At 45.6% G+C, this 112,830-nt stretch overlaps 2 protein-coding genes and 2 non-coding genes across 4 annotated transcripts; 1 reads left to right on the top strand and 3 right to left on the bottom strand.

The window, feature by feature from the left end:
* Window positions 1-10,690: 10,690 nt before the first annotated feature.
* Window positions 10,691-10,763, bottom strand: TRNAT-CGU (transfer RNA threonine (anticodon CGU)). Its single transcript has one exon. It is a non-coding gene; the product is annotated as a tRNA-Thr (tRNA).
* Window positions 10,764-24,448: 13,685 nt separating this feature from the next.
* Window positions 24,449-39,630, bottom strand: LOC146188708 (4-vinylphenol methyltransferase 2-like). The gene is made up of 4 exons (XM_084605113.1): window positions 39,386-39,630; window positions 31,976-32,342; window positions 25,478-25,637; window positions 24,449-24,618 (listed from the first exon to the last, which is right to left on the bottom strand). Exons 1-4 carry the CDS (start codon window positions 39,628-39,630, stop codon window positions 24,449-24,451), a joined length of 942 nt encoding a protein of 313 aa, XP_084461239.1.
* Window positions 39,631-60,442: 20,812 nt separating this feature from the next.
* Window positions 60,443-80,799, bottom strand: LOC146188707 (uncharacterized). The gene is made up of 5 exons (XM_084603177.1): window positions 80,739-80,799; window positions 78,430-78,677; window positions 73,830-74,196; window positions 68,644-68,803; window positions 60,443-61,379 (listed from the first exon to the last, which is right to left on the bottom strand). Exons 2-5 carry the CDS (start codon window positions 78,675-78,677, stop codon window positions 61,210-61,212), a joined length of 945 nt encoding a protein of 314 aa, XP_084459303.1. The 5' UTR covers window positions 80,739-80,799; the 3' UTR covers window positions 60,443-61,209.
* Window positions 80,800-109,578: 28,779 nt separating this feature from the next.
* Window positions 109,579-109,651, top strand: TRNAL-CAA (transfer RNA leucine (anticodon CAA)). The gene has a single exon. It is a non-coding gene; the product is annotated as a tRNA-Leu (tRNA).
* The last annotated feature ends 3,179 nt before the right edge of the window (window positions 109,652-112,830 follow it).

Here is a 112,830-nt window from a genome sequence, read left to right as displayed (position 1 = left end):
AGAATGTGCTCGGAGTCGGAATATGGATGAACGTGCTCGGATGTAAATAAGGCCGCAAGCCTGGGAGAGTTACACTGGCGGGAGAGATTCACAGCTGCGCGATGAAAATCGAACGCCAGATTGTGAGCGAAGTACGGAGAGCCTGAGACTGAAAATCTAACCTACCCATGGGTTAACATAGGGTATCGTCCGAAGGAACACGATAAGTACTCCGTATACGCTCAGAGTCTAACTCAAATTGGGTAGCCAGCCTGGGAGCTGGGCTGGTGGGGCGGGGTTTCTGGGCCTCACTATGAAACTCGAATGCCAGACACCTGTCAGAAAGTAATACGGGACTGAAAATCGAAAGTACAATGTATTGTGTTCTCACCTGCAGTTTGCGGTGCCAGACTAGCGCGGATCGGGGGCAGATATTTAAAACACCGTCCTTGCATGCTCCCCTTGAGCTCTGGCGCCGGTCAATCCCCAGAGCAGATGAAACATTGCAAATCAGCGATCATTTATTTGTGTAGTTATGTGCTCAGAATTTATTGCATGTGTTTTTCTGAGTTGCATATCCGATTTGCAGGATGAACAGATGCATGCAGCGATCGTTATAGCTGCTGGTTAGGTCTGGATTACAGGATGCACGACTGTAGGCTTACAAGCCGGAATAAACCGGTACGGTCCTAACGTTGTGAGTGTACGGACAAATATTTTTCAGCAATGCCAAATTTGTTTGTTACACAGAATGTCTACTCAGACTGCAGTACGATATTAAATGGTAATTGCATAATTTGATGTCGTGAAGCTACACGTGCTTTACGGAGACGCCGAAATGGAAAGCTCCAGATTTTCTTAGATTTTATTTAGATTATTTATCAATAAATAATTTACACACTATTTTCTGCAACCTCCTGGTGAGGTCGTGCCAAAACAGAAAGCATACAATTTCCCAGCCGGGCGCCGATTTTCGTCATCTTGTAGCAATTCCCCTTCATCCGGACACGGACTTCCCTTCATCCGGGTTCCGAAGTGTGAACATCCGGGTAAGCAGCAAGATTTAACCACACGAGCTCTTAGGTTTCTAAGAATTCTGTGCCCTACCCAAGGATCCCGTCTTGCACAACATGGATGCAGGCATACAACACCGGCCGGCGCCGGCAGCTGGTTCGAAACGCGTCCGGACGTTGGGAATCAAGTCTGTCACTGCGTTGAATGGCAAGGGCGTGCTGGTTCCCCCTTAGTAGACTGTCACTGTGCCATGTGTCAGCCGAGGTAAACCTGGCAGGCTGCTGAACTTTGAACGAGCCAAAGGCCACAGTTTGGCTGTATTGCTTTACCATGGTATCGCGTAATGTCTATACCACCATTTGACATTTGACGGCACATACAGCAATATAGTGGAGAAATATGGGAGAGGCCTTCGCCCTGCAGTGGGTATAGTCAGGATGATGATGATGATGACAGCGTAACTTGTTCCTTCTTGTAGTTAAAAAGTTCCTCGACTGCATAGTCTCTGCAATGTAATCATTGTAAAACCGTGCCTATACATGTCGAAACCTAAGCCTGGATTATCGGCGATAAGCGTGCAAAAACGAGAAAATACCTTGCGAGAATCTGGTAACAATATGTTGGCTGAAAGTTGCTTTGGCGTATGCGCTATATTTGCAACGCTCTATACACAGTGCCTTAAGCATTAGAGCCGAGCGCAATCGTGTAAGATCACTAGTATTATCATGAGAGAAAAAAAAGGTGATGTGAATGACGAACACTCACAACCCGATAAACTTACTGTCGATTGTCTGCAAAGTAATATCGACAGTAGTCATTATGTTCTCAAGACGGCTTCAGACTTCAGGCAAGCAAAATACAAAGCAGGTTTTTCAGCAGACTTCTGGAAAATGGATTAAATTCCCACCACCAATCAGGGATGAAAAAAGACGCAGAATACGACCAACCCATACGAATGACCTAATTTAGGAATAAACACTTGACTTGCACGAAACTGGGAAGCAAAGAGCGTGAACGTAGCTGAGGAGGCTCATCGGAACATCAGAACGGGAGCAAATTGCTCCATCCCGGCATGCATATATAGGTACTACTTCTAAAAGGTTATTGTTGTATTTGAAAACAGTATAATATTTCGCACTAGTAATGACGTTGCAGGTGTATATAAATGTTCTCGCGAGATGATGAACTGTTTCGTCAGTGCCCTTTTTTTCAGACCGTTAGCTATATTGCTTGCATTTCCCGGTTTCACGTTTTTGCTGGGATTAGTACGTCATATTTTCCACTGACTGTGCTACTCACTCGTGCGCTTCACGCCATTTTATTTCGCACTGTAAAGAAACATAGTCCTTTTGCCCAAGCACTAAAGCACTACGCTATCGCCGCACCCGATTACGCCTCTTGTAAAACTGCAACAAACTCTCGCGCTGTGCAGTCAACATTGTCGTCGCCGTGAATTTCAGTCTGCCAGCTGTTTGTTTATTCCAATTAAATGCGCTCTACGCTTTTTCTCAGAAACTTCGGAAAGGAACATTCGTGATTTTCCTGGGATCGAACCCGGGACCGCTGCTTTTCCGATGTAGCCGCTCTACATAGTGAGCTAACTAGTGTTGTCAGAAGATCAGATGGTAAGCTGAGAGAGAATTTATTAATAACTCCAAGCTAGAAAGGTGTGGGTGGGTTACTTTAACGGAATCGGGGAGCGAAATGCCCGATGACCGCGCTTGGGTGGATATCAAGGAGGAACATTGTGTAGGATGGCTGTTGTTCCGATTTCTGTGCAGTTCATTTTTGTGTGTGTATTCAGAGACAATTTTTGATCGACTATTGATTTTCATCGTGCTCTATATTTCTCATTTTTCGTTTTGTATTTTCCACTCCTGTTACAGCCCCTTACGGTGGCTGACAGTATTAATAAATGAAATGAAATGATGAAATGAAATTAGTTCCTTGTTATTAATTTAGTACACATTGAAGTATTCCCCTAAAATATTCGACGAGTATAGTTCCCACTTCGAGTTATTGACAAATTGCTCATGCCCTACCATCTGAAATGCAGACCATCTTGTTTAGCATAGTGGATAGTGTGAGCGCCTCGGAAAGGCGGTGGTCCTGGGTTGATCCTGTTACTAGGGCGAGTTTTCCTTTAACTACAAAGTTTCTGAGAAAGCTATATAACTTTGCTTTTTAGCCGTATGGCCACGCTTGGGTGAAGGTCTGTGAGTAATGACGCTCATATTACAAATCTACTCCATCTTGAAGGTTCCCCTAATATATTCAGCCGTATACATATACAAACATCATCCCACTAAAGACAGAGATTGTAGTCGTGACTGGCAGGCTACCGAGACCATCGAGCAATGTAGAGAAAGACTAGCGCGCTACCGAGAAGCTTACTGAACGCGGAACCGAGCTGATAATGATTGATTGATTGATTCATAAACTTTATTTGGGGGAAAGTGGCGTTAAGGGTAGTGGATTAAAAAAGAGGAGTAGTCCGTTGGCCTCAGCAGCGGCTCTGGCCCGCTGCATCAGCCTGAGCTGATGCTGTACGTCCGAGGCGGCTAGCAGTTCCTCCCACTGCTCAGGACTGGGCTATTTATTTTAGGCGTTATGGGGCTTGCCCTACATCTCCGTGTTGTATGGTATAGTACAGCAGCGTCTCCGCACCAGACACATTCGCTTTTGTATTGTGTGGGCCGTATTTTGTGGTATAGACTCTGTTTGAATATGTGTTTGTTTGTAGGCACTTAAGTGCAGTGGCTTGTTTTCGGCTTAGTGTGTCATGTGGAAGTGCGTACTTTCTACGCCTCTCCCTACATGATAGTTTTGTTTCCCCGTATGCTTCTGGTTTTGTGAAAGGCTCTACCGATGGCTCCGCTGCCCAGCTAGTGAAACCTCGGACGACGGAATCTACTCTGATGTTACCCTCCACCCCAGCGTCCGGTTCCCAAACAATCGTGTGTTGCCTACTTGAGTCTGTTCCTTCTGACCGGTCGGCTAGGAACTTGTTTGCTATGCGATAAATCCTGTTGTTTTGGAAAGCTCGACAGGCGGCTTGCGAGTCCGAGACTATCCAGTAACTGTGTTGTCTTCAGTTTACTTCCGAGATTGCTAGGGCTATTGCCACCTCTCCCGCTGTGTGGGTGCATTTGGTTCGTATACTTGTTCCGCATATGAGGTTGCCTCGTGAGTCAGTGACCGCGGCTGCGGTCGCCTCTCTGCCTTTGCACCTCGCTGCGCCGACGTACATCACAAAATGTTTTGTGTTCAAGTGTTTGTCAAGGATGTTGGCTCTGGCATTCCTTCTGCCGTTATCATTGACAGGGTCTGTATTTCTGGGCAGTGGTCTGACTGTCAAAGTGTCCCGGATGTCTGGTGGGATATTTGTGGTTTCTGCGCTATTGTCGTCTTTAAGGGTGTATCGAAGTTTCGTAAGGAGAGCGCAGCCCGTCTTGGTCTGTTTAAGTCTTCTGATCTGGGAGTGGAGCATAGCTTCGCTATGTTCTCCACAGGTACAGAGCATGTCCAGATCGTCAAACTTGCTGTTAGAGGCGTATGGTGGCAATCTCAGAGCCAGTTTGTATGCCTTCCTGATTAGCACGTTTATCTTGTTCCTTTCCGTCTTGGTTGGTTTAGGATATGGGAGACTGGGCGAGGCGTAGAATGACGATCGGGCTGTCACTATCCGTACTGCGTCTTGTTTCTTGATCCCACTTTTGTTTGTTATCCTGCTTATAATTCTAGAGATGTGGTCGGTCGCAGTGGTAAGAAATTTGATCGTTTGATCACGCTTGCCTCCTCCTTGTAACCACAACCCTAGTACTCTCATTTTGATCGTTTGATGAATCGGGTGTCCGTTCATGATTACGTCGATGTCCAGTGGTTTGTGCCTGCAAGAGTGTAATCTTATGTATTGTGATTTCTCCGGTGAGCACTACATTCCGCTAGAACGAGCGAAATCCTCAAGTTCTTTCGCAGCGAGTTGTAACCATTCTTCGTTTTCCCCGGTGGACCCATTCTGAGTCCATACTGTTAGATCGTCTGCGTAAATTGCATGTTCTATATGTTGTATATTCCTGAGTCTTCTCGATATCCCTATCATGACAATGTCAAATAGTATTGGAAATATAACAGAGCTCTGTAGTGTGCGCTTGTTGGTTTTTTTTCTCGTTTCTGACTGTATGTTATTAATTCTAACGGTGACTGTTCTGTCTGTTAGGAAGGCCTTGACATACTCTAAGGTCTTTCTTCTACAATTTGTTGCCGAGAGTTCCCTGAATATCACTTCGTGGCTAATGTTGTCAAATGCGTCCTTCAAATCTATGGCCAGTATGACCGTCTCATTTCTTGCCGCTATTCAGTTTATCACAGTCTCCATTAGCTGCCGTAGAAAGTCCTGTGTAGAGAGCCTAGGCCTGAAGCCGAACATCGTGCCCGGAAACAGGTCATTTTTTCCAGATAGTTACTCAGCCTTGTTTTAATAACGTTTTCATAAAGTTTCCTGACGCAACAGGTCAGTTAAATGGGTCGGAGAATATCCAGCCTAGGTGGTTTGCCTGGTTTGGGCATCATTCCGATCTCCACGTGTCTCCATTACTCGGGAACGTTACCTTGGTCCCAGTGTTGATTGAGTCCGTTAGCATCTGGATTTGCTTGTCATTTAGGTTTCTAACTATTGCGTTGGTAATCTGATCTTTGCCTGGGGCTGTATTCTTGACAAATGATCTGGCCGCAGCATGTACCTCGTGTGTTTTTATTTGGGCGTCTAGCTATTGGCTGTCCTCTCCCGTGTATTGTATCGGGCATAGTGGTGTGTATGCTTGTGTTTCGATGGTGGTCGATGGCTTGCTCATCGGTTCCTCGGAACTAATGCGTAATCCTTTCTAGTGTCTTGATGTGATCTCTCCGATTTTTTTTTGTCAATACGGTGTCTTAGCAGTGCCCACGTTTTGCACTGCTAAGATTTTCATTGAAACTTTCGCAGATCTGGTTCCAATTATTGCGCTTAAGTTTAAGGGCGCATTCGCTGTTTTCTTTATTGATTTGTGCAATTCTCTGTTTGAGGTTCCTGTTACATTTGTGCTTTCTCCATCATCTGGTCATTCCCCTGGGTACGTTCCATAGACGCAGTAAGTGTGCGTCTACAATTTTGAAGTCTTCCGTGGACGTGACTTCCGTTGCATTCTTGTTATGGGCTTTTCTATTCTCCTCTGCTCATTTTTGTAAGCTGATCTTTTGGTCCTCAGCTCTCTGTTCTCTGAATTTGGGCCAGTTGGTGACTGTAGCGTTACGTGGGGGTCTGCTGTACTCCATTAAGTTTACTTGTGTTTGCTTAACGTAATGGTCGCTACCAAAAGTTTGGTTGGTGTTGGTCCATATAGACTCTTCTATATTCCGGACTAGTGTGATGTTGGGGCATGTACCCCTGGAAACACTGTTTACTCATCTTGTGAGGAATTGGGGGTCAGTAACAAGCTCCAGGTTGTGCCTATCCATGTTCGTTACGATGGATCTCCCCTTGGCCTAATCTATCCTATACCCCCAGTTTCTGTGCGGGGCGTTAAAGTCGCCACTTTCACTAGGTGGGTGTCCTCGGCTTTTCTTACTACTTCTTCCATTAGTGCGTCGAAGTGGAATCAGCGACTGTGACCTTTGGCTTACGCTGCTGAATCTTGGTTCAGGACTGTTCAACCTGTACAATTTTCAGAATATTCTTTTCTCTTGTCTGTGTGCCCGCATCTTTCACACACTTCCTGAAACTTTATCACTTGAAACCTAGTTCTCCTACAAGCGTGATATTTCCAGAAAGCTGCAGGAGTCATTCAGACAGGAAAGCAGTATGACAAAAGGCACCAGCAGGTCGTACCGTTTCGCCCCAAAACCATGCGTTGTATATACCCCTTTCACATTTGACAGCACTGAAGTGTACCTATATTCCTTCTTCGTGCAAAGAAATATGGAATGCGTTTTGAAAACAACTAGCGGAGAAAATGATATTGTATTGGATTTTTATGTCCATTGAAAAGGCAGCAAGGTGCTTGTAGAAAGGAAAAAATAACTTAGCATTGAACGCAAAGTCTATGCGTTTTGTGGAAATGTCTAGCTAAAATTATTCACCCCGTTGACGGACATGATTTTGTGCGCACTCATTCGTCCAGCGGGGCCTCTGTTTAATGAATTTATGATAACATCATCCCGACTTATTCCTGCGAATTCACGTCGGTGTTTATCAGAGGTACGAAGATCATGACTAGAAGGACGCTGGAATCTATTTCGCATCACAAACGTTTCCACGCTCTCCACAAACTAAATACACAGGCATAACAAAAACATATAAGAGCAAAACATTCAGCTTTATGGAGTGGGAGGTTAAGCACAAGGCTCTAGAATGCCGGACAAATGTCGACCGCTAACTTATTTCTGGACACCGAGTAAAGTTCCCTCTCTCTGCCACACGAGCAACATCGCCCAGTTCCTGGAAATACCCGCTACAGCGTCCCACATAGCATGGGTGTTGAGTTCGTAAAACTGTGGTTGATATTAGCTGCTCCAGGAGTTCATGCAATCCTGTTGAAAGCGTGGAGTGAGACGTAAAGAATTCTACACTAGTGATATTGTTACGGGAATGCAAGCCAATGAAACGCCGAGAACAGGAGAACAGGAACAGGGCTACCGAGAGATCGTCCCGACAGAGGACGAGGAAGTTTATCGTTGTCGATGAGAGAGAGAGAGAGAGAAAACTTTTAATTAATAATCAGTAAGGAGATTCATGGTATGACGAGGGGCGTGGCTGGACTAAAGAAGAGGATGAAGGAAAAAGACAACAGCTTGCCGCCACGATGTTTCACCGATGAAGCCTGTCTCAGAAAGGTGTCAGGCCATAGGCCGCAAGCTCAAATGGCCAAGGCCCAGGCAAGCAACGCATGGCATGGGCGGGGGAATGTCCTCATATGTGGTGTAGTCTTTTGTCGGTGAGGTCTTCTGGTCAGCGTCTAGGCAGATGGGTCATCTGGTCAGTAGGGTCCCTCGTAGTCTCTAGTGGTCGTTTCAGGTCGGTAGGATCATTTGGTTACTCCGTCATGTCTTGTAGTCGGGGCGGAGAAGCGGCGAGGTCACGTTGGCTACTGCAGGCTGGAGAGCAGCCAGGTGATCCACTCCTTGGAGCCCGCTGTCGATAGCGCAACAGGCACAGGGCGCCAAAGCTCCAGACCAAGATGACGAGCGATATTGACGTACCCAGTATTTCTAACTAAATGTTAAGCGACGGCAAGCCGATGAACACAGTGAACAAAAACCAGACAAATGATGTCCGTTTACCATAACATGATTTTAATAAATGGCGGCGGGCCTAGCGTTGTTTTTCTGGTAGTGCCATCATATAATGACACACACTTACGAGGGAGGTATGTGCCTAGAGCCTAGCGTGAATGCAGCTGCCCGCGCCACTGCCCGCTTCTTCGTTGTCCGTAAAGTAGTATTTGCTCTAGTCGAATGATTTTTTTCGATATCAATCTCTGTCTAGATTCCGTTGACATCAAAGGAATAATATTTGAGCATAATATTTATTTACGCTATTGGATATGAGAATGAATTCATTGTTGATACAAGGAGCCGTTTACGCTTAATTCTGTATAATTTACACAAACGGACTTGATACCTCAAGAGACCGAGATGTCCCTGGACGGAGGAGCCACACTTAGATCTACACATAGCGGTTTCTGACCACATTACCGACAGCACCGCTCCTTCGCGGGAGCAGCTGGTGATGACGTGAGCGAATGACTCACCCACTAACAACTAGTGAGCCGTTATAATAAGTGGGAAAATAACGACCACCTGGTGAACGTCGCTTTCTCGCTGACAGATATGGGCCGCAGATGGTGATAAAATCATTAGGATACCTTGACATCCTGGCTTCGCTTTGTGGGAGCACTAAAACGCGCTTTATTGGTTTCTCGACAGGAAAGAAGAGGGCTGAGCAGACATTGGCTCAAGATGCATAAATTCCCGATAAGACTGAAGCTTTGCAAGGTCTCCTCGTCTCGTATGTCCGACGAGGGCAAAGTTGGCCCATTTGCTCAAGGGCTTCGCTGAGGACATCTCGTTCGTTATTTGTGAATTCCTTGATGGGCCGAATAAAACAAAATTTCGGTCCGTTGTAGAGTGACAACAGTTACTGCCCTTGACGCAACTTGCGAAGCCAACGACCTCGCCTCCACAATTCGCCGGATAGTTCGAGAAGAATTATCCCGCTCCCCATGCACTCCCTTGCGATCGCACGCTCAATTTTATGTAGCGATCGTGACAACCTTTTGCTATAAACGCAGCAGGCTTTGGTACACACCGCACGCCTCCCTGTTATTGACTACACAACTCTGCGAAGTCGCACCAAGCTATAATAAACCGCCACCACCAGTTCACGAACAGAACGAGCCGCGCGATGACTTTGTTATGCCTCCTGGTGCCAATTAATGCTACCAGACACGAACCCATCATCGCTTTGACGAGGAATGCCAGGCGCATTGGCCGTTAATCGCCCGCCTCTGGTTTGCTTTCACTGCGGGAATAAAGGCAATATTTCAAGATTTTGTAATCAGTGTGGACCTTATCGATACGGGTCACCAATGTTCCCAGTGCGACCGCATCACCAGGATTCATCTGTCGTGACTCTGCACTCATCTCCTCCAACAGACCTTCAGCACACCACCCTTCGTAATTCATCCCCCGACGTCGCATTGGAGTGCCACTCCACTTCGCGTGCTTAGTCCGCGGCAGTCTCCAGCACTGTTTCGTCGGTCCTCGTAGCCTCGTCAGGAAACCCAACAAGCGTGACCGATGGAGTTGAGGCCGCTATAACCTCACTCTATTATGATATTCCAGCTCCTGTCTCAATGGTTATGAATAAAGTTTGCGTGGTCGTTAGTTTTAGATCTCATTGATACCGGGGAAACTGTTTCGGGGATTAGTGTGAGATTTAAATGATTGCTGGGACGCAAAGTGATGTTCTAGCGTGATGAAACCTCAATGTTTTGTGGCGTGAGTGGCGAGCAGTTGCGTCCTCTTGGAGGGTAAACTCTTGAAGTTGACTTGAGTGGAGCCGTTTACGAAACGGAATTCGTCGTTATCCTTAGCTCTACCCGTGATATCACTTTAGGAATAAGCTTTTGGAAGCTGTGCGCAAGCAGCGAGGTTTATTTTGAGCGTAAGAATGTGCCCAGCCTCATGGAAAGTGTGTATGATGCTAGAACGGTGTTTTGCATGTCTGAGTATACTATCTTGCCATCGTGGGCTGCAGTGCGTATTCCGGTGTTCGCTGTCCTTGGCAAAGAAAAAATTTTCTACGTGCTATTGGAACCAGTCCATGCAACTTGCTTAAACTGCAACGTTAAGTGCCGCACTGTTTTGTATCTGTGGTTAACCGCAGCGCCTTATTTCACACACATATATATATATATATATATATATATATATATATATATATATATATATATATATATATATATATATAGATCAATCAAGGGGAAATGAGGGTACTCGTCATAATACATGAAAGACAGAAGCCAACAGTCGGCGAGGCCAAGGAAAGCGTTGGGGATGGTATTTTTTTTTAAATGTTTACTTAGATAATCACAGAAATTAGTAATGTGATCTGTTTAGGGGAAAGATAATTAGACACAAAGTAGAAGAAAAAACAACGTGCCGATGGTGGGATTCGAACCCACGACCTCCGAATAACGCGTCCGGTGCTCTTCCAACTGAGCTACATCGGCCGCTGTCCCCCCTGCTACTTTCTTGGGTATTTATGTTGTCTGTATACGAACCTTGAGAGTGTTCACCAGCGCCACCCTCAGCCATAGCGGCGGACGTGGGACGTCCTTTGTTACCGCCAGCGTCACGTAGAACGGGATCAAGAGCGAGGGCGAAAGCTGTGCTAGGACCCTCTTACGCTACCTATGGCTTCAAGACTGCCAGCTGGCAGTCTTGAAGCCGTGACGCTGGCGGTAACAAAGGACGTCCCACGTCCGCCGCTATGGCTGAGGGTGGCGCTGGTGAACACTCTCAAGGTTCGTATACAGACAACATAAATACCCAAGAAAGTAGCAGGGGGGACAGCGGCCAATGTAGCTCAGTTGGAAGAGCACCGGACGCGTTATTCGGAGGTCGTGGGTTCGGATCCCACCAATCGGCACGTTGTTTTTTCTTCTACTTTGTGTCGAATTATCTTTCCCCTAAACAGATCACATTACTAATTTCTGTGATTATCCAAGTAAACATTTAAAAAAAAAAGACAAAGTACCATCCCCAACGCTTTCCTTGGCCTCGCCGACTGTTGCCTTCTTTCCTTCATATATATATATATATATATATATATATATTGTTATGGCTAAATAGCAAAGGGGTGTCTGTTTACAGTGATATGGTAATGGGATCAGGGACAAGGTGAAGGCTACTAGCTCCCAGGCACCAACGCGTTTTTTCCTCTTCTTCTCCCAGATCAGCACAATTCTTCCTCGTCGTCAGTGGCGTGACATTTCCCCCCTCTTCAGCCTAAGCCCTCTGGGCGTGTTCGTGATTTGTGCGAGGTTGGCACGGCTTCAAGCGGGCAACATGACATAGTTCGGTTTTGGCAGACCGACGACCCGATGCTGTCAGGCGGGCTATTGCATAGGTTAAATCACTGTTGAGTTTGACAACCACATAAGGGCCGTCATAGTGGGCCAAGAGTTTTTGATGTAGGCCACGGCGCCGAAGTGGACGCCACAGCCAGACTAAATCACCTACAGAGTACGTGACCCGCCGGTGACTGGCATCGTATCGCACTCTAGAACGTTCTTGTGAAGCACCAGACCGTAATCGGGCGATTCTCCGAGCTTCTTCGGCGAGACAGAGGGTCTCAGCCAGGCAGGGGTCTTCACGGCTTGTGAAGGGCAGGATAGTATCCAGGGAGTAGCGTGGCGGTCTGACATAGAGCAGGAAAAATGGACTGTACCCAGTCGTCTCATGCGTGGCGGTATTAAATGCATACGTGATGAAGGGTAGTATGGTGTCCCAGTTCTTATGCCCTGCGTCCACATACATGGCTAGCATGTTGATAAGCGTTCTGTTGACGCGCTCAGTCAAGCCATTTGTCTGGGGATGGTATGCCGTCGAGTGTCGGAAAGTTACGGCGCATAAACGCATGAGCTCTTCAACAACATCAGCAGTGAATTGTCGGCCCCGTCAGTGATGACAATTCGTAGCGGCCCGTGTCGTAAGATGACTGAGTGCAGCAAGAAAAGCGATACCTGATGCGCCGTAGCAGATGGAAGAGCGGCGGTTTCACAGTAACGTGTGAGATAGTCCACGCAGATTACAATCCAGCGATTTCCATCCACGGACTTCGGAAACGGACCTACGAGGTCAATGCCTACTTGATCAAACGGTGCGGTCGGGGTCTTCACAGGATGCAGCAAGCCAGACGGAGTTGCAGTTGGACGTTTGTGGCGTTGACATTGCTTGCAACTGGCAACGTATTGTTCAACCGTCGAGCGCATTCTGGGCCAGTAAAATTTTTCTTGCGCACGGTGTAGTGTTCGAACCGATCCCAAATGCCCAGAAGTTGGATCATCATGCATAACATGCAATACGTCCGTGCACAACGTCTTGGGAACTACGAGTAGGTATCGCTGGCCGACAGGCGAATAACTCTTTTTCCATAGGAGGCCATCATGCACACAAAAACGGCTTGTAGGTACGTTGGCTTGCGCAAAGAGAGGCTGCAGACTGGTATCATTTTGCTGTACCATTTTGAAAACATTCGTGTCGGGGAACGCTGGCACGAGGGTCGATATACAATTGTCGAAATCGTCGCTTTCAGGTCCAGCCGTGGCCATTGGCATCCTAGAAAGACAATCTGCGTCTGCATGACGCCTCCCGCTTTTGTACACCACGGCAAAGTCATATTCCTGTAACCGGAGGGCCCAGCGTGCGAGGCGACCACATGGGTCTCGAAGGTTCCGCAACCAACAGAGTGAATGATGGTCAGTTACGATAGTAAACGAACGTCCGTACAAATATGAACAGGAACGCTGCACAGCGAAAACTACAGCTAGGCATTCCTGTTCGGTGACTGTGTAGTTTCGCTCCGGCTTGCTCAGGGTACGACTTGCGTACGCGATAACATGCTCTCGTTCATCGTGCCGTTGGACAAGGACTGCGCCAAGACCGATTCCACTAGCGTCCGTGTGTACTTCTGTCATTGCAGTAGGATCGAAGTGACGTAGGATGGGTTTCGATATTAAAAGAAACTTCAGTTGACGAAATGACGCGTCGCAGTCTGGTGTCTAGTCAAAAGTAGAGTTTTTGTGGACAAGGCATGTCAATGGGTAAGCAACGTCAGCAAAGCGATGTATAAAGCGTCTGAAATACGAACACAACCCTAGAAAACTGCTCAACTCCTTCACTGTCTGCGGGGGTTTAAAAGACTCAACAGCGGCAGTTTTCTGGGGATCCGGCATTACACCATCACCATTGACAAGGTGTCCTAGCACCAGCGCTTGGCGCTCTCCAAAGCGGCACTTTTTGGAGTTCAGAACTAGGGCGGTGTTGTGCAGACAATTCAAGACACGTACTAGCCGGTCATTGTGTTCTTGGAAGGATTTCCCAAATATGACGACATCGTCCAGGTAGCAAAGACAAATGTCCCATTTTAAGCCGCGCAAAACTGTGTCCATAAAGCGTTCAAATGTTGCTGGCGCATTACACAGCCTGAATGGCATAACATTAAACTCATAAAGGCCATCTGGCGTTACGAAGGCTGTTTTTTTCTTATCCGCAGGGTCCATTGGAATTTGCCAGTAGCCAGATCTGAGGTCAAGACAAGAAAAATAGGACGCACCAGAGAGGCAGTCGAGGGCATCGTCTATGCGAGGAAGAGGATAGACGCCCTTTTTCGTAACAGAATTTAGACGCCGATAATCGACGTAGAATCGCCACGAACCGTCTTTCTTGAGTACAAGAATAACAGGGGCAGCCCAGGGGCTAGATGACTCCTGTATCACCTCCTTCCGTAGCATGTCCTCCACTTGCTCATGAATGACTTTGCGCTCAGATGGGGACACGCGATATGGCTTTTGACGAATGGGACGAGCCGAACTAGTGTTGATGCTTTGATGGGTCCGATGTGCAGGGCGAGAGGTTGGTCCATCTGTTTGAGAAAAGTCAAACATAGGCGAAAAAGGTAGAAGAATATCCACAAGTGTACGGCGTTGAGGTGAGCTGAGATCGGCGCTGATCATGCGGAAGATCGAAGTTTCATCAGCAGGCAGAGGTACGGTGGCACTCGTAGCATCTGTGACCAAAGCAACGACGTGGGGCGCATCGGGTCCACAGGAGGCAAGCTTCAATCCCGTTGGTAAAACTGCGGGCTCGGACGATAGAATGATGGTCCATAACGAGGCACTACCGTGATGCACGGATATCATACAGTGAGGGATAATTACATTTTTCTTCAGGCTTGCTGAGTGAACTGGGTGCACCATGGCCTGGAATGAAACCTTCTCAAGAAGTGGAACGGAGACGGGGACGAACATGGCAGACAAGGGCGGAACTACTGTGTCTTCGGTAATACTAAAAACTGTTTCTTCATCACGGCCACTTTCAAAAAGTGTCGGCAGATGCGAGCCATCAAAATGAACCTCTTGACTTCGGCAGTCCACAGTAGCGTCACAAAACTTCAAGAAGTCCATTCCTAAAATGATGTCATGCGCAGAGTGGTTTAAGACTACGAATTCGGCTTGAAAAACTGCACCAACCACAGACACTTGCGCACTACACACACCCAGTGGTCGCAATGCCTCTCCACTCACACCACAAAACGTTGAAGCACGGTCATATTCAAACATCACTTTGCGTCCCAACAAGCGCCTAAACTGATTACTCATCACAGACACAGTCGCACCCGTATCTACCAAAGCTAATGTACACACACCATCATTGAACACACGAATTTTGTTTCTGAGCATTGCAGTTGGAGGGATGTTGGCACACAGCACATTTCCAGCGGCCTCACCCCCATCGGTCGCGCTGGTTACTTTTCTTGCTGGGGCGTCATGGAGCGCCGCCGCGGTTATGGAGAACGACGTGCACGGAAGGCGGGTGGAGGAGTAACACTTCGCTCAGATGCTGGGGAATGGTCGCGGAGATTCCCGGTTTGGATGTTGTTGAAGTACCCACGGGGAGTATTGGATTGCTGGAAAACGGGGCTGTATTGCCGATTGTTGGGTACTGCTGGAGGCACCGGACGGTTATAGCGTGGCGGGAACCTACTGCGGCAGTACCTGGCGATGTGACCTTCGACGCCGCAGCGGTAGAATATCGGCGGGGAAGGTAAAAAATGCTGTTGTGGATAAGAGCAAGGAACAGCTGGGCGCGTCGTAGGTCTGGCTGAATGCTCATACTGCTCAGAAATCCTGGTAGATCGAATGGAAGACCTATGTGCACTTGGGGCGACGTCATACCTTGGGGCGTCAGGCATCGGCGCATTCCGGTTGGCGAACTGCACAGGAGGGTAGTCAATAGAAGCTGCAACTTCAGGAGCTTGAGCGAAAGGCTGCACTGTAATCACTTGTGGTGGTGAAGCCGGCCGTCTGGATACCCTCTGGACAGAGACCTCAGCAGATTCGTGCAGCGGAAGTGGATTGAGCCGCAGGAGTTCTTCCCGTAAGATTTGTCGGATCGTCGACGGAAGATCTAGTTGCGCATGGTCATCAAGGCTGGCCACGGTAGGCACGTTGGCCAGCCGCCCAAATTTTGGTGCAACACGACGCGTTTTGAGAGCTTGAAAAGCGCGTATGTGTTTAATAACATCGGAGACGGTTTCAAGGGTGTCTTTAGCATTACAAAGTTGTACACGTCAGCCGCGATGCCCTTCAAAATGTGGCCGACTCTGTCTTCTTTGGCCATGTTGGAATTCACACATTTGCATAATCTGAGGATCTCTTCTGTATAAGTGGTACACGTTTCATCCGGCAATTGAGCTCTTTGAGCAAGGGTCTGCTCAGCCCGCTTTTTGCTCGGTACAGAGTCACCAAAACGCTGTTTTATCTCGGTGGCAAACCGTTCCCAAGTTGTCAAATTGTCTTCGTTATTCTCGAACCATGTCATAGCCGTGTGAGTTAGAAAGAAAACGACATTTGTGAGCATGGTGATAGGGTCCCACCGGTTGTACCGACTAACTCGTTCATAATGAAGTAGCCGCTTCTCAACATCCTCACCGTCTTCTCCAGCAAACGGTCGTGGTTCCCTGTAAGGCTGGCAGGGAATAGTAGAGCTGGAGGGGGCAGGCCTGTCACCAGCCTGGATTGCGGCGTCGCGGCTGGCACGGTTAGACTCGGTGTTGTCCATGATGGTTGGAAGCGGTGGCAGTCCAGCAAGGCGGCGACTACGTCGAAACTCCAGTTGGTCTTGCTGCGCCGTACTTAGGGATCGAAAGGAGCACCTTCCACCAAGTTGTTACGGTGAAATAGCAAAGGGGTGTTTATTTATAGTGATATGGTAATGGGATTAGGGACAAGGTGAAGCCTACTAGCTCCCAGGCACCAACGCGTTTTTTCCTCTTCTTCTCCCAGATCAGCACAATTCTTCCTCGTCGTCAGTGGCCTGACAATATATATATATATATATATATATATATATATATATATATATATATATATATATATATATATATATATATATATATATATATATATATATATATATATATATATATATATAAATGTATCAGTTACTGCATAATCTCAGCCCGTTGTTTGACGAAACGGCTTAAAACTTACTTTATGTGAGCTAGATGCGCCTCCGGCTTTGGCGTCGGTCGCGGCTGCCCCGGCGGAATCCTTTCCAGTGTTCAATGCCGAAATCACTCTTGGCATGATCAGCAAGACGCCGAGCACCACTCAACACCACTGTTTTGTAGACATTCTGCTGCAGTACTCTGCTACATTAGAATTCTTTCAGCTCTGTGTACTAGTCTAGTTCCCGCCACACTCGATACAGGTTCGTCTCGCCCGATTCGTCAAAAGTCTTATGGTGTGTCGCTGCCGGAGTGCAAAGTGATCCGCGAACAAGTCACAAAGATGCTTGAGAAGATGGTCGTTCAGGAGTCGTCTAGTTCTTGGGCTGCTCCCATTATTTGTGTCTGTGGACTGCCCCCGGGGAAATGTCATCACCAAAAAGGATTTATACCATTTGCCTCTCATCGACGACGCCATAGACTGCATCTTTAGTCTTCTTATTTTTCCTGCGTAGATCTGCGATCAGCGTACTCGGAATTCCGGGTGTACTCAGCATACAGAGAAAAAAAATGTCGTTTGAAACGAAGGATTCTCTTTTTAGAATTTAAGATATGCCTTTAAAACTTTGCAATGCGCTTGCGAAAGATTTATGCACACGGTAATGCTGGGCATGAAATAGGACATGTATCTATACTTTCTTGATGATGTCGTTATTTTTAGTAAAACGTTAAATGAGCATAACAACCGCTTAACCCATGTATTAGATCCGGTGTTCCTGAAGGATCAATACTTGCACCTATATTTTTTTTAAATTTATATATCAATGATTTCAGCTTTGTTTGCAAGCTGTGCCGTGTTTTGAATACGCTGCGGATAGGTTCTTAGTTTCTATGCACAGGGACTATAAGATAGCATTACCTTTTATTCAACATGACATCGAGTTAGTTATGGAATGGTTCAGCTATAATCTAATAAGTGTTAACAATCCAGATCATACCTGAAAGGTCTTCTAGTTTTCTGCGTTTTCCTCAATCGAAGCTTAATTTTGGCAACAAGAAGCCGATGATCGGTGCCACAATCGGCCCCAGGCCTCGTTTTTACTGCTTGTATAGCGCTTCTCCATACCTGCTGGCAAATAATATAATCGATCTGATTCCTGTACAGACCGTCCGGCGAAGTCCATGTGTACAGGCGCCTCTTGTGCTGTTGAAAATGAGTATTCGCTATGGTCAGGTTGTTTTCTTGACAAAACTCTACTAGCCTCTACCCAGCTTCATTTGGCTCACCAAGACCGAACTTGCCGGTAATTCTGGATATTTCTTCACTCCCGACCTTAGCATTCCAGTCTTCTATGAGAAAAACGACGTTTGATGATGGGGTGCGGTCTAAAAGGCATTTTAGGCCCGCATAAAATCTCTCAACGTCAGCTGCTTCAGCAGTAGTGGTTGGTGCATAGACTTGGATAACTGTTATGTTGAAAACGTTAACAATAAAAAGACACAATTAGTATTTTTTCACAATTATTTAAAGAAGATTCCTAATGGCGTGTTAATTAGTTTGCAAATAAATGATTGTGTTCATTGCAAATGGCCGTCAGTTTGGCTGTGTCAACAATCAAATAGGAGTATGCTTCAATCCCGACATATATTTTGTATGTTCTCAGCTCCGGAAAGTTGCGCGTTTGCTGTACTCTGTCAAGTCACTTTGCCCTATGAATATGCCCAAGCAAATAGTATACACCTTAGCCTATAGTGTGTTACGCTATTGTATTCGCTGCATTTATTTTTGCTATGCCTTTTGGCAAAAGAAAGTGAACAGTGTACTGAAATCCGCACGTATATCACTTTTACATGTCAGGTCACGTGATGAACATAGCAACGTTTTTGAACATGTACATATGCTTGACGTTTAGCATCTATTTTCTGCAACAATAACTTTTAAACACATCTGGTCAAATAATGTTTGCACACTTTATGTTCCTATGAAAGATCTGCGAAGTGCGATCGTTTTCTCGTGCCTAGAATGCGTACACAATATGGCGAGCATCTTCGAAAACATTATGTTCCCTCTGTTCTTAACCGGTTATATAAAGATATATTTTCTGTTAATTCCAAAAAGGAGAGATTGTCTTCTGAAATTAAGATGCTAGTTCCATTACACAGCTTTGTACTTGTGATTTTACATGTTTTCTAACCTGAAGTGTGCATTTTTGCGTTCGTTTGTTTTGAACCCATTTTTACTCTCACTGTTTCTTTTGTAGCTTTTCTCGTTTTTTTTTTTGTTTGCAACATGTCTGCTCGGTGCACGGCTTATATGCTATCTAGTGGCGGGCACTGCCATTCAGGATTTGGCAGGCCTGCATTTTGTACCTTAAAAGACAATAATAATTTTTTTATTATTATTAAACGTTATACATAAGGTCGGACCAGTCTTCAATTGCTTGGCCCATCTCGTTGATGTTCAGGAAATGAGATCGGACCCACAGACAACGGGTGCTGTGGAGTCATTTCAAGCAATACTGACAAAGAGGTCCGCAGTGTTTAGTGATTTGTTCCTATTTGCGGCGTTTAATTCATCCCTTTGCCGACACTGCCTACCCGTTGACGTGCCTTCTTCACAAAGGAGGTTAGTTTGAATGGAAGGCGAGTGCGATGCCAAATTCCATCAGCTGAAATGTCTGCTGACATCACATCTCGTTCTCCGAATTTCCACCCTCCGCACCAAGAACGTTCATAACAAGGCTAAAGTTGTTGACATCGGCGCTCTTATGGTTTAGTGCAGAGAAGAACACGAGCACGTTAGTACATATGCGAACCGCACCCTGATAACGCCAAAGCGAACTACACCGTTGCCGAACAAGAATCCTTGCTCTGATCTTCGCTGTGCAGGAGTTCCGATCGCACTTTTACGGTCGTCCATTTATGATTGTGACCGACCGTCGAACCCTCTGCTGACTTGTCAGTATTCGAGATCTATGCGGTTGCCTCACGCACTGGGCCTTTCTTCTACATGAGTGTAACTTGAATGTTGTATATAAGAGCGGGCGCCGACAGTCGATGCAGACTGTCTCTCGCAAACGCGGCTGCTATCAACAGGGTGTGGCAGTGACAATCTCGACCAATGCAATTCAGCCATCGTCCCAGTGTTTCCTGACGTTGACGCGTTAAAAACCGAGCAACGTGGAGATACAGCTCTAGAGCCTCCGCTTGACACCGCACAAAACCAGCAAGTTAAAGACCTGTTTTGTATCAGCATCCGGACATCTGGGATCTGTCCGCATGCTCCTTCGAGCGAAAGAGCGGTTTTACTGGCCGAGAATGCGATCCACAACAGAATGATACGCGGCCAGCTGCACGCAGTGTCAGCATCATAAATGCCCTACGTGCACTTAACCTGGCCTACATCACCCTGAGGTGCCTCTCAGATGTCTTATCAAACAGGTAAAAATTGATCTGCTTGGACCTTTTCCCAAATCTCCAAATCGCGAAGGGTGGATCGTGATATTGCCGCGAAACCTTCAAAACAGTATTTGTTGTTTTTTAACAGCCGCCGGCATACACGCTTATCACTCTGATTCTGGACCGCGTATCAGTTCCGTAATCTTTGTTTGTAATGCTCGATGTCGCGAGTCACACCTTTATCAGTTTTGTTGTAGCGCAAGATGCACCGAGATCTGTCTCGAAGGTTCCGGCCACTCGGGTGTCTTTCCACAGTGTTCCAGCCCGTGCTGGTAGCTGTTTGCGACGTTATCTAGATTGTTCTGTGCAGCTTTTAAATTGAGCGTTGCCGAGTGTGACGAGCATTCTTTGTTCGACGATCGACGAGTACGTTTGTTTCTATCGCCGCCGCCGAGTTGCTTAGTTCTTTTGCGGGCGCAAGTCAGCCCAAATAAAGAGTTTCTTTAGTGCAATCATCGACCCTTCATTTGTGTCGTCGACCTCGTCACCACTACGTGACATCTGGTGGAGGTGCTGCCTTTGATCCTTCAAGCGAAGACCCAAGCCATGTTCCTGTCGTCCTGGAAGACCAGCCTACAGGTCACCGAGCCAGCCGCCGACTTCAAGGCCTACAACCCGAACACGGTCTGCTGCCTCACTCCATTCGATCTCGGAAGGCATCGACGCTGGCAATGGCCCAGCCTACAGCACCGGTTGTTTTCGTCCAGCCCCGTGAGCCCCCCTGCTTCCATGACGACAGGAGGAAGATGCGGGAGACTGGATGGACCTTTTCGATCGTGTGGCAGAATTCAACTGCTGGAACTACGCCGCGAAACTTAGGCAAGTCTACTTTGTTCTTCAAGGACATGCCCGAGTTTGGTTCGAAAATCATGAGGCAACTATGAAGGATTGGGAGACTTTCAAGGAAGCGTTTCTGACTGCCTTTTCAAGCGTCGTCCGAACGGAAAGAGCCCAGGCCCTCTTACAGTCAAGACTTCAACTCCCTAACCAGCCTGTCTTGGCGTACGTTGAGGAGATGAAGCGCCTCTTTCGCCGCGCCGACCCTAGTATGACCGAAGGTGAGCGAGTCAGACTTTCATTGCGAGGCGTTAAAGAATCGCTCTTTGCGGGTATTGTGCGAAATCCGCCAAGAAATGTGGCGGAATTTGAAACAGAAGCGTCTACCATCGAGAAGACTCTGGACAACCGGATGCGCCATTACGAGCGACCACTTCAACTGAACTACTCAAGCCACTACCCCAGCGCACTTACAAGCGGAGAGAACCTTCGGGACCTCATCCGGGAGATCGTGCGAGAGGAGCTCCACCGACTGATGCCATCATCACAAGAACCGCAGGTGGCGACACTCGCGGACGTCGTCCGTGAAGTCCAGCAGGCGCTGGGCGTTCTTCAAGCGACGGCTGCGACTGTTCCAGCACAAGAGGCAACAGCGATGAACTACGTTGGTGCATTACGTCGCCCTCCGCCCCGACGTGATGACTTTCCGAGCCCTCGCCATTACCGTCCTGTTCCTGAAAACCGCCCCTTGGCCCTCGCCCACCAAGCCTACCAACGACCAACAAGCCCCAGGAAGTGCGACGCATGGAGGACAGCGAACAACCGGTCATTATGCTTCCACTGCGGTGAGGCCGGCCACATTCTGCGGTACTGTCTGTACCGACGAATTGGTCTCCGCGGATCTGCAGTATACGCTCCACGACCACGCCCAGGTGAACGACCGCAAGAAATCGACAGCTGTCTGCGTAGCGGTGAGCTTGCGCCACCAAGCCGTCGGTTCAGATCTCCATCGCCGTACAGGGCCCGCTTTGCGTCGCCAGGCTGTACCTATGATGAGAGTATGCGCGGAAGGTCCCCAAGCCCGCGCAGGGGAAACTAAACAGAGCAACCTTTGGAGGTGAGGTTGCTCAACAGCGAAAAGACGAACATCCTCCGCCGCAGACGACCACTAACGACGACGCAGCCATTTCACCGCCGCTCCACACGACGTCATCGACGACAACGCGACCAGAGTGCAAGCAGACACCACCGCCCAGCGAAGAACCAACGGTATGCCCCGGCCATGACCTGAAGAAACGACGGTGCCGAGATCGGACACTAAGGCCCACGTGCTATGCGAGGACGCGAACAAGTGAACTTGACGTTGATATCGACAGTCGCAGAGTCACTGCCCTAGTAGACACCGGAGCTGACTATTCAGTTATTAGTGGACCGTTAGCCTCTCAGCTCAGGAAAGTTACAACCGCTTGGGATGGCCCGCTGATTCGCACCGCAGGTGGCAGCCTGATTACTCCATCAGGACGATGTACTGCAAGAATAACCGTAATTGGGCGTACTTACCCCACCAGCTTTGTGGTCTTGGAGCCGCGTTCCCGCGACGTGATTTTAGGCATGGACTTCCTAAATGAAAATAGGGCTATCATCGACCTCCGATCCAAGCTCATCAAGCTCTCTGCAGACAAAGCCATACCTGCTACGACGACGTCGACGCAACACGTCGCTCTAAACGTCCTCGACGGAGAATTGACCGTGCCGCCCCGATCAAGCGTCGCCGTCAACGTATGCAGCACAGACATCAAAACACTATTTGTTGAAAACAGTATTTGTTGTTTTTTAACAGCCGCCGGCATACACGCTTTCTGGACCGCGTATCAGTTCCGTAATCTTTGTTTGTTAATGCTCGATGTCGCGAGTCACACCTTTATCAGTTTTGTTGTAGCGCAAGATGCACCGAGATCTGTCTCGAAGGTTCCGGCCACTGGGGTGTCTTTCCACAATGTTCCATCCCGTGCTGGGAGCTGTTTGCGACGTTATCTAGATTGTTCTGTGCAGCTTTTAAATTGAGCGTTGCCGAGTGTGACGAGCATTCTTTGTTCGACGATCGACGAGCACGTTTGTTTCTATCGCCGCCGCCGAGTTGCTTAGTTCTTTTGCGGGCGCAAGTCAGCCCAAATAAAGAGTTTCTTTAGTGCAATCATCGACCCTTCATTTTTGTCGTCGACCTCGTCACCACGACGTGACAATATAAGAAGATTACCTTGCTCGCTGCTGTGAAACAGCTGTTCTACCATCGGCTACCAGGCATCAAGTATCGCTGTTCGTTTTGCCTTGCGTAATGAACTACCACGTGTTACTTTAGTAATCACTGACCTAAGCCACCAATTCACTGCCGAAATTACTAATGAGCTGCTACGTCTATGTGCAGTCACCTATAGACACTCAACACCGTATCACCCACAGACTAAAAGTTTGAGGGAACGCATCCACAGGGCATTAACCAACCTGCTTGCCATGTATCTAGACTCATAAGGACTGCGACACCACACTGCAGGATGTCACACACGCTTTAATACAACTATTAATGAAACTACCGGATAAAGTCCATTCTAGTTCTTGTAGGCTCGCACGCACAATCCTGCCGTTTTCTGCCAGTGAAAATCTGGACGTCGCCGATGTCTTCTCCTTGTCTGAAGAAGCTTGTCGGATTGCCTGCTTGCTATCTATTGAATCAGAAGAGCTCGTCAGAGATCGGTACGATGGCTACCTCCGGTATGTTATCTAGGCTTCGGCTATGATCTGGTTTTGGCGCCGAATTCAGCGATGCGGCGTGCACCAAAATCTACTGGCCCACTAAGTTGGACCTTATGTGGTCGTGGCCAGAATTAGTGACATTACGCGTGAAATTGCATTCGTTACCTCAACTAGTGTCCGTTCTGCGAAAACTGAACTCTCCCACATCGCTTGGCTTAAGCCATACCATTATAGAGAAAACAAATCAACTCGCCCTTCTGGCTTTGGCTGCGCAGGGAGGAAATGTCGCGGAGGAGCGAAGACAGAGTAGCGGAAGGACAGTGTGCTGGAAGTGGAAGTGGCACTGCTGAACACGACCAAGATCTGTTCACAGTCGTCTGGCTCGACCCCGTCCTGGGTGAAGGTTTCACACCATAACAATATTGTTAAGTTTATTTACAGAGATGACTACATTTTAACTGGCGCCTTGACTGAACATTGACGAGCTTCCTCTTCCTCACTCTTCCTTCTGCCGAGCTTCTTTTTCACACTTCCTTCTTTTCTCCTCTGCGCTGCATGCCTGACCATATTATTACAATAAAATATTATAATTATATACCTTTATATTGACATGCTGTTCATGTATTCACGGATGTTGCATAGTTGAGAATGAATTCTAAAGGCTTTTATAAAGTAATTTCCTTCGTTGAGCTCCTCTTAGTCTATCGGCTTGCTTGCGTGGATTACGAGAACGCGGTGTTCTCCTATCGCTCTTCCGTCAGGCTGCTTCCTTAAATTAGACAGGAAGTCCTTGGTGAACGAGCGCAGTTCCATCTTTTCCTCGTGGTTCAGCAACGGGTAGACTGGGTTCAAGATGCTTATAAATTCTGGAAGAAATAAGAGGCATGAGCATGTTAGGTGATTTTCCAGGGTGGCAATAGCGGCGGCATATTAGCTGGGCATTCTAGTGTTCACTGATTTGTTATTTCGCAATGACGTTGCAAATGAATGGCAGAATGAATAAAACCTTTATTGGAGCGGTAGAGTGGAGGTTGGTGGAAATAGAGACTGGCAAATAAAAAGAGGTAGTTTGTTCTTGAGAAATGTTTCGGCCGTTTTGAGCTCTATGATGCCTGTTTTAAAACATTACAAACAGTATTAACGATTCTGTATTGAGTTACGCTGCATTTATTACTTTTTTAAAACTTGTAATGAAGATATAGGGCTTGGACTTGAAGAGCCATATAGTGGCAGTTATTTAGGAGGTGAAGCCATGTTTGCATTTTTTTCCCAAAGACTGGGCTGAAGAGAGTGCACGTATTCATCATTTTGCAGTGATTCCAATGTTCATGAGGGAACAGGTTCTTTTAGCAGAATCTTCTGCCAATTGCGCAAGCGCAGGTTTGCTAGGAAGCAAATCGCGCCTAGAATGATGCTTGAGAGCGATTGTATTGCCGAACGTAACCTTGTAACCTGCTGTTCTCAGTGAGAGCTGGCTGTTAATACCCAAGACCTACATACATGCTTTGTCTCAACGTAGATAACTACAACAGCCTGATACGGCAGTTGTCATCTGCCTAGCACTGGCAGCGTGAGAATGTCTGGTTAAATAATGACACGTACGTGGTAAAATGAGCTTGAAAGTGTAGCCGCCATGTGACTGGCCATATAAGATAAGGTTGCTCTATATCTCCGCCATGCAGGTTTACATATAACAATTCCTTCGGTAGTAAACCGGGTACTTGCCCACTACCACCTCCTTGCTGAGTCCATGCCTTGCATTTATCGGGAAGACTTCGCAAGACAGCGGAAGCAGTTTTGTCGCCCCTACGACGTGTACGAGATGAGCGCGCAGAGAAGCGACATCCTCCATATCTCTCGTCTTAGGAAGAACTCGTAGCAGAATCTGTGGAATAAAGTTAAGGGGCGCGACGCTTTAACAGTGCACTCACAAAGGAACTCTGTTAGCGTTATTTTACATAAGGTCTAAAGGAAGAACTGATGCAGAGCAAACGGTAACATACCTGTTCATGTTCAGTTCATGTTTACTGGTAGGTACTGTCACACCATTATATAAATATTGAAACGACCATAGTAGTTGGTTTTCCTCAAACGGTCATTTACCATGTACTGTCCAAGGTATTGATTTCCGCACTGTAACTATGCTTCACACCACGGTAGGACAACGCACGTGTTTTATGCAAAGGATATACTAGTAAGGTGTTGAACACCTTGCATCTAAATAGAGATGCGGCATCCTTGACATCGGATCGACTAACCGGTCATTGCAAGTCATCAAGCAAGGAAAAATATACGCACCTGTACATTTGAAGCGAGAATACAGAGTCGAATATGATTTTTATAAACAGGGTTTCGCGGTCTAACCTATAAATCAGGCCTTTCCAAGAAGAAAACGGAAATTCCATAAACTTAAAAAGCTAGAAATTGGTCCCAGTTTCTGGCGCGGAAAGTGAGAAGCAGCGATGGCTCTCGAGGTAAGTATATATATATATATATATATATACATATATATATATATATATATTAAGTACAGAATTGAAAGGGAAATGAGGGGCTCGTTATTAAAGCATTTAAAGGAGCAAACAGTCTAGGAGTGCAAAGCAACCGTTGTTTTTTTTTTATGTTTGTACTGTTTGACGTTTACAGGAATTTGTCTTATGGTGATCATTAGATAAAGAGCATTAAATACAAAGCAGAAGGAAAAGCAACGCGCCGACGATGGAAGTCGAACCGACGACCTCCGAATGCCGCGAAAAGTGCTCTTGAAGAGGACTGTAGAGCGCGACGTCCGCGATGCTGTGGTAGCTGCGGTGCTGAAGTAGCAGTGTCGGCGCGAGCAACGACGAAGGGCGGTGCGGGAGAATACATTCTACCCTTCCGTCGAATTGTCCTGATTCCTGGTTTGACTCGAAAATGCAAAAGTGGAATGGTCATGCGACAAGATTGCAGATGAACTCTGATGAAGCAAGCGGTAGAACACTCTGTTTGTGCGGCAGTAAATGCCATGCGCGCTCCGATTTTTTTTCTTTTTGCCTCCGGAGGATTTCATGTTTCGCTAGGCGATGAGCAGAGAGTCAGCCTCTCATAACCAACCGTGAGAGAGTGCGTGCGTCAAATAGCTGAAGTCATCCCTACTGAAAAAATTGTATGAGGCAATAACTTCACATTTTCTCACACAGTCTCACACAATTCACGTAAGAAATCACATACAAGTCGCATTTAATTGCGTAAGATGTCATAGTTTCTTGTACATTAACATAAATTATGGAAGATATTTTATGATAATGATGTGCACCGTATGAGTCTGTGATTTTATGAGATTGTGGGAGGTTATTGCCCTGTAGAACTTTTCGTTTTTCAGTAGGAATCTGCTGCAAAGTTGGCGCGCTGTGGTGTGGGTGCGCCTAACAGTGTACCCAAAGCAAAAGGCGGCGGCGAAGGCAACACACTGTACAAAATGAATGAACAGAGCGAGGTTGGTAAAGTAGGCTCAACCGCATTGCTTTTCCTTGTGCTTGTTCTAGCTGAAGCATTTGTGTGTGGGGCTTCCTTGCAGCAATAAAACTTTACTTTGCCCAAACGGACCATGCTCCGGGGTCGATCATCCTTCTGCGTCTGTTTCCGAAACAGCGTCTGTTTCCGAAACAAACATAAACCGAACCCCGATCACACTGCTTTCAATGAGATTTCTCCAAGAATTTTGGATCACCACATAATACCTTGACTTTAGACGATGCGTATAAAAGAAGCAACTAGCCATGGAATCAGTTTTTTTTTTTCAGAAGGCGCCATTTGTAGGGACTGTATTTCTCGTAGGGGGCTCTCAGGCCAGAAATGTTACCCACGGTTCAATTCGAATGCAAAACTGTAGATGCTTCTTGATGTTTTTGATAATTTTCAACTTGAAGTGCGGCTTCTTGAAAATGGTAAACTATTCAATTTATGCACATTGTATATCTCTAAAAACGTTAGTAAATAGCTCCTTGGCGTGTGAATAAACCTCTTGCCGTGCAAATAAGTCGCCGGGACGACACTCTTGCCATTATTGGTTTATTCCGCGTTTCGTCAGGAGTCAACTTATCCCTGAGGTATCACAGTGTCGTCATTCTAAAGTCACGCTCTAAACCGTTAGAAGAGTTCTATAATTGAGCCCCTGGGCACTAAATGACCACCCCTTTCTTTCGTAACAGGTAGCTGACTCTCGATTGAGCTTTCTACGCAAGTCGAGGGCATCCCCTTTGATTCTGGAAAAGGTGCCTCACACGCTCTAAGGGTGTCTAGGAGTGTTCGCCCCTATAGTACCTCATCGTTAATAAACTATATTAATCAATGTGTTACGATTATTGTGGTGTTCACGACAAAACGTTTGTAGCACAGAAAACAGTGAACGAGTCTTCAAAGTATACGAAGGGGTCATAAAGAGTGTAGCAGCAGAGCGGTGGCGACAGGTGTCAAGGTGAAGCAGTTGTGTAGGATCCACCAAATAGTGCTGTGGTCCGCACTTGCGCAGCTAAGATTCAGAATGAGCTTTGGGAGAACAGAAGTGCCTAAAAGGAGCAGAACTGTAAAAATAGGTGGACCTAGAAGAATACGAGGTTGAAGAAGAAAGAGAGAAAAGTGTTTGGTTTGGTTTGTATACGTTTAACGTCCCAAAGGAACCCAGGCTATGAGAGACGCCGTAGTCGAGGACTCCAGAAATTTCGACCACCTGCGGTTCTTTAACGTACCAAAGGTAGTAAGCAGATGCAGAGAAGCAAAAGAAGAGAGCGAAAGGATGAAATATATGTTAAAGAAAGAAAGAGCATTCTTAGAAGAGTATGATCTTTTGAAGAAGATCGCTGAAGTTAAGCCTCTCAGGGGTATTATACCGAACGTGTGGAGGATACCATTTCCTAAAATAGGAGGTACTGAATAACGTTGATATACACGAATGTTGCTGAAACTAGCTTCAGAAGTCCAAATAAGGTTGTGGAGAAGCCCATTCGTGCAAGAGAAATTTCAGAGGGAGGGAGCTAAGATTTTTCACGGGAGTGAACATGCACCCTCTCCTACTAACGGTCTCGCAGAAATTCTGAAAGTAGTTGTGGAGCCAGAAGCATCTCCATTGAGACCGGAACAACTGCCTTCACACACTAAGGATGTCTGGGAAAGTGCGCACCAACAGTGGCGCATCGTTAATAGCCTATAATTGTTAGCGGATGACACTCTTCGACTTTTGCCTTTTCTTGGTAGCCGGTTAGTTACACTTACCGATCATCATGCTTCAATCGCATGCAAGTACAGGTCATTGTCATTTATTCTTCTTGAGTTTGGTGAGAATGTTATTAACCTGCGTTTGCTCTCTGACCCACTCTGTCCTTTTATTTCCTGTTAATATTAGAGCCATTGAATTTCTTTCTGTGTCTCGTTATGCAGCAGCTCCCAATTTAAGATGAACCCTCTTGCTAATCTCCATGCTTCTGTCCCATAGACGGGTGCCGGTAAAATGCAACTGTTATGTGCTTTTCTCTTGAGGAATAATATAGATTCCGATAAGGACTACTACGTTTGCACGACTTTGTTCGCATTCTATTTATTCTATATCGCAGTCCGAATATGTGTCTACTGGGCTTGCTAAAAAGACATTTTCTTTTCTTGGTGCCGCGCTACCAACAATGAACTGCTTTCCTCGCGGAGTTTGTAGAGCATTATATTAGCATTCTGTATATTATTATTTAAGTTTATCATCCAGCTATGTGTATCTAAATTATTATTCATTCTTGCATCGTAAACATCTCAGGTTCAGAAACACTTTTTCGCATGGCTGCAGTTATCTGTGATAACCGTTTTATCAAGAAGGTCAATTGTATAATTATCGAGGATTTCAATATTACACTCTTATTGCTGTGTCTTTCCGCTCATCAGTGATCTGAAGTTGGTCAGGAATATGAGATAAACAAATAAATAAACGAATAACGACAAAAAAACCGCTCGTATATATATATATATATATATATATATATATATAAAGAACTGCAGTGAGGTAATCTTCATCGTAATAACCACTGATATGCGTCGCGTACTGGCGCTCTCGAGAACGAAGAAGTTGGTCGTTGTCTTAGTGATTCGGTACGCCGGACATTCCGCTGCGAATTCATCCTGCGCAGCTGAATCCATCTGCGTCGACTGAAAAAACACAACCCGACAATATATATAAATATATATATATATATATATATATATATATATATATATATATATATATATATATATATATATATATATATATATATATAAATATATAATATAAATATAGTCAAAGTAGCCGAGGAGTTCTATACAGATCTCTACAGTAGCCAAAGTAGTCAGGACCGTAATGAGATTGGCGTCAGGGAAAAACAGTCAGACGTTCCACCAGTGATGAAGGACGAGGTCAAGAAAGCACTAGAAACTATGAAAAGGGGGAAATCAGCTGGAGAGGATCAGATAACTACAGATTTGCTGAAGGACGGGGGGGGATATCGTGCTAGAAAAACTGGCCACCCTGTATACGCAGTGCCTGGTGTCATCGACGGTACCGGAAGCATGGAAGAATGCAAACATTATCCTCATTCACAATAAAGGGGACTCTAAGGACCTTAAAAATTACAGACCAATCAGCTTACTGTCTGTTACGTATAAGGTATTTACTAAGGTAATCGCTAATAGAATCAGGACAACCTTAGACTGCAATCAAGCAAAGGATCAAGCAGGGTTTCGGAAACGGTACTCTACTATCGATCATATCCATACCATCAATCAGGTGATAGAAAAATGCGCGGAATATAACCAGCCCTTATACATAGCATTCATCGATTACGAAAAAGCATTTGACTCAGTTGAAACCTCGGCGGTGATGCAGGCATTGCGAAATCAGGGGGTAGACGAGCCGTACGTGAAAGTGCTGGAAGATATATATAGTGGCTGCACAGCAACCATAGTTCTGCATAAAGAAAGTAACAAAATTCCCATAAAGAAAGGTGTTAGGCAAGGAGACACAATCTCCCCAGTACTATTCACAGCTTGTTTAGAGGAAGTATTCGGAGACTTGGAATGGGAGCAGTTAGGGATAAGGCTAGATGGAGAATACCTCAGTAATCTGCGATTTGCTGATGACATTGCCTTGCTAAGCAACTCGGGAGATGAACTGCAAATAATGATTGATGACCTAGACAGGAAAAGTAGAAAGGTAGGCTTGAAAATCAATATGCAGAAGACTAAGGTAATGTTCAACAGCCTCGGGAAGGAACAGGAGTTTACATTAGGTAGCGAAATACTGGAAGTAGTAGGCGAATATATCTACTTAGGACAGGTAGTAACCGCAGATCCGGACCATGAAAAGGAAATAACAAGAAGAATAAGATTGGGATGGAGCGCATTTGGCAAGCACTCGCAGATTATGACTAGCAGCTTACCGGTATCGCTCAAGAAGAAAGTATACAACAGTTGCATCTTGCCTGTACTCACCTATGGGGCTGAAACGTGGAGGCTAACCAAGAGAGTTCTGCTTAAGTTGAGGACAACCCAGAGGGCTATGGAACGAAAAATGGTAGGGGTAACATTAAGAGATAGAAAGCGTGCAGAGTGGGTCAGAGAAATAACTCAAGTTAACGACATTGTAGTGGAAATTAAGAAGAAGAAATGGACATGGGCAGGACATGTAGTGCGAAGAGAGGATAACCGATGGTCGCTGAGGGTAACAAACTGGATTCCAAGGGAAGGAAAGCGTAGCAGGGGGCGGCAGAAAGTTAGGTGGGCGGATGAGATTAAGAAGTTCGCAGGGGTCAAGTGGATGCAGCTAGCACAGAACCGGGTTAAGTGGAGAGATATGGGAGAGGCCTTCGCCCTGCAGTGGGTATAATCAGGCTGATGATGATGATGATGATATATATAAATATATAACGCACTTGCATAAAAGTTTTTTATGCTATTAAAACTGATTTTGTTAGAATATATTTGGAACGCAACACATCGGAAGCAAAATCATTCCCGGTAGTACTCGCAGGCTGCTGTCATAACAAAAGAAGTAGCTTGGGGTTACCGCATGTACTTCGCAGAATGACTGAACATTTCTATTAAACAATGTCTACTAAATATAAAAATATGTTTGGTCCTTACCATTACTTGTGTTAGAATGAAGAATCAACTGCTTACTTGGAGCCTCTATCACCTCCCCTCCCCTTTGCACTTTTGGGAGACACTCACGTCAGAATACTTGCTCCATCTAGCAGTTTTCGCCATAGCCGCGAATGCGTCGAACACGGGCATGTTGCTGAAGAAGAGGAGGAAGCACTCTCCACCCGGGGCCAAGAGCGCCTCTATGTTCCTCATGGCGTGGCGTTGATCGGTGATCCAATGCAGCGCCAAGAACGAGTAGACCCTCTGGAAGCTTCCTTCTGCTCGCACGAATCTCGCCACGTCTTCATCCGCGAGCAGGTCGAGTTCTCGGTAGTGAATCCTCGGGTCCGAACGGTTCTCTCGAGCGAAAGTGAGCATTGACGGCGAGTTGTCCGCGCCCACAAGCTTCCCACACCACGAAGGCAGTCGGGGAAGCAGATGTTTAAGTGTAAAACTGCGTGAGAGACACTTTTCACATCAGAACTTGTTTTATCTTTAGAGTATCCTAAACCGCTTTTAGTCTCTACCGAAATCCAGGAGCCCTGATTGCTCACTTCAATCGCTTTTAATTTCTGCACCTAATCGGATCATGATGTTATTCTCTCGGTATCTCTCGATTTTGCTCCTGTGTAACACAGTCAACATTTTCTGTATCTTTAAAATCTAATATGCTGATTTTATTAGGGTAGCCTACGTCGTTGCAATGAAGTTGCAGTTCAGAGTTTTTACAATGATCCTATGTTGTTTTTAATTTGCAAGATGAAACCGCAGTTAAATAAAAGATACGAGCACGCGGGCTGAAGTGCGAATAACGCGGCAGTTCTGGCTATATCATTCTATCAGTTTTTGGGCACGGGGTGTTTGTGTCGAATCTTTCTCATCATATTTCCCACAGTCATGCAAGACCTTTTCATAAAAGTCTTTTGAGGGGCACAATTTTCCTTTCGTTGTAAACGGCTAGTGCGATATCGCATCATTTTGCACTTTTACTTAACGCTTAGAGTTCACACTACAAAGTGAAAAAAACTGCTTCGCACTTCACGTTTGATGCTGCATATTTTTTATCCTAATTAAGTAGGTGGCTTTTCTTGCCGTTCGTGCCTTAGGACATCATAAGAACAAACCGCGTCGTTTTGCAAGGAATAGTATGACTCAAAAATAAAAGCAAAGCGACAATTCTTCTAAGTTGATTGTACTGTACAGGTTGTTTCAGTTAAACGTGCTTACACGCAGGCGCATTCGTTTTGGTTGCAGCATGCTCTTCGGGTACAAAGCGAAAGCGAAATTGATCCATACCTGCATAATTCATATCTGCATATCTGCATTTTTCTTTAATTGTGCATATATGAATTTTTATTGAATGTATCATGCTTCAAATCTTTCAATACTTAGGGTTACATAGAAATGTATAACGTTACCTTGCCTCTTTGCTCTTCATTTCACTGTATAATCATACGACCACTTACTCACTTTACTCGTTACCCCCTCCCCCCTATGTAATGCCCGACCTAGGGCCCCTGAGGAACAATAAATGATGATGATGATGAACAGTAGCTGATAATGTGCCCTCATCACCTTAATTTAAATTGATACTCATTACAGCTTCCAGTATAGCTGAATCTTCCATGCATCTAACACAGTGCTTGATGTGGGATTTATGCCGCAACCACGTTTTTCTAAATTAAGAAAACGAAAAAAAAAAAATCAAGCTTTAATTGCGACGCTTGCGTCAGTCTCAACGGGAATCAAATTTGTGAAGTTCAGCCTGACTGCCTAACGCTTTAGTCAGTGTTTCGGCATTTGTCACAGAATAGCATGGAGTGTTTTTCTCGTTGCAGCAAAGCTGTAACTGCAACAGGGCGCGCACCACACGGGCAACCTCCAAGTGGGGAGGAAAGTGCTCAATGCTTGGCCAGGTGTGTAGCTTCGAACCGCCGGCGGTCATGTAGTTGCTCCAAAAGAGATGTGCACGGCTCGCATTCAGATTAACGGATGCACGTTCGTCGTCAGTTGCGTCGTTTTCAGCGACTGCTCCCGCGACCTTATTCTCAGCATTGACTTTCTGCGAGAGTACGAAGCAGTTATCGACCTGCGAAATAGATTCGTCATATTTTCGATTGGACAATCTGCCGAACATGATAGAAGCAGTCCCGAACTTCGCGTTTCCCATGAGAGTGTCTCGCTGCCGCCACGAAGCAGTGTCCTTGTGGAAGTTACCTGTGACGATTTCCGTGCTGGCAAAGCTGTAGCGGAGGCGAACCATTTACACCTGCTTGCTCAAGGCATCTGCGCTGCTCGGAGTTTATTGTCGCTTCGCTATTGCCGGGCTGCACTCCTTGTCGCAAATTTCTCTACTGAGCACCGGCACTTGTTTCCGGGAACTGCTATCGCTATCGCTGACCCTGCTGCGCCTGATCCGGGCTGTTTTGCATCCACGACAGCCGAACATAACGAACCATCTCTTGGCAACATTGATTTTAACTGCCACTTGTCCAAGAATAAATGGCGGGCCTTAGAGCAACTCTTACTGGACTTGCAAGTACTGCTTTGCTTCTTACTCGAAGGTTCCTCAAACGCCCATCACACAACATCGAAGCATTACTTATGACGACGCTCGCCCTATACAACAGCCTTATCGCGTGCCTGTCAAAGAACGGGAAGTGATCCAGACAAAAGTTCAGGAGATGCTGAATGACCATGCTGTACAGCCTTCACAAAATCCGTGGTCTTCGCTAGTCATCCTGGTCAAGAAGAAGGACGGTACTCTCCGATTTTGCGTCGACTATCGGAAATTGAACAATGTGACAAAGAAATATGTATACCCGTTGCCGCGCATGGATGACTCACTGGAAAGATTGCGACGTGCGAAAAGTGGACGAATGAGGCGGAAAAAAAACCGCAATTTTAACTCCAGATGGCCGATATGAATTCGAAGTACTCACATTCGTATTGTGCTCAGCCCCAGCTACATTCCAAAGGATGATAGACAACCTACTCACTGACCTGATGTGGCCGATCTGTCTTGTGTACTTGGACGACGTAGCTGTTTTTTCCGAAACATTTATCCAGAATGTCACGTACACGATGATTCGAGATACCAAGGACAGCTTTTATGACAGGGAGTTAGCCCAGACACAACGGCAGCAAGCAGAACAGACGCACAGGCGCAGGTGACACTTCATCTTCCTTCACTCCTTAGGAATGCGCCACCTGGCAATGCTAGGATACTATGTGGCATTGTATATATATACACGGAAAATAGGGCTACACGTGCCTCAAAGACAGTGCTAAGCTGTATCAGCAGCCAGAGTTCCGCACAGAGCGCGCGAGCGTCTTTTTTCTTCAAGGCGGCACATAACAATCTCGGGAACACCAGGTGGCGTTACTCCCCCCTCTTAAAAAAAAAGGAAGCTGAGCTTGAGCGCGAGCGATGGGCGATGCAGGCGAAAACCAAAGTATCAGCAGAAAAACCAAGTAGAAAACGGAAGCAGAGTAAAGTGCACTACACGATAACAAAACATGTTCATTACCGCGTGAAAGCGTGATTGCCGACGCGAGGGCTGCACAGTACCCGCTGGAAGAACTTGTATGTGACTTCCGTAACACGGCGCAGAACTTCGTAAGGTCCAAAGTAACACGACATAACTTTTTCAGAGAAGCCGGGCCGGCGCACTAGTGTCCACACCCAAACTTGCTCTCCAGGTTGGTATGTGACGTGTCGATGACGGAGGTTGTGGCGACGCGTATCCTTGCCCTGCTGTTGCTGAATGGGAATGCGGGCAAGGTGACGTGCTTTCTCGGCGCGCAGAGCAAGCTGTTCGGCGTCTGGCGTGAGATGATCATCAGTGTAGCATGGAAGCATGGCATCCAGCATCGTCTGAAGGTCACGTCCATAGAGCAGGCAAAATGGCGTAAAACGCGTCGTCTCTTGGATGGCAGTGCTGTAGACTTATGCGACGTACGGGCGAATCTCGTCCCAGGTCTTGTGCTCGGAGTCTATGCCAATTCAAATCGTGTCAGCGATCGTTTAATAGAGCCTCTCCGTGAGGCCATTCGTCTGTGCATGATAGGCAGTGATTTTGCGATGTCTCGTGTGACTGAGCTCAAATACGTTGTGCATAAGTTGTGCCGTAAACGCCGTGCCTCGATCGGTATTGCCTTGGGACGGTGCGCCAAGGCGCAACTCTGTTTTTCTCCGTAGATTACCTGCATTGCCTCTCGAGAAAGCAGATTACCCAGGCTCTCACTGAGTGCTTATTCCCTACACCGTTGTATCACAAGCCTTATCTGGAGTTTTTGAACATCACTGTTCTATAGGGTGTTAAACAAATATGCATTCAGGCAGCTGCAAAAACGTTCTTTTTCAAATTACGCACGGCGACGTTGCCTGTCAAGACAATTCTGCATGATAAGAAGATGTTTTCGCACTGGTAACGCGCCTCCCTCTCTGTAATGTGCCCGAGACAAATGATCATTGCTTTATTCTGTGCCCTGATGCTATGTTCTTTTGGGACATACTACAAAGAACTCCTAAAAAGGACATTATAATTACACCAATTACAATTAGATTTTGGCCTCCTGATAAAAACTCTGTCGAGCCTTACGATCTATATGTGTGGATGGAACTGTTCAGTTTTTGGAAAAGCCGCATGATGGACAGGATGCAGAGCCACCAAGATCGTCCAAATCCGTGTTTCAGGAGCAGTGTGGTTTGGTGAGGAGTGTGTGCTGCACGTGAAGAACCTCCAAACTGGAGGCCGTATCTAGATTCATGTGTTTGCCTCGCTTTTTAACCTATATGCTGAGTGCATCATTAGGAAGGCTGGTCTGGACGCGCCTTCAGGCGGAGTGAAGATGTCTGGAAAACGTATTACAACCTTAGATATGCGGATAATATCACCTAAATGGCAGAAAGTGAAGTGGACCTCCAGATACTTCTGATGCGCGTACAAGAAGAGAGTGTTAAGTTTGGGCTTAAATTGAACATTAAAAAGACAAAGTTTATGGCGTCTTGCCCTATCAAGTCCTGGAGCATCAAGGGACAAGAAGTGGAAGCCGTAACAGATTTTCTCTTCTTGGGCTCCAATATTATCCCGGAAGGTGACTGCACCCAAGAAATTAGGAGACGCCTGCTTTTGAGAAAGAGAGCCATGGCTAGCCTTGACCGCCTAGTAAAGAGCAGAGGCATCAGACTGCCAACCAAGATCCGTATTACTCGTGCTATGGTCTTTCCAGTTGTGATGTATGGATGCGTGAGTTGGACTGTGAAGAAGGCTGACCGCTGAAGAATGGACGCGTTTGAATTGTGGTGCTGGCGGAGACTCTTGAGAGTTCCTTGGAGTGCCAGAAGATCAAATCAGTTGATACTGTTGACCTTAAACCCTGACTGCTCATTGGAGTGTCAAATGCTAATGTTAAATCTTAGCTACTTTGGTCATCTGATCAGAAGAAAGGAGTCGCTGGAGAAAGGTTTGATGTTGGGAAAGGTTGAGGGGTTCCGGAGAAGGGGTAGGCAGCGAACGCGATGGTTAGGTGGCATCCTCGAGGCGCTGCAGATGAAGATATGTGATGTTAGGAAGATAGAGACCGGAAAGCGTGGCGTGATATGGTCCTTAGGGTCACGAAGAGTCGGACACGACTGAACTGAACTGAACTGAACTGTTTGCCTCCCAGAATTTAGACGTTTTAATGATGGTGCATTGTCAGGCTATGGTTATCGCGGTCTCGTATTAAGCAGCCCGGTAACTTCAGACATGGACAAGTTTAATTGAGTGGAGTTTTTCATTTTTTTCCGCAAGTTTGCTTCATGCAATAAAGAAAAAAAATCTCGGCTTGGCCGAGTGGTTAACGCAGAATGCTAGGGACCCAGTTGTAGTGATTTCGAATCGCGTTAGGGGTATCTTTTTTTTTCTACAAATTGATTTTTTTGCTTTTTAGTTTATTTGAGGTGTTTCGTTACCTTTTAGGTTTTCCTTTTTATCCGAGTTACTTTTTCTTCGGGCGACCAGCGCAATAGGGAAGGATGCAGTAGGGGAAGAATGACATTTGGAATAAGATTGACGCTGTTTTTGTTATGAGCGGCAAATATGCCCCTTTTGTTTAGTATGCCGGCAAATAGCACATTGAAGCTCTTGTTGCCACATTACGTGGGTCAAATGCGCCATGATTTTGTGAAGAAGTGAATGATAATGCGTTTTTTCTTCGCCACTTAGCATAGCTATAAGCTTCTCGTAGCTGCAGTCGAGCGGTCAGGTCAGGGTTAACGGGAGCTCGCAGTCGAAGCGGCGAAGGTGGCGATATGTTGGCACAGAATTGTGAACGGATTAGCGTGTCGGCGGCAGCGGATTTCGCTCGCCCGCTCCGTCGAATGCTCAAGTGTAAGCGAGGCATATCAGAATGCCGGCTGCAAAGTTTCGGCACTCGGCGAGCGGAAATCATTGCTCAGGTGCTGTATGCATGTTTCAGAGTCGCTGCTGGCATCGTAAGGGCCAAATAAGGTAGATCGCCGCGCTGTGAGAACAAAGGCATGGAAAACAAGCAGTTCTACCCGGAGTGTTGTCCTCTCCTCGGGTTGCAACTGCCGCCGCTGCAGGCAGGTGGAGAATGCTGGGGAGAGAAGTGCGATCACATGGTCGTGACGCACTGCTCTCGACACGCAGAGAGCGTTCCCGTGGGAGGACAGTTACACCTTCGCTCGGCGTGCTCCTGTACTGCTGTGTACTGCTCGGCGCCTCTGCTCTCGTCCCCCAACCGAATGCGCCATAAGACGGATTGTGCCCAGAGGCGCAACCACCATGAATGCTACTGAAGAGACAGGTTCCGGCATCGGAGGGTGCACAGAACCTTTCGGAGTACTTTAAGATCAACCTTCAAACCCCTGCCATAGTTTGCAGACCATGGCATAGTTCGGCCCGCACAAGTTCTCAAGAAACAATTAAAAGCTGGTAGAAAACCTTAGGGTTACATGGTGTCATCACATAAAACTCATTAAAGCATCTTGTAGTTTTTAGTGTAAGAAAACTAATCAAAGGGAGCATATAAAATCTATCGCTGAACTTAGAGCTATCATGCTGCATCAACACCACTTCTTAATAACACCTACTGCTGTTCTTTAGTCAAGTTTACTTGCAGTAATAACCTATTCCTATTTCAACACAATCAGGCTGAGTATACTCTTTCTGCAGTTATCTGCTGTGTGCATGTGTACTACTGTTCCCGCTGAGCCCTGCCATGCACCACAACAATTAGTAAGGCCAAACCCCATAAAAGCTCCCTTTTAGAGCTTATAGTCAGCAGCTGGAATTCAAATGCTTCAATACCATCAGCATCTGGTTTTCGTCCACGTCGTACGTGTTTGCTTTTCTTTGTCGCCCGCACGAATGGTGCAAACAAGTCGGGCGTGCCTAATAAAGGCATGAAAATATCTTGGATAAATCTAAACTCCCTTCTTTCAATGCCAAAAGGAGGACTGCAACAGTAACAAATGCATCACATCACCCGCCAGAACCACATCCAATATCCAGGAACTGCCGTTGGTATCTGGGGCCATTATCCGCAGCCGCCTCATCGATGACCAGGTCGAAGAAGGCTGGCTGGAACGAATCCAGTATGGCTGCAATGGCAGGTGCAAAGGGACCGAGAGCAGCATCATACAGCTCCACACACTGCGTCACGCCGTAGGTGTCGGTGCGCTCGTCAGCAATAGCGCTGCCAACTCTATTCTTAACCTCGGAGGCACTCATCCTGGAAAAATCGAAAACACAATTGGCAACACCTTAACATTTGTGGCTATAAGAATTTCGGCAACTTGTGGCATGGCACAGAATCTTAACACCCGTCGAAGGATTTTGTCACAATGGTAGGAAACACGTATACGTGCCGACATAAAGGAAGCAAGATTTTTCGTTCAAATTTACAATCACGCCTTTTGTATCAGATATAAAAAAACATTATTTGTTCAAGTGAAAATTCACTGGCGTCTACTACTGGTTCTGCAAATTGCACGATTGCCAACTTGAGTTATATAGAACGTGTGAAAAATCTTACAATGAAATAGAGTTCTCCGTTTACTTCTATCTGCACTAGTACTTTCGTTTGTATATCAATTCAAAATATAGCCACGTGCCTAGTGCCGCGCGACAGCCTTGTTTGGTGCCGACGACGACGAAGCAGTTGTTGTTGGCACGAGCGGCGCGCTGGTGGTGGACTGTGACTCTGTGATCGGAACGACAAGCTGACCTTATTCTCTGGTCCTCGGCAACGTGTAACGTGTACCTTCACGGCTCCCTATGACTTCAGTCGTGACAATATGTAGATGAACCCATCCATCCCGGAAATAAGGTGTTACGGGTGACAAAATGTATTCTTTCCAAACGGCGAGTGATTGGAACTATGCCCAGTTTTCGTGATGTGTTCAGGTGTGGTCATAGGTGGCATAATTCTGCCCTATTATTGTGCATAGTTGCACACGATATGTTCCATCTACGCTAGAGCCGTCGTCACATAAATGGAAAAAGTGCCTTGATGGTTATTGCTTTAATTTCACTGGCTACTCTTATGATATCTTGACATGTGCGCAGAATAGAGCGCGCTCTTTAAAGCGATGCTTATATGCCACATGTGAATTTAGAATTGATTATATTATGTAGAAGAAGCAGGACATGTGCAGAGAGAAAGGAGCATACAGGGGAGTGCTCTTTGAAAAGACACACTGACAGGATGTTTAAGCAAGATTTTATCAAGAGTTCTCAGATGGTTTCAAGGAGATAATTCAGGTTCAAGTATAATGGTAACAAGCGAGGAATTAGTTATTGCCAAATGAACGAATAATTAAAGGTTTCAGGGCTATAACATGAAGCCCTATGCTTTCATTAGAAATAGCGTCCTAATTTCAGACATGCTACCTAAACAGCAAGCTGTATTTGTAGGCAGAACACAAAGAAAACACACCTTTTGCTTGACAGGCTAGTTTGTTCACTGAAACAAGAACACCAGTTTGTTTTGACATATGCTGACCGCATCCTGGCCACACGCCAAATACCAGACATCGTACTTCGAACAGGCATCTGTCACGTCGGCACACCGGGTAGGGCTCTCTGCTATTGAGCGGGAGCATCCGGTTTCGGACCCGACTACGGCGGCCGCGTTCCCATGGCAATGACACGTGAAAAATTGCCGTGTGCAGTGTGATGTCAGATAGATAGATGGATTTATTCATAGTAAAGGCAGGGAGGGTGGCCGGATTGATCAAAATCTGACCTGCTACTCAGCCTGTGATGTCAGTGAACATTAAAATACCCTCAGGTGGTGGAAATTATCGGGGGCTCTCCACAACTGTTTCTATTTTCTGTCACTATTAGCTTCATCTATATCTTAACTGCAGAGTTGAGGCGTCGGGCGAGGTGAGACGGTTACTGGACTTTCATTTTATAACCACGTTTATTTGTAATACGAAAACATTATTATCTCCATGTGATTAAAGCCTACTGTGTTCGCAAAATGATAATGAAAGCACGACCATGCAGGCAATGTTTAGACGGCAACACGAACTGTTGGCTGAAAGGTGGCATATCTGCATATCTGTGTCCCTGCCTCTACAGTCCTTTTCACGTTCACGCCTCTAAAATTTGACCACTACCTTGATTTGTCACCTGTTTGCGCGAAGTCACGCGATCACGTGTCATATGGCAAAGCTCGCTCGTGCTGCCAAATGGTGGGCACATTTTAAATTTAAATAGAACCCACCAGGATCCTTTGGTCACAATTTAGACGAGCTTTGCCGAGGCCATCCAGGCAGGTTCGCACAGTTTTCTTATATTAGAGCTTCATATATGCCTTTTCCATCATCCTCAGCAGCATACTTAGCGGTCTTCCTCAGAACACGCGTATAGCAGGTGGCATGACCTGGCAGAGGTCATGCCACCTGCTCCGCGGTGGTGGTGTCCGTGGTACCAAGTTCGCATGGCGTCATCACGACGGGTTGGGGATATAGTCAAGATTCATTTGACGTAACGTTCAATGAGTCATCACTCATTGCTCATATATATTGTGCAACTTGGCATTACACTTTAGTAATATTAGTGCAAGCTTCAGAGTATCTAAAATCAATACGCATATTTAAGAGTCATAGTTGTAGCCATCGCTCAGTCATTGTAATGCTTCATATTCTCACACCTAACCAGTCTTAAGTGTCATTGCGCGTTTTTGGTTTCTGGGGGCAACCCAACTCGAAAAAAAAATGACTGCGCCTTTGCTTGGCTAAGCCCGACTATGCAAGCAAACGATTCGTTATGTTTATTTACTGTGTGTTGCAAGGTCACGTTAGACTGACATAGAACGGAACCTAACTTCGAGAGTTTAAGCTCACTTAAACATACTAAGGCACTGCTTTCTTTAGTTTCACTCCTCCGTGTCTGTCTCCGAACGTCAAGCAAACGCAGGAGAAATAATTCTTCCGGCACGCAACTCTTCTATGGCTGTCAACGAACCTCAAAGGCACCATAGACTCGTCTAGACGAAACGAAGATGTCGAGGGAATTTTGAAATGGAATATTCCAGGAGGCGAGCCCATATGCAGCGGTGGCAGCAGAGGGATATGATAGTCAGGGAAGTGGGAGGCTGTGTGGCATTGTGTTAGGCAGTCTGTTATAATTGTGGAGATATGTGCCGGTGCAAATAAAGTTTGCCTGGTGTTTGAAGAAGACGCAACAGGTGGGCAAAGGAGAAAAATCGAAGACCGTCTGCTCCGCGCCACACATGAGGTCAAATTTCCTCGCGCCGATGCCCTTGGCTCAGCGGCACTAGTAAAGCTTTTCCTCTAAAGTTAATAAATAAGCAGCGAAGAGAAAAATCGGCCCCAGTGAGATGATTTGACTTTAGAGTAATTATGGGATGTCTTCATCTTTAGAACTACAGGATATGGCATCGACAGGCTTACTGATACAACTTCCAATAAGTAATATAAAGGACCCAGAAATGACAATGCTTACGTAGTTTTGAAGAAGGCCCAGATATCTGCTAGTTGTTAATGCACTACAAGATAACATTCGCACCGCGCACTTCAGGCGCGCTGCAGGAATCTATTGCTATACAACAAAAATATTCCTCGAAAAGTGTAAGATGCCTTCATGGACTATAACATATTTAAAATAAATTTAGCAAGTACATTGATAGCTCGGAAACAGCGTGTGACTTCTCTAGGTCATGGCTGACGGGCGCTGAACTATCTTCCTGCCAATATAGATTAGGTGCCATCAGACTTTGGCCTGATGGGGAATGAACCGCGAATGAGGCTTTGGCTTTCTGGGCGGCTTGCTGGTGGGCTATTTTCTGTAAGTTGGATGATGGTTTGAACGTGAAAAAGAAATGACTTTTGTCTGTATCAATGTTCCACCAATCTTGCACTCATGATTCTTGGAATGCTTGTGCATGTCAGTTATCTTCCTTCTCTTTTGTTACGTCGCTGCCTACTAATGCTCATTATATTCTGCACATTTCTCAAACCCTCAACACCGACTCGGCTGGTGTCTATTTACCCTTTCAGGTGACCAGCCTTTTATCGATTGTGATAATAGTTCTTTTAGTAAGAGAGAAGAGCGAACCACTCCCATCGACAGCGTCTAAGCAGACGTCGTATTTGGCTCGAGCAAATAAAGTTGTTTCCCTCTCTCTCTCTCTCTAGTCAGCAGTTCTAGACGCAACGAGTTTGTGGAGGGGCGTGCTGATTGTTTCTGTTCTATAACACTCAAACGTTTTCCTTTTAGATGTGCTTTATAAATATTTCGGCAAAATGGGAAAATAAAACGTCCTTAGAAAGCTGATTTTTGAGTGATAACCAGTCATCGCCAAGTTTGAGACTTCCACGTTGCACAGGCGGCCACAACCACCGCAGATATTGTGTGATGTGCTTACCTTGTAGAGGCAGTTAGAAGACAGTCTCTTTTTACTAGGTTCAGGGCTGTTTCAACTTTTATAACCGCACTTCGGCCTGCCCTAACGATTGGTTGGTTAGGACCTCTCCTATAAGTAATGACGTTCTGTTCAACTACATGCAAAGCAAGCGGGTTTATATAAAACAGCGGCACCTTTCGCCAAACAGGATGCCGAGCTGCTGCAGAGGACTTCGACACGGTTGCGACGACCTCATGGCGCACATTTGCATGTAGGCTTTTGACACGTGCAGGATGTTTTCGTAAGCCTGAGTTCAAGAGAAGGGGGAAAGGATGGAACAGTCAATCACATTCGCCCTGTACTAGAGGCAGAGGTACTAGATGTAGGATAGCTACTCTGAATGGAATAAAACACAACATTGATAAAGAATGCTCTTGCGCCGCTCCATCATTTAACCTGGTACATACGCCATACATTTGCGCCACCTGGTCGAGTGTGGCCGAGGTCCGCTAAATTAGTGTAGGGCGAGTAGAGGAGGCGGCGTCACAGAACGCACAATGCTTTCGTATACCTGCACTTAAGAAGGCTCAATGCCACCCCTGGAATGCACCAGCGGAACACTCGAAACTGTTCTGAACTGATATCCGCCAAGGCTAGCGTATGTTCTTACATTTCATGTTTTAGTCTTTCTTTAAGGATGGTAATTGCTCAATATTGCTAGTGTAGGGGTAAAAGACGAGCTAGATAAGAGGAACGTTAGGGGCGTTCTCTCCAGCCATTAGCAAACTGCATACCTAAAAGTATACTGTTCTAGCAATCAAAACGCAGAAAAGACACGCATCGTTTTTTTGAGGTCTAGGTGCTCACGGGTATATCTGTTGGAGGTCTCCTTTTATACTGCTAGTTCGATGACAGCTGCGCGGATTGTAGTATTACCCCTGAATGCAAAGTGCGGACACACCATCCAGATTCCTGTGCACATTAAAACCCCAGGTGGCGGAAGCAAATGACGTTATTCAGGCATAGTGCTTCTTCTCGCAGTGTAAGCATATTACACTACTAAAAGAGAGTTAAATGCACTCAAAGGCGCAAATGTAGCAGGGAGTTCGTTGACAGCAACCACCAGTCTTAAATATGCTGTATGGCTAAAAATTTTCGCAGCAGTTGTGTGGACTAGCGAAAGACGTTGCACAGATTGTATTTCGATATCGAGCTCAGAACGAACGCAAGGCAATTTTCTCGTTGCTGTTCCACTGATTTTCATAGTCCCAGAGAGTAAAACAAAGTAGCGGAAAATCACCAGGCTTCATCCAAAGGTTCAGTTCCTAGGCACGTTGCCACACTAAAAAATTAGCTGGGGCTTAGCTAGCGGTAGGTAGCGAAAGCAATGATAGCATGGCTACGCTATGGTTCACCTCGTAGTGTAGCCAATTGTGGTGTAGCCCGTTGACCGTACGATTAACACAGGGCACACATGTAATGACGATAATGTAATTAATGTATTGAATGCAATGCAATTATTGTAATGGACAGCGTCCATTACATTTTATTCGGAGTCGTCACCGGTTGAGGACGATTCGAGAGAAGCGCGACTCGCTCGTCTAGCTGCATCTTGAGCGCGGCGTCGAGCGAGACGCTGTTCCCGTTCTTCATCTGTCTCCGTAGCCCGCTCTCGTTTCCTTGCCTCATCGAGACTGCGTGACGTTTTTTTCTGTTTATCAGGATGCATAGCGAGGGCCTCAGCTGAGCAAATACGAGCATTTACATACCCATCGTTTTCCTTCTCCTCCTCTCAATTGCGAGAGAAGGGGTGACGGCAGCGCATCCCCTTGGTAACAGCGCGGCTCCAGCTGCAGCGCGCCGTGCCTACCGACCGCCGCAACCCGACGACTCGACTTGGTAGCCCATCTGTCGCTGCTGGTATGACGTCACAGTGCTGTCATCATCTCATCCGCGGCGCGCCGTGCCTACCGACCGTCGCCACCCAACGAATCGACTTGGTAGCCCATCTCTCGCAGCTGGTATAACGTCACAACTATCTGGGGTCATTAAAGGTCAAACGTGCCTACCGAGCGTGGCTACGCGAAGGGCTGAAAATGGGAGTAGTATTGCTTTCGCAATAATAAAAGGTCACGCATATGCCGCGCTCCCAATGATCCCTCAACCCCTGCAGTACGGCCGGCGAAACAAGGCGATTCCTCAAGACTAAGGTGCCTCGATGTCAGCGCCGCCCGTTCAGAGTGGTGCCTCCTTTGATCGGCCCCACGCCGCTTCTTTTGTGCTGCGACGCTATGTTGGATCACGGCTGGCGCTCGACAGTTGCGTAGTGGAAGCAGCTAAGCTTGCGTTGTTCGAGGCTGTGGATGACTTGCTGGTGGTTGTAATTGTTTGAGACTTAGACCGCGCGTGACCTAAGAGTTCCACCAAGCGAGAACGACGAGCTTTTGTGTGTGCTGATGTGCGCAGGGTGAACCCGTAAAGAACTAGGTTGTTTTCATTTCCCCTGGGGCTCAAAGGGAAGATAGAGATGCCATCAGCGGGAAGCAACTGAAAACTGAAATACCGGCGAGGTATGTTACAGTACAGTTTTAACCCATATTTCATTTTGAACATTGTTCTTCGGGGTGCGTAGTGCTGATGCAGAGTCAAGTGAAGATGCTTTTCAGTAGCGATGTCTTGCGAATCCCAAGTCTAGGCTCCTAGCTTATTTCTTTATATTAGCATGTATTGTGCCGTTGTAATCGCAAGCAATGTACCCAACGTTATGTTTGCAGTTAGATGTTCGAAATCATATAAATGTGACGTTCTTTCCCAACCGTGCTTCCTATTATGTTGCACATCTAAATGCCTAAGCATGATGTACCACATGTAAACACGCCGTCAACACGCATTATGGTACTCAAATTTCTCCTAGAATTTCTGAACGTACCTGTCGTAGTATGCGCATTGTTTATAAACATGCGCGACTCAGTAATATGCAACAAAATTTTTATCAAAGCGTTCTGTTCAGTACTTTGAATAATTTTCTTCAAAGTATTTCTTTGTATCACTATAAATTAGCTTCAGTAATCCCTTTTGGCGTTTTAGTTTTCCTTAGCACCACTATGATGAGGATGAGCTCGAGAAAGGTCGACAGGATGAACGCCACCTGTTAATGTTCAGAAATTTGACCGTGCTCTTTGACTTTAGATGTAATGCGTGTACATGACAGTATTAAGTCCTCATTTTCCAGTGATTCGAAACAATAACCCCTGCTTTTTATTTATTCAGCTCAACAGAAGCCAAGTAAACTCCCTGCGAAAGTGCCAAACATACACCTGTTGGAGAGGAAGACGGTAACTCCTCCTAAGCTTTTGTTGCAGAGGCTGGCTAAGCGAGGCTGGTGATACTGGCGACAATTATGGCAACTAGACTGTGGCTGACGTCAACTTGCTGTACAGGGCTTTGCTTGAACTATAATACCATACTCCACACATCAGCGTTACCAGTCTTTCTTGCTCGCTGATTCGTGGTTGACATTTTTTTTTTCATTTTGTTGCGAATGTTACTTCACACTCAGTTCAGTTCAGGCGTTCAGTCGTGTCCGACTCTTCGTGACCCTATGGACCATGTCACGCCACGCTTTCCGGTCTCTCACTATCTTCTTAACATCACATAGCTTCATCTGCAATGCCTCGAGAATGCCATCTAACCATCGCGTTCGCTGCTTGCGCACATCAAAATTGTTGCTTTAAGTTTGCCACATAATTTGTGGTTTACATCTCTTTTCACGCGTTGCTTTCATATCTTATCTATAAGGGTTACAACGGACTCTACATCGACGATATATATGTCCTTCTGGCTCGGTAATTTATGTTACAGTTAGCATTTTTTTCCATGTTCGACTGCACTCAACGCTGGAAAAATAAATTGCATTGTAAGTGAAAAGCCTTCCAGCGGAAACAATGCGTTATAAGAGAAATACAGAGGTTGCGCCAGAAACACAAAATAAAATTTTAAGAAAAAGAAAATTGTAGTGGTGTTTCCAGCGGCGTCCGGTGTGCTTCTTTTCGTTATGAACGCGTCGTTCCGGCGGTTTTGTTTTCCATGTACCAGGCATCAACTGTATTAACAAGCTACGCTTTTGCAAATTCGCATCGTCTTCGGTTTTGCTGTCTTTACTGTCCGCTAAGGTGATGTTGATAAACTTCGTTACATACGTGTCTGCAGGAGCTTTATGTGTCTACCTTTAGGTGTCTAGCATTTCTACAACAGCCTGACTGTTCAGCACCCAATCCAGTCGGCAGAAAATGTAATTCAGGAATGTCCATAGTATTACACTTTTCTCAACTAAATATTTTGTATTTTTTCAATGATTGATTTTTTTAAAGTCTATTGCTCTTGTTGGATTTACATTTTCAGAAAACGACATCTACAGTTTATGATGACCCCAAATTTTATGATGCCCTTTTTTGATAACCTCAAATTGTGTGCAGGTCCATATGCATAGTTTAGAGTTCAGTAGAGATCACCTTGAATAAAATATAACAGGAATCCGCAGCTGAGCAACCGGTACGCATGTCTATGATGCAGGCGAACTGTGCATGAGAGCAAATGCACGGACATATGGGAAAATCGAAACGAGTGAAAAACTTGCCTAATCATTTATGCTATCAACAACTACAGGAGTGGGTTTTCGTGGGCGCCGACAAAAAGAAAGGCACTGTGGCAACGTTCGTATACTGAAGTTCACGCATCATTAGTGTATACTAGTGTCTGCCTGTAAACCGGTCATTCCTCCTTGTAAGCAAAGTACGGCCAGAACGGCTCGCATTTTCACTTCAAAATTCTAGAAAGCAGTCCGAAATCAGTTTCTGCGAGCGCAAAAAAAGAGAAACAGCCCGCGCGACGAAATCTAATACAACCGCTGGGCGCGAGCAGCTGACGCGCGGCCGTCAGCATAGCGAGAGATTTAAAAAAAAATGGGCCATGTGAAAAAAACAAATATAAGAAAACTTTTTCCATCCACTCAGGGCGCAGCAGAACATACCCGAAAAAGGATCTGTTAAATACCAACAGGTTTTCCAATCCCACAGCCGCACAAGCTCGGTGACTTGAGGCCGTAAAGTTAAGCCGTACAATTACGTATTCGACAATTAGATGTTAATATGGCTATTAATAATGCAATTACTCGCAATGCGGTACTGATGAAAACGACAGCAAGTCAAAGCACTCTGAAGCGCCGAAATCAAGAACGGCAACTTTACACATGTTAGAGCAGAGGATCCCATGTGCTTCAAAATGGCGGTATCGGCAAGGTTGTCTCCGCCCTGAACGGTGGCGTTGCATCGAGCACCCTACACAAGACGATTTTACACAAGACTGCTGCGTTACGCCACCTGTCAGCGCTACAGAAAAGCACCAAAGCGGCGTACAAGATCTGGTCGCGTCGCTTCACGGAGTGTCAACACCAAAACATATTGTCCCACCGTGATCTCATCAAATTTGAACTTGCGCCGTCCATAGCAGCCACCCTCAGGTTTCTCTCCTTAGAGCCACCTTGCGGCCAACACAACCCTTTCTTTCAAAGTGGCAGGCAGATTTCTCCATGCTTTACCACCTGCCAACTGGTTCATGGCGAGTAGTTTTGTAAAGGTAGATAGAATGTTCGCCGAACGGTTTTTCCCCAAGGGATGGGATGCTTGCTCTAATGTTGAAGCAAAAAATAACTGGTATATTAGGATGGGAAAGAAAAGGAAGTGATATAAAAAGAAGTTTTCCGAGTCGTCCGCCGCAGTGTTCCGCGAAGTGTCCTGTCGTACCATGAGAGAACTGAAAGTTTCGATAGGAATGTTGACGAAAGAGTGGCGAATGCTGGTGCATCGCCATTTGAAGCGATGTCCGCTGTTATGATAGTCAACTTTTTCAGCCTAATAATATTTTCTGTAAGAATATTTACTTAAGAAATTTATAGTACTATAGATGCGTAAATGAATGCTGATGATCAGGTTATATATGCAGATTTTTTATTCAGCTGAAGCGAATGTGTTCTTTTGTTTCGTTTGGTCTACTCATGAGGTTTAACGTGTAAAAGTGACTCGGCTATGAGAAGCGCCGTGGTGGCGTACTCCGGAAATTTCGACCACCTGCGGCTCGCTAGCATTCACCGACATCGGACAGCACATGGGCACGTTGTGTTTTACCTCCATCGGAAAGCGGCCGCCGCAACAGGATTAGTTAGTAGCAAGTGACGCGGCAAGTTGCGTTTTCATCGAAAGGCAGTGCAAGTGACTCCAGTTAATTTCGGTCGGGACTGTTTTCTTTGAGTTTTTTTTAATAATTGAAATTTACCTGAACGAGTAAATGGACTCCATATTATGCCGAGGACAAGGAATCTAATAAGGCAATCAAGAAAATACAATTGTAATGTAGGGGGATAAAAAAGTACTGATGACTACTGTTAATAAACCAGCATATACACGAGAGCTTTATTTTACTACAACATATACGTTACTGTGTTGTTGAGCATGTAATGAAGTGAGCAAAATATAACGCTTGTTCGTAATTATTTATTGTAATTTGATTTCACGTGTTGGACCACATGGGATGACCTATAGCCGTCTTTATTTGATTAAGGTTAATGTCCCAGCCCAAAGAGGATACCTTGTGTTCAGAGACTTGTGGTCAGAGAACTGGAGAATCCCGTGCCACCTTAAAGAGATATGCTTGTGAGCTTACGAGGCAGCGAGGATTCAAATGGGGGGTTAAAGGGCCCATGCGATTGATTCCGATCCTAATGTTAGAGCGAAAGGAGCTGTCCGAGATGGTGGCTGCCTCCAACTTGAACACGGGATTTTATTACATGACGTCACGCAATCTCCTGATTTTGGGACGTTCGTCGAAATCACACATCCGGTCATTGGATGAGCGCAAGAAAAATGAACGCCGGCGCACAATTACTCATCCTACCTGTGTGTGTCTGGCTATCACAATCATCAGCCGGACTGCACTTACTGCAGGGCAAAGGCCTCTCCTAAATCACTCCCTGGTACTGTAACTGTAACATCCGCCTACGTAACTTTCTGGCTCCCCCTGCTATGCTTCCTTGCCTTAGAATAGAAATTGTTACCCCCCGCGACCATCCGTTATCCTCTCTTCGCACTACATGTCCTGCTCCTGCTCGTTTCTTATTGCGTGTTGCTATAGAATGCCACGAACTCTGTGTGTTCTCTCTCTGAAGCAGTCTTCACGCTTGTATCGCTTAATGTAAAACCTACCATTTTCCGTTCATTAGCACTCTGCGTTGTCTTGAACTTAATGGAACCGTTTTCGCAAGCCTCCACGTTTCAGCACCTTACGAGAGTATCGGTAAGATGGAACTATTATGTTGTCCCGTGCCAGCCTCGTAACTCGCCAGCAGCTGGCACCGACGACAAATTCTCCTGCGTTCGCTCGAGCTTCAATCCTGGCTTACGTGTCTCCGCTCCCTGAATTGCAGCCCTGCCTGGATTCTGAGACCGATGTCAACGGCCTGTGCTCTCAAGGCATTCCCGAGACTGAGAGATCTGCCAGAAGTGTTGGGCGTGAATCGCGGCACCTCTTGCAGTACTCTCGACATGCTTTTGTCGCGAGCGATACCTGTAAGCTGCTAGTCATTATATGTGAGTACTATCTGTTTTAAGAGTAGACCTGTGATGATCAGGGAGATGTAAACATAGACATGAATTCTCAAAACATATGGACATGGGAACTGAAATTCTTTCTAGCTTGCCACACCAGTGCAAATCAAGTTAAATTATCGACTCGAGTTACAGGGAATGTTGTCACTTCAATTGACATCTGTGTTACGAACATAAATGGAGAGGACATATTGACGGGTGCTCTTGCAATCGATATAATCGACCATTTACCACTATTTTCTTTGACAAATTCCACAACAGTCGTGCTCCCCGTACGCCTTTGTGCCATCGAGTAATAAACGATCGTTCGCTAGAAAACGTTCTTGAGTTAATTGCAGCAATAGACTGGCAGACGGTCTACATTGCAAGTGTTGTTAATACAGCTTGAGACATCTTTCTTGCAAGCATTCAAATTTCTTACTACGCTGCTTTACCGTTACAGAGTAAACACAACTGAAATAAGACAGTAGGAAAGCTTCGGATAAACCTTCATCTATAAAGTGACAAAGGAAAATGCGACGCACCACCATCTTTTTATAAGAACACGGGATCATGAACCGGTTGTAGCATTAAAAAATTCTGGAACCAATTACAACATCAGCAGAAAAAAGCTAAAGAGGAGTGCTATGAATAGTGGATGCAGCTAGCACAGAACCGGGTGAAGTGGAGAAATATGGGAGAGGCCTTCGCCCTGCAGTGGGTATAATCAGGCTGATGATGATGATGATGATGACTATGAATAGTTGTTCTCTGATGTGCGAAATGAACCAAAACTGATATGGGTGGCTGTGAGTGAGTGAGTGAGTGAGTGAGTCAACTTTATTGTCCGACAGAGAAAGCTCGTTTCTACCCAAGGTCCTCCCCTCTAGAGGAGAGGCGCTTGGGGCCGGTGAGAATCCGCTTCAGATGCTGGGCAAAATCTCCTGGATCTCGGCGGCCTCTTCAGCCAGTCGAACCGCTAGTAGCTGGTGTTCCGGGGCTGGGCTTTGCAGCAAAGCCCCCCAGGCTTCTCTACTATCAAATTTGTTTGCCCTGCCTGGGGAATGCAAACACTCCCATATTATATGGAGACGCTGTGAATAATATAACACGTAGAGAGTTAGGTACCAGGCCACGGACACTATGTGTGAACAAAAGCCTAATAACAAGCATGAACGAAGTTTTGTGGAAGCTGGATCATTTGCCGATAGTGGAAGCGTGGCTTATGCAATCGATATCGCACGTGTGACTAGGACTATCTTGATGCAATCCACTGACCGCACCGAGCCTACGGAATCTGATCGACAAAATGAAGAGTATCGCTTCGGCTGGGCCACGCGGAATTAGGCCGGAGCCGATTAAGCGCGTCTCAAACAAAATATGTCACATACTAGCTCTCATGGTAATATGTCAATCTCTTTAGGAATTTTTCCTGATGCTTTGAAGACTGCGCGAGTGACACCATGCATTTCATAAAGGTGGTGCGACAGACCAAGCCTCAAATTATCGATCAATATCCGTCCTAAATATATTTACAAAGGTGTTTAAATAGTTATATTTGAGAGGATGTGGTCTTTTTTCACGGAACATGATGTGATTTTAACGTACCAATACGGCGTCCAGAAAAATAAGTGGGCAGAGCAAGCGCGTTTACATATTAAAGACAAAATAATAGCGAACATTGAAAAACAAAGCGGTACACTTGGACTTTCGTAAATTTAAGAAAAGCCTTCGACTCGATTGATTATATTATGTTATTATATATATTAAAAATACAGGGATTCGTGGCTTCGCCGGGGATTTATTCAAAAAGTATTTAACAAATCGACACCAATTTGTTCGGCTAAATTCTATTTCCTCTGACATTTTACCTATAACTCAGGGTGCATCTCAGGGTTCAAACATGGGCCCCTTATTGTTAATATATACGTAAATGACAACATACAAGTGCTTAACTCACCTGATTTGGTAATGTATTTAGATGATACCAACGAATTTTTTACATCCAATGACAGTTCTGAACTTGCCCTCAGGGTAAATACATACTTAAAGCGTTTGTTGCAGTGGCTAAACACAGAAAAAAATTACACACATTTCATTCAGGGCTCGTAATAACAACATTAGTTGTGACATAAATATATATTTTAATGGTACCGGAATTAACCGCGTCAAGGAAAAAACTTATTGGTAGTGTGGTTTGAAGAACATCTATTGTGGAGTTCATATATAAGGGAGTTTTGCATTGACCTTCCAGTATCATTAAAACAATAGCACACCTGATTCCTCTTTCGCTGAAACAACAGTTATATAATGCTGTTTTTACTCGATAGTCTGCTATGGGGTTTTGGTATGGAAAAAAAAAACAGCAGCGAACTACAATAGGTTAATTATTTTACAGAAAAGAATCCTTCATAATTACTGCAACTACCGTGGCTGTCAAAGAGATATTAAAACAGCTCAATTATTCCAGCATTATTGACTTATTCGCGCTGACAAAATATATTGTAAGACGCTTCTCATTATAGTACACGAACAAAAATTATTTAACAAAGCATGTATACCTGAAACATCTAGTTATCCTCTACGGCAGAATATCAAACACGTGCCGAAAACAAGATCAAATTACGGGAGGCAGACGTTCATAAATCAGTCAACAGAAATAATAAATGAGGTCGGAGAATCGTTAGATTTAGGTGCTCTATTAAAGTTTTTCAAAAAATAGTGTAATACATTATTACTAGCCGGTGGTGTTTGGATTTCTTATTCATTGACAAATTGTTTCTATTTGTTTCATTGTCTGTTTGTTCGTATGTATATATATATTTTTCAAAGTGTATATAAAGTACTGCTGTCTTAAGTCCGCAGTGTTGCTGTGCAGTATGTAATACACACAAGTGTATTGTATACCATTTTTGTTTCTACGTTTTGTACTTTGCAGGGAATGTCCTTTCTGCATTTATGTATATTGCCGCTGTTGAAACTGGTTTTGTAGGGGGCGGGGACCTTTGTCAGGCCCTTGGTGCCTCTAGGCCAGCCTCCCCTCTCTGAGACGAGAAATAAAGCTTATTCAGTTCAATGTGCTTCATCCCAATCTTATTGTTCTGGGTATTTGCATTTCTCGATCTGTATCTGTGGTTACTACCTGTCATGTATACATATCCGCCAACAATTTTCAGGGCTTCACTACTTTTTGCAAACTGTTGTTCGGCTACGAGGATGTTTAACGTCATGTTAGTTTTCAGCATAATATTCTTTGTGTTCCCATTTTACCTGTTTGCGTTGGCTGTGTAGGACAATAACGATTCTCGTAATTTGTCCTCTTAGTTACTTAGAAAGATAATCTCATTAACGATTCGCAGCATAATCAGGTACTTCCCATTCCAAATCTTTGATTACTTTCTGTAAGCATCGTAGCCTTAGCTTTTGCGCCATGACACCTAACATAACTTTGTAAAAGCAAGCTGTGAATAATATTGGAGGTATCCTGTCGCTTTGCTTAATAACATTTTATTACTTTTATTACTTTGGTAATGTAGAAGTACAGAAGTATGGCTGCGGCGCAACCACTGCACACATCTTCAGTACTCTGAATATGACACCCGTATCTCGCAATGCCTGTATTACTGTACTACTGCTGCGGTTAAGGCGGAAGTACGTGCTTTCCCGTTATCAATGAATGCCATGTATAAGGGCTAGTTATATTCCCATAATTTTTCTATCAACTGGCTGATAGTGTGCATGTGGTCGCTAGCAGACTACCCTTTATTAAAACCTTCTTGATCCTTTGGTTGATTGAAGTTTAAGGTTTTCGTTGTTCTATTGGCGATTATCTTTGTTAATACCTTGTACGTAGCGACTAGTAAGCTGATCTGTTTCTAATTTTTCAAGTACTTATGTCCCCTTTCCTATAAGTAAAATAATGTTAGCGTTCTTCTAAGATTCCGATGCAAGCTGTCCAATTTTTCTGGCACGATATCCCGACTGTCCTTCAAAAATCTGCAGTTAATGAGATCCTGCCCAGCTCTTTCCTTGTTCAAACTTCCTAAGGTTTTTTTGACTTCGCCCTTCGTTACTAGCGGAACGCGCTCTTGCTCTTCGCTACTGCCAATATCATTAGTCTTCTGATTACTTCGCCTACTGTGTGGTTCTGTGTAGACTTCCTCGGCTGCGTTGATTTTTTAGTTAATACTAGTAATGTCATTTCCCGCTTTGTTTCTTCACCGATGAATCTGAATTTTCCTATACCTATTATCCTCCTCATCACGCTCAGGCTACCACCCATTTTAGAGCTGGCAGCTGGCGGCTGGTATGCCCGGGCGGTGATTCTTGGATGGTCTTCGCTACGTAGACAACTTGTTATAAGAAAGTAGGAAGGAGCTGCCAAAGTGGGTTTCATTGGAGTTGGGAAGGGGGAATAATAGTGTTCTGGCGTTCTTGGATCAGTCACGCTACATATAAAGGCAACGAAGGCGCGTTCGTAAGGCTCGGATAAAGCACAGAAATCGGATTGTTCCCTATTCTATACCCTTAAATACAGAGCTTGAGTGACCCCAATCAGGTTTATTGCGATAGCAATACTGCGTCAGGTTTCCAGCCTTCGCGTACCTCGCGGCCGGTCGCTACAATTGGCCTTCAGCAGCCGCGAAAAAGAAGAACGCTCGGTCACCGGCAGCTAATGCTTTCGCTCCACATTCGGATCAGGAGCATTGAATCCTTCTCATTTATATGTGGACTGGTAGCTTACGCTCTCGCGTCATACCCTTAAAGGATGAGCTTAATCGTCCCCAGTAATGAAGCACCTTACACTGATAGGGCGTGATAGGGAAATAATGTAGCAGGCAAAAGGAGCTTCCGCCGTTGCTATCGCAATTCAACTAGGGTTAACCAGAGTTAAACCGCAACAAATTTTTTGTTTTCGGTTCTGCCGCTTTATATGAACAGTCATAACCTCTATCAATGTTCACTTTCTTTGGATCCTGGCATACAGCGCTTGAGCGTTATATGCTAGTTGCATGCAGAGACGTTTTATTTGTTTTTGATGGCGGCCATATAATAGTAGAACCTCTTGGGCTTTTGACTAATTATGCCGGAAACTAATTACTCTTGGGTGTTTGGAAAGAAAATATTGAAAACAGCACTTACATTACTACTTAGTGGTCGGAGAATGCCTGAAATGGCCCAACACTATACGGTGATTTGGCTTCCCTATTGAAAAAATTATATCAGGCAATAACCTCACATTTTCTCACACAATCTCACTCAGTTCACATAAGAAGTAACATACGCGTCGCATATAATCGCATAAGGTACCATAGCTTCTTGTACCTTATCATAAATTATGTACGATATTTTATGATAATGATGTGAACCGCATGAGACTCTATGCGGTTAGATGAGATTTTATGAGGTTACTTCCACGCAGAACTTTTGGTTTTTCAGTAGCGTTTGCTTAAAAAACGGATCTTCACAAAATCTGTCCGGATACGAACGCAGTTTCCTGCCGTCGCTATAGATAGGCACGTTACCTGCTAGGCGCCGAAAGCATGTTTGCTGGACATCGGTGCAAGTAGGAAATATAAGCATGTCATGTCGTATGGTGTTTTAGGCGAAGTTATTTCTCACCTGTGCTGATGGGTATGTGCCTCACTAGATAAATGTTGATGGTGGAAGTAGTAACAAACGCGAAAAAGTACCGCAGACATTCGGCGCGCAGTGTAACAGCACTGTGATCAGATCGAAGCCGCTGCACCCAACGATGCCTGGAGAACAGAATTAACTTTCCTCGGTGGAAGTGACTTCCTTTGAAAAACCAAAAGTTCTATTGGGCAATAACCTCATAAAATCTCATGTAAACACATAGTATCATGCGGTGCATATCATTATCATAAAATATTGTACATAATTTATGATAATATACAAGAAACTATGGGACCTTATGCAATTATATGCGACTTGTATGTGATTTCTTATGTGAATTAAGTGAGGTTGTGTGACAAAATGTGAGGTTATTGCCTCATACAATTTTTTCAGTAGGGTTTCCTCTGTGCCTTCAGCGCTCGGCATTCGGAGGCGGCTTTGTGTGTACACGTGGCTATCTCGCCGCATCGTAGTCGCCTTTTATACGAAAGGGCCCTGCAGAGGCTTTTAGAGCGTTAGCTGTACTGCGTTTATATGCGCATTCCTCATTAATCGTGCTCTTAGTACGTCATGTGTTCCACAGGTGGCACCACGTTCTTGTGCACTGCATGCTGTTTGATTTTGGTGTTGTACAACAAACAGCCTTCTTCGTCTTCGTGCTAAGACACGACAACACCGTACCGTAGCTGCAGCCGGTTCAGCCTCGTGCAAGCTACAACGTACTCTCCCGCTGTGCAGTAAACATAGTCGCCTTCATCAAGCTCCAACTGCAAAACTCTTCCGAGCTTTGCATTGAACATCGTCGCCTTCATTAATTTATACATGCACCACTCCTTCATTCAACTTAGATAAATTCACCACATGCCAGACGTGCCAAACAGGCTGCCGAGACCACCGAACAACGAAAAGCCAAATATCATATTGCCGAGACGTTTCGATGAAGGCGAAACGGAGTGGCGTCCGTGTGCTGAGCGATGTCAGTGCACGTTAAAAAACCCCTGGTGGTCGAAATTTCCGAAGTCCTTTCTCATAGTCTGAGTCGCTTTGGGACGTTAAACCCCACAAACCAACAAACCAACCAATTACCAAGGGCAGAAGTGAGCCATGATCGCAGCGGCAGTAGCGAATACGACTGTGGATGAGGGATGACGCTCGTGAAACTTTGTTCAAGGTTAGTTTAACAGTCTTGTCTTTTTAAGTCACACTATACTTACTCACTTGGCCTAATTGCGGAGTTTACATATCTCCTAAAATGTTTCGCACTACGGGGCGGCTTACAGCACGCGTATATCATAAAGTTAAAAAATATAGTTTCGAAATCACTTAGAGTACTTTGCGACAGCTTTCATCCAAGCGCTCGGCAACTGTTCACAAACGTCCGACTCCAATGGTGGTTTTTGCTTAGAAAGTTGCCTTCTATGCGTTCAGTGGGTTATGCTGCCTCCAACAGAGGGGACATCAACGCGTGTGTAAAATACACATCCTTTGAAATGACTCTGTAGTCACGCAGTGTTTCCTATCTTTACATCGTTGTACTTTTCGCCAGTAAAGGTGTTCATAGGCGGTGTATAAATCAGAAAACCGTTTTTAAAACGCTGTCTGCTTCTATGTCTCTAGCTGCTAGGCCTCCGTTATGTTTCAAGTAGTTCCTGCTGGTGACGCAAACGCCACCACTTCTTACTTATGTCATGGATCGATGGTATATAAAAGTAACGTTCATTGTATAAGTAAAGGATAAGGTCTTCAGTGCCATTAATTCCTTAGGTTGCCTTGTGTTGTCATTTTTCGCGCTCCTTTACAAGTTCACCACCTGAACAGTTATTTCAGTGGCCGGCGTGCATCAGAGAACAATCGAATTGGCTCGCGTGAGCTTCCGTGCAGCGTCTCTACAGCGCGTGGCACACATCCAGTCCCCTCAGGACAGTGCTGATGGTCTGTGTTATTCCTTATTTGTGGACTGAATTTTCGACTCAGTTACTACAATTACTTAGTGCAAACTATATTGTATCAATGTTTCTTACGGATACATGCGAGACATCGTACAGCCAGTGCATAAAATGGGAGTATCAAGTTGCGCTCGAGTGAACCACTATTTAAGGAGCCTAAAGCGCATCCTTGAGCACACTATTATTATTATTATTATTGAGCACAGGGCCTTGTACATGGCTATGGATACCCTTTCAGCGTTGTGTTTGTTCTGCACCTCTATTGCGACTGCACCAAGAATCATTCTTGCCATCATCTCGGTGCTTCTCAAAGGCAGTGATACATCCGACCTTCACGCACAAGAGTTCGTGCCGGGCTGCTCTCTCGCTCGTTGGAATGTGTGTTGTCCAAAGCCAAAGACGCGTTTTAAACTGCCAACTGCCACTTCAGAAAACACTTCTTAAAAAATTTCACACATCCCGGGCGTTTATCTCTTCGCTTTAGTATGCCATGTATCAATCGATGTCAACCTGGAAAGCCACTTGACCTTTAATGAGCCAGAGATGACAGTCCATTAATGTTGGTTAATTTTGGTACCACATATAGTCTAACCACTACATCACCACTCAGCGTTTGACGGTAGATAGAGCATCGCCTGTTATCTCTAGTAGTTGAGGGATCCTCGCCTCCATCTCTATTGGTAATTTATTCGTTGCAAAAACATGACTCCGCATGTCTAAACTTTAGCCTACTCAAAGTAAACCCAATGAAATGACACTTTCACTTCGACTTAGTAGTTTTAGCCCTGGTAAACCTCGGCCATACATTTCGTCCAGCCACTGCCTATGTTAGGCCTTCCGAAAGGCAATCTGCTTCTCTCCAGAACATGAGCTGGAAGGATTAGAAATTCGTTACGAAGAGCTGAGCTCAATCGATGGTTCTTTTCTTGCAGGCTTAGAAATAGCAATTCGTTTCAGATTAAGCTCCTCTAATTGTATTTGGGTAAATTTTTACGTTTGTGAAAAGGCGGATGCAAACATTTTCGATACAGGCGGCCGTCGCCAGTTGCCGACGGAACCTCGTTCTTGCGCACGCTGTTATGATTGACGACGTAGCTGCATGAGGATTGCTACATATTTTTGAAGGCATTTTTATTGCAATTAGTGATACAACAGCGAAAATATTGCAGATAATCTCTTCAGAATGTAGTCACTTGTAGGAGTGCAGAGCTCAGGTTGACTTTAGCAAAAATGTTTTTCAGTACAAAAAAGAATGAATTTCGGACACAAACAACAATCACAATCCACATTATGAACTATACGTTGGGTGTCGTGAGTAAGTGTTCCACATGATGCAGAGATGACACCGAAAATACTTTCAGCAAAACGTTCACGCCGGCGTCGAATTCTGGTGAAACAAGAGACTGCAACCACTGGCATTGACAGAAAAATCTAGTGAGTGGCGATGGGAATTTTATTACGCTCCAAATACAGAGGCAACACCAACAAGAGTGCAATGATTGTGGTGAAGCCGAGGTATAAATTATTCTAGAATGAATTTCCAATTCAGGCCAAAACATATGGACCCTAAGAAGGGCGTGGAAGGCGAAAAGAAAAGGTAATGGTATTATATGCTGTGAAATAGAAGCATCCCTGCATTATAGGAGTTTCAAAAAAGCAATAACAGTTCTTGGCTTTGTCTCCGCATGTTTATATTGAATTTCGTCAGTGCTTAAGGCTTCATACGGCGCATGGGCTGCGGCAGGCACTGTGGGGCGCTCCGAACGGTGCGTCACATATTGGGCTCTTGATATGCGCTGATATGATCAGAACAAAAGTGGGGATTTAACGTCCTTACTCAACTCAGGCTATGAGAGACGATCGTAGTGAAGACCTCCAGAAATCTCGGTTTAACGTTCACTGACACAGCACACATACACCTTTCTTGTTGCCTCCATCGAAAAGTGGCCTCCGTGGCAGGGATTCGGGCCCGCATACTTGAGCCAACAGTTGAATGCCTCAACCATTGCACCATCGCGATATGCTACCTGACAGCCGAATGAGATATCCCAATAATATTTGCTCTCTAAGAACCACTAAGCCACTGCTGCGGATTATAAGTTAAGTACGTTTGCACTGACATTCCTATAGGGTATGCATGGATGCCGCATAGCGGAAAGTGAAGTTGATGGTACGGCTTCAGCAAGTATGTTTCCTTTATCGCATATGCAATTTACTCTCGGGGCTTGCATGCGTGTATTACGAGGATGTTGTGTTGTCCAACGGCTCCTCCTCTGCGCTGCTCAGTGAAATACTGCAGAACTTCTTCGGTGAACGAACGAAGCTCCACTCTTTCTTTTTCATTCAGCAGGGGGTATACTGGGTTCATCAAGCAGAAGAAATCTGCAAAAGAAAAAGCGTAAGATCATGCAATGATTATCCTGAATGCCGACAGCTGACATGGCATTTTTTATAACGTTGTTGTTTGCTTCAGGGCCCTAATCAATTCGTAAAAATAACTAAAAGGGTATAAAATGAAAGAAAAAAGGTTGGTCGTTCAAATAAAGTCAAAGAGGAAAGCTGACGAAACCCCCTGCGTGCGAGCTTTATAAGATGGCGGGTGGTATGGCGAGAGACCCACTGCGGTCAGGTGCCGAATTCTCGTTGGCTTCAGCGCCGGCCAGACACGCAAGTTGTGAGTAACTGACTCACTTTTCTGGCAGTTCCAGACAGGCTATCCCGCACGCTATCGAAATTGAGGTCATGCTCGATCCACAGCGGGTGTGAGGGCTCCAACTCGGACCCAACCAAGCGCACCCTCTGCGCGGGTACGACTGCTGGGTTAGGTTACCGCACACGTATGGACAAGAGCACAAGTGCGGCACCAGAGATGCTGCTTTCTTGCGAGAAGAAGGGTGGCATCATTTATGCTGAGGAATCGTGGCATTTATGGGGTAGATTCGCCTGGGAAGCTGCAGATTCTGCAGAGCATTATGAACTGAGTAGCCCGCTCAGTTCGAATGGTTTGAGGGATGCGAGCCGTCAGGAAATGTATATCCTCGCAGATTTCTGTGCTGCGACGGACGCGTCGGAGTAGACGTTTCACTTCAAGGACCGTGAAAACGTTACGTAGGTGTGAGCTTTGAGAAACAGATTGGAAAAACTTGATAGCTGGTAAGCCCTTCAGTAGGTATTTTTTTCTGGCGCTATATGAATGAACAGGGAAAATATCGTAGTTTACTTACCTTGCGTATTGACCACACAATTTCTCGAAGAAACACACTAAAAAGCCAATATTAGCTAATATTACGTCAATTATTTATATGTACAGAATGCCTTAAATGGAAGATAAAATATGGAGGGCTCTCACGCTCCACTTTTAAGGGTACGACGCGATAGTGCGGCTACGAGGGCATATTTAAAACACCACTCTAAAGAAGCCGCATCAACCTACCTGCGTGGCACAGGGGTAACTTCAATGCAAGGGTATTGGCAGCGTGATTCTTATATTACCCTTCCATATCACATACCTACATTTATCTCCGGCAAAGGAGAAACTTTGTCCGTTGTGACATGCAACACTGCCAGCAGGGTTCACGCCACCCGTACGACAGGCTACAAAAATCAGGAGGAAGCATTTACCTGATGTGAGACAAGCTCACTTTTACATAAATAGTAATTAAAATAGTAAAAAGATAGTAATTCAGAATTTACATAAAAATTACATGCTTATAAGTATTGCGGTTATGCTAAAAATGAACAGTTTAACCACAGTTCAAGTATAGAAAATAGCATATTCCAGACAGCAATTAAATTTGGTATTGAAATGCATATCAAATTGCATTTCTTTTATTATTTTTTTATATTTTTGATTAGAGGGCGAGCAGTGTACAATGTTTGTCATAATGGGGTTCAGTTCAGTTCAGTCTTGTCCGACTCTTTGTGACCCTATATGAACCATATCACGCCAAGCTTTCCAGTCTCTCAATATCTTCCTAACCTCACATAACTTCATATGCAGCGCCTCAAAGATGCCATCTAACCACCGCCTTCGCTGCCTACCCCTTCTCCGGTGACCGTCAACCTTTCCCAACATCAAATCTTTCTCCAGCGACTCCTCTCTTCTCATCAGATGACCAAAGTAGCTGAGCTTTAACTTTAGAATGTGACCCTCCAATGAGCAGTAGGGTTTGTGGTCGACAATATCGACTGATTCGATCTCCTGGCAGTCCAGGAACTCTCAAGAGTCTCCGCCAGCACCACAATTCAGATGCGCCAATTCTTCGACAGTCAGCCTTCTTCACAGTCCAACTCTCGCATCCATACATCACAACTGGAAATACCATAGCACGAGTTAAGCGCATGTTGGTTGGCATGTCTAATGTCCCTGCTCTTTACTAGGCGGTGAAGACTAGTCATGGCGCTCTTTCTCAGAAGCACGCGTCTCCTAATTTCATGGCTGCAGTGACTTTCAAAGGTAATCTTGGATCCCAAGAAGAGAAAATCTGTCACGGCTTCAACTTCTTGTTCGTGGATGTTCCAGGACTTCATAGGGCAAGACGCCACGATTTTTGCCTTTTTGATGTTCAGTTTAAGCCCAAACTTCTCACTCTCGTCTTGCACGCACGTCACAAGTCTCTTGAGTTTCACTTCACTTTCTGCCATTAAACTGGTATCATCCACATATCTAAGGTTGTTGATACGTTTCCCAGCAATCTTCACTCCAACTAAAGACCCGTCCAGACCGGCCTTCCTCATGATGCACTCAGCATATAGGTTAAATAGGCAGGGCAACAGTATGCAGCCTCGTCTCACTCCTTTCTCATTTGAAAACCAATCAGTAAGACCATGTCCAGTTCTGACTGTGGTCTCTTGTCCTTCATACAGGTTCCCGAGGAGATGAGGTAAATTGGAACTCCCCTCTCTTGGAAAGCTTGTCACAATCTGTTGTGATCTACGCAGTCAAATGCTTGCGCATAATCAATAAGGCAGAAGTAGATTGGTTTCTGGAACTGTTGTTTTTTCCATGGTCTAGCGAAGGTTAGCAATCTGGTCTCTAGTTCCTTTGCCCTTACGAAATCCAGCTTGCACGCCCGGAAGCTTCCGATCCAGATACTGCTGCAGTCTTCCTTGGAAGATTTTCAGCATCAGCTTGCTAGCACGCGACATAAGCGCGATTGTGTGGTAGTTGCAACAATATTTGGCATTGCCTTTCTTTGGAATGGGGATATACACTCACCTCCTCCAATCCTGTGGCCACTGCAGGGCTGTCCAAAATTAATGACATAATGCGTACAGAACGTTAACAGCGCCATCGTTAAGGTTTTAAAGCAACTCAGCTGGAATGCCATCAATTCAGCTAGCTTTGTTTTTACCAAGGCTGGCTAAGGCCCATTCAACTTCACTATTCATGTTGCCCGGCTCGAGATCAGTGATCACAACTGTCTCATGTTGGATTTGCACATTCGGCTTCTTCTTGTACTGTTCTTCTCTGTATTCTCGCCACCTCTTTTATCTCTGAGGCTTCAGTGAGGTTCTTGCCTCGTTTGTTTTCTATCACGCCCAGCTTAGCACACAAGCTTCCTTTGATATCTTTGATTGTCTTATACAGAGCTCTTGTGTTTCTCAATTGGTTGTTGTCCTCAACTGCATTGCACTGTATGTTCAGGAAGGTATTCTTATCTCTCCTTGCTATTCTCTGAAAATTGGCACTGAGAACCTTGTATCTTTCTCTTTCCCCCATAACTTTTGCCATCCTCCTTTCCTCAGCTATTTGCAAAGCCTCTTCAGATAACCAGTTTGGTTTCTTGCATTTCGTTTGCTTTGGAACTACCTTAGTAGCAACTTATTGTATAATCTCACGAACATCAGTCCATATCTCCTCAGGTTCTCTTTCTTCTAAATCTAATTCTTCAAATCAATTACTGACTTCCACAGCATATTCGGATGGAGTTTGATCTAGATCATACCTGAAAAGCCTTCTAGTGTTCTGCGTTTTCCTCAATCGAAGCTTAAATTTGGCAACAAGAAGCTGATGGTCGGTGCCACAATCAGCCCCAGGCCTTGTTTTTACTGCTTGTATAGCGCTTATAATATTTGCCGACATCTCTGTCGGCAAATATTATAATCAATCTGATTCCTGTACAGACCGTCTGGTGAAGTCTATGTGTACAGGCGCCTCTTGTGCTGTTGAAAATGAGTATTCGCTATGGTCAGGTTGTTTTCTTGATAAACCTCCTCTGTCCAGCTTCATTTGGCTCATCAAGACCGAACTTGCCTGTAATCCCGGATATTTCTTCCCTGCCTACCTTAGCAGTCCAGTCTCCTATGAGAAAAAGGATGTCTGGTGATGGAGTGCGGTCTAGAAGGCATTGCAGGGCAGCATAAAATCTCTCAACATAGCTTCTTCAGCAGTAGTGGTTGATGCATAGACTTGGATAAATAACAGGGTGACATTGGAGTGCTGGTCAATAATTAAAAAATTCGCCATCCTATTCTCTAAAGATCAAACTTTTTCCGTAACGAGATATTTCTTTGCCTCGTTTCCGAGGTTTATATGTGCTAATCTTAGTGCGACATGTATTTCGAAGGCTATTTCATCTAACTTGCACTAGCGTAATGCTTTCAAACATAGTTTGTATGTCTGGAGTTGACTTATTTCTAATATGCTTTAAGACCTATATAAATGCCGGCAGCTTTGTGAAAGCGCCAAGTTCGCGATATCCCGCAAGACTCGCTTTTGTATAGCAAGATAATTTAGATTCCTTGTCGTTGTTAACCGTACAAGGAAACAGTAGTTTAAACGGGAGCATATAACTGAATAAATTTGTCGTTTTGTGGACATCAGGAGATGATACCTCCTACCGAGTGTGGTATTTAAATATTTAAAGCTAAACATTTCGACAGATTTGCCTGCCTGGTTGGGTTGATAACTGAGTGAAAGTTGAGATTTCTCCAACCAACACTTTTTTATTTTACAAAGCCCGACGTTTCGGAGCCGGCTCAGCTCCTTCTTCGAGGGTGCATGGCGCGGGGCTGCGTGCAGCTATAAGTAAAGAAATGGTCGAAGGGGAGAAGAAGGGGGGGGGGGGGGGGAAGGGGAGGGGGTGAGATGTGTGTGAAAGAAATGAGAAGGAAGGAGAGGGGTTATGACGAGTCACGGTGCCGCAGGTGCGGGGGTGCACGCTGGCGACTTTTTTTTTTTTTCTTGTGTGAGGTGGCCAGGAGGGAGCAAAGACCTTGCAAGTATAGAGCAGGGCGGTTGCCTATTGTTCGGCTGACGCTATGTGCGGTCGACTGTATGTGCCATAACTCGAGGAGGCGTCTTTTCCGGTGATTGGTCTCTGTCTCCAGGATGAACGTTTCTTCAAAATTTATTCTGCGGTCGGAATCTTCCGAATGTTCAGCTACAGGGTTGCGTTCTCTTGAAAAAATTCGTACATCATTCCCGTGTTGCCGAATTCTTTCTCTTAGGTTTTTCGTTCCGTTTCGCCAATGTAGCTAGCATCACAGTCGGTGCATCCCCCCCTCCTTCTTTCTCATTTCTTTCACACCTCCCTCTTCTCCAACGGCCCTCTTCTCTCCCTCCACCATTACTTTACCTATAGCTGCACACAGCCCTTGAAGAAGGAGTCGAGCGGGCTCCGAAATGTCGGGTTTTGTAAAATAAAAAGTGTTGGTTGGCGAAATTGAAAGTTTCACTTAGGTATTATTATCCACTGTAATCTCTCAATAGCTATTTATAAACCACCTTTAAGTGGCGCCCATTCGGCGTTTAGGGAGCATCGAGCACAGGACACTTGTGCTAGCAATGAAAAGAAGGGTGTAGCCTGAGAAGTAGACTTTTTGGTTTATTTTTATTTATATGACTGATATTGATTGTTATTGTTTGTTTGCTTCATATTGTTGTTAGTTTTGTTATTTGTGGGCTTCTGACTGGGGTGGACGGAATTTCCTCACGGCGACCAGTATAGTAATGTGAGTTTCACACGTTTCGCCTATGTTATCTAGACATATGCGGTGATCTTTGCGTCCTCGAGAGAAAATGTGTTGTGACGTCATGGATGTAAGGCTGTATGTGCGTGTGAAGGGGCTAGGGTTGCAAAGTGCATTATTACTTGCCGAGGCTTCTCCCATGATGAGTGTGCAAAGTATGGGCTTTTTTTTTTGCTACTCTGCGAATACGGCGTTTATTATGAACGTGATTTTCACTGTGGTTATTTTTTAAGGCGCGCCTGCATATATTTGCGAGGATGCGAGCGCTGATTTTGGTCGCACCCTTTCCAATCTTTTTTTCGCTCTGCTAACAAACACATTCCCATCACTCCGTACCAACTAAATTTTTAATGGGAAATAGTCCGTGAACATTTTGGAAGTCTGGTAAAATATCCTGATAATGATTCCTAAATGCCCTCGGCAACCTTCTAGTTTTTTTAAAAAATAAACTTGGGAGAAACTCCGTAAAAAACTCCTTGTGATAGAGCATCCGCCTCGCATTCGGGAGGTACTGGGGTCGAACCCTGGTGCTGCCGGGTACCCACCGGTTTTAAATGGGCACAAGCTTCCTCCGGCCTGATGCTCAGCTCTTCTGTGGTGAAATGCTTGGGAAAAGGGGTCATGGTCCAAATAGTTGCTCCGATGTGACATTGATCCGTTCCGCCATCGGACAACCATAATTCCTCCTGGCGCGTCAAAAGTCCATTATGCGACCCTTTTTTTTTTTTGTCGCGACGTCAGACAGCCGGGAATCCGGACTGGCCGAGGACTGCAGTGATTCTCTGAGAAGTGAACTTCGTCAGTGACAGTGAACCTTTACATCTTTCGACACGCTGGTTTATAGCGTTTCGCACTTGAAACTTCAAGGCTTTTCTGAGTTTTCGCGTGTGCAGGACACGGCTCGTTTTCAGTTTTGAATCCCGTGAAACACGGTAACTCGAACCACCTTTGCAGGCTGAAGTGTTTGAAACTGTTTTGCCCCTGAAGGAGCGCAGCGGGGTTTGCGGAGCCTCTTCCAAGTGCACACCCCTGTGAGTGCCGGACGCCAGGCCGGGGAACGCTTGTACCCATTTTTACCGGTGGGTGTCTGGCAAACGCTTTGTCAAAACGTTCCGCATGGCATCGATAATACCTTGGGGCGTACTAATCGGTGGCTAGTGATGTGAAGAAATACCATCACAAAAGAAACGGGACATACGTTGAAGCAACAAGAACAGGACCAGCGCTGCGCCATTTAATTTCTCTTGCAGGCTCAACCGCCAGCCGCAAGCAAAAGATATACTTGAAAACTAAATATTTTTCGGTACATTGAAGAGTGGTCGATTGTTTTTTTTATTTTATAGCAGTATCTTATTATTCTGTTCCAATTCAAATTGACTTTTAAGAAACCTGGACTTGCCGTTTAACTCAGCCAAAACTTAATATCTTTTGCTGAAATCCAAGATCTGCATAAGAGCAACAGGGGTTACTACAATGATGGGCAGGGAGTTAATTTCTTCGCATCTGTACCGCAGGCAGTCATACGATTATTTGCTAAACTGGTGATATGCCCTTGACTCAATGCCTGTCATGAAACCTGTCATACGGCTCGACATTGGTGGTCTGTGCTCTAAATTCGGCACGCGAGAGAGCTGTTCAATAGCTGCGACGACAGGAAGAAATGTGCACTTGCCTAATGCGCTGTCCTTGCTCAGTCCATTCTTTGCTGTGATTCGGAAGACTTCGCAAGCGAGAGGTAGTAGTTCGGTCGCTCGCACAACGCTCACCAGATGAGAGCGCAAAGACGCAAGGTCCTCCATTTCTCTCGTCTCGGGAATAACGGGCAGCAGAATCTGGAGAGAAAAGTTAAGTGAGGCACCTAAACATAGAAGTTCGTTTCAAGAAAAAGTTGATCTCTATGTTTATGTTAGTGCATTAGGTGCACGCTTCGCTTTGCTCGCGTTCAGTCACGTACGGAGTGGCGCTGAAAGGAGCGTTGCAGCTTCTCGCCGCCGATCCTGCACGGCCTATAGACCTTTGCAACGAGGGCCTCCTGGGCGTCACCGTATTGCTCGCTGGGCTGTTGTGTGCGCCTAGCGTCAACACGGTAGAGGCGGCAGCGGAACTGGTTAGCAGCAGTCCAGAGAGGAGGCGTTTCGACAACCTCCTCTCCCGATGAAAAGGTCTATAGACCATCATGTGACCCTTCCTCCAACGCCAGCCTTCGGGCCTTCGGGCCTTCTGGTTTGACGGCTTCCGGTGCGCTGGCACTCGGCTTCACGGCGCTGCGTACCCGCTATGGCTGGTGGTAACCAGTTTCTAGACAGCTCAAACACTTCATGTGAATGCTCATACCATGTGTAGGTGTTACACCATTTTTACGTTAACCATGTATAGTTCTTTTATTTTGTCCTTATGTGTGCCTGCACAGGATAGAACGTGTTGACAAACCCGTTAACTGTCGGCTTTTTTTTTTCGGGGGGGGGGGGGGGAGGGGGCAATTCCCTCTTTAATCCTTTTTGTGGAAAACATGCTTTACTGGGTGCTTGAGGTATAACCTCTCCCTGCAACTCACAGGCGCTTTCTTTTCCCAGAAAGACAAATGAACTCGTGATGAGCCACAGACCTGCCACCAGTGACACGTGTGACGGCTGTAGCGCGGTAGAAACCCTCGAACATCTACTGAACTGCACCGCGAGCAGTTGACGCTGGGCAGTGCGCGCGTCCGCGAGTGAACACACGTGATCCTGTGTGTATACATCGAATACGCGGGCTTGATGACTGTAACAAGCTGCCACACCTATACTGCGAACGTTGCGGTATCTCCTGCCTCAAATATAGAGCGAAACGCACGGTATCTCCCCGTTCCTATGAGCAGGCTTCGACATGACTTTCGGGCAGCGACCGCGCGTCCTTGACGCGGGCACTGCGCAGCCAGCCGAGAGTATAAAAACGCTCTCGAGGCCCCTCGGGTAAGCGTCTTGTGTTTTACCGAACTCGCGATCAACGCATCGTTCTTCTGATCTGTACTGCCCAGCCTTCGACGCCTCAACTAACAAGAATACTGTGAGAATTCCTTTTTGTCACAAATTTTGGATAATCGATTATGCTTTTCCCCTTTGTTAAACCTTGATCTGACTTAGTATTTTACGCTCTGTTTTCTATGTAACCCTTGCCCATACTTATTATATCTGGAATACTTGCTTTGTTATCTTTATTAAATTCTTTTTATCGCAGTGTTTTGTCCGTTGTTGGGTTTTAGTCTTGTCATTTACTCAGCTGTTGTTTTTATCACATTCGTGTCGTGGCCTTTTCGTTTTCTAGTTTACTCTATTATTATGCAGTGTAATTTAGACTACTATGTGTGAATATTCAAGTGCTTGTAAAAGAAAGTGACCTTATTAAACTTAAATGTGCTCTCATACCTTATAGAGGGACGATAGGCAACCGTAAATGGGATGCCGCGCCTCTATTGACCATATATGCTGGGGTTTATCACAATGACCCTCCTATTTCAACTCGCCAGATAGAGCGCGTTGCGACCGAATGCTCCGCGTGTGCTATTCCGGAAGATAACGGCCGATCGCCCTCCACCGTCGGCCGTCACTCTTTTGTACAGTGGGCGCGTGCGTGCGTCGTATACACACGATGTGCCGAGTGCTCAGTGACCAAAGACATTTGCGAGTAGGTCTCAAGCAAACTACTGTACACTGTGCCATAGTGCATATATTTATTTTTTATTTTTACTTCATTATTGCCGACATTCAGTCCGAAAAAAGCAGCAGAAATGTATCGATTCACAGCATTGCTATAGCAGGAACGAGTACCCTAATCTGGGGTTTTAATATAAAACATTAAAAGAAAAATAATATTCGGCTGATTCGCTTAATACTGCTTACTGTAGAACTGCGAAAGCCACTTAGTTGAGGGGGTGATTAGTTGTGACGTTTTTGACATGGGTTAAATTTCTTTGTACTAATACTGTATTCGGTGTGTGCGTTTGCATGTTGGACGTAGACTGCCATGCTGCAAGCGGCAACTTAGTGCCGGAATCACCGAAACTTTGATTTCAATGCATACTATTGGGGGTAGATAAGTCGTTAGCTGGAATCTTTGTCGTAAACTAGCATTCAGCGTGACTAGCATATCCAAGCTAAATGGGAGGTGAATGGCGTCTTATTTACTTCGAATGCAGCATAAAAAAAATTGCACTAGAATTTTGATAACAATTGGAGAAAACCTGGCGCCACATAGAGATTATTCGGAATGGCGTACGTGAAAATGGCGCGTCAGAAGCGAAAAGCGAGGATAGGGCCTCCCAGCATCATCTGTTTTGGATTGGCGTCGTCCCACTCACCGCTTCGGTGACTCAAAAACGCCTAACTCAGTCCCATCATAACAGATATAAGTGATGGTAACGACAAGCAGAATTATGGGAAATGGATATAGTAAGGCTTTAGCATTAAAATATATATCGTGCGCAGTGCGCTTTCTGCCAAAGCGTGGCGTAGTGACAAGACCGATACTGGGACATCGCGAAAACATTTGTACTCACTAGAATGCTGGTGACATAGAATCGTATAGGAGTTAGCAACCAATAGGCAAGCCCGCAGAGCAGATTGGGTTAGAGAAATAACTCAAGTTTTGACATTCTAGTGGAAATCAAGGAGAAGAAATGGGCATGGGCAGGACATGTAGTGCGAAGAGAGGATAACCGATGGTCGCTTAGGGTAACAAACTGGACTCCAAGGGAAGTAAAGCGTAGCAGGGGGCGGCAGAAAATTAGGTAAGCGGATGAGGTTAAGAAGTTCGCAGGGGTCAAGCGGATACAGCTAGCACAGAACCGGGTTAAGTGGAGAAATATGCGAGAGACATTCGCCCTGCACTGGGTATAGTCAGGCTGATTATGATGATGATGATGATTAACAGTAGACAGTTCTGTATAGGCGGCGTACTCATTTCTTACCGAAATAAAATCACATAAATGGGCGTCATGGTTTCGAACAAAGCTGCCACCAGCGCCTTCAACTAATAACGTCCAAGCTGTGTAATTGCGAAAACGCCGTAATTGTTTACTACAGTCATTACGAAACGAGGACGCCATCTCCTTCAAACTCAGATTCACAAAATTCCTAAAATGGCTAAAAAAACAACTCTTGAATAAGGTACAGTGGTTTCGCTACCTAATGAGTGACATTACATCTTCAGAAGCTGCTTATATTGCTCACAGTAGGACATTTTGCACCATTGTTCGTATTGAACAGTTTGAATATGAAAGTTAAGTGGAGAGTTAGGGTTTTATTTTTGATCTAAATAATGAGCGTTTCGACTGTAGTTCCCTTATTGCTACTTCCAACTCGAGCATTTTACATAAGCTAAAATCGACTTTTTTGAAATGTGTTAGCCACCGCGTTTTCTACTCATTGCTTCCTGGATGCAACGAAATGCATATTTAGGACACCCCCCTACAGTGTTCTCAGCGTATATGATGCATGGTGCGGTGACTACTTTGGTTAGGCCTACTTCCTTTTGCTACTCTCTACTGTCTTCTCCTTTATTGAAAGCGACCAAAATAAGCGGCCTTTTTGGGGCTAGTATCTTTGCTTTTCCAGTGGTCCTAACTTTACTTCTTAACTGCAGCGCCAGCAAGCCTGTGCGCTGCCCTCATGTAATATACCGTCCGCGCCATGTTTATTTTTCGCTCACAAAGCTGACAGCATATTTTCTGGCGAACGAAGCCTTTAATGCTATTGTATTAATACAAATGATTGAAATCGTTGTTCCAAGTTACTGTATAAGTAAAACTGTTTTTTGTTTCTGGCTCTAAAAGGCTACTCGCTCCGAAGAAGAGATTACAGGCGGGATCTGTACATCTGTACATAATGCGAGAGTTGCTTCAGCAGCTTGTTTCGTGATAGCTTCCGTACAGAAAGAACAACTCTTATAATAGTACTTGCGAAGCCGACATTGCAGCCAACTGCTTTGAAGTGGATCTATACAATGTAAGAAATTTTTATCCTTTGAGGCAATGTAGCTAATTTGAATTCACAACAATTTTTTACATTGGAGAAAGAGCAAAATACCGCGTTCAACGACACGAAACTTTCAGAAGGCCTCAGTTTGATTCACTAAGTTAGGTCTCCGCGTCTTTTTTAAAATAGTCGTTAATTGTGACTTGTACCTGTTTCGTATATAATGAGAAGACAGCGTGAAAGGTTCCGTTCTGCAGAAAGGCAGATGCTGTTGGTGTCAGGATTAAAGTCATGACGTCAGTTTCTCTCACATTTATCTGGCAGATGGTAGTTGGATGGAGATCGCTTGGCGAGGAATTGTCGCTGATTTGTGGGATGTCATGAGAGCGCATGTCATGGTTTGAGTTACCAAGTCAGGTGGACCTATTGAGGTATGCTACTCCCAAAACACGAACGCTTGTATCTATGGCTTGGTAAATGCGGTAGCTGGCAATGCTATCCCATTCAGATTGTGGGAGTAATTACGAATTGGTGCTTGCATGACCACGGAAGCTTCTGTACAAGAATAAGTGTACGCAAAGGGGAGCTGCGGAAGAAAGCCATGAACACTTTCGCGTCATAAAATCGAAGGCGATGCGGAGGTGTTCACCGCTTTTTTTTTTTTAATTTATTATTTTTAGAACTAGCCTCATAATAAATAATCCTTGGAATAATGATAAACAATTCCGCATTTTCACCAACCGCCTTGTAGAACACAAAACTAATCTGCCATGACTTAAATGTATTGCTACGGCCGGACGGCAAAATAATTTGGGAACAAAACTCATCGCATATTTCACATGGCATACGGGTTCTTGTATAGCACTGTGTAAGCTTCCCCTAACCCATCTTGAGTACAGAAACTCACGTCAGAGTACTTGCTCCATCGAGCCGATTTCAGCATTGCGGCGAACACATCGAACACGAATAGATTGCTTGTAAAGACGAGGAAGCACTCTCCACCAGGTGCCGTGAGCGCCTCGATGTTCCTCATGGCGTGGCGTTGATCGGTGATCCAATGCAGCGCCAAGAACGAGTAGACCCTCTGGAAGCTTCCTTCTGCTCGCACGAATCTCGCCACGTCTTCATCCGCGAGCAGATCAAGTTCTCGGTAGGAGATCTTTGGGTGCGCACGGTTCTCTCGGGCGAAAGTGAGCATCGACGGCGAGTTGTCGGCACCGACGAGTTTCCCACACCAGGATGGCAGTCGAGGAAGCAGATGGGTCAGTGTGAAACTGCGTGAGAGACACGTTTCACATCAGAACATGTTTTATCATTAGAGTAACCTAAACAGTTTGGTTCCCAACAAATCTGTGGCCCCTGACTGCTCACTCCAAGTAGTTTTTAGTTTCATGCCTAATCTAACTTATCCAATCATTCGCTCGGTATCTCTCGATTTCACTCTGTTGTAACACAGTCAACAATTCCTGCAATTTCTTTTAATTTAATATCTTGATTTTGTTAGAATGGCTTACGTTGCGGATAGTTAAGTTGCAGTTCAGAGTTCACACACTTACTACTACAATGATCCCAGGTGGTTATAGGGTGAGAAACGAAAACGTATTTGATTCAGATTCGAGCAAACGCGTTGAAGTATGAATAATATGTCCCTTGCCACACCGTGAAGGCAGTCGGGGATGCAGATGGGTCAGTGTGAAGCTGCGTGTTAGACAATTTAGACGGATTTAGAAATTTACAATTCAGTTTCAATTATTTGCACATCGCAGTCAGACTAGCTTGCTCTTGTCAGTAGCTATCCAGCGATGTAACACATAGTTAGCTAATTATATTTTCCATACTTCATTAACCTAAAGGTTACTAAATTATCGAGATAATAACTAGCCACTACCTTATGTGCTTGCACTCAACTTTAGCTGTGCAGTGTTGAATGCATACACGGCTTAGCCCACTGCTACAAAGACTAAGTCTGGTTTGACGTCAAGTGCAGTTATTGTATATTTCACAGTTTGAAACCAAGTTTAATTAAAAGTACATATAGACAAGCTCGCAAGTGTACACGTGCGGACAACAATAGGGCGGAGTCTTTACACCTGAGTGGCGTGGTTCGTGCGTAATAGTTATTAGGAATCCCCTCTGGGGACGATATCGGCGATGTTACAGCGCGTGCGCACACGAATGCGTGAGCTAGAATTTTGTAGCGAGCTGAACTGCGCCTAAATGCTAACAAGCGAAATGAAAGTGTATGTAATGAAGTTCGAAAGCAGATGCGTGAGAAACGGGGAATTAGGCGATAAATATCCCCATGTCGAGCATGCAAAAACTGAGGCAGTATCGGGCGGAGAAACCCGCATTCTTTCTGCTAGCAGTCCGAGCCTCTACATGGCGTTAAAGTGCTGAGAAATTGTGTGCTGACCTAGGGATGTACCTACCTTGTAGGTGTTGGTGTCGCTCACCTGTGACACACACTTCACTTCCACAGAAACATTGAGGGTCCTGTACGACGTATTCCATAACACGTTAGAAAGCAGTTTTTCCATTTTTTTAAGGTTTCCACACCGAAAATGTCCTTTAAGGTTGCGTATTTTTAAACAACCGCAATACAGCCGTTACATAGAGACATGAGGTGCCTCAGCTCACCCGCCTGCCTTCCACGTTATGACATTCCCGCCGAAGAGGGCGCTCATTGCTTGCTCTCGGAGTGCCGCCTGGCTCAGTCAGGTTGGGATCCTTATTCTTTCTCCTTATCTGTACAATTCTCTTTGGCCCTTGATGTTATTGTGGCTCGTGCCTGGTGACTCTCTATCACGCATGTTATACTGGCAACAACACCAATGGCGGTGCAGCACAACCGCTGAAAGACCGCATAACAGCAGTGCTGTAAAATATTTTTTTTAAATGTAATATAGCGTAATTATTCTTGGCGAGTAATTAGTAGAGTATTATAATTGCATTAGCGAATTCAGAAATGCAATTATCTTTGTTATACCTTTGTTTGAAAAAATTAATTTCGCAATATAGACGGTTAACATACGGTTAACCCGTTGTTGCACAGCACCACAAGTTTTGTCCAGAATAAGCCGGCAGATTAGCAGCCAAAGTGTAAGCAAGAAGCACGATCAAATAGCGCTGCCATGTTGCGTCTGGTGGATAAGCAGTATATTTGTATCTTGTTTCACAGCTTCTGTGTATTCTCATGACCAGTAATGTGCCAGTATTTGGCGGTCATTTATAAGTATGCTAGGACAGAAATTGTTAAGACGCCCAATCTGCAGTCCTGCCGTGGACTCTAGCATCAATAAAACACTTTTCTACATTATGCTCGCATTCGGCGCTGCGTTGAATATTCGGTGCTACGTGAGTGTAAATTACCTGCAAGGTAACTTAAAACAGACTTCTGAGCTATTGTTGCTTGCTGTCCTTATAGTTTTGCACAGAAAACCTGCTCATATCAGAATGCGCTTTTCGGGTAAACACAAGGACTTACCTAATTTTATATTCATCGAGTGGAATAATAAGCGGAACTTCATTGTTATCCCGCAATAAAGGGGCAAGGTTTATTCAGCATGAGTCACGGTAATATGTGTACTCAAAGAGCAGAATGGAAAATAGTAGGGAATCACTCTTCACGAGAAGCTATATTATTGAATTCACATATGTGAACTATGTAAAACGTAACCAATGACTACTGCGCACCCTTTAAAGCTCAGGAAAATTCCGGCAAGAACGTGTTACGATTGCTATTCTTTAGCCCATATTTCAGGGCTCTGTGTGATCATCTCAAATTATCTATCGGTGTTTGACCTCCTAGTAACCACAATAAAGAGTCAGCACCCTCCAGAAACGGGCCGGGAAGTCATCATCTGTACGTAGAACATCGTAAATGTACTGCTTGCGGCACTAAATATATTGCCTTTCCACCTCTTCCGCGAAGAAAAAAGAAAGACCAATCATCTTCGTCCACCGATCAATAGGCACAGCATCGTACTTTTTTTATCCCAAGGAGAAGCTAGGCAGGCGCAACAAAATAATTTGAACTTTCCCAAACCAAATTCAGGCGGCGCTTAATTGTAAAGAAGACAAAGAACAGAAAACGCTGCGGCATCGCCATCCCCATCGCTTGTCTCCGGCGCCCATCTCGCTCGCGCTGAAGCTGTGCCCTGCGGCTGGTAATTCGATTCTGCTGTGCCCAAAGTACTGCCAGCGCTAGACGTTCCAACCAACCATTAAATCCACATTTCAAATATCTTTCACCGGGGCTTGAATGTGGAACAGTGTATTATATAATCGAACCAAAGATTGAATATTGCGTCGTAAATAAAATAGTGCAATTTCAGCAAGGCGTTTAACGCACAGTACTAGGTATTGTTTTTGCAGATTTGGATCAGCAAGCTTTATAATAAATGTGTTGAATGGATCTATCGTTAGCCATAAAGCTTATGTATTCAGATGGCTACTCACTAGCTTCTGGAAGAACTTCTTCCAATAAGTTATTTATTATATTATTTAATTATTTGATTTTATTATATTCCAGGAATATCTACCTGGTACACACATAAATATTTCGTTATATATTAAAAGGTGAGCCTAGACAATCCGTTCAAGTAAACTACCCCCGGATTCTCGCAATAAATTTACGTGAATTTTTCTGAGAAAATTTTGCTTACGGTGAAGCTCTATATGTGTTGAAACAACGCCGGGATGAATGTGCTTAACAGACTCTCCATCCGCTGAGTCTGTTACCGCTGACATCAGGCCTTGACATAGAAGCTAGCAAAAGGCTTACGTCCGCAGGAAACTTTTCTGATAAACAGCTTCATTTTAGCCTGTTGTGTTGACCTCGGATAATCAAAAGACTTTAATCGTCGTCTGGCTTTACGTAAAAAGTTTGAAATTTGTTCTGAAAGCTAAACATTTCGACAGATCCTGTCTGGTTGAGTTGAATACTAAGTGAAACAAAGTTTCTCCAACCAACGCTTTTCTATTTTACAAAACCCGACCCAGAACGTCGGGTTTTGTGAAATAAAAAGGTTTGGGTTGGAGAAATTTCAAGTTTCACTTATAAATTTGTTCTGCACTGGCAAGGGTAATGTGTCTTCTTTCCTTCGTTCTTTTCGCAGGGATGGAAATAAAGGTTCAGAGCGGCACGCACTGAACTATTAAAAAGTTTAGCTCATGAAGTTTAACGCTCCAAAGCGACTCGGGCTGTGCGAGAGGCCGTATTGGAGGGCCCTGGAAATTTCGACCACCTGGGGCTCTTTAACGTGCAGTGAAATTGCACAGCACACGGGCGCCTTGCTTTTCGCATCCAGCTATAATCGGCCGGCGCTGCCGGGATTCGGTTCCGCATAAATTGGCACAGTAAAAGAGCCAACCTGATCTATTACTGCTCTGTTACTAGAATATTACTGTCTAAACGTAAATGGAGCAAATTCATGCCGAAAAAAGATAGCGTTCTTTTAAAGAAAATAGGACAAGCATTTTCCGAATAAATGAACGAGACACACTACCTGCCAGACCCGCATCCTACGTCCAGGAACTGGCCTTGGGACCTAAAAAAACTCCCTTCTGATGGCTCATTGACAGGTTGGTCGAGGAAGGCAGGCTGGAAAGTGTCCAGTATGGTTGCGATGGCGGGCGCGATGGGGGCGATGGCAGTATCGTACAGTTCCACGCACTTTTCCACTCCGAAAGTGTCGCTGTGTCCACTGGCGGCGGTTGCGGCCTCATCTCTATTCTCAGGATCGGAGGTGCTCATCTTGAGGAGACAAGAAAACAAATATTATGTATGTTTTTGTCCTCGTGGACATCTGAGTTTCTAAGCAGTGCCGACAGCAGTCGGGTGCCGTTACAAGTGCCTTGACTGCATTTCCTACAGCGATATAGAGGAGTTACAACACAGCAAACCGTTGTCTGACCATGCCTAATGGATCGTACACTCAGTAAAGTAGGTTATCTATGTGAGTCTAACTTTTCCTAGTAACACAGATTAACCACGCATAACAAACATTTCGCTGGCATAAACGGATATAGCCTATGTTAAGCAGCTGCCTTTTTTTTTTCGGTCTAAAAACGGTGGTACCAGGAGCTTCTACATTGGGCTGTATTAGTTTGATGAGAGTCGGACACTCTGCCCAATTCGGATGCCGATTTCGACAGGCTACTCCTGAGTCACCCAAGTACCTGCATTCGTACGGGATGACTAAAGCAGAGCTTTCTATTTATATTGTACCTGTTTTCTGATGACAAATTACCACTTTATGCCATGAGCTGCCATCTTCTGTACAATTTGTGATATGGTACTCGAATCTGATGGGACCATTGAAACCCGAATAAGGATAATTGAAATAATTGAATAAGAAGAATTGAAACCTGAATAATAGGTCACGAAGGCACGTTCGTACAGCTTGGTTAAAGCAGGGATTCTATCAATCATCTGTAGTCTTTCACATAATATGGAGGTTACGGCTTTATGCTTATAAACATGTGCAACCAGAAACGGAAGGGAGAACAAACTACGCTAAACAGGCCGTTACTTTAGGTGCGGTGTGTTTGCGCGATGTGCAAGTTTTTCCCTCTTGCTGAAATCGCTGCACATTTTTATCTTTTTACAGTTATCTTATTATGTTGAAATATTGCTTGCCCGACTATTTTTTTTTCTCTAGTTTTGTATAAAGATTATTATGACTAGTTTACTTCCCTCACATACCACCATGACAGTTCAGTTCAGTTCAGTCGTTAAGTCGTGTCCGACTCTTCGTGACCCTATGGACCATGTCACGCCACGCTTTCCGGTCTCTCACTATCTTCTTAACATCACATAGCTTCATCTGCAATGCCTCGAGAATGCCATCTAACCATCGCGTTCGCTGCCTACCCCTTCTCCGGCGACCCTCAACCTTTCCCAACACCATGACATCATCTGTTAATCTGTTTTTGTTCTACACTGATTTGCTTCAACATCCCCCCCCCCCCCCCCCTATGTAATGCCCTATTGGGCCTTTAGGGTATTTCAAATAAATAAATAAATTTCAGAGGCTAGGTTTGAAAGCCAGTCGCTACCCGTCGATTACTTAATGGATTTAAATCGACACGACAGAGAAAAGATGTTCCGAATTGAAAGCAAATTTTCTCAGCAATAAATGCGTCTTTTTCTACAGGAGAAATGTCAACATTGCCGTTTTTACCTCCGCTCACGTCGGGTTTTGTTCGAGACGGGACACTTCCACTCTACACTGTCAGGAGTGTAATAACAGCTCACCGCGAGCGAGAATTGGCCCGTTCCGCTGGTGGAGAGCGCGAACTGAACCTAACCCATTGTGAAGTAAATTATCAGCTGACTGAGTTACATTTGCGGGCTGTGAACGGCGTGGGGCTGTCCCTCTGCAGCTCTAGAAGCCTCACTCCTTAAACTGGAGTTTGTTGTGGAAGAAAGATGCAAAGCCTCATTTTTTTTAAAGACATCTGCAAATGACCTGCGCAAATACAAAAAGCTTCCCTCCCTCACCCGCCTGCTCTAAGAGACAGCCATAAACCCTGCTCTGCCCACGTAACTGTTATTCGTTTGTTCTTGACGGCCCTCAGAGCGGAAGTAATCTGTCGGGCGCAGACTAACTTTAAAATGTGAAATAGTGGCGAAATACATAATCCACAGCGCAGTGATGTTTTTGTAGACCGTCCAAGCAACCGGTATATTTCGGCATTGGAACCCTGTACTGGGTATCGCAAACAGAAATACCGAACGTGGACTTAGATTTTTATGGTGACACTTGCGTAAAGCAGCACGCAATTTAAACACACACAAGAAGCTATGACTCACTGGACAGCACGGCGGGCGTCACTGAAGTTGGCTGCGCTAGAGTAGTACCTCAGGCTCTGGCGTCGAACGGCCAGTGTTTGCTTCCTTAGCTTAGCTCAGGATCCCCACTGCTATCGCGTAGCGGCGACACCCTTTAGTTCTGTTATCGCGTACTGCTGAGAATAGAACTACGTTAGGCTTATTGCCCGTTCAGATGCTCAAGCTCATCTCGTCGCCGTGGCCGCACATAAGAGTGGGCTTATCCTCCAGATATTTTTGAAAGCACATAAAGGCTGTCTTCTTTCTTTTCGACCTGCACTATCAGTTCGAGAGGTCTTAGCGAGGCACCATTCTGCCCACGCGCGCACTTTATCGGTCGTCTGCATATTCACGTCGCCAAGATAGAGCTCTGCGGCTCCACAATGCGCTGGATTGATGTTGTTAGAGATTATCCTAATCTTATCTACCTTCTCTCTAGAGTTGGGACCTCACTATTTGGCTTTTTTTGGTTCCCATAAATAAGCGCTTTTCGAAATAAAAAAAGAAAGAATATATTCCGTAAGGTGCGCTATGCATTGTGCCTACTTAACGTAACAATTGCGTTAATTTTCTGACATGGAATACGTTTGAAGACATAACTTGATGTATTACAGCATGGTGTCAAATCTTTGAGGGGCCATATGCTCTGCTGTGTGCCCTAATTTCAGTTTTCCATATTCTCTCTCTCACGCGCGCAGTGTTCTGGCTTTGAAACACAGAAGAATAATTGCGTTGCTGGTGTTATGATTTGCTTTGCGTTTAAAGAAACTCGCATAAACAGTTGGCTTACGCAAGTAATACCGGCCATCCTGACATTCCAATGGAAGGCATAAATGTAACAGGCATATCACTAGCCGCCTATTTAAGCTAATAGCTCTGACAACGCAGTCAGAACAAAGCACAACAAAACTTGAAGGACGAGAAAACAAACGTAAGCTCCCCGTATAAATGTTGCATTACCAGCCATGAAGCCCGCACACCTGTAGCCGGAAGAAAACGGCCAAGTATGCTTTTGTAGGCAGTTTTTTTTTGCGTTCTTATTAACCGTTGTTCCCCAAGACCTTTCCTGTAGGTGAGTTCTGTAGGTGATATAAAATACACACTCAAAAGCAAAATAAATGTTACGCTGTGCTTTTGATAAACTCTGACGTAAGATGCTTTTGCTGTTCTGGTTTTGTCAAATTAGTGCAGTCGCCTTGAAGGTTTTCGCAATCTGGGTCATGCTGTAAATATGAATTTTGATTAGATTATATCCACTTTGGATTTTGTTGTTCTATCGTAAGCCTCTCGTTGATATGCATCCAAACGAACTCTGTACGCGAAAGTAAAAAAGCGCGTCAATCACGCGTTGCTGTAACGTCCGAAGGACCACTAATGATGTGATTTGAGGGGCACATCCGCTCGTCTTCGACAACTGCCGGCAACGAGTGGTCATACCTTGTTGCTGCAGCGTGGCGCTGCCGTTGTGGCACTCTGTCATACATCTATACTCTTAAGGTTTAGAAAGCTTTCACAGCAGTTGAGCACACACAATAAAGACACATGTATAGGGTGCACAGGACGTCAAAACACAGGCTGCAGGGATGGATTCGGCCACCAAGCACGCACCAAGCACAATCACTGTTCGTCGGCTTATCACTGTTCATTCTGCTCTTTGCGCTTCCCTGGAGATACTTATTCAGAGCATGGCACGGGTCGCTGCTTGATGGGTGAGACGTTGGACAGTATCGGGGATGGTGTGGGACAGAAAATTTCCTCTTGGAACACAAGCTCGGCCTCGTAGTTGACGGCTGTAACTTAGCGCAGCACACAAAAGGGACCAAAATAGCCGGACAGAATCTTTTCAGTGGGCCCATCACGGCGAGAAGGCACGCAGAGCAGAGCAAAGGAACCATGTCGCGCTATTCACAATGCATTGAATGACACTGTCAGTCACCTCTGAAACAACTATCTGTCATCAGACTCGTCAGGTAAAGAAGGGGGTTTCTTTGTTAAGTCACTGGTTGACTATAATGCCAGGCCACTAGATGCCATGAAGTTTTGAATCCTGTATTCACTCGGCTAAAAAAGCTCAGCTTGAACTGTTTTTTCCGCAAATAAATCAAGGCGTCATTTCAGAGTCATCGTTTCAGAAAATGGTTGCTGACCAAAATCGGTCGCTCCCTTATTACAGTCAAAACTAAAGGTTTTAACAATTGACTATCTTTGCATAATTAACAACTCTAACCAGCTGTCAACTTTTTTGAACGACAACTCTAATAACAGTTTTAATGGCTTCTAGCTGCACATTTAGGGCCTGTACTACTCTCCCACTCACAAAGATTACTAACCTGTGTAGATGTTGCGATTGGCAACTACGACATTGTAGGCTCTCAAAACGAAGCTGGCATCACGGTTAAAATTTTGTTAGAATTGTTAGCGCTTTATTTGTCGTCTGCTTACACACAGTTATTGGAGTGGCCCCGTTTATGTACACAAAAAGTGGTGTGTGCATTGCTCGTGCTTAGCACCAGTTTTGAGCAACATCTTTCTTTTTACAATCGAAGGCTTTCTGCCAGTCTAGCAGGAATGGGCGTGGCAAAAAATTTTTAGATACGTTGACGATCACCTGGTATTACGTGATATTCTCATACTGACTTTTCTACTTCCACTGCCACTGTTGTTTCTGCGTTTAGGAAGCGCCTCCAACCTCTAGCTTTTACATTTCGAGCTCCTAAAAACGATAGCTTACGGTTTGTTGACCTCACCCCCCGTTTATCATTGCATCATGCCTGCTGGTGCTATCAGTCCAGGGCCAACACTCTTGCGTAATGTCTGTGTTAATTCCAAAGTACTAAAATGTTTCCATAAATGGCCACATTGCTGCGCATTGCAGAGGGTGCAGAGATTGCGCTTCAATGTTTTCTTACGCGTGTGTCATAAGTAAGCACAAAGATAAAGATACGAGAGAGATAATTGAAGCATGTCTAATCGAAAAAACAAGGAAAATTGTGGTGGCCCGCCTACCGTTTTGCTGATGATGGAAAAAGAACTTTTGTTCTAGGGTACACGTTGATTTCACAAGCTTGTCCCCACAGAGTCCTGCCAATTGTTCTGTTTGCGCTCTTTTCAGCTCGCACCTTATTAAGAGGCGAGTTGGCGAAATACATTTCTATTGCAGTAGCGCCTTGTCCGTTTGTTTCTGTGTTTCGTCCTGTTCATTTTGAGCGGTGTATCTACTCTTAAGGAGCAGGCGACGAGGTGGTGGCTGTGACTCATGTAATGCTCCTGTCAGAGGCTTGCAAGCGGAAGTGTGCGGACGCTTTTTACGCAGAAGCGGGCGATATATTCAAATGAAGAATCGAGTTCGGCGTGCCAGAACAACTGTGCTTGGTGCTCCACAAAGTGGCACCTTTCACTGTCCGAGAGCAGCTCGAAGTTCCGAACGTGTACCGGTCTTCCTGCAAATTAATCCACGCAGACGTGCCATCGCAAAGAAGAAATTTTGAAAAAGAACTGTTGCCGAGGAAAAGTACTGCTATCGCCTTTCCGATGTGAGCAGTCCTAAGTGTCTAAGAATTTCTTGCTTTCTTTCTTCTCTACTTACTCATTTAGAAGGTGTGCGGGTCAACGACGCTTATTATTACGAGCATTTACTGCAGTCTACCTGTAGGGCACAGCTTTTGGATAATACAAGTTGCGAAACTCTGCTTCCAAAAATGACCAGATTTTGTATGCGTTTTTCGGGTGCTTATGAATTGCCACGCTATCTGGAAGCGGTCAGTAAAAGCTTTTTGCAATTGCCGTCATTACCTTTTAGAAATCGCATTTTTCTCTCTTCTTTTCCATCTAAATAACTGTATGGCTATTATTTTTAACAACTTTTGCTGCTGCATGTCTTCAAATAACTTTATTTTCCATGGTGCTGGTGCATTTAGGAACAATCTGAAAGTTTGCAATTTAGACTCAGTTTCCTTAATGGCCGCGGGTGGCGCCACCATTCGTGTACACCCTAATTTTCACCAATCAAAACCGCTGTTTTTCGATACATGGGCCCTGTGAGAAGTTTCGCAACTAGTAGTATTGAAAAGATCTGCATGTAGGGTTGTGAAATTCGAGGGATGATTTCGGAGAAAGAACATTATCGCGCTTTCACAATTTATATTTTCTTACATGGCACCATTGCTTGATATGGCTATTGTCGTTCCGTAGTACGGAGGTCCGTAGTACGTTCCGTAGTATATATGTTTTACGGAGGATTAGTGCCTGCGGTTTACTTTTAGTCCACTGTCCCTATTCACGAACCGCTTTTCCTTCAAAATCTCGTCTAATAAGCTTTACGATGTAGACGTTTTCAAAGCCTCGGCTTCCCATAATGGTCAGATCGGTACTATAATTGAGTTGAATTTGAATGGCTGAGACTGCAAAGAGAGTGTGTTTTTTATATATACGTTCTCATTATTTGTGTATTTTGTTACATTAGTATTTCCCTATAAATGGGGCAGACATATTACATACTTACTGAACAGTTGCTACATTTTGATGCCCCCCGCGTGCTACAATAGCGTTTCTGTGGCCCCCTAACATTATGAACACTACATTCGCTCCAGGTATCATGAAAGGAAAGTTAATCTTCTTACAGCAATGAAAAGCGCATCATACTTCACTTAGAAGAGAGGGGACTCTTAAAAGAGGTTTCGAAATATATACGTAGGGCATGGCAAATAGGAAATTTGCCTACACGACACCTGCGGAGCACACCGTTTCGGCAGCAAGTGATATCTGTTCGCAAATGTTCATGTCAAATCAAAAAATTAAAACAAACTACTCTTCGAGAACTGAAACAATTAAAAAGGCACTTATTAAATGATGACAATCTCACGCCATCCTTTAAAAGATGGCATCACCGCAACCGAGTTGTTCAGTTCTTTTGCAGGCGCAAGTAAGCCCAATAAAGAGTTGATTGCTGTGAAGTTCACGTCTCCTCATTTTTTTTTGTAGACCGCATTGCCGCCCCTACGTGAGAGTATAAAATAGCGGCGCCCGTCGCCAAACAGGATACCGAGTGGCTGCAGAAGATCTCGACGCGGTTACGATGAGCTCATGGCGCGTATTTTTAGGCACGTGTCTGTCCCACCCCGGATGTTTTTTGAAGCATGAGATAAGGAAATCGGGGAAAGAATGGAACACTCAATCTCATCCGCCCTAGACTAGAGGCTTGAGGATAGAAATTCTGGATGGAATAAAAACACAACATCGATAAACGAATGGCTGTAGATTATTGATGCTCCCATATGTCGCCATGACCTCGAATTAGTATTATATTAAGCTTTGCATGCTACGAGAAGACACAATTTTCTGTATCCTGTTTTTCCGAACATTTATCCCTCATTGTATTTCTACCTGTGTAACTACCTTATGTGTGACGGATAGCAAACTATTATTAAAACTATTAAAACACAGTTTTTTTTCCCTCGTACGATCGAGGCATGGAACTGAATACCTGGATCACATCGTTCCCTCCCACTGCTTAAATTTGTTAGGGCAATCAGCCGCTGTTAATCACTGTCTTTATAACCTGAATTCAATGATTAGTTTGTTTCTGCGTTTGTTTGATTGTTTGCTCGATTGTTTGTTGATATTGTACTGTATGATTACCTTACATTTTTTCTTTTCCATTTGTAATTTCTTAAAATATGCACTCCCCCCCCCCCCCCACACACACACACACTCTTGCTATAGCTCCAGATGGAGCTGTAGTGTGTACAAAATAAATAAAATAAATAAATTATATATGGTAGAATCTCGAAGAAGAATAAGTGTGTTATCAGCAAGATTTCGTCATTATCCCATCCGTACTGTCACTATACGCATGCGTACAATCCGCCTTTTGCGTGAGTTCTATGCGCATGCGCCAAGTCCCAGCGGCGACTGATGGAAACATATTGGACGGCGTCGACGGCGTTTCTCGTCGCCGCCAGGGCACGGGGACTGGCGTCACGGTGAGCGTCGCAGGCTTGGCAAAACGAAGCCAACCACATCTGCCGCTTATACAGTTGCCACTCTAGAGGCGTGCCGGAGTGCAAGACGTGGTTTTTTAGGTTCCCTTCGGCGAGCCGCGACCACCAACGGCGTGAAGCTTGAATTAGGGCTACTAAGCGTCAAGATGTGAATGGGCGACCTCAGCAACCGACTGCGTTCTCTCGACTGTGCCACGGGGCCTGATCGCGATATATTTTGGCGTTTGTTCTCTTTATGTGCGAAGGGGCCTGGTAGCGCAAGGCGGCCATGTGCGCTAGACCGTAATATTTAGCATGTTTTATCGCCACTGCCGCCTGACTAACAAGAAAGAAAAAAATACGGCGTTTGTTATGATGCGCCGCCTTTCGCGAGCCGATGTGGTTGAGCTCGTCATGAGGATCGCGAACGGCGGTGCATCACAACAAACACCATATTTTTTTTCTTGTTATTGAGACGGCAGTCACGATAAAACATGCTAAATATTGCTGTTTAGCGCCCACAGCGGCCTGTGATATCTGCGCTATCTGGCCCTTTCGCACATAAAGAAAACAAACGACAAAATGCATCGCCATCAGGCCCCGTCGCACATACTTAAAGCAAACACGCACCGAACAAATCCTCATTGCAGCTATCACTGGTGCGTTACAGGCGGGGTGCGAACTTCAGTAGGTACTTTTCATCATGCATATTTCTTTTAGATGCATACATACCTGTAGTATCTGTGTTTTTGCCGCTCGGAACATATATGACACATTTGACACTCTTGAACGACGCAGTGGTTTTTTTTTTTTACCGTACAAGCTCGTCTTCGTTCTAGCCAAAGCATTCAGATTTCGTTCGTTCGATGACGCAATAAGCTGCACTTTGTTAGGGAGCTTGAAAGTCGTCGTTCTCGTCCAAACATCTGCAACGAAAACCGGCGGGCACAAATGAGTCACCTGAAGTGTTCCTGCTCGTTCACTTGCGGAGTGGAGTGCTCTGAACGTAGAATAGCGTTGGTTCCTGACCGACATGCGCATCCAATGTGTAGGAGATGCGCATGTGTCACCACGCAGTCGTTGATTCCGCAGAAATCGCTGCGGAGGCAGAAAGGTTGCGGATCCTTTCACAACAGAATGACCGTTCTCTGTATCGAGAACCTTTTCACCACTGCCACCACATCCGTTCTGGGGGCAGAAACCGTCTACAGCGCTAAATCATCCATTGCCAGAAAAATGCGCGTTTCCTGCAGGTGTGCACTCCTGCCGGGACAATGCCCTGTTCAGAGCATGGAGGAAAAAAAAAACTTGAAGGGAGCGCGCGCAGCCTCCACAAGCCAGCCTCCTCTGACAACGCTCCCTTCTCTCTTTTGCGCGAAATGATTCTTGGGAATTTAGCCAACATATTTGCCAGACTCAAAACCAGCAGGGTACATGGTATTTTTTAGTGACTTTGAATGTCCCCGCGGAAAGCATACCGGAGTGGTCTGCCGAAAGTTGAGCGTCTCGTCGTAACACTGTATCGATAACCTTTTCACCACTGCCACCACATCCGTTCTGGGGGCAGAAACCGTCTACAGCGCTAAATCATCCATTGCCAGAAAAATGCGCGTTTCCTGCAGGTGTGCACTCCTGCCGGGACAATGCCCTGTTCAGAGCATGGAGGAAAAAAAAAAAACTTGAAGGGAGCGCGCGCAGCCTCCACAAGCCAGCCTCCTCTGACAACGCTCCCTTCTCTCTCTTGCGCGAAATGATTCTTGGGAATTTAGCCAACATATTTGCCAGACTCAAAACCAGCAGGGTACATGGTATTTTTTAGTGACTTTGAATGTCCCCGCGGAAAGCATACCGGAGTGGTCTGCCGAAAGTTGCGCGTCTCGTCGTAACACTGTATCGAGAACCTTTTCACCACTGCCACCACATCCGTTCTGGGGGCAGAAACCGTCTACAGCGCTAAATCATCCATTGCCAGAAAAATGCGCGTTTCCTGCAGGTGTGCACTCCTGCCGGGACAATGCCCTGTTCAGAGCATGGAGGAAAAAAAAAACTTGGAGGGAGCGCGCGCAGCCTCCACAAGCCAACCTCCTCTGACAACGCTCCCTTCTCTCTTTTGCGCGAAATGATTCTTGGGAATTTAGCCAACATATTTGCCAGACTCAAAACCAGCAGGGTACATGGTATTTTTTAGTGACTTTGAATGTCCCCGCGGAAAGCCTACCGGAGTGGTCTGCCGAAAGTTGCGCGTCTCGTCGTAACACATAAGTTATTTCGTTTGCAATTGTTGCATTGTACTCCGTGTTTATAGGCACACTAGTGAGAACTGCAGGTGGCCTTTTCATCTTTGGTTTCGTCAGAAAGACTATGAATTCGACGTAACATTTCATGCTGGGGAACTGACTTCAGCGTAACAATGTGTATTGAGGTCTGCATTTCCTAAATGAATCGAACGATTTTCGTCTCGAACAATACATGCACATGCATTGACAAACAAACGTTTCGTTTCTCGAGGAGTGCGCATAACAGGATACTCACCGTTCGAGCGACAGCCCCGAGAGGTATATCCGTGTAGTTCTTGCATCCCTGTATGCAGCATTTCATATGGCAGTACTTTTTGTTGGGCTAGTTGATTTGATTCCATGCTTGCAGGACTCAGCGCACAGAGAAGAGCACAAGAACACAACGGACGACAGGACGAAGTGAAGATCAGCGCTTCGTTCCCTCGTCCTTCTTGTTCTCGCGTGCTTCGTCTTTGTGCGTCAAGCCCCGCAAGCATTTCATATGGAGGGGACCCAACCATACTTCGCGAAATACACGGGTGCACTGCGCGGCGGCGGCAGCCCCACGTAATCAGCCCGTCTAAAAGTCCAAAATTCCATCCATCACCTGCTTGCATCGCGCGCCTCAGGTTTCTAGTGCAGGCGTCGCGTAGCGAAGGCCACGCGAAGGCATTCCTTTAGAGCGAAGCGTGCGAAACCGCAACCGAAACAAGCTACCGCCTACCGCTTGCCATATCACGTGACGGCTAATTTCCCATGATTCTTTCCATTATATTTGTTATGACTAGGCTTCACTTCTCCGCTGCGGCGCTCCCTCCTAGTTTTTTTTTTCTTCCTCCATGGTTCAGAGGGTGTGGAGAAGAGCTTCTCTGCTGAGCTTCGTAGATGAAATCCTATAGCGGCGCGCGAGGAGGAATTAAGCGACGCCCATTGCACCATGCCGGCGCCGCGGTGACCGCGTTGTGCTCGGTAACTCAAGAGCTCCGCACATACGCACCGCTCGGAAGCCACAGGAGACGATTCCACCTAGCTCTGAAGCATCAACAAATCCCTGGCTGCTTTGCCCTTTGAAATCCCTCTCATTCTCTCTCTCTCTCTCTCTGCATCCGCGCTCTCCTTTCGATTTTCTTTTACAATAAATTTAAGCCTGTAGTCAATCTGCACGCTGAGAGCGTCTCATTCTGTCACGTCGAATACAGCCCGCGCTACTCGCTCTTTCAATAGAAGACAGTATATGCATGCGTTATGAGTGGATTATGAAAACGCTGAAACATTCCCCCATACTGCGGGAACATGAAACTGCAATCACTGTTCCTACTTTCCGCCCTGAAAGCAAAAAAAAAAAAAAAAGGGGAGCTTACGCTTTTACCTGCGTTGACATGATCATTTCGCATGGTGTGCTTTCGGGTCGTCTGCTACACTGCCGTCCAATGTGTTTCCCACCGCTTCCCGCATGATGGCGCCACATCCTCCAGCAAAAGGTGGGTTACCCGCACGATAGAAAAATGCTCATTATGCAAGAAACTCGTATAGATAACGCCCAGATAACTTAAAAAACTTATTACTCAATAGAAACTTCAACCGTCATGCAGCTGCGAAATGAGTGAGCAGGTTAACAATATATGAAAATGAGGGTAGATACCTATAGTGTCTGTAAGAAACAGAGCCAGCAATGAACTGATATCTACAGTGGCTTCAAGTAGCCGTAAAAAAGGCTAATAAAGTTCCCGTAAAGAAGGCGGTCAAGCAGAGAGGCACGATTTCCTCTCTAGTTTTCACAGCTTGCCTAGAGGAAGTATTCAGAGATGCGTGGATTGAGAACAGTTCAATGCAATATCTAATAGAGAGTACCACAGTAATCTGCGGTTCGCTGACGACATTTTCCTGCTAAGTAACTCAGGAAAAGAGTTCTAAGGGATCGGTGAAATCGTACAGGCAAAGTGCAAAGTTAAACATAAAATATAATATGCAGAAGACGGACAGAATGTTCAACACCCTTTGGAAGAAACAGCAGTTCAGCGTAGAAAAAAAGGCGCTAGAGATGAGATGGGAATTCATCACATAGGACAGGTCACGATGCAATAACATTTGTGTCGATACTGATCGGCCGCATAGATGGTACTGCGCTCTGTAGATCAACACTTATCTGTAGCGTAAGCAATGTGCGGTGGTACTGCTGTCACCAGGTTGGCCCGACTGGGTGTGAAAATAAGAGTTAGCGCCCATAGAATTACATGCAGCCAAAATATTTAAAAGCAGCCTCCTGATTTCTCAGTGTGCCTATGTAATAAGGGAGTCATACACTCATTGTCATCCAGCAGAGTGCAGCCATACGGCTACAAAGGAAAGCTATCAAGCTTTCTCAGCAACTTCGTAGTTAAAGAAAAATTCGTCCTGATCCTGATAACGAAACCGGGATCACCGCCTTTCCAGGGCAGGCGCTCTGCCAACTGAGCTAACCAGGACAGTCAGCAGAGCAAGATGGTAGGGCGAGAGCGAATTGATCAATAACTCGAAGTGAGAATGGTGTTGATTGGTGTTGATGCTTTCCTTTGTAGCCGAATGGCTGCGCTTGAGTGGATGGCACTCAGTGATTGCTCCCTTATTACGAATTTACAAATATCCATCTTGAAGGATTCCCCTAAATATTCGATTAACACTGTGCCAATGATGTCACCATTCCGTGCAGGGTAACTGAAAATCGTAGAGCCCATTGTGAAACTATGAAACCTCGTTAAAGAGGTGAATTATTTTTAAAACAACGCAAAACGTATGGAGATACAAGTCGGGAGCCCGGGCAATAGAAATACTTGCAAGGAAAACTTACAAAAATGTTTTTCCCATTTCAGAGAGTCCCAATAACACTGCAGATGGTTAAAGACGATAAAAAGCTTTCATACCAGGACGCTGAAAATATCGCGCACAGGGGAGAACTTCTGGACGGAATAAATGTTCCATGCTCGGTGCTGTGGACGCTCTAGTCTGTAGTAAAATTGCAGACAAGAGAGCGAAGATGCAAACTTAAAACGTCTTACAGCTGCTTAGACGCTTGCTACGGAGCTTGTCTCAGTGCCCCGTGCGGGTGGCGCAGTGATTACGGCGCTCAACTACTGCGCCCAAGGACGTGGGATTGAATTCCGGCCTCGGCGGCCGCTTTTCGGTGGAGGCAAAAAGCAAGGCGCCCGTGTGCTGTGCGATGTCAGTGCACGTAAAACAACCCCAGGTGGTCGAAGTTTCCGGAGTCGTCCACTACGACATCTCTCATAGACTGAGTCACTTTGGGACGTTAAACCACACAGAACCACAAAACCTATCATTGTTTAGCGAACGATATCGTCTTCATGAGTGAAAAACATTTAGAGGGCTTGATTTTCTTAGAGAAAACGACGCAATCATCGACCTCCGTGACCTCATGATGACGTTTTCCACTGACCGCGCAATTTCCGACGAGTACAGACAGCACAGCGACGACTGCACAGACAGGCCAGTTTTCCGAGTGTGCGACGACCATGTCACTCTACCTCCACGCACCAGCTTGTTTGTTACAGTACAGTGCGACAACCCCCCCGGCTTTCAAGGCCTAGCGGAAACGAACGTGAATTTATTGTTGAGCCTACTAGTCTGCGTCGCTTGAGGGGTCTTTGCCTTGATAAATAAACGAACTGAACTACTTTTAACGAACTTTAGTGCCGAATACCGCCATTTACCGCAAGGTACGGCTATCGCTTATTTTGAAGAAGTCAGTGCGCCATCCGCCCATTGCGCTCTTTCGCTGGCCAACGACAACCCTCCCGAGAGCACCGGACATGCTGTTCAAACTGACGTGAATCCAGCTTTGTCTCTTACCCAGAAACGCCACCTTCAAGCAATTCTGGACACTTACCGTGACTGCTTTGCGTCATGTTCCAAAGTGAAACAGACGTCAGTAACCAAACATCGAATTATAGTTGATCCCACCGAGCGCCCTATCCGCCAACACCCCTACCGAGTATCGCCGAAAGAACGAGAGGCTATTGGGCGCAAGTTGATGAAATGCTCCGCGGTGTTGTGATCCAGCCGTCCACAAGCCCATGGGCCTCACCAGTTGTGCTGGCCGCTAAAAAGGACGGAGCACTCAGATTCTGCGTCGACTATAGTAGGCTTAACAAAATTACGAAAAAGGACGTCTACCCATTGCCTCGAATCGATGACTCGTTCAACCGACTTCGCCACGCCCGATACTTTTCATCGCTCGATCTACGCAGTGGGTACTGGCAGTTCGAAGTCAATGAACGTGATCGAGAGAAAACCTCATTCATTACTCCTGACGGACTGTACGAATTTAAGGTGCTTCCATTCGGTTTGTGTTCCGCTCCCGCAACCTTTCAAAGAATGATGGACACTGTCCTAGCCGGCCTGAAATGGCATACGTGCCTCGCCTACCTTGACGACGTTGTCATTTTCTCTGCGACCTACGAAGAGCACCTCAAACGATTGACGGCCGTGCTAAATGCCATCCGCGGGGCCGGACTCTCACTAAAACCAGAAAAATGCCACTTTTCATTCCAACAGCTCAAGTTTAGGGTCACGTTGTGAGTGCTGAGGGAATTAGCCCTGATCAAGAGAAGACGGCTGCCGTAGCTGCTTTCCCGACCCCCCACTGATAAAAGTTCCGTGCGTCGGTTTTTGGGCCTCTGTGCATATTACAGGAGATTTGTGCACGACTTCTCCCGAATAGCGGAACCATTGACTCTTCTAACAATGGACGACCAGCCTTTCATCTGGGCCGACGAGCAGCAAAGGGCCTTCGAGGAGCTTCGCAAGCGCATTCAAACAACGCCCGTACTTGGCCACTTCGACGAGGAGGCCGACACAGAATTGCATACCGACGCCAGTAACGTTGGCCTCGGTGCAGTTCTCGTTCAGTGGACAGAAGGCGTTGAGCGGGTGATTGCTTACGCCAGCCGCACCCTGTCTCGTTCCAAAGCGAATTATTCTACTACCGAAAAAAAGTGCCTTGCAGTTGTGTGGGCGGTAACGAAATTTCGGCCGTATTTGTATGGTCGGCCGTTTAGAGTGGTTAGCGACCACCACTCACTCTGTTGGTTAGCGAACCTTAAAGATCCGTCAGGCAGGTTAGCCCGCTGGAGTCTCCGCTTACAGGAGTTCGACGTCACTATTGTGTACAAGTCCGGCAAGAAACACAGTGACGCTGACTGCCTATCCCGAGGCCTTATCCCGTGTTCTTCAAGTGAAACAGATGTCTCAGTCTTTCTCGGCGCTCTCTTGACGCCAGATCTCGCTCAACAGCAGCGAGACGACATCGAACTGCGGCCACTCATCGATTACCTCGAAGGAACCGCCTCATCGCCGCCTCGCCTTTTCACGCGTGGCCTGTCGTCGTTCTGCTTGCGTGACGGCGTCCTCTACAAGAAAAACTACGCTTCCACAGACATTCAGTATCTGCTGGTTGTCCCAACACCGCTCCGTACCGACGTTTTGCAGGCATGCCACGACGAGCTTTCTGCCGGAAATCTCGGTTTTTCGAGCACCTTGGCACAACTACGACAAAAGTACTACTGGCCCAAGCTTGCCGCTATGGTTCAGCGCTATGTTAGGACGTGTCGTGATTGCCATCGTCGGAAGATACGACCTGTCAAGCCGGCCGGCCTGCTGCAGCCTATTGTTCCTCAGCGAGTACCTTTTCACCAAGTCGGTATGGACTTGCTCGGGCCATTTCCTACGTCATCATTGGGCAACAGGTACATTATAGTCGCCACAGATTATCTAACCCGCTATTGTGAGACGAAAGCTCTTCCCAGCGGCACGTCTACTGATATTGCGAACTTTTTCATCTTTAGTCTAGTCCTTCGTCACGGTGCCCCTGCGATCGTTTTAACTGACAGAGGCACGGCATTTACTTCAGCTCTAACCCAGGAAGTGATGCGGCTCAGTGGCACTTGTCATCGCAGAACAGCTTACCACCCTCAGAAGAACGGCCTTACTGAGCGACTCAATAAGACCATCGCTGATATGCTTTCTATGTACGTCGACGAAGATCATAAGAACTGGGACCAGATACTACCGTATGCAACATTTGCTTATAACACCGCAGTCCAGGAAACGACCCGCTTTACATCATTTCGTTTGGTGTACGGTCGCGAAGCTGTCACCATGCTGGACGCAATGCTACTGCCAGATGCTGCCCACACATCGATTGCCGGTGCCGACCAATTCGTCCAGCATGCCGAAGCCGCTCGCCAGCTGGCTAGACTGAGAGTCCGGACACAGCAAGTTAAAGATGCTCGACGGTATAACCTTCGTCACAGGGAGGTAATTTACAACCCTGGCGATCAGGTTTGGGTGTGGACACCTGTTCGCCACCGGGGTCGCTCCGAGAAGCTTCTGCGCCGCTACTTCGGTCCGTACGAAGTACAAAGCAAACTCAGCGACGTCACCTACGAAGTGACCCCGCAAGGAACTGTTCGCTCATCCCGACGGCAAGCACAATCGGAAGTCGTACATGTCGCCAGGATGAAGCCCTTCTACTCCCGCTAGGTCAAGCTACATGTGTTTTTTTTCTTTACTTCCTTTAACTACTAGATGTGAACGCGCATCCTCGCCGACTACGGTTATCCTCGACCTCGCCACTCGGCATCGGGACGATGCCTTTCCCACCGGGAGGAGCAATGCCATAATATTATCTTACTGGCGCCGCCATGTGGCGAGCTCGGAGACTGGCACGCGCTCGCCTTCTTCGCTCTCGGTGCTTGCCCGCCAGTCGGTTCCGTGCCTGATCTTGCCGCTGCTTTTACTTAGTTGTAAGTAAACCTGCTGAACCAGTTTCACTGGCTTCTGTGACAATATTTATGATACCATCTGCTTCCTTACGTCCTCTTGAGCTTCATGGTACCCATCTACTCGCCTTCGACAACTGGAGGCTACATGAGGCACCACGAAACAAGAAAACATGGCTTCTGCAAGGTCAAGTTCGGCGATTGATTTGTCGCTACGCAAACAATGCAGAAGCCTATGCGTTTGGTGATGAACACCTGACATTTTGCGGTCTGGAGTGTGTTAAATCTTTAGCACCGCTCTTCTTTCCGCGCCAACTAGGAGGAAGAAGATACCGAGCCAGCGGGAAGAAAAACACGAAAAAAAGAAAGCATGAGCTCGTGAGCGAGGACATGGTTGAGTCGCCATCTTAAGCTAACGCATTAAATGAAGTCTTTCTAGACACCGTCCCAGACCTCAGTCTTTGGGTGCGTGCTCAAGTCCCATTTCTCATCGCCCCACGTGGCACAAAAGCGAATGATGGGCTGGCAGGAGCTGCAAACTTGGGTCTCTCGTTTCACATGGGACGGTTATCGCAGAATCAGCCTGCTAGCACCCTGGCATTCACGTTACCCATATAGGTCACTAAGGGCCGTTCATACGGCTTGGTTAAAGCGGGACTTTATATGAGGGCTAAGGAAGGAGAAAAAGAGAAGAATGCTCGGTCACCCGCAGCTAATGCTTTCGCTCAATATTTGTTTCAGCAGCATTGAACCCTTGTAATATTTTGTTTGCAAAGCTTGCGTATGTCCTTCAAGTCCTGCATTATGCGAGGAGATAGGTTCAGTTCAGTCGTTTAATCGTGTCCGACTTTTCGTGACCCTATGGACCATATCACGCCACGCTTTCCGGTCTCTCACTATCTTCCTTCATCTGCAGTGCCTCGAGGACGCCATCTAACCATCGCGTTCGCTGCCTACCCCTTCTCCGGTGACCCTCAACCTTTCCCAACATCAAATCGTTCTCCAGCTATCTCCAGATAGGTACAAGTAATATATAGAATATGTGCAACATTTGTGTGGCGCTCTCAATGGGAGCCCATGCGGCGTGACAACCTGTCCCGCCTCTTAGCGTTTGGTGGAGTGGGACTTGTTCCCTTGTTTGTGCATCAACGTTTTCCCGTTTTTCCTTTTTCAAATCGGCAAACCATCGGTTTCTTGTAGCTTTGCTCATTAGGCGTCTTAGTCCCTCATTTGCCTCACTTATTCATACCGACTGGGCAGGCTAGTGAGGGGCCTTTATGGGGATTTCTTAAGGAGATTGTTGACACTTTTAATTTTCTCATTGTGCGTTTCTCTATAGATTACCTATAGCCTGTCGAGAAAGCAGATGACCCAGGTTCTCACACGAATCTTTGTTCCCTGTACCGTTGTATCGGCAGCCTGTTCAATAGGCAAATGGGCATTCCGGCAGCCGCAAAAACGTTCTTTTTCAAACTGCGCCGAGAAACTTTGCCTGCCAAGACATTTATTCACGATAAGGAGATGTTTGAGCCCTGGATGGGGAATTGCTGTCACTATACCGCGCCTGAGACAACTGAGCATTGCTTTATTCTGTGCCGTGATGATATGTTCTTTTGGGACATATTACAAAGAACTCTTAGAAAGGACATTGAAATTACACCATATACAATTAGATTTTTGCCTCTTGACAAAAACTCTCGTGCCTTATGATCTGTTTGTGTTGACGGAACTGCTCAGTCTGGAAAGGCCGCATGGGACAGGCATGCCGAGCCACGAAGATCGCCCAAATTTGTGTTTCGGGGGCAGTAAGCGTTAGTGAGGAGTGTATATGCGGCATGCGAAGAACCTCCAAACTGGATGCCGTACCTAGAGGCATGTGTGTGCCTGCCAGAATTTTGATGTTTTGATGACGGCGCATTGTCGGGCTAGGCATAAGGCGGGCTCGTATTAAGCAGCGCGGTAACTTGAGACATGGACAAGTTTAAGCAAGTGGAGTTTTTACTTTTTGTACGGTAGGTTTTTCATGCAATAAAGAAAAAACAATGATGAACGTTTCACGATCCAGGGCGTGGCGTTGTTGGGAAAGCGCTCGGCTGGGGATCGAAGTGATGGAGGTTCGATTCCTAGTGGAGACAAGGCTTATTTATTTATTTATTTTTAACTACCTCCCTCGAAAGTGTGATAGCCTCTGCCGACACCTCTTGCTGACAACGATGAGGCATGAAAGGCTTTCGTCTTAATACTCAGAATGTTCTCGGAGTCGGAATATGGATGAACGCGCTCGAAAGCCTGGGAGTTACACTGACGAGCACAGGTTCAGAGCTGCACGATGAAAATCGAACGCCAGATTGTGAGCATAGTCCGGGCAGCCTGGAACTGATAATCTAATCTACCCATGGGTTAACCTATGGTATCGTCTGTAGGAACATGATCAGTACTCAGTATACGCTCAGAGGCTAACTCAAATTGGGTAGCCAGCCTGGGAGCTGGGCTGGTGGGCGGGGTTTCTGGCTTTTTTAAGGAAACTCGAACGCCGGACACCTGTCAGCAAGTTATACGGGACTGAAAATCGAAAGTACAATGTATGGTGTTCCCATCTGCAGTTTGCGGTGCCAGACTAGCGCGGATCGAGGGCAGATATTTAAAATACCGTCCTTGCATGCTCTCCTTGAGCTGTCAATCCCCAGAGCAGATGAGATAATGCAAATCACCGATACTGTCTTTGTGTAGTTATGTGCTTAGAATTTATTGCATGCGGTTTTCTGAGTTGCATATCCGGTTTGGAGGATGAACAGATGTATGCGATGATCGTTATGGCTGCTGGCTAGGTCTGGATTACAGGATGCACGACTGTAGGCTTACAAGCCGGAATAAAGTGGACTGTCCTAACGTTGTAGTGTACGGACAAAAATGTTTCAGCATTACTAAATTTGTTACGCAGAATATCTACTAAGACTGCAGTACGATATTAAATGATAACTCCATAATTTGATGCTGTGAAGCTACACGTGCTTTACGGGAGACGCCGAAATGGAAAGCTTCATATTTTCTTGCATTTTTTGAGATGATTTATCATGAAATGATTTACACACTATTTTCTGCAACCTCCTGGTGAGGTCGTGCCAAAACAGAGATCATACAATTTCCCATCTGGGCGCCGATTTTCGTCATCTTGTAAGAATTTCCCTTCAGCTGGACACCGACTTCTGTTCATCCGGGTTCCCAAGTGTGAACATCCGGGTAAGCAGCAAGATTTAACGAAACGAGCTCTTCGGTTTCTAAGAATTCTGTGCCCTACCCAAGGATCCCGCCTTGCACAACATGGACGCACGCGTTCAACACGGTCCGGCGCCGGCAGCTGAGAGTCAAGTCTGTCACTGAGTTGCATTGCAAGGGCATGCTGGCTCCCCCTTAGTAAACTGTCACTGTGCCATGTGTCAGCCGAGGTAAACCTGGCTGGATACTGAACTTTGAACGAGCCAAAGGCCACAGCTTGACTATATTGCTTAACCATGATGTCACGTAATGTCTACCACCATATGACCTTTGACGGCAGATACAGCATAGCGTGTTGCTTCGTTTAGTTAAAAAGCTCCTCGACTGCATAGTCTATGCAATGTAATCATTGTAAAGCCATGCCTGTCCATGTCAAAACCTAAGCCTGACAATATTCACCCAGCTAGATTTAGCAAGGTTATATTTGGGTTTATCGGCGATAAGCGTGCAAAAAGAGAAAATACCTTGTGAAGATCAGGTAGGTAATAACATGTTGGCTGAAAGTTGCTTTATAGTATGCGCTATGTTCACAACACTCTATACACAATGCCTTAAGCATTAGAGCCGAGAGCAATCGTGTAAGATCACTAGTATTATCTTGGGAGCAAAAAAGGTGATGTGAATAACGAACACTCACAACCCGATAAACGTAGATTCGATTGCCTGCAACGTAATATCTATAGTAGTCATTATTTTCTCAGGACGGCTTCAGACTTCAGGCAACCAAAATACAATGCAGGTTTTTCAGCATACTCCTCGGCAATAGATCAAAGTTCCACCACCATTCATGGATGAAAAAAGACGCAGAATACGACCAACACATATGAATGACCTAAAGTAGGAATAAACACGACTTACACGAAACCGGGAAGCAAAAAGCGTGAACTTAGCGGAGGAGGCCCATCAGAACGGGAGCAAATTGCTCCATCCCGGCATACATCTATAGGTACTACTAAAAGGTTATTGTTGCGTTTGAAAGCAGTATAATATTTGACACTAGTAATGACGTTGCAGGTATATATAAATGTTCTCGCGAGATAAAGAATTGTTTCGCCAGTGCCTTTTTTTCACAGCGTTAGCTATATTGCTTGCATTTCCCTGTTTCGCGTTTTTACTGGGCTCAGTACACCATGTTTTCCACAGATGCTGCTACTCACTCGTGTGCTGCACGCCATTTTATTTCGCACTGTGAAGAAACATAGTCGTTTTGCCCAGGCACGAAAGCACTATGGTATCGCCGCACCGGATTACGCCTCGTGTAAAACTGCAACAAACTCTCGCGCTGTGCAGTCAACATTGTCATCGCCATGAATTTCAGTCTGCTAGCTCTTTGTTTATTCCAATTAAATGCGCTATACGCTTTTTCTCAGAAACTTCGTAAATGAACATTCGGGATTATCCTGGGATCGAACCCGGGACCGCTTATTTTCCGATGTAGCCGCTCTACCAACTGAGCTAACTAGTGTTGTCAGAAGATAAGCTGAGAGCGAATTTAGTATTAACTCCAAGCTAGAAAGGTGTGGGTGGAGTATTTTAACGGAATCCACCAAGGTGGCATAGATTTTTAATCGGGGAGGAAAATACCCGATGACCGCGCTTGGGTGGATATCAAGGAGTAATTAGGTTTTATTATTAATGTAGTACACATTAGGTATTCCCCTAAAATAGTCCCCTAAAGTACGAGCATAGTTCCCAGTTCGATTTATTGACAAATTGCTCGTGCCCTACCATCTGATCTGCAGACCGTCTTGCTTAGCTTAGTGGATAGTGTAAGCGCTCCGGAAAGGCGGTGGTCCTGGGTTCGATCCTGTTACCAGGGCGAGTTTTTCTTTAACTACAAAGTTTCTGAAAAAGCTATATAACTTTGCTTTTTAGCCGAATGGCCACTCTTGGGTGGAGGTCTATGAGTAATTACGCTCTTATTACAAATCTACTCCATGTTAGTGATAATGGGTTAGAAATTGGCGTTAGGAATAGTGGGTTGGAAAAGAGTAGTCCGTTGGCCTCAGCAGCGGCTCTGGCCCGCTGCATGAGCATGAGCTGATGCTGTGCGTCCGAGTCGGCTAGAAGGTCCTCCCACTGCTCAGGACTAGGGCTATCTATTTTAGGCAATATTGGGCTTGCCCTACATCTCCATGTTGTATGGTATAGTGTAGCAGTGTCTCCGCACCAGACACATTCACTTTTGTATTGTATTGGCCGTATCTTGTGGTATAGGGCTCTGTTAGAATATGTGTTTGTTTGTAGGCACCTAAGTGCAGTGTCTTGTTCTCGGCTTAGTGTGTCATGCGGAAGTCCGTACTTTCTACGCCTCTCCCTTCACGCTCGTGTTGTTTGCCCGTATGCTTCTGGTTTTGTGAAAGGCTCTACCGATGGCTCCGCCGCCCAGCTAGTGAAACCTCGGACGACAGAATCTACTCTAATGTTAGCCTTCACCCCAGCGTCGGGTTTCCAAACAATCGTGTGTTGCCTACTTGGGTCTGTTACGTCTGTCCGGCCGGCTAGGAACTTGTTTGCTATGCGATGAATCCTGTTGTTTTGGAAGGCTCGTAGGCGGCTTGCGAGTCCGAGACTATCTAGTAACTGTGTTGTCTTCTGTTTGCTTCCGAGATTGTTGGGGCTATTGCCACCTCTCCCGCTGTGCGGAAGCATTTGGTTTGTATACTTGTTCCGTATATGAGCTTCCCTCGTGAGTCAGTGACTGCGGCTGCTGTCGCCTCTCTGCTTTTGTACCTCGCTGCACCGACGTACATAACAAAATGTTTTGGGTTCAGGTGTTTGTCAAGGGTGTTTGCTCTGGCATTCCTTCTGCCGTTATCATTGACAGGGTCCATATTTCTGGGCAGTGATCTGACTGGCAAAGTGTCCCTGATGTCTGGTGGAATTTTTGTGGTTTCTGCGCTATTGTCGTCTTTAAGGGTATATCCGAGTATTGTAAGGAGAGCACGGCCCTTCTTGGTCTGTTTAAGTCTAATGATCTGGGAGTCGAGCATAGCTTCGCTATGTTCTTCGATGGTACAGGGATGCCCAGATCGTCAAACGTGCTGTTAGAGGTCTATGATGGCAATCCCAGAGCCAGTTTGTTTGCCTTCCTGATTAGCACGTTTATCTTGTTTCTTTCCGTCTTGGTTGTTTTAAGATATGGGAGACTGTAGGTGAGGCGTGGAATGACGAGGGCTGTCACTATCCGTACTGCGTCTTGTTCCTTGATCCCCCTCCTTTTTTGTCATCCTGCTTATAATTCTAGTGATGTGGTCGGTCACAGTGGTAAGAAAATTCATCGTGTGATCATGCTTGCTTCCTTTTTGTAACCACAGCCCTAGTACTCTCATTTTGTCCATTTGACTGATCGGGTGTCCGTTCATGATTATGTCGATGCCCAGTGTTTAGTACCTACTAGACTGTAATCTTATGTATTGTGATTTCTCCGGTGAGCACTTCATTCCGCTAGAACGAGCGAAATCCTCAAGTTCTTGCGCAGCGAGTTGTAACAGTTCTTCTTTTTCCCTGGTGGACCCCTTCTGGGTCCATACTGTTACATCGTCTGCGTAGATTGCATGTTTTATGTGTTGTATATTTCTGAGTCTTCTCGCTATCCTTATCATGACAATGTCAAATAGTATTGCAGATATAACAGAGCTTTGTGGTGCGCCCTTGTGGGGTATTTGTCTCGTTTTTGACCGTATGTTATTAATCCCAGTTGTGGCTGTTCTGTCTGCTAAGAAGGTCCTGACATACTCAAAGGTCTTTCTTCTACAATTTGTTGCCGAGAGTTCCTTGAACTCCTTCAAATCTATGGCCAGTATGATGGTCTTATTTCTTGCTGTTATTCAGTTTATGACAGTCTCCATTAGCTGCCGTAGAACGTCCTGTGTAGAGAGCCTACGCCTGAAGCCGAACATCGTGTCCAGAAACAGGTAATATTTTCCAGGTAGTTACTCAGCCTTGTTTTAATAACGTTTTCATAAAGCTTCCCCACGCAACAGGTCAGTTAAATGGGTCGGAGATTATCCAGGCTAGGTGGTTTGCCTGGTTTGGGGATCATTCCGATCTCCACGTGTCTCCATTCCTCGGGAACGTTACCTTGGTCCCAGTGTTGATAAAATCCGTTAGCATCTGGATTTGCTTGTCATTTAGGTTTCTAACTATCGCGTTGGTAATTTGATCTTTGGCTGGGGCTGTATTCTTGACAAATGATCTGGCCGCAGCATGTACCTCGTGTGTTGTTATTTGGGCGTCTAGCTTCTGCCTGTCCTCTCCCGTGTATTGTATCGGGCATAGTGGTGTGCATGTTTGTGTTTCGATGGTGGTCGATGGCTTGCTCATCGGTTCCTCGGAACTAATGCGTAATCCTTTCTAGTGTCTTGTTCTGATCTCTCTGATTTTTTTTGGTCAATAAGGTGTCTTAGCAGTGCCCACGTTTTCGTACTGCTAAGATTTTCATTTAAACTTTCGCAGATCTGGTTTCAATTATTGCGCGTAACTTTAAGGGCGTATTCGCTGATTTCTTTATTGATTTATGCAATTATCTGTTTGAGTTTCCTGTTACATTTGTGCTTTCTACATCATCTTGTCATTCCCATGCGTACGTCCCATAGATGCAGGAAGTGTGCGTCTACAATTTTGAAGTCTTCCGTGGACGTGACTTCCGTTGTATTCTTCTTGTGGACTTTTGTAATCTCCTCTGCTCATTTCTGTAAGCTGATGATCTCATGGTCCTCAGTTGTCTGTTCTCTGAACTTGTGCCAGTTGGTAATTGTAGCGTTACGTGGGGGTCTGTTGTACTCCGTTAAATTTACCTGTGTTTGCTTAGCGTAATGGTCGCTACCAAAAGGTTCGTTGGTGTTGGTCCATATACAGTCTTCTATATTCCGGACTAGTGTGATGTTGGGGCACGTATCCCTGGAAACACTATTTACTCCTCTTGTGAGGAAACGGGGGTCAGTAACAAGCTCTACGATGTGCCCATCCATGTTCGTTACGATGGATCTTGCCTTGGCCGAGTCTATCCTATACCCCCAGTTTCTGTGCGGGGCGTTAAAGTCCCCACTTTCACTAGGTGGTTGTCCTTGCCTTTTTTTACTACTTCTTCCATTACTGCGTCAAAGTGGAATCAGCGACTGTGACCTATGGCTTACGCTGCTGAAACTTGATTCAAGGACGGTTCAGCATGTACGATTTTCAAAATATTGTTTTTTTCTTGTCTGTGTGCCCGCATATTTCACACACTTCCTAAAAATTTATCAGTTGAAACCTAGTTCTCTTACAAGCGTGATATTTCCAGGAAGCTGCAGGAGTCACTCGGACTGGAAAACAGTATGACAATCCCACCAGCAGATCGTACCGTTCCGCCCCAAAACCACGCGCTATGTTCACCGCTTTCACATTTGACAGCACTGAAGTAGAGCTATATTCCTTCTTAGTGCAAAGAAATGTGAAATACGTTTTGAAAACAACTAGTGGAGAAAATTATAATATATTGTATTTTTTAAGTCCATGGAAAAGGCAGCAAGGAGCATGTCGAAGGGAAAAATAACTTAGCATTGAATTCGAAGTCTATGCGTTTCGCGGAAATGTCTAGCTAAAATTACTCACCCCGTTGATGCACATGGCGTTGCGCGCACTCATTCGTCCAGCGGGGCCTCTGCTTAATGAATTTATGGTAACATCATCATGACTTATTCCTGCGCATTCACGGCGGTGTTTATCAGAGATACAAAGATCGTGTCTAGAAGGACGCTGGAATCTATTTCGCATCACAAAAGTTTCTACGCTCCCCACAAACTAAATACAGAGGCATACCAAAAACAAATAAGAGCAAAGCTTCAGCCTTATGGAGTGGGAGGTTAAGATGCCGACGTAGGATTCTCTGAGCAGCGCAATGTGTTAGCAAGAGACCGAGCGCAAGCACTAATCCCGTATTAATGCCAACCGCTAACTGATTTCTGGACACTGAGTAAAGTTCACTCTCTCTGCCACACGAGAAACTTCGCCCAGTACGTGGAAATACCCGCTACAGCGTCCCACATAACATGAGTGTTGATTTTGTAAAGCTGAGGTTGATATTAGCTGCTCCAGGATTTTACGGAATCCTGTTGAAAGCGTGGCTTGAGACATGAAGAATTCTGCACTAGTTTTATTGTTACGGGAATGCAAGCCAATCAACGCCGAGAACAGGAAACTGAGAGATGATGTCGTATCACCGTGAGATGGCTAGGGATTCACGGTGGGTCTAGCGCGACCGTTCTGCCTGCTTCCTCCTCGTCCATAACATTACAAAGGGCCACCGAGAGATTGTCCCGACAGAGGACGAGGAAGTTTATTGTTGTTGATGAGATTCATGGTATGACGATGGGCGTGACTGGACTGAAGAAGAGGAAGAAGGAAAAAGACAACAGTTTGCCGCCACGATGATTTACCAGTGAAGCCTGTCCCAGGAAGTTTTCAGGCCGCAGGCCGCAAGATCAAATGGCCAAGGCCCAGGCACGCAACGTATGACATGGGCGGGGGAATGTCCTCATATGTGTTGTCGTCTTTGCTCGGGGAGGTCTTCTGGTCAGCGTCTAGGCAGTTGGGTCATCTGGTCAGTAGGGTCCCTCGTAGTCTCCAGTGGTCGTTTCAGGTCGGTAGGATCATTTGGTCACTCTGTCATCTCTTGTGGTCGGGGCGGAGAAGCGGCGAGGTTACGTTGGCTCCTGCAGGCTGGAGAACAGCCAGGCGATCCACTCCTTGGAGCCCGCTGCCGACGGTGCAAGCAGGCACAGGGCGTCAAAGCTCCAGACCAAGATGACGAGTGATAATGACGTACCCAGTACCTCAAACCAAATGTTACGGAACGGCAAGCCAATGAACACAGAGAACAAAAATCAGACAAATAATGTCCGATTACCGCGAGATGATTTTAATGAATGGCGGCGGGCCTGGCGTTGTTGTTCTGGTTGTGGCCTCATATAATGACATACTCAAGAGGGAGGTATGTGCCTAGAGCCTAGCGTGAACGCAGCTGCCCGCGCCACCGCCCGCTTCCTCCTCGTCCGAAACATAGTATTAGCTCTAGTCGAATGATTTTTGTCGATACCAATCTCTGCCTAGATTCCGTTGAAATCAAACAAATATTTGTGAATAACATTTATTTACACTATTAGATAGGAGAATGAATTCATTGTGGATACAAGGAGCCGTTGACGCTTAACTTTGTATAATTACCACAAACGGACATGATACCTGAAGAGCCCGATATGTCCCTGGACGAAGGAGACACACTTAGAACTACACATAGCGGTTCCTGGTCGCATTACTGAGAGCGCCGCATCTTCGCTGGAGCAGCTGGTGATGACGTCGACGAATGACTCACCCACTACCAACGAGTGAGCCGTTATAACAAGTGGGAAAATAATGACCACCTGGTGAACGTAGTTTTCTCGCTGACAGATACGGTCCGCGGACGCTGATAAAATCACTAGGATACCTTGACATCTTGGCTTTGCTTTGTGGAGGCACTTAAACGCGCTTGATTGGCTTCTCGGTAGGAAAGATGAGGGCTGAGCAGACATTGGCTCAAGAAGCTCGAATTCGCATGAGACTTAGGCTCTTCAAGGTATCCTCGTCTCATATGTCCGACGAGGACAAAGTTGGCCCATTTGCTCAAGGCTTCGCTGAGGGCATCACGTTCGTTATCAGCACTGAGAACATCAACTCCGTTGCCGATGTCCTACGTAATTGCCGAACATTTGTGAATTCTCTGATGCGTCGAATAAAACCAAATTTCGGTCCTTTGGAGAGTGACAACAGTTAATGCCCTTGACGCAAATTCCGAAACCAATGACCTCGCCTCCACAATCCGCCGGATAGTTCGAGAGGAACTGTCCCGCTCCCATGCACTTGTCGTGACGCTGGGGCTAAGTCGACCCGGCCTTCACTTGGTAGCGTGCAGAGACTCCGGGTTGAAGAAGGATTGAATCTTCCAAGTTGGTAAAATATATACAAGCAGGTTTAATGGCACTTTGAGAAAACTTATTTACATGAAAAAGAAGGGTATATCAGCAAAATGGCAAGCGTTAAGAGTTCATAGCGAGAAGCGTCTGGATGAGCCGTTTACCCAGGGCTCAAAGCTTCATTTCGTGCTCTGCAACGTCCTTCAAATCCCCTATGTCCAGCCCCTCTCTGAAGATGCTGACCAACCAGTTCCAGGGCATGCCCCTCAGATATCGGCATCCAATCGAACACATCACTGCACTAATGGTCTGATGCACTGACTGGTCCGGTACTGTTTAGTTGGGCGTGGTCACTTGTTGGCGGGTAGAGCTTGGGAACGGCGAGGTGGTACATTTCTATTCTTCTGCAAAGATCCGATATCGTGGTTCCGGCAAGTGGATTTCCTTCTCAGAAACCCAAGTGCACGTGCGCGCCACATACTGCTCCCAGTATTGTCCCTTTCCGACAATTGCAAATCTTTCCTGCATTCCCGGGAATTCCTCTAATGGCCGTATGCGTCATGCTCCTTTCTTGTCCTGCACGTCAGCGGACGTCGTCTCTTTTGGACAATAGGCATTCCTCACTTGACCATAGCGCTTCTCGACGGGAAGGGTGAACAATTGAACGAAAGCACTTCCGGCTATTTCCCACAGGTCGACATTTCTTTGTATTTTTCCAGACTTTCCCTTGACAGGGCCAATTTGGCATTTGCAGGGTCTCGACAAAGCAAAACAGGCTCACACAAAAGGATTCATGGAAACAGGCTCACTTAGCGCCCTTGCACCAACAGCACATATCCACAGCACATATCCATGCCCACAGGCGAACAATAGAGCGCGCAAGTGCGGACGATGCGCGGTCATAACACACTCCCTTTCGATAGCACGTTCAATTCTATGTAGCGGTCGTGAGAATCTTTTGCTATAAGCGCCGCGGGCTTTGGGACGCACCGCACGCCTCCCTGTTATCGACTACACAACGCTCCGAAGTCGCACCAGGGCTAACATTATTTTAAAGGGCCACCACCAGTTCACGAACAGAACGAGCCGCGTGATGACTTTGTTATGGTTTCTGGCGCCAATGAATGCTACCAGACACGAACCCGTCATCGCTTCGACGAAGAATGCCAGGCATTGGCCGTTAATCGCCCGCCTCTGGTTTTCTTTCACTGCGGGAATCAAGACAATATTTCAAGATTCTGTAATCAGTGTGGACCCTATCGATACGGGTCACCAATGTTCCCAGTGCGGCCGGTTCACCAGGTTGCATCGGTCGTGACTCTGCACTCATCTCCTCCAACAGAACTTCAGCACACCACCCTTCGTAATTCATCCCCCGGCGTCGCATTGGAGCGTCACTATACACTTCGCGTACGAGGCAGTCTCCAGCACCTTTTCGCCGGCTCTCGTCACCTCTTCAGGAAACCTAACAAGCGCAACCGATGGAGTTGAGGCAGCTGTAACCTCTCTCTATTATGATATTCCAGCTCCTGTCTCAATGCTTATGAATAAAGTTTGCGTGATCGTTAGTTTTAGATCTCTTTCATACCGGTGAAACTGTTTCGGGGATTAGTGTGAGATTTAAATGATTGCTGGGAAGCAAAGTGATGTTCTAGTGTGATGAAACCTCAATGTTTTGTGGCGTGAGTGGCGAACAGTTGCGTCCTCTTGGAGGGTAAACTCCTGAAGTTGACTTGCGTGGAGCCGTTTACGAAGCGGAATTCGTCGTTATCCTTAGCTCTACCCGTGATATCCTTTTAGGAATAAGCTTTTGGAAGCTGTGCGCAAGCAGCGAGGTTTATTTTGAGCGTAAGAATGTGCCCAGCCCCAAGGAAAGTGCGTATGATGCTAGAACGGTGTTTTGCGTGTCTGAGTATACTATCGTGTCATCGTGGGCTGCAGTGTGTATGCCGGTGTTCGCTACCCTTGGCAAAGGAGAAATGTTCTACGTGCTATTGGAACCAGTCCATGCGACCTGCTTAAACTGCAATGTTAACTGCCGCACTTTTTTTATCTGTGGTTAACCGCAGCGCCTTATTTCACATAATAAATATCATTATATATATATATATATATATATATATATATATATATATATATATATATATATATATATGAAGGAAAGAAGCCAACAGTCGGCGAGGCCAAGGAAAGCGTAGGGGATGCTACTTTATGTCCTTTTTTTTAATGTTTACTTGGATAATCACAGAAATTAGTAAGGTAATCTTGTTTAGGGGAAAGATAATTAAACACGACTGTTGGCTTCTTTCCTTCATATATTATAACGAGCACCCTCATTTCCCCTTAATTGATCTGCTTGTAGCTTACGGATGTCTCGGTTCTGGCAGTCTTGAAGCCTTAGGTAGCGTGAGAGGGTTCTAGCACAGCTTTCGCCCCCGCTCTTGATCACGTTCTACGTGACGCTGGCGGTAACAAAGTACGTTCTACGTCCGCCGCTATGGTTGAGGGTGGCGCTGGTGAACACTCTCAAGGTTCGTATACAGACAACATAAATACTCAAGCAAGTAGCAGGGGGGACAGCGGCCGATGTAGCTCAGTTGGAAGAGCACCGGACGCAATATTCGGAGGTCGTGGGTTCGGTTCCCACCATCGGCACATTGTTTTTTCTGCTTCTTTGGGTTCAATTATCTTCCCCTAAACAAGATTACCTTACTAATTTCTGTGATTATCCAAGTAAACATTAAAAAAAAGGACATAAAGTAACATCCCCTACGCTTTCCTTGGCCTCGCCGACTGTTGGCTTCTTTCCTTCATATATATATATATATATATATATATATATATATATATATATATATATATATATATATATATATATATATATTTCAGTTACTGCATAATCTCAGCCCGTTGCTTTACGGAGCAGCTTAAAACTTACTTTACGTGAGCTCGATGCGCCTCCGGCTTTGGCGTCGGTCGCGGCTGCCCCGGCGAAATCCTTTCCAGTGTTCAACGCCGAAATCACTCTTCTTGGCATGATCAGCGAAATGGCGAGCACCACTCAACGCCACTGTTTTGTAGACATTCTGCTGCAGTACTCGGCTACATTAGAATTCTTCAAGCTCTGTGTACTACACTCTATTCCCAAGTCTTGTTCCCGCCACACTCTCGATACAGGTTCGTCTCGCCCGATTCGTCAAAAGCCTTATCGTGTGTCGCTGTCAGAGTGCAAAGTGATCCGCGAACAAGTCACAAAGATGCTTGAGAAGATGGTCGTTCAGGAGTCGTCTAGTCATTGGGCTGCTCCCATGATTCGTGTCCGTAAGAAAAATGTCACGTGGAGATTTTGCGTGGACTGCCCCCGGTTAAATGTCATCACTAAAAAGGATTTATACCATTTGCCTCTCATTGACGACGCCATAGGCTGCATCTCTGGCGCTTCTTATTTTTCCAGCGTAGATCTGCGATCAGCTTACTCGGAATGCCGGGTGTATTGAGCATACAGAGAAAAAAATGGCGTTTGTAACGAAAGGATTCCCTTTTTAGAATTTAAGATATGCCTTTAAAACTTTGCAATGCGCCTGCAAAAGATTTATGCACACGGTAATGCAGGGCATGAAATAGGACATGTATCTATGCTTTTTTGATGATGTCGTTACTTTTAGTAAAACGTTAAACGAGCATAACAACCGCTTAACCCACGTATTAGATCCTGTGTTCCTGAAGGATCAATACTTGCACCTATTTTTTAAATTTATATATCAATGATTTGAGCTCTGTTTGCAAACTGTGCCGTGTTTTTCAATACGCTGATGATACGCTCATAGTTTCTATACGCAAGAACTATAAGATAGCATTATCTTTTATTCAACATGACTTCGAGTTAGTTATGGAATGGTTCAGCTATAACCTAATAAGTGTTAACAATAAAAAGACACAATTAGTATTTTTTCACAATTATTTAAAGAGAATTCTTAATCACGTGTCAACTAGTCTGCAAATAAATAATTGTGTTCATTGCAAATGGCCGTCAGTTATGGCTGTGTCAACAGTCAAATACTTAGGAATATGCTTCGATTCCGACATATGCCTTTTGTATGTTCTCAGCTCCGGAAAGTTGCGTGTTTGCTGTACTCTGTCCAGTCACTTTACCCTATGAACGTGCCCAAGCAAATAGTATACACCTTGACCTACAGTGTGTTACGCTATTGTATTCGCTGCATTTATTTTTGCTATGCCTTTTGGCAAAAGAAAGTGAACAGTGTACTGAAATCCGCCCTTATATCAGTATTACATGTTAGTTGACGTGATGAACATAGCAACGTTTTTGAACGTTTACATATGCTTGACGTTTCTCATCTATTTTCTGAAACAATAGCTTTTAAACACATCTGGTCAAATGATGTTTGCACACTTTATGTTCCTATGAAAGATCTGCGAAGTGGCGATCGTTTTCTCGTGCCTAGAGTGCGTACACAATATGGCGAGCATCTTCGAAAACATTATGTTCCCTCTGTTCTTAACCGGTTACATAAAGAAATATTTTCTGCCAATTCCAAAAACATAGTGAGAGATTGTCTTATGAAATTAAGATGTTTGTTCCAGTACACAGCTTTATACTTGTGATTTTACATGTTTTCTCACCTGACGTGTGTATTTTTGCGTTCGTTAGTTTTGAACCCATTTTTTCTCTCACTGTTTCTTTTGTAGTTCTTTTCGTTTTTTTTTTTTTTGCAACATGTCTGCTCGGTGCATGGCTTATATGCTGTTTAGTGGCGGGCACTGCCATTCAAGCCTTCGGAGGCTTTGGCAGGCCTGCATTTGTGCTTAAAAAAGGTAATAATATATTTATTATTATTATAATATTATTATTATTATTAAACTTTGTACATAACGCCGGACCAGTCCACAATTCCTAGAAGTGCCGTATTGGCGAGCGTCAAGCGTTGGTGCTGGGCCATCTCGTTGATGTTCAGGACATGAGATCGGACCCACAGACAACGGGTGCTGTGGAGTCATTTCAAGCAATACTTACAAAGAGGTCCGCAGCGTTTAGTGATTTGTTCCGATTTCCGGCGTTTTATTCACCCCTTTGCCGACATTGCCTACCCGTTTACGTGCCTTCTTCACAGAGGAGGTTAGTTTGAATGGAAGGCGAGTGCGATGCCTCACTCCATCAGCTGAAATTTCTACTGACATCACATCCCGTTCTCCGAATTTCGACCCTCCGCACCAACAACGTTCATACCGATGCTAGCGGTATTGACATCGGCGCTCTTGTGGTTTAGTGCAGAGAAGAACACGAGCACGTTACTACATATGCGAACCGCACCTTCAGCACGCCAAAGTGAACTACACCGCTGCCGAACAAGAATCCTTGCTCTGATCTTCGCTGGGCACGAGTTCCGATCGCACTTTTACGGTCTTCCATTTATGATTGTGACCGACCGTCAAACCCTCTGCTGGCTCGTCAGTATTCGAGATCCATGCCGTTGCCTCGCGCACTGGGCCTTTCTTCTACATGAGTGTAACTTGAATGTTGTATATAAGAGCGGGCGCCAACAGTCGATGCAGACTGTCTCTCGCAAACGCGGCTGCTATCAACAGGGTGTGGCAGTGACAATTTCGACCAATACATTTCAGCCATCGTCCCAGTGTCTCCTGACGTTCACGCGTTTAAAACTGAGCAACATGGAGATACAGTTCTAGAGCCTCTGCTTGACACCGCACGAAACCAGTCGAGTAAAAGACCTGTTTTGTATCCGCATCCGGACATCTGGGATCTGTCCGCATGCTCCATCGAGGTCGAGTAATTTTACTGGCCGAGAATGCGA

Source organism: Amblyomma maculatum, chromosome 5, assembly GCF_055883805.1.
Source record: "Amblyomma maculatum isolate TAMU_Amacu chromosome 5, ASM5588380v1, whole genome shotgun sequence".
Classification (NCBI taxonomy): domain Eukaryota; kingdom Metazoa; phylum Arthropoda; class Arachnida; order Ixodida; family Ixodidae; genus Amblyomma; species Amblyomma maculatum.
This window is presented reverse-complemented; position numbering and strand designations above follow the sequence as displayed.

What these genes read in the sequence shown, in the direction of transcription:
- LOC146188708 (XM_084605113.1), bottom strand. Translation starts at nt 39,630, where the DNA reads ATGAGTGCCTCCGAGGTTAAGAATAGAGTTGGCAGCGCTATTGCTGAC. An exon ending in ATTGGATGTGGTTCTGGCGG is followed by an intron (nt 32,343 to 39,385) that starts GTGATGTGATGC and finishes TCTCTCACGCAG; the next exon opens with TTTTACACTTAAACATCTGC. An exon ending in GATGGAGCAAGTATTCTGAC is followed by an intron (nt 25,638 to 31,975) that starts GTGAGTGTCTCC and finishes TTTATTCCACAG; the next exon opens with ATTCTGCTACGAGTTCTTCC.
- LOC146188707 (XM_084603177.1), bottom strand. Translation starts at nt 78,677, where the DNA reads ATGAGCACCTCCGATCCTGAGAATAGAGATGAGGCCGCAACCGCCGCC. An exon ending in GTAGGATGCGGGTCTGGCAG is followed by an intron (nt 74,197 to 78,429) that starts GTAGTGTGTCTC and finishes TCTCTCACGCAG; the next exon opens with TTTCACACTGACCCATCTGC. An exon ending in GAGCAAGGACAGCGCATTAG is followed by an intron (nt 61,380 to 68,643) that starts GCAAGTGCACAT and finishes TTTCTTTTGCAG; the next exon opens with ATTTCTTCTGCTTGATGAAC.